Source organism: Lissotriton helveticus, chromosome 2_1 (assembly GCF_964261635.1).
Source record: "Lissotriton helveticus chromosome 2_1, aLisHel1.1, whole genome shotgun sequence".
NCBI lineage: Eukaryota > Metazoa > Chordata > Amphibia > Caudata > Salamandridae > Lissotriton > Lissotriton helveticus.
Genome location: NC_136059.1, coordinates 1823147313 through 1823291491, shown reverse-complemented (window position 1 = coordinate 1823291491; position 144179 = coordinate 1823147313).

Sequence of the window (144179 nt, the reverse complement as noted above, 5' to 3'; positions counted from 1 at the left end):
AGTTTTCCCTATGACTTTGACTTTCCCTTTGGGTTAGTCTCTGGGGACAGTTAGCTCGTCAGTTGGCATTTTGGTGAGGAGTTTAGTTTGGTCTGGACAACCAAAAGGTGAATTTCTATTTTGGCTCTGTGATCCATCTTGGTGACTGTCGTTGGTGATTATCGTTGGGCAGGCGTTAACGTGAATTAGTGCTGTAGTATGCATTTTTGTTGATTGAGAAGCTTGATCTAGGGCAAGACCATCAATTGGTATGGGTAGGAGAGGAGTTTGCAGTCCTTCGATGGCCCCACTTCTAGAGAATATTGCTGTACCGGGGTCTTTCAGGAAGGAACATTTAGTGTAGATCTTAGGCTGATAGGAACAAGGGATTCTCCTTGATTGAGAGCCTTTTATGCCAAGTAGAGTCTGATCCTCAGGCTGAGATTTGTGTTGGCTATAGCAACCTCACCCGTTGATGTTCCTTTCGTGCTTGGATTTTTGGTAGGAGGTTCGCTTTCTTCGTGGTATTGAAAGTTGTTACTAGTTGACACACAATGTGACAGACTAATAAGAGGCTTAAGAGGGTTATGAGTTATGTAGGATGACAAATTGCTTGTTTGCCCGTTGGGTTTGTTGCGTTTTACCTTGAGGCTCTCTGGGTTGGAGCTAGGGCCGTCTGGGCCATCTGGACTGGTGGCCCTAAGCTCACTTCTGTACTCGCTTTTCCGATTTGTCGCCTTGGGTTTAGATTGACTTTGAGATTTCAATTTGGCTCTCACTGGGGCTTTTTTCCCTCTGTCTGACCTCATTATTCCCCTGCCTTGCCCTGGTGTGCCTGCTGATGAGGCTGGTTTGCTAAGGCGAAGCAGAGACAGAGTTAACAGAGTTGAGAGCTGATGCAGAGTTGATTTTAACAACTTCCCTATTCCCTGGAACAGATCCAGGTGTGGGGTTGTGTTGGATTTCCGCTCCCTTGCCAGGATTTGATTGCAGCTGGAGTGTTGGTGAGTTGGAGGGTTGAAAGTGATCAATGGGTCAGTGGCATTCAGGCGGCAAGCAAGGCATGTTAAGGCCTCTGAAGGGGTCTAAAAAAGTCCAAGGAGAGGTCCTCCTCTCCCTGTGCCCTGCCCTACATTTCCCAGTGAAGCTTTGCATGCTATGCATGTTCTTCCCTGGGTCCTACACAGGTAGTATATCATGGCGTGGCTCAAAAACTGGGTCCAAGCATAGATGAGTGGCTGCAAAGGAAGCAAGAGTGGAGGACAAACGCAGGACAAACGCAAGGGGGGCGGTGTTGAGAAGTGCCAGGGGCAGTGAAATGGCAGCAGCGGCTGCTAATTTGACTGGTTTAGTGTCTGCCTAGGTGCCCAGATGAAAGTAACTGTGAGGTAAGGCAGGAGGAAGAAGAGAAAGGCTACCTCAGAACTGAGCCGATTACTCCAATGCCGACACCGCCAGCATTGAGGTCCATCGTCTACCTCTTGTGCCGTCCGTCTGCTGCGATGTCTTCCTCTAATCAAACGGCTGCCCTCTACAGTCTGCCGACCGGCTGAGCTGCAGGGGCAATGTCAAGCTTTCCGCTGGGCCGCTGAGCCGGGAACAGGGTCCGGGAGCCTGGAGTCGGAGTCGCAACCTGCTGCAATCTGCTGAAAAATGACAAACGCACCACTGTATACCCGCTGCTGCCCGCTGTGGCCCTTTCCCGCTCCACCGTACCGCTGCTGCTACTGAGAGAACGAGCCAACTTGCCAACTGGCTGGGTGCAGTGAGTCGAAGGTCCCGCACCAGAATTTCTGAGTGTGAGTGAGATAAAAAACCTGTTGCGGGTTCACAAGCAAGCAAGGGTATCATGGATTCTTCAGATGAATGTCTTTTATATTTGAATTTGCCTCCTGCAATAATTCTAGCAAGTCATCCCAAGCATATTCAGAACAACTCAGCCTCAGGAACCAAGTAGGTGCTCCAAAGTTCCTCAACGTGCACTTGAGTTCACCATGATGCCAATACCAATATTCATTAGTCCCACGCTGACATGCCATTAGGTTTATTGAATTGTATTCCAAGTGCCTGGAATATGAGATAAATAACAGTAAAACGGACATCATGACATGGAACTTCGAAGTGCAGGGTTGCAGGGTGTCAAAGGAGATACGGTATCTGGGAATCACCATAACTCAAGAGCTCTCTGACCTCCCCAAAACAAATATTGCTCTAAAGAAGTTGAAATATTGCTAAAAATATGGCAGAATCTACCACTCACACACTATGGTAGGGTAAATTTGCTCAAGATGTGCATTTTGCCAAAGTTTACTTACCTTTTTAACAACATCCCTCTAATCTTTGATAAAACTTCTCTTAACAAAATTCAGGGTAAGATCTCCTCTTTTGCCTGGGCCGGGAAAGGGATCAGACTCTCCTGAAAAAAATTAAGACGAAAACTATCACACAGAGATTTGAGTCTACCCGATCTTCAGATTTATTGCTGGGGATTCCAACTGCAAATTAACAGAATGCTTCTAAAAAGGCCAGATGACCATTTGATGGGCTGGATGTTTAAGGCAATGTTGCATATGACTTCAGCCGAGGGTTCCGTGTATAAATTTGGCACCCCAAACTTTTTTTAAAAGGTTCGCCCGAAGGTATTACTCGCTGCCGCCAAACTATGGTTTGACTGTCGAAGTACCCTGGGCATTCCCTATTACAGCGAGTGGGCACGCGTGTGAGACTCCCCAGGCACACCAGAATGCTTGAACGATGTGCTATCTTTACCTTTGAAAGAGGCAGGGGTGAAGAGTTGGGGCGACATGGTTAAAGCAAACAGCTGCCTCCAATGGGATGTTTGGAGACATCTAACAAGAAATAGCTTACCCAGATTCAAATATGATCAAATATCCATATGGCAATTTCCTGGAGACTGTAAATTGGAAGAGGATCTTCAGGATGTCAACCCTAGAAAGAAGGAAATTGCTCTTTGGTACAATCACCGACTGGAGGCAGCTGATAGGAAACTGGGCCTAATTTAAGACAAAATCCTAACTTAGAACAAAATCCTAATTTAGGACAAATCCTAATTTAAGACAAAATCCTAATTTAGGACAAAATCCTAATTTAGGACAAAATCCTAATTTAAGACAAAATCCTAATTTAAGACAAAATCCTAATGTAGGACAAACTCCTAATTTAAGACAAAATCCTAATTTAAGACAAAATCGTAGTTTAGGGCAAAATCCTAACATAAGACAAAATCCTAACTTAAGACAAAATCCTAACTTTGGACTACTAAATGCCTTCTGTCAATACGAAGAGAAGTAAGTTTAGGATTTTGTCGTAAATTAGTTCTGTGTATCGGGCCCAGAGTATCTAGGTCATTCTTTGAGTATTCAGGTATTGCTTAGATGATTGCCTGAGTATATCAGAACTCCACGGGCCATTCCATATCTGCATAGTTATTGCCTGCATATTTGCATGAGTATTTTACTACTATCTTGGTGTTTGGATGAGTGCATGAGCAATGGCTTGGTGAGTGGATGAGTGCATGGGTAATGCTTCAATGAATGAATAAGTGCAAAAGTAGTGCCTTCATCTTAAAGTAAACTCAAAAGTCCCACTGTTTATATAGCTATGTGCAACTACTAGAACCATATCTCAACGTCTAAGCATATGCAAAGTGGTCATATAAGTTAAAGACCGCATTGAGAAAAATTTCCCAATACATATCTAACAAGTATTACTTCTTTCTAATTCATATACAGGTGGACAAGATGTTCTCATATTTTAATTTGGGCTTACACTACTCCTTTGATATATCTTTTCATATCACTGTGATACTCTTTTTTTTATCAAACTCCCATATACACCTTCTTTTCTTATGTCATTTTTATAAAGAATAAACAAGTTATGTGGATACCAGTGAATTCAGTTTGTAGATGTTATTGTTGTTTTAGCTTTTTCTGGATAGATTTGGCACTGTAAGGTTTTCTGAAAGCTAAGCACAAGAATGATACACCACTACCATACAAAGAAACCATAACATGGCAACCTCTTCAACTTTGCACACTGTGATCATGAGTAATGCAGCAAATTAAATCATGTCTTTAATTTTAGACTACACTATCTCCTCTTGTGAAGGGTTAGTATCTGTTAACTTTCTCCCTCTCTTTCAAAATTAGATTTCTATTTATGTGTGCTTTTGATTTTTTCGCGATGATCGCTGAGAAATCGTGAAAGCACCGGGAGTTTAAATCTAGATCTACCATCATTATTTAAAAAATGTCAACACTATACACCAGTTTATTACATAGTCCTGAGTTAGAAATTAAATCTTGCCATTACTTAAATTGTGTCATCACTCCTCAACTTAAAAAAAATTCTGTCTCTTTAACACCCTTCCCCCAATACATTCTTACCTCAGTGTACCTAGTAACCCAGCACAACCAGTAGAACACAAGTTCATGACACATTCTAGAAAGAACATGCTGCTTCCAGATATGATACAGCAAGTGTACTTTATTCCACAGATTCAAAAGCATATCAATGCCTGTATTACATTTCCTCCCTTAAACAACAGCCAATTATAAGACTTCTTGCTAAGGCATCCAACACACTACCTAATTTTATTCAGGTTCATGCTGACAGCATCCAATGAAATATAACTTTTAAAAAACAGTTCAATTTTAAAAACTTTTTATTTGTACAACTACCTTATTCAGCTCCAGCCTTCTCCTGACTGCTATTGCTCCTTCACTTCAAAATGCTTAGAGCATGGATTGTGGTCCACCGCTATTTCTATTGGGCTAAATCGGCTTCAGAAAAGAGAGCTATTGACAGAGACTTGGGTTGGCTAAATGTGCAGATTACTTGATTTGGCTAGAGAGGATTCAAGTTGCATCAGTTGCTGCCCTTGATTAAATCCATTCTGGATTCCCAAGCTCCTCACCTCATGATTGTGCACTCTGGTGGCAGTAACCTATGCACATTGACTGGGGTAGGGCTGGAAATCCTATTGAAGGAAACAGTTGCAGAACTGATGTCAATTTTCCATCACACTGTCTTGGTGTACTCTAATATATGCCAAAGACAGAAATGGAAGTGGTCAAATCAATTCTGTCCACAGACTGACAGAGCCAGGAAACATGTTAATAAAACTGTTTCTGCATTCCTCAGAGACCATCGCATGGGCTGTATCTATAACAATAACCTGCATTATTACATGTATGGAATTTATAGAAATTCTGTAGTGCACTTTACAGATGAAGGCAACAATGTGTTTCTAACTAACCTGAAACTCTGCATACGCTCTTATGTGTAGCAGCCATATACGCACAACCAATGCAACGGCTCTTGTCAGACCCACCCAAATACCCAAAATATTGTGAAGTGTTTTTCTAAAGAGTAGATTTTTTCTGTTGTTTTTTCCATTCTTCACGACTACGTCATGATCCCCATAGATATGTTGTGATAACGGAAAACAAAAGCAGATATTCAATGTCCACCAACATGTCTAAAAATAATATGTAAAGAAATACATTCTGAACATTGCACTACACATATCACAATATACATACTTCTTTCAAAGCGATTTTAAACTCATATTTTTGTACAAAATTTGTTTTAAAACCATCTTTTACACCTATTTTCCATTTTGTGGTTATTTGGGACGTCACAATGACGTCGGTAACCTGCCTTTTCCATGAAGTGAAAACCCAAACATGCACACACATTACAGTATTTTACACACTAGAGGTTTATTACTGTACACTTCAAACTTGTGTATTTCTAGAACAACCATCTCTAAAACCTATTTTCAGTTTTGGTGGTGAGGCCGAAGCTCATGTTGACGTCAGTCCTCACAATCCCTGTGGGTACGTTCCAAAAGCAGAAAGCAAAAGTAGGAATTCAATAGCCTCCACCACATAAAAAAATATAACTATAAAATGTATTCTAACTATCACGGTAGATAACTCACTATATACATAAATCTATAAAAACATTTATCATAATCTCAATATCTCTATAAGAATGCGCATTAATGACTCACCAATATGTGGGATGACGTCGGTAGTCACGACATCCCCTCAACGGTAAACGGGGGGTCATGCTAGTGGTCATGGCATCCTCATGAATATCACGCGTGATTTAAAAAATTAATTTTGATCACATAACTTGTGACACTCATACTTCCATTTCTCAACCATGGGGTCAGAGTATCTCCACCCTGACCCCTTATGTGGGCTTTCACACACATTTTCGGTCCCAGGTACCCAGGAAAATAGCAGCCATAACTTTCTATTCAGGTTGGAACCAGCTAATAAGAGCATTCCCGTTGGCGTGTGCATTCGCGATTCATCGCAAAACCACCGCGAAATATCACCGGCCATATATATCACTATCATTTTTACCTTTAATTTCTCAAACACTACTGAATGAATTTACACTAAAAAAGCAAAAGGCACTTCCTTAAACTGATATCTATCTTCCTGCCAAATTTGGTGTATGTCTGTTCAGCGTTTCTGGGTCCCCTTGTTTCCACCAAACCCACCATCACTTATGATTGGGCATTCTCGATGAGAGATGCTTTAGTCAAGAGCAGCCCTAAAGTCATCACTAAGAGTAATTGGCTTTCTGACGTCAACAAGTTCTACAAATGCAAGACCTGCCGAGCGTGTAGGTTCGGCATCAACACTTCCCAGGTCATTGACAAGTTCCACTCCAAACCCATAGTATTACTACACAGGTATACATGTAGAACTGAATACGCTGTCTATATTCTCCAATGTAGATGTGGCCTGAAATATGTGGGGAGTACCAAACTCTAAGTGCACATGAGAATACTTCAACACCTACGTGCAATTGTCAACAATGATCACACTTACTCCGTAGCAATACACTTCAAAGAGGTACATAACAACAATCTAGACCATCTCAAATATTTTGTCATTGATAATGTGCCTTCACCAAGACGAGGGGCTAGTCTTGGAAAAAAAGAGTAGACAGTTAGAAACACAGTACATCCTTGAGCTTCACATAAATTGACCCTTTAGTCTCAATATGAGTGAGGATTTATACAATTATCAGTGATCCATGTGCCTGCCTCCTCTGTACCTGTTATGTTTTCTCTTATATTTTCCATTTACCCTGCATCTCCATGTTTTTTGATCTCACTTATCTACTTTATTCTTGTATCAAGGCATACACTGCCCCAAAACCCATTAGTCTCTCAGACTATCTTGTTTATGACCCCACTGTTCTGTGCCCTATGTGGTAGAGAGCATTCTTAACCATATTGCTGTATTCATACAGTAATTTTGTTTCCATTTATTTTACACTTTTAACTTTCTATTCACTGTGAGTATTACTTTTATACTCAATGTGTGCATTATGCCATCCATCCACTTGAATGCTTTAACCCCCTTTCTTTTCACCTTTCATCTAAATCTCTCGCTGTACAGACACAGGGGCCGATTCCGATCCGGTAAAAAGCGCTCCGAATTGCCGTTCGGAGCGTTTTTCCCCGTACGAATCGTACCTGTAAGCGTCCCCGTACGAATCAGCAAGTACGATCCCAACCTAAAGCGTCACTCCGTACGCCTCGTAAAAAACTCCGTACAAATCGAAAGTCCATACGAATTGCAGTCGGTTGACGCTCCACGCTACGTCCGAACGTAAATAGACCGCGTTTTCCGAACCAGGAAGTACGATCCGTGTAGAACACACTCCGTACGGATCTTTTTCTACGAGAGCTTAAAACGACCGTAAAACCACACTCCGGCACGAACCGCACCCCGGTACGCGACAAGCAGGACATGAACTCCATCGTCCGTCTCATCCCAATACTGTACGGCCACCACCTCGTACATAGAAACCGACGACGGCGCAGAAGGTGAGTACAACGAAGTCCAACATACCTGTACGTGTTGCCACACGCGCACATCTCCATTGCACGACTGTAATGTCTGGGTATGTTGCGCCACACACTCCCGCATATCACCAGTGCAATACGGAGACGTGCCGCCCCTACGTCATCTACCACGGAGTACGGTATGTCACCGCACAACACCAGTGTAATACGGAGACGTGCCGCACCTACGTCATTGACCTCGGGGAACGGTACGTCACCGCACAACACCAGTGTAATACGGAGACGTGCCACACCTACGTCATCGACCTCGGGGAACGGTACGTCATCGCACAACACCAGTGTAATACGGAGACGTGCCGCACCTAGGTCTTCGACCTCGGAGTACGGTACGTCACCGCACAACACCAGTGTAATACGGAGACGTGCCGCACCTACGTCATCGACCTCGGGGAACGGTACGCCACCGCACAACACCAGTGTAATACGGAGACGTGCCGCACCTATGTCATCGACCTCGGGGTACGGAACGTCATCGCACAACACCAGTGTAATACGGAGACGTGCCGCACCTACGTCATCGACCTCGGGGAACGGTACGTCACCGCACAACACCAGTGTAATACGGAGTTGTGCCGCACCTATGTCATCGACCTCGGGGTACGGTACATCACCGCACAACACCAGTGTAATACGGAGACGTGCCGCACCTACGTCATCGACCTCGGGGAACGGTACGTCACCGCACAAGACCAGTGTAATACAGAGACGTGCCGCACCTACGTCATCGACCTCGGGGTATGGTACGTCACCGCACAACACCAGTGCAATAGACGTGTGGGACATACGTCTGCTATGTCAGTGTAAGTGTAAGAGGTGTGTAGAAAACACACCCAGCAGTGCCCGTGAATTAGAGTGTGTGTGTGGCTAAGACCCCCACCAGTGCCCACCAGTGCCCAGCATTAGAGTGTGTGTGTGGCTAAGACCCCACCAGTGCCCACCAGTGCCCAGCATTAGAGTGTGTGTGTGGCTAAGACCCCCACCAGTGCCCACCAGTGCCCAGCATTAGAGTGTGTGTGTGGCTAAGACCCCCACCAGTGCCCAGCAGAGCCCAGCATTAGAGTGTGTGTGTGGCTAAAACCCCCATCAGTGCCCACCAGTGCCCAGCATTTGAGTGTGTGTGTGGCACAGACCCCCACCAGTGCCCACCAGTGCCCAGCAGTGCCCAGCATTAGAGTGTGTGTGTGGCTAAGACCCCCACCAGTGCCCACCAGTGCCCAGCAGTGTCCAGCATTAGAGTGTGTGTGTGGCTAAGACCCCCACCAGTCCCCACCAGTGCCCAGCATTAGAGTGTGTGTGTGGCTGAGACCCCCACCAGTGCCTAGCAGTGCCCAGCAGTGCCCAGCATTAGAGTGTGTGTGTGGCTAAGACCCCCACCAGTGCCCACCAGTGCCCAGCAGTGCCCAGCATTTGAGTGTGTGTGTGGCTAAGACCCCCACCAGTGCTCACCAGTGCCCAGCATTAGAGTGTGTGTGTGGCTAAGACCCCCACCAGTGCCCACCAGTGTCCACCAGTGCCCAGCATTAAAGTGTGTGTGTGCTAAGACCCTCACCAGTGCCCACCAGTGCCCAGCATTAGAGTGTGTGTGTGGCACAGACCCCCTCCAGTGCCCAGCAGTGCCCAGCATTAGAGTGTGTGTGTGGCTAAGACCTCCACCAGTGCCCAGCAGTGTCCAGCTTTAGAGTGTGTGTGTGGCTAAGACCCCCACCAGTGCCCACCAGTGCCCAGCATTAGAGTGTGTGTGTGGCTAAGACCCCCACCAGTGCCCACCAGTGCCCACCAGTGCCCAGCATTATAGTGTGTGTGTGGCTAAGACCCCCACCAGTGCCCACCAGTGCCCAGCAGTGCCCAGCATTAGAGTGTGTGTGTGGCTAAGACCCCCACCTTTGCCCACCCGTGCCCACCAGTGCCCAGCATTAGAGTGTGTGTGTGGCTAAGACCCCCACCAGTGCCCAGCATTAGAGAGTGTGTGTGTGGCTAAGACCCCCACCAGTGCTCACCAGTGCCCAGCATTGCCCAGCATTAGAGTGTGTGTGTGGCTAAGACCCCCACCAGTGCCCACCTGTGCCCACCAGTGCCCTGCTATAGAGTGTGTGTGTGTCACAGACCCCCACCAGTGCCCACCATTGCCCAGCCTTTAATTCAAAAACATACCATTGTTAACCTCATTACCATCAGGAGATAGACACATGTTAACATACCCAAATTAGAACATCACACCAGTTCCCAGGCACACAGCAGTCACAGACATTATCAGACAAACTAAAGTTCAGAAAATGAAATAAATAGCTTTAATCAGCTGGTTAAAAATTGAAAACGCAAATAAGAGTCCTTGCTCATAAAAGGCCAATGGCCAGTCCAAAAAAGTCAGATTAACAGTTTGTGCCTAAATGGATGTGCTCACACCCAAACTTGCCTGCACATGGAGTTTAATCTGCAGTGGAAACTACGGGGGCACCATCTGTGGAATCCTCCGGCACTGCATGGACAGGAGAGGGAATGACAGGTGGAGTGGCTGCAGGTGTAGTGGATTCATCCACACTGGTCGGTGCATCGCAGAAAGTAGCTTCAAAAACCTGGCTGCACACCTCAGCCAGTGCGGAAAAACTACCACCTGAACCCGGGGACACATTGGGGGTGGAGGTAGAGGGCTGTGAGTCTGTTCTCCTGGGTGTGTGGATGCGTGTGTGAGGTGTGTCCCCTCTCCCTGTGGGTGTGCCTACATCCCCTTGAGATTGGCTGCGTGGAGCTTTGAACTTTTTCTGACGTGTGGGTGTGCTGGGTGTGTCTGACCTGTGGCGTCTGCGTGTATGTTGGGTAGGTATGTGAGAGGCAGAGGTGGATGGGTCTGAAGGATGGGGGACATATGCTGCTGGGTGTACAGAGCTGCCATCAGTGTTGACTCTATGGCAGCCACACTCCGACGTAGATCAGACATGGCCGATGACATGCCCTCCATGAACGACACCAACTGTGTAATGAGTTGTGTATGTCCATGGAGGACAGTCAACATGGATGTCTGACCTACTGCAATCTGCCGGAGTAGGTCCACAGACTCAGCACTGAGGGCAGCAGGGGACACAGGGGCAGGGGCTGTGGTGCCGGGAACAAAGGAGACACGGGGGCTAGCACGGACCCTAGGGACACTAAAGACTGGGAGGGTGGAGATGGTACTGGAGGAGGGGAGGCCAGCCAAAGATGAAGAAGTGACCATGGCTGCATATTCCCCCTCCTCCTGAGAGTCTGATTCGGAGCTGTCCGCATGGTAGGATGTCAGTCACATGTCGTCCGGCCTGCAGACTCTCCTCACCCTCCGTGCCAATGCCTCCCTCTGACTCCACAAAGCAGGTGGCACTGTCGCTGGGTCCCTCTGCCTGGTACGCTCCTGTGTCTCCTCCAGATTCTGATGATGATGCTGTTGGCAAGGAGAATAAGAAAAACATATCAGTCACCTGTACACATCAGATATATCAGCTACAAATCATTTGGGCACATTTCTAAACATGGCATGCATCATGAGTCACATGACACTGAACTCTGCACAATGCTAAGTCTAGTCTTGGGCAATTGTGAGAGACACAACGCTCAATGTATAGTAGAATACAAACAACAGGCAAGGCAAAAACTTGTATGAGAGACACAATGATGATCCACTGCCTGACAACAGGATAGCTGATGATGCATCACAGTTCATTTTCCCACCCTGCCACCCAATCCCAGACCTCGTCATGTTTGATTTGCTTTGACCTTGTGCCACATGGGAATAGTCCTGACTGAACTGACATGTGATGCCATCCTGGGACCTGAACCAAGTGTCCCATCATCTCACACTGGCATCACAGCTGTCTACACCCAAAGCCACATTGTGTGGCTGACCATCAATATTATTTACAAACAACATGCAACATATTTTGAGAATATGCACACATGCACTGCCCAGTGTGAGTATGCATAAGCCCAAAATATTGCACATGTACATTGTGCACCTGTAGCTAACACATGATAATTAGAAAGTCTACCATGGACAAAGGCCACTGAGGCTGACTCGTGCAGAAAAGACATGTTGAGACTCAAGATCAGTGCCAAAATATGAAGAAGGCCAGACACAGTGCACATGTGGTGCTACATGTAAGGTACCAACAGGTGTCACCGACCCCCCTCCAACATGATGATGTGCAAAGGAAGATGCATATTGAGACATTGCACCATAGGTGTACATGTGAAAAAAAATCATTAGCCAAAGCGCAGGTCAAATGTGGAGTAGGGCAAGGCATGTAAAGAAGAAGCTGCTGAAACTGGGACATTCTAATGCCAATGCATAAAGTGCATGTCTGACCACACCACTCAAACTATGGGAGTGTTACCATGCCTTTAAGCACTGCAGGTAGCATGTGACGAACATGACAACAAACAGACATGTACCTACCCCCTTCTTGCTGCTGTCCCTCCTGCAACTGCCTATGGAGGTCTGGGAACACCACTTCCAGGACCCGGAGCATGTGGGGGGTGAGGTGGCGGGTGCCGCCATGCCGGCGTGGAGCTTCCAGCTTCAGCTGTACTCTGGCGATGCGGCGGGTCCAGCACCGAATGTCCTGCCACCTCCTCTTGATGTTTCTGAGCCTCCTGCGAGGCCCCCCTCACTCCTGACAGCCCTGGCGATGTCCACCCAGATTTCACCCTTCTCATAGGCAGATACCTGTCACGAATGTAAAGTAAAAGACCATCAGTACATCTGGTCCATGTTCCAAAGACACACATATGTGCACAAAATGCTTGAGGGCAACAGGGCATCGTATGCTCCACACATTTGCATCATTGTCCAGGAGTATGTGGCCTGTGAGCAAACACAACTGCATTACATGCCATTGAAAGGCTACAGATGACATGAGGGGTTCAAAACACTCTTTGAGCATGGCACTCACTGAGCAATATATGCTACATCTGGGTGCACTGCAGCACGTGACATGCTGTCACACACCCCACTACAACAAAGAACTCTCTTGAAACAACACTGTACACCATGGCACTCACTCCCAACAACATTGCATCTATCCACTATACATACACAGAGGCTATAATGTCACACACACAACAGGTGCACACTCCAAGGTATTGCACACATCACTCACCTGATCCTCTGGTCTCCCATACAGCTTGCTGTAGTTAGGCAGGAGGGCATCCAGCAGGGCCTTGCTCTCACCATCAGTGAATGCAGGTGCCCTCTCCATGCTCAGCTATTCAGGGTCCAGAGGATACAGAGACAGCAGCTGTGGTTACCACTACAATGTTGTGCAGGCAAGTGCCCTCCCACAGCCACATGCTGCCTTATATCTGTGCTGCAGAGGGTCTGTGAGTACAAGGAGTAGTGTGTGATAGCCCACCATAGTTAGCATCCTATGTTCCATCCAATCACATCACACATAAGGCCATGACACACATATGCATGGTTTGAAAACTGAGCCAGAGCTGAACAACAACTTTTGCAACATTGTATACTTTTGGCCAACTGAATTTTCCAGAACACCTGTAGGAGGCTCAAAACTCTCTGTATCCATGACAACCTGGCTGCATTCTGATCATTCCACTGTTCCCCTAGATGTCCCCTATGTATTTATTAGAATACGCACACAATTACGGTGCCATTGCCGTTGCTAATGCAACCCATTCAATGGTGTAACGAGGCGTACACATGCACGTACCATTGGGGTACGCTGTGCTCGCGTATGGCTAAAATGCAATTGTGAAACGAGGCGTACACACGCATGTACCATTTGGGTACGCTGTGCTCGCGTATGGCTAAAACGCAATTGTGAAACGAGGCATACACACGCACGTACCATTGGGGTACGCTGTTCTCGCGTATGGCTAAAACGCAATTGGGAAACGAGGCGTACACATGCACGTACCATTGGGGTACGCTGTGCTCGTGTATGGCTAAAATGCAATTGGGAAACGAGGCGTACACACGCACGTACCATTGGGGTATGCTGTGCTCGCGTATGGCTAAAATGCAATTGTGAAATGAGGCGAACACACGCACGTACCATTGGGGTAAGCTGTGCTCGCGTATGGCTAAAATGCAATTGGGAAACGAGGCGTACACACGCACGTACCATTGGGGTACGCTGTGCTCGCGTATGGCTAAAATGCAATTGGGAAACGAGGCGTACACACGCACGTACCATTGGGGTACGCTGTGCTCGCGTGTGGCTAAAATGCAATTGGGAAACGAGGCGTACACACGCACGTACCATTGGGGTACGCTGAGCTCGCGTATGGCTAAAATTCAATTGGGAAACGAGGCGTACACACGCACGTACCATTGGGGTACAGTGCGTCAGACATGCTCAAGTGAACGCTTGTGTAGGCTGCGTTCCTGACCTCCTTCATGTCACCATTGGGAGAGTGACTCCAGGAAATCACATTGCAGGTATGTAGTCTACACTCATGTTGACGATGTGGATGCATACATCAGCATGGCATCCTTACATCAGCATGCCCCAGGTGTGGCATACATTGAAGAAGCACATGGACTGTGACCTTGTGGCTCAGTTGATGTGTGAAGAGCTGTTGAGACATGTCATTAATCATTTTGCACATGTGTATCACATACATTCAATACTTCGCACCTAAGTAACGTCTGCAACATATTGTGATGCACATCAACACTGGAATGGCACACCATTCAGTACAGGGAACTGTCACATGATGACAGCAACATGCCCACTGTCACAGAGGTCGAATTGACGGACAGCATGACCCTATGTGACCACGTCATGTGTGTGCCATGTGCGACATTGTGCATGCTGTGTGCATATGAAATTAACAGGTCAGTATTATATTCCTCACCTTAGAATGTCCCCAAGTGTCATCCTGGATATGGCAATTTCCGCTTAGCAGTACACGTGTGTGTCGGTAGGCATCTCCTGTGGCTCCGCGTGTGTTGTTGGCGTTGTGAGCGCCGTGATGACGTTGTCTGAGTACTCATACGTCGCCTCTGCGTGCTCACGTCAGGTCCTCTTTTATCACACCACCAGCGCTGTTCCCGTATAAGTGTAACCTTACTCATTTATCTTTTTCAGATCATAGTACGATCACTTCTGACCATTTAACTTGGATTGTCCAACTCAGGACGGTGCCAATAGGGATAGCCGTTTCAAAGCCTTTGAGGATTGCGACTGACTCATGTCGGTGACTGGCCATCACCGTCGGTGTCTCCACTGTTTTGACGTCAAGCACGACAACGAGAGCTGCTCCGACTGCCGGGACCAGACATATGAAGCTAGGTGTCAGTGGTCCCACAAGCCGCTTGGACTCCAGCAGTTGGCCCTGCACCGCAATAGCTCATGGTCTGGACGTAGGTGTTGAGACATCAGAGCCCCGGGATTTGACATCAGTCCTCCAGGGCTAAGTCGTCAGGTAACCCCAAAAAGTCAAAGAGAAGTCATCGCACTTCTAAATCACCACAATGCACGTGCAATGCTGCATGGGATTCGGGTGACACCGCCCACGCGGCTCCGTCAGATTTGCAGCCGTCATAGCCTGCACCACGACCTCCGGGCCATGCCCAGCATGCAACGCAGAAGGACTAAGTGCGCTTCCTCATGGCCATGATGTCCCTCACTCCACCGACGGCCTACGCGGCGGCTAAGGGCCTACGGACCCGTCTAGGGGCACTAGCGGGTCTGGTGCTTTGCCCCCGACGCCGTCACTCGCTTTGGCTCTGACGCAGGCGGCGCCTTCGTCCCGGCCCCGCTGGGACAGACAAGCTCCGATTGGTGATCCTGGTCCTCGCTGGCTCACCTCACAACCTCACCGGCAACAGTCCCCCAGATGTCACCCTTGGCGCCGTACTCGGGTGGTGCTGTCCCCGATACCACACACTATACGGCTCCGGCGTGGGAACTGCGCAGCAGAACACCACTTTTAATGCTGCATGGGGAGTTAAACTTCAACGAGCCGGGCACAGCTTATGACAACCCTGATTATCAGGGAATGGGAGCTAAGGAGTATTGAGAGGGTTCTGAAGACCCACTGACACTTGAGTGTCAGTCCCAAGACGACAGGTTAGGTGGACTGGGGGATGCGAGTGATCTGGACACCTCGCCAGACACTGGTAATGTCTCTACTACAAACGTGTCTTTGGATGAGCGGGCAACGTACAGTGTTGTGTTTACGTGGCGGCCGAAGCCTTGCCCCTTCATCTCCCCGTTGCGGCCATGAGGACCAACCTCCTCACTGAGGTCCTTAAACTGCAGTCAATATCCGCTGAGCCTCTGCAGCCGTTTCATGAGGAATTGACTGATTCTATATTGGCCACCATGTACAGGCCCGCTGCAGGTTTGGCTGTAGATAGGCACGTTGCCAGACGCCCACACCACTCGCCGGACAAACCATGTTTCCTGTCCTCCCACCCCACCCCAAAGAGCATGGGCATCCAGGCCTCCAAATCACAGACCACATTCCCGTTTGCTCCGCTGGGCAGGGTATCCAAGAGGTATGAGCAGTACAGAAAGATGGTATCATCCTCCCTGAGTCTGGGACTGAGGTCTTCCAACATCACATGCCTCCTCGTCCGCTATACACACTCTCTGTGGGACACGGTTGTGGAACTGCTGCCAGAGTGCGCGTTGTAGGCACGGGCAATACTTGGCAAAGCCCTTGTAGAATGCCTATCAGCGGTATTTGATCCGGTGTGGGCTGGATAGCACCGACTCACTGGACAGAGTGATGGCATCCACGGAGGCAATTTGTTGCAAAGCCTGGTATGTATTCCAAGTTAGGAATATGCTACTAACTACTGTTCCTTACCGATATTTTGTTACAAAAGGTAAGTAACTAGTTCATACTGTTCAGTATATCTGCTGTAGGAGCATCTATGTTGGTTCCTTGCCGTGATGACAGGGTTTCTAATGTACGCACACCATGCCACTTGTGCAAATGAACCGCTCATATGTGTGATGGCATCACAGACCATTTGTCACAAATCAAACATTCATGCTGTATGATGATGTCCATGTAATAGTTTGGGATATTTCACACCGCAATAGGAATATGTCAGATCTGTGCAAATGATGGCACATGTGATGTGGGTGTGTGTATTGCTGTCAGCTGTCTGGATGTGCAGACAATCTCCTAATGCAATTCACGTGACGAGTGTCACAGACGTGATACATTGTCATGCTCACTCAGACCTTCCCATCAGATCATTTGTATGCATGTCATATCCATTCCACAGACCACAGGTCTTTTACTTTTCACGGAGGAGTGGCTGGCAGCTGGCACATGTTTCCTCAGTGTGTATCCCACGCCACACTCAAAATTGTCTAGATTTGTTGAAGCAGTGTTGCTTGTGCCATGTACATTGTTATTGTCTTAGTCAGACACTTGTACACATTTTCTACTAAATTTGTTTTGCAGGGCACCCCCTCTGGAAAGGCCGTTGCAAGACTTGGAAGCCATGAGGGAACGTAATTGCATACGGCGTTACCGCTTCACCAGACAGTTGATCAAGGACCTGACGGACAGGCTGGAAGATCACCTGCAACCACGACACAGGTATCCAACTGCGCTGACACCCAAGGTAAAGGTGATGGCAGCCCTACATTTCTTTGCCACAGGTACGTTCCAATTTACCATAGCTGATGTGGGAGGGATGTCTCAGACAATGTTCAGCCGTGTATTAACCGATGTATTGGCAGCTATGTTGCATGATTTCATTACATTCCCTACTCCAGAACAGTTGACAGATGTCAAGGGGGAATTCTATTCCCTTGGACGCATGCCACATGTAATTGGTGCAATTGATGGTACACATGTTACTCTGGTGCCATCACAGGCTCAGGAGCAAGCGTACTGCAACAGGAAACACTACCACTCGATAAATGCCCTGGTGGTGTGTCTTGCCAACATGATTATCTCACACGTTTCTGCACGTTTTCCAGGATTGTGCCACGATGCTTTCATCATGAGGTGTAGCAGGGTACCACAGATGATGCTGCAGCTGCACAACCACCGGGCATGTCTTGTTGGTGGGTAAACTCTGTCAGCTATGTATGTCAGTATGTCAAAACTTAATGGACTGCATCATATTACACACTCATTTCCATGATGTCAATTTGCAGGACACGCAGGATATCCAAACATGCCGTGGGTAATGACTCCGCTACGCAACCCCAGGACAGCTGCAGACCAGCGGTACAACAATGCTCATGGGAAGACCAGGCGGGTGATCGAGCGAACATTTGGACTCCTGAAGAGCCGGTTCAGGTGCCTGGACAAGACAGGCGGAGCCCTCCAATACACCCCACGCAAGAGGTGTGTGACATCTTCACCGTGTGCTGCATGTTACACAACATGGCAGTGGAGAAGGCCGTGCCACTCTACCTTGATCCTGATGAGCTGGAACATCCGCCCGTTGAGGATGAAGGCCTTGCCCAGGATGCCAGTGACGAGGAGGGTAAAGATGATATCCGGAGTCACCTCATCCGCAACTTCTTTTCATAATGGTGAGTCATAGGTGCTTTTTTGTAAAACATGTACTATAGAGTTGCATGGGTAGCATGCTGTGTATGCAACAGACTGTATGCAATGTCACTTGGATGTTTGTTGTGCAGTGTCACACAGGTGCAGATGTAATGCAACACACATACGTGCTATGTCTGTACTTGAAATGTATAGGTGTACTACAACATCAGGCTATTCAACAGGACAATGTCAGAATGACATTATACTGAACTTGACCACTTGTGTTCCTCTCATCCCCAGGTCGCCCTGCCTGTTGTCCGTTGGGGTCATCGTGGTCAGCCTGCTATTGCTGATTATGATTGCAACGTCAGCCGAATCAACGGAGCATGCATGGACATGTGGAGAAGTCAATTTGGGCAAGGACTCATATGTGGCTGTTTAGCGTTGGTATGGTTTCAAATGTGTGGTACATGTTCATGAGCATGTAGTGAGACCATGCATACATGCAAAAATATAATGTTACTTATTACATGTATGCCCACTCCCATGACAGGATAGTCACCCCATCTGACAGTCATCTGTTGTAGGTTTAGACTCGGGTGAATGCATCAATGTGTGTAGACATTGACACTGCAACATTGCATATACCATGGTTTAACATTGTGTTAGAGGTCACAACCACGGACTCTGTGGGGGATTGCAGCCTCACTGGCTGCATTAGAATGTGTCTGGTTCTTCACCTCCACCTTGTGGGCCAGTCCAGTTTGTTTACCACTAAACCATGTCGTGTAGGTGTGGCCCAGTGTATGTTCCACATGTTAAGACAACTGTCCTGTGATTCTGTTTGCATGGATGCATTGCCCCTTGTTGCAGTATTTCATATCACTGTCATGTCGTTACCTCAGTGCAGGTTGGGAATACTGCTACGCCAGCCTTCACAGTGAGTAGCAGTTCTGTTTTGATTCACATGATGCCATGTATGTTTAGCTTTAGACATGACAATGTTGGGATGATGCATATGTGAAATATTGTGTTGCACCAGTGGAGTGCGGTCATTCACATGATTCTCTTGTCCTGTGCAGCATTTCTGTGCAATGGTAGGGTATCATTATGTGGCTTGGATCAACATCACTTGCAGTTGAGTTTTCTGCAATCTGCTTGTCATGTTTAGCATAGTGATGCAAAGTTGATAGATCAAAAGACTGGCTACAGAGTGCCTTCATTGCATGTAGGTCATTAGCTTCCTCATCATATGTGATTCTTACAGCTGTACTGGGTGATGTCAAGTTTGCCTACATGGCCCTTACGGGTACACATAATCAAATACTGATATTACACTTTGCGTAAGTAGCATTGCCATATGTTTTAATTTGTTTGTAGGGTCCACATCATCAGAGACAGTGAATTAGTTTTTATCCACATAGATCTAATTGCATGGTAGGTGACTTGTGAGCGTTACACAAGACTCAAATAGATGACAGACTGTCCCAGGTTTAATGTGTCCGTGTTACAGCATCGGATCTCATGTGATAGCATGATGAGTGATCTCTAATTGGCTACAGTCGTTACACTTCACAGGTGTGACTGGTACAGTGTATCTCATGAGGTATGTGTAGTGTCAGTGACATGAGAAACTACTCCTAATGGTTCTTTCCCTCTGTTCCAGGTCTCCCTCCCTGCAGTTCCCATCCTCTCCTTCCCTCGCCTGATCAACCTTTTGTGTCTGTCATTTGTACACAGACCAAGGGGCTATTTGGAGGTGGAACCCTTTGAGCATCACACCACTCTGATGAAGAAAGGTACGGCCAGTCCCTGACAGGCTTGTAGCGAATAGTTCTGCTGCATTACAGGTGACATCATTCATAGTCTTTTTTGGACTTCTTGCCGATGCCAATACCCATGTATGTTTGATAATGCTCCATGGGCTCACAAGGTAAATCATCATGTTGTGCATGACGTGTGATTTCAACTGAATATTGTGCCGCCTTGATGTCAACACACATGTCCTTCTAATGTGCATGATTACTATATGGCATGAAGTAAGCTTATGCTTGTTATGTGTTTACGTGTACAGTGACTACATGCATGGTGTTGGTTAAGGCTAAAATACTATATTGTGTGTGAGGTAGATGGCTGTGTAGCTGCTGTTTAGCTTTGAACACACTAGCTGTAGTCTACACTTGCAGACGCTGTGTGTCCAGTACCCCACTTGTCCGTAAGGGGCCTGATCCAGTGACCGTGATCTTTGGTGATTACTTTGCCATTTTATTTGCAGTGACCCTGAGTGAAGCAGACACTTCTGCATTCACATGTCACTTTGTAGCTTGCCAATGCCCTTGTGGTATGTGCTTGTTTTGCAAGTTGTCACACTCCTCCTGCCGTCATGTCTTCACACATTCCTGATGCTGCATACACAGCCACAATGCAGCGCACACTATCCAGGAACACACACGCCTACAGGATACCCCTCCTTCCATCCATTTGTAGAGCATGCTCCTGCCACCCTACACACAGATAACACCAGACAATCATCCTCCTGGTATCACGATGCCTCAAACTCAGCCATTACAGCTTCTATGCCTGTGTGTGCAACACATACTGGCAAGACTATGCTGAGCCACATGACATTGGGTCTACGTACCACCAGGTCATGTGCCTTGTACAGCATACACACACCGTCCATAGGCACAATGTTGTACAGTGTTACCTTGTCAACACCACAGCTGCAAAACTCCGCTTGCTTACAGTCACGTGGCAGTACACGACCTGGTCACACCACTTCAACATAGCCGACACAGTCAGTCGAGTAGCCACAGGGGACACACACCATGACCACGTCTCTTGGGTCTGGTGTGATTTGCTCGTTCTGGTGTAGATAATTGTCAGACGTGGCTAGTTGTTCTGTATGCGTTGCACCCATCACAGGAGTATAGTACTTGTAGCTCCATAGGGGGAGGTCACCTAATCAGGTGTGCTTGGGTAGAGTGCTACACCCCATTGCAGCACAGTCTGTCCTGCCACCCTTGTCCTGTGCGCCATTCATCACATCCACAGTACAGCATCATGCTGATGATAGTTCACATACCTGAGGACACAGATGTATGTACTCCCTACGTGGCCAACTAGTTTTGTCACACTGATCTGTACACCTCAAAGTGACTCTCCTGGCCCTGGGTGTTATTGCAGTTTTGTGATCCAAACCCCCCTCCAGCATTTACTATCCCACACAGGTGTGTCTTTCCATCCATGTATCTAGTTGTTAGGAATCTGTGAACGATGTGTGTCCTCACCCGGAATCAGATCCAAGTGTGTGGATGGCTGCAGTTTGTTGTATACCCTTGCATTTCATACATTTGCACACACATATCATTTTATGCTGCGGGTACAAGATAACTCACCAAATGCGTATGATGTTTAGAATATTTATTGGGTGATCTTGTGCAGGAAACGTGAATAGGTGCTGTACATAAAGGGGTGGAATGCAAAGTTCACTGCTGGAGATGATATGCCTTACAGTTTGAGTCAACAGAGTCGAGGCCACAGTGCTTGGCATCATTGGGCAGACTGTGACCAGCAAGTCCATGTGGGAGAGTCTCATAGGTGATGCTGTTGCACCCAAGGGCAATATGCCAGGTCAGGTGTCCTGGGAGTTGTGCATGGCCCACTGCCTCTCAACGTCTTAGCCGTGGACGACCCACCTTCCTTGGGGGACCCTCACGTGCAGGCATAGGCGATGCATGGGATGCTACGTCAGACAGTTCCTCCTCCTCCTCCTCCCTCCCTGTGGCTGGTGTTGCACTTTGCCTTGATGTAGCTGGCCTTGTGACACAGGGAGGGTGCTGCATGTTGGCAGCTATCTGACGTAGGGATTGGCTCATTTCCCGATGCACCGTCAAGATCTGAGCCAGACTTGCCTCCACCCGTCCATAATGTAGGTCTTGCCTGGCTATTTGCTCTGCCTGTTGTTGTTTCACCTGGTTGAGGGCCTCCGCTAGCTGGCTTACCTCCCTGGTGTCCCGCCGGTATGCCTCCAGGATGTTAGTCAGTTCAGTCATACTGGGCCCTGCAGCTGACTGGCCAGAATCTCGCCTCCGCCTTGAGCTACTCCCACCACCCTGACCCACACGAGCACGGCATGCGCTTGTGGGCACATCCGATCGACGGGCCCCCCGAGTGCTGGCAGGGTGGAGGTTGTCTGCCACCTCAGGGGCGCCCGACAAAGGGTGTCCCTCATTTTCAGACAGGCTCTCTGGTGGATCATGGGCAGGGCTCTGACCTGTCTGCTGGGATGTGGTGGGAATGGTTCCGGTGGTTGGCAGAGATGTAGCTGGTACAGTTGCTGCAGGGGTTTGGGATCCAGAGGAGCCAGGTTGGTTGGGGTCATCCACAGTGCGTTGAGTGGCGTCGCTGTCGGTGGGGTCTGGGTCCTGCTGAGCCTGGGACTGGTATCCTTCTCCCCCTGGTTGGGGGGGCTCCACACGTTGCCCTGTGTATGGGAGAGACAGACACTGTTAACGCACTATCAAGTGACATCTTAATTAGTTATCCATTATGACCATCACAGTTCCACAAGCTTTACATTGTTGTCATTGTTCAGTTGTGTAGGTAGTGGTAGTAAATTGACATGTACTCTGGAGTATTTTCCTTCTACCATTCTCGCCATTGCTGTGTCTTGTCTTGCCGGCACAACACATATACAGCAGTGCTCAGGTTCACGCAACATCCAGGATACAGTGTTAATCCTTATGTCTGCTTCAAGCATGCACAGAGTTTAGATGCAGCATGTTCATGTAAGAGACAGAGCATTATCTATACTACTATTATAAAGAGAGAACTGTGTCCTTTGAGCCAGGTAAACTTGAAAAGTACACCACCAATCACAACACCTAATTCAGCATTGGTAAGGGGAGGTCAAGAAGATGGACATAGGCTATCTAAATGGACACCATATACACTAAAAAGGGGGGGGCGCCATCAGTTGTAAAGTAGTCCCTTCTGGGCGTTAGATGTGGGTGTTAACATACAGAGAGGCAAGTTGTGGGCGTTAGATGGCGAGGAGAACATTGATATGCGAGGAGATGTCATGGTGCAAAACCAAACACACCATTCGCGCTCACAGTGCAGAGTATTTCAACCATTCGTGCTCACAATGCAGCATATTTCAAACGTGCAATAATCACAGTGCAGCATATTGCAAACACAAAATATTCACTCACACACACATCTTCGGGTAGGCAGATTCATTGACCTGGGCATTACCGTTGTACGCTGACATCAGGGACGGGGCACGGCTTGCGTTCACAGCCGACCAATCACGCCACATGACTCGCATAACACATGCAAGCCTTGCGAGGAATCATTTATATACGATTTCACCATTGGACACGCTCCTGTTTGTCACAGGGGGAAGACCTCAAGCAAAAGAGGTGCGGCTTACACGGCGTTTCAGGGCTTAGGCGAGTATGCGTTCTGCCGTTCAGAAGCTGCAATATTTATCGCACGGAGATATCATACATGAAAATGTGCAGGCTTTCGCATGGCCCTTAAGTGAGTCAGCATTCACCACAGTACTTGCGTTCTAAACCTAAGAACAAAGCTACGGATTCACTCGCCGCTATCTGTTTTACCACTGTAACACTCCCACTTATTGCGGCGCTAATGAGAGAACTTGACTTCAGGGCTTAAACAAATATTTCACTCGCCAACATCACCAAGTGCTACATAAAATATCGTATTGGCAGAAGCAACAACATTCTCAGGGGGGGGGGACAAACAAGGAAACACGAGTAACATTAACTAGAGGGATCTTTCACCAACAAGATTACACAATTTACTTTTCGAACCCGGACAACGTCGGGACGGGCTGCTAGTTTAATTGCATAAAATCTTCTACTTTGGATAGGTGTTGCTGTTCCGTGATGGCCAAACAATGCCAACACCCCTGGACCTGTACACCCACTTCTAGATCATGGTTTTGGAATGTGGCACATCTCTAAGACGCATCACCTTGCCAATACCCATGTCCATGTTGGTACTTAAGTGCATCCACAATGTTCATGAGACGGGGCACGTGCATTGTGTGAGAGGCACAATGGACTGTAACATCTGCAATGTGCATGTAAAAGTTGTATGCGTATTCATATGAGTGAGTGTTTTGTTGTGGTACATGACAATTGGGACAGTGTTGCATTCCATTGCCTGTCCCCAGGGGATGAGTTTCTGTAAGGGGGGTGTATGACAGGCCATGCTAGTAGTTTGCGTGTGATTTGCAAGCGTACATCCTTCATGATTTGGCTGTCCCCTCATGTAGCATGCTGGCATAATCGTGGTTGTGTGTTCCTGCACAGGATGTGTGACCTTGTCCTGGTGTTTGCAATGATCACAGGAGGGACTTGTGCTGCCTACACATGTGCCCATTGTGTACTACAGAGCTTTCCAAACTGTGTGTCCTGACACAGTACAGTGTCGCCTGCAAATGGTGGTTGTGTTGCAGGCACTTAGTAGATGACTGCTGGTAATCAGGAGACATCCCTAAACACTCTGCTCTATGGTCTTTATAAGGGATATGCAGTGCTTGGATGCAACTGTGTGTGTCCCCAGGGAGCTGGGGTGAGGTGACAGAGGGAAGAACACTGAGGGATGGATACAGAGGGAGGGAGGGACACAGAAGGAGGGAGGGAAACAGAGGGAGGGAGGGAAACAGAGGGATGGAGGGAGACAGAGGGAGGGAGACAGAGGGAGAGGGCGACAGGGATGGAGGGAGTCAGAGGGATGGACGGAGACAGAGGGAGGGAGACAGAGGGAGAGGGCGACAGGGATGGAGGGAGTCGGAGGTATGGAGGGAGACAGAGGGAGGGAGACATAGGGAGAGGGAGACAGAGGGAGAGGGAGACAGAGGGAGAGGGAGACAGGGATGGAGACAGGGCTCGCTTGCTACACTGCCTTACTGTGTCACAAAATGATGCATCTCCGGAAGGTGTGTCAGCAACATGAAATTGTTTAGAAGCTGTGGTCTACTATCTTGTGTGATATTTCCCTAACCCTGTGCATTGGGCATGGTGCTTGGGTGTGTCCCTGGGACATATGGGATGAGAGCAGCCTCCTACCCTCCACCTTCCACCCTTTGTGGCTCCCCCTGGCAACTAACCCCATTCTGTTGTGTCCTGCTGTGACTCAAGGCCAACCACCCCATGCTGCTGGGCACTGTTGTTAGTCCACCCATGTAACATGTGTTTTTTGTACACTCACCAGACTCAACGGCTCCTTCAATTCCATGTACTCCCACCGGTGGCAGCAGGGCCATGACTTTCTCCTCCCAGGGATGGAATACAGGAGGTCTGCGGGGACCACCACCTCCAGTGTGGTGTGCAGAGGCATAGTCCTGGTCCATCTTCTTCTTGACCATCCTCCGCAGATCATACCACCTGTTCTGGCATTCCCCCTGGTGCGCCTGATGGGTGCAACAGCATTGACCCGGTCTACGATACTCTCCCACAGGCGTGTTTTTTCAGCCATGCTGGTCTGTCTGACCAATGCGCCAAACAGCTGTGGCTCGACCCTGATGACTTCATCTGTAAGTATCTCATTTTCCGGGTTAGTTAACTTTGGATTCTTGGGTGTGGTCATGGTGTGGGGTGTATGTGATTGAGGGGGTGATGGTGTGTATGGATGAGGGTGTGTGGGTCTGATTGTGAAGGGGGTGGTGTGGGTGTAGATGAGATACGGTGTATGTGAGAAGGTGTGTGGCTACAATTGTTGGTGAGATGTCTGTATCTTCGCAAGAATGGGTGTGTTGCAAAGGATGCTGGGTTGTATGTGTGGACCCTTTTATTGGTCAAATAGTGGGTGTGGCTTAATTTGAATTGGTGGTGTGTGTGTTATATGGGGTGGGTGTTAGTGTTGACCTCTGTTTGCCTGTTTGGCTGTGACCAGGACATTGATTCTCAATGGTGTGTACACAGGAGAGATGTTCAGTGTTGTTGTGCGACTCGTTTGCAAAGTCCTTGTGCTGGTTTAGGTGTTGGCGTTATGTGTGTGTGTCGTACTTGTGCGTGCGATTGACTTTTACGGGCCGTTGGCGGGTGGGGGGGTTCGTGTAGGCTTGTTGGGGGGGTGCGTGTCGTACTTATGCGTGCGATTGACTTGTACGGGCCGTTGGCGGGGGGGTTCACGTAGGCTTGTGGGGGGGTACGTGTCATACTTGTGCGTGCGATTGACTAGTACAGGCCGTTGGCGGGGGGGGTTCGTGTAGGCTTGTTGGGGGGGTGTGTGTGTCGTACGTGTGCATGCTATTGACTTGTACGGGCCGTTGGCGGGTGGGGGGGTTCGCGTAGGCTTGTTGGGGGGGGGTGCGTGTCATACTTGTGCATGCGATTGACTTGTACGGGCCGTTGGCGGGTGGGGGGGTTCGCGTAGGCTTGTTGGGGGGTGTGCGTGTCGTACTTGTGCGTGCGATCGACTAGTACGGGCTGTTGGCGGGTGGGGGTGTTCGCGTAGGCTTGTTGGGGGGGTGTGCGTGTCGTACTTGTGTGTGCGATTGACTAGTACGGGCCATTGGCGGGTGGGGGGGTTCGCGTAGGCTTGTTGGGGGGGTGTGCGTGTCATACTTGTGCGTGCGATTGACTTGTACGGACCGTTGGCAGGTGGGGGGGTTCGCGTAGGCTTGTTGGGGGGTTTGCGTGTCGTACTTGTGCGTGCGATTGACTAGTACGGGCCGTTGGCGGGTGGGGGGTTCGCGTAGGCTTGTTGGGGGGTGCGTGTCGTACTTGTGCGTGCGATTGACTTGTACGGGCCATTGGCGGGTGGGGGGGTTCGCGTAGGCTTGTTGGGGGGGTGCGTGTCGTACTTGTGCGTGCGATTGACTTGTATGGGCCGTTTGCGGGTGGGGGGTTCGCGTAGGCTTGTTGGGGGGGTGTGCGTGTCGTACTTGTGCATGCGATTGACTTGTACGGGCCGTTGGCGGGGGGGGGGTTCGCGTAGGCTTGTTGGGGGAGTGTGCGTGTCGTACTTGTGCGTGCGATTGACTTGTACGGGCCGTTGGCGGGGGTGGTTCGCATAGGCTTGTTGGGGGGGTGTGCGTGTCGTACTTGTGCGTGCGATTGACTAGTATGGACCATTGGCGGTTGGGGGGGCTCACGTAGGCTTGAACGAGGGGTACACGTGTGGTATGTGTTGATGCCGCTTGCTGTGAGGCGAATATTCCCGTACGAATCATTCTTCATGCACAAAAACTTTGGGCCGTACGAATCGCGGACAGGCTTCTCGTACAGGATCGTACTAGTGTGTTTGTACGGCCTGGTTACGATTCGTACGGTAGGATTCCCGATGCTTATTCGTATGGGTCATCGACTGTGGTTCGTACGGTTCGCTGATATTCATACGGCATTCGACGGAAATGGATCGGAATTCGCAGGTCGGACGGTAATTTCCCATTCGCACGGATTCGGATACGAATACGAATCGTACGGCGGAATATTTTACCTGATCGGAATCGACGCCACAGTGTTCCCCGTCAGGAAGTCAGTCACACAGACATTTTTGCTGATTAGTACCTGATCGGCTCTCCGGCTTTTCTCAGGTTGGTTTCCAGTTGTCACCACTTGTCATTACTTTGGGCTCCCTCCACCCTTAGGTTTCCCCGCGCAGTCAGTTCTGTGCTCTGAAAGTCCATTAGCCGGCGGTGCTCCCATCTGTTTCCCATTTCCCCTGGGATTCTTTTCAGACGTTTTCCTTTGGCTCTCTGTGAGTAGCACGACATATCCTCATATTAAGTTCTGTTGACTACGCTCTATGTGGGTCCGGAAATTTCTTTCTCCACCCACTCAGGCGTTGTGTACTAGCATTCTTGCACTGTGCAGCAATATGTAGACAGCGCCCATTTAACACTATCAGACATGTTGTCTAATTGTTGTCAGTCGGTCTGTTTGGTAAATCACCACTGCCACATTTAGATTCTTTTGCCCTCCCACTCATCGATTTCCAGTCTTTTCTCCATCCTTATGTCTGTTGACCTACCTGCCTGTCCTAATTCTCTCACTATGACTTGATGACTTGGGGCAGACGTTAATCAATCTATGATGTAACATGTGTGTAAAAAGAGCATAATAGTTGTATCTCATTCATGTAAAACAACCGTAAAGCAATGTGAAATTTACGATCTATTGCAAAACAAATTTACCTGCCTTTAAAAGACGCTACTTGCACGTAGCGTGTTATGTGATCAAGGCTGCAGGTCAGTGGCCGAAACGCATTATTTGGACCATGTAACATCGTATTAAACTACTGCAACTACAACTGTGGTCTGCGCTAGTGTGTTTTTCTCTGCTAACAACACTACGGGATCCCTTAGTGAGATATATATATATATATATATATATATAGATATAGATATATATGTATATATATTCACTAAAAAAACATAGGTTTTGCATATATTATAGTTAGGAATTAGCGTTTAAAAAAACCTTAGAAATTCACTGAAAAAACCATAGGTTTCAGACACGTTATAATTAGTAATTAGAATGTAAAAAACCTTTCAAATTCACTGAAAAAACCATAGGTTACAGACAAGTTGTAGTTAGGAATTAGCATTTAAAAATCCTTAGAAATTCACTGAAAAAAACATAGGTTTAAGGGATGTTATAATTAGCTGCACATTTCACTCGTATAAAACCATTGAAATTCCCCCGTTATAGTTATTTGTACTAACTATAACTCGCGCGCCCGCAATCTACTGCTGATGATGTCGCATATTACATCATTCATGACTTGGTCAGTGACCTCACTGATGACATCACTGATGACATCTCAAATGACATAGTGATTTCAATTGTACTCATCACATAACACCGGGCAAAAAAAAATAATCCATGTATAGTAAAATACTAGATAATACAAATCACACGTATATAAAATGATTACTGCTAGGAAAATGTTATAACATAAATTTATAAACACTATAAATAATGCCAGTTAAAATTATACAATGAGACAATGTGCAACAAAAAGTCCATAATTCATAGAAATACATTTCCTTGAGGCCAAATTGTATTTTTGCAGTAATTTTTACGTAAATTGTCCAAAAATAATCCTATGAAATGATATCAATAAATTCCTCAGAGGCTGCATTATCTTCCTAAAACTTTGGCTTTAAAAATATTAGGTAGGAATTTGGTAATTCGAAAGGCAAACGTTGTTTGAAAACCAACTCAGCATCATTACAAAGACTCCAGCCTTTCTCACATTTGAGACATACAGTGTAATGTCCAGATGTTGATGAAGGCCATTCTGGAAAATTTTGGCTACTGCTACGAAAGTCCTTCCTGATATTGATAGTTGTGTAGGAACAAAATGTTTTATTAAAGTGTCCAATTTTCTTCCGTCAGTTATACATTGTTGCATCATTAAAATTATATATTTTCCATATCTTTGGATAAATAATGTTGATAACATTACTGATTTGCATTACCTACACTCCATGTTTTGGTTTGCAGCTTTACCTAATTTACTGAAAGACACTGATTTACTGTCCGGTAATGTCAAATATAAAAATCTTCCAGTGTCTACATTAGTGCTACATGTTATTTATTTATTTATTTATTTATTTAATGGTTTTGTTAAGCGCGTAGTAACTCGAAAGAGCATCCCAGCGCTGACCTGCTTCTTCCGGGGTTTCTGCCGTCTGGTGTGATTATGTTTGGGGAAAAAGGGAGGTCTTAAGGGTTTTTCTGAACTGGAGATAGTTCGGTTCTGTCCTGAGTCTTCGTGGGAGAAGGTTCCAATATTTAGCAGTGTGGACCGAAAACCGACGGCCGCCAGTCTTGGCTTTTTTGACTCTGGGAGCATACAATTTTCACAATGATGTTCCCATTTATAACAAAGGCCAAAAAGATTTTCTATGTCTACACCTTCATTTTCCAATTCTGTAAGCATATACATTAGAAACTCCTTAGCATCTTGTTGGATATTTTGTGTAAATTGTGTAGAACCAGAACATACATCCGAAAGATTATGAACATCAGAAACACTTTGTATTTTACTTTTAACTGTTCGCAATTTTTCATAAAGAGAATGTAACAAGGAACAAAGGGGTATATTATCAAGGGGTTTTATCTCCGCTTTTTTGGCTTTAAAAGCCAAGAAAGCGGAGATAAAATTATCTCCCTATTACCAAGCTGTCGCTAACACCAGTTAGCGACAGCTAATAGGAGATAGCGACCATCATGGGCCCCACTTTGCATGTCAGTGATATTTATCACTAATGATATGCAAAGTGGGCGTGCCAAGATGTTAGCGACTGTTCGCTATCTCCTATTACCAACTTTTGGAGATATTTGCGCTAAGGGCGAATATCTCCAAAAGCTAACACCTGCCCTGAGCAGTTCTTAGCCATGTTATCCAATGGGAGGTGGATAACATGGCTAAGAGCATTTGCTCGATAATGCATGAATATCGCTGACTTTTCAGCGATATTCATGCATTGCGGGCGTTTTTTATCGCATTTGCGATAAACCTTGCTAATAGCAATGTTTATCTGCGATAAAAATCGCCGATGTGCGGCGATAATTTTTGTCTCTAAACAAGTTAGAGACAAAAATTATCGCTAGTTGTTGATAATATACCCCAAAATCTTTTTTCACAATTCTACATAATTTGCTGTTGCAAACCTTTAAGAAAAAAAACAACATTGACCACTACATTAGCATAGCAGTTGACACCAGAACTATTTTCAAACTAAAAACCAACAATCTCTTCAACAGTGTACTTTATCTTTTTGGTTGCAATCACAACATTATCTTGTTTTTTTTCCCTTCTCTACACCTTCAGTACTGATATTCTCATACCTTCTTTTTCAAGCAACCACATGCTTTTCAAATACAGGATATTGACCTAAATTAGGAGCATATGTTCTTCTTAACCTATTGTACTCTTTGACACAGTTGGCATCTGCAGTAATCTTAGTATCATCAAAATCAATCTAAAACAAACCAGATAATGTTCTGACTCTGAACAAAGCAGCATATGCCATACCTTCTTTTAACACAGAATTTCCAATGTTCACCAAAGCACTGTCAACACTGAAACTTTGAGATTAATGAAAAGTCACTGCATATGCTAGAGAAAATGGAAACTGTTTTCTACGGACATATAAATCTTTAGCAAGCAAAAAACGAACAGAACAACAACCAATTTGTTTCACTTCTTCAATCTGAAATTATTTTATTTTTAAGATTTCAATACCATCTTTATTTTGATAATTAACAAAATCTGCAACTTTGCCCATTGCTCCATTAACTAAACCTTTTTCTACATCCAAATTACGCCTTAAATTATGCGACAGTTCCTACATGCATAGAGATTCTTTTCTAAACCAGCAGTTTTAGATATTGATTTTTGTAAAGAATCCAATGTTGTCTTTAATTTTTCGGTCAAAATAATAGTGATTCCTTCATGTTCTATTTTATCGATGACTTCCATTTTCTATTATTTCTAAATTTTCCAGTATCAAAAGTTGTTCATTGAATACAGAACACTCACGCAGTGTTGGCATTAAGCAGATTACAGATTTCGTATCTGCAATTTCCATGTATATTTTCTCAGGAACTATATTTTCATTTGGAAACAAATTGGAAAGTAATCGAGTCTGTAAAACTTGTTTGCCATGTTCTGTCAGTAGTCCAATTCTTATATCTTGGAGAATAGTTCCATAATCAACATAATTTGCCTGTCGCATATTTGTAATGAGTTCCTTGTATTCAAAATATGACCAAATGTTCACGTTTCCAACACTACTCAGAGACTTTCTGGTGTCTTCATGTGCAAGTGTTTTAACCCCTTGCCTGCGGGGCTGATTCCCCCTGCTGTGCTGGGGGGAGGGGGTGTGGGCTCTGCGCCCCTGTGCTGGTCACGAGCTCAGCTTGTCATGAGTCATGATGGTCGTGTGCTCATGACGAGCTGAGCTCGTCATGACCACACCCGTTTCTTTAGAACGCTCGCACAGCAGGGGAATTAGCCCCGCGTGTGAGCGTTCTAACGGTCATGACGAGCACTTTTTCAATTTGACCACTTGATGTTTCAGTATCATCTCCTAAAAGTATTTCTTCTTCTTCCACAGACACATTTTTGTAGTAATCATTGTTTTTTATCAGATATAATGTTACCTTTTCAACTTTCCGACATCCTCTAATTCTTGCCAGATGTTCTTATTCTTAGTAGGCACACCATTAACTAGAATAACTAGTGCTTCAATTTCTACATTCTCTACACCAACAGTTTCAATATTTTTCTTTAAATCTAGAGGTGAATATACAACTCTTAATCCTCTCTGTAAATCTGTAGAAGAGAATTTACCTGTTTTAGGCTCCATACGAACAATAGCTTGAAATGGGTCCACACATTGAATCAGAATAGACTCATATATATTTACATCTATTAGTTCTGGAGGAATAGTTACCAACTCTAGATTATTATGGACAGCTCTAGCGGGCATTTTATTCAAGTCTAATTTGTTATAACAATATTTACAAATACGCTGATCAGAACCCAAATAAAACAATTCTCTACCAACAAATAAGTTGCAAATTCCTTCTACTTATCATTATTTTCTATTTCACTTTTTAAATACAGATCAACAGTCCTAGTTTGATTTTTATAGTTCACCGGCAACAAATACAAGAATAACTTGGCCTTTCACCTGAAATCACCTTAAACTTTGTAATTTGTTCTTCAAACTTTTTTGTAATAGTATGTTGCACATTCTCTTCAACATTTTCTTCTATTAATGTGTCAGTTTCTGCACTCTTTCTCAATAGGACAACCATTTTAAACCTCATAAGCTTGACAACTGGTATCAACTGCATGCAATAAATTATTGGTCTGAAAATAACTCTCTTCATTAAAGAAAGGCTCTGTACTTGAACAGTGTATCCATTCACCCAAAAAAATATCACAAACATTAGTTCTGTTAATTACTCTTTTGTTCTTACTTTTGGCCTTCATAAAATGGATTGGTTTATCTAGTGTTCGAATTCTGTTTAAAACTAAAATGAATCATTTCCTTTTTAATTCAAAAGCCTTTTCAACAATAATTTCAATTTCTTTCTTCTTTTTATAAAATAGTGTTCTTTCTTTATATTTGTTCATATCTTTTACCAAATTATAGACAACTCTATTGTAAAACATATTTTTTTCTTATTTCTTTTTATATTTCTTTTTTCTTTCTTATTTCTTTATACTGACTTTGCCTTCTATTACCATACATTGTGTCTTTCGAATATAATTTCTCATTATTTCCTTTTTTTTATTCATATTCTTTTTTCTGGTCGAAGCATTCTTTGTACTTTCCACAATCTGCACACTGTTTATAGGCTTCGAAAGTTTTTTAATATATTATTTTGTTCTCTTACCAGAAGACTTACTCTTTTTCCACACATGTTGTTGGTCATCCAATATTTGTTGTTGAATTTTCTTCAAATAATGGTCCTTTTTATGTTTATTTCTCTTTTCTGTTTTTGTAGTCATGATAAGTTTATTTTAATTATGATAATATCTGTAAAAACTATATATATATACATTTATTTCAATAAATCTATAAAATATACTTTTCTATTACTAAAGAAACACATTGTCTATTAAAACCATTTAAACTCTTCCTTTTGTAAAAACAATTAATTTACTGATGCACACTATGAGTAATTTGATAATTATTACAAAGAGTACATTTTTTACAAATGCATACACAGTAAATGAGTACGTAGAGTAGTACTAGTTCACAGCAAAGTATACCATTGCTTGTGTGAATGCTGACTCATTCTCCAAGATCATAGACAGTGACTGCGTTTCACAGGCTGCTACTAGTTGAGAGCCTAATAAGTTTATAAGTCCATAATTTTCAGCAGAGAAATTAGTTAGTAGGAGTACACACAGACAGTGTGTTTCAGAATAACATGACTATTCCCTGGACTTTTCCAAGACTGACTCAATAGTCTACATTCTCTCCTACATTTAGTAGGAGAGACTCAGTAGTCTGGAAGGGGTTAAAGGACCGAATACATTGTGCTCATTTGACTGTACCATTGCTTTTTTGAATGCCTGACTTATTCTTCAAGTGCATACACAGTAACTGGGATCTCATAGTGCTAATAGTTATCATCATGATAAGTTCATAAGCACGTATATGTCTACAAAGAGATTAAATCAGCACCTGCTTCTGTCAGGATGATTATAAGACTAGACACAGACTCACAGTGTGATTGCAGACAGGCAAGACTATTCCCTGGACTTTAGTAAGAGAGACTCAGTAGTCTGGAAGGTGTTAGGGGACCGCATACATTGTGCTCATTTGACTACAGCACTGTTTGTGTGAATGCCTGAATCATTCTGCAAATGCATGAGCAGTGACTGGGTGCTAATACTACTAATAGTTGACAACAGGATAGGTTTTTAAGCAGTTATGTGTCAGCAAAGAGAGTAAGTAACCACATGCTTCTGTCAGAATGGTTGCACATGTGGACACAGACTCACAGTGTGATTCCAAACAAGCAAGCATATTCCCTGGACTTTAGTAGGAGAGAGTCAGTAATCTAAAATGGGTTAGAGTACCACATACATTGAGCACATTTAACTGTACCAGTCCTTGTCTGAATGCCTGATTGATTCTCCAAGTACATACACAGTGACTGGGTTCTTATAGTGCTAATAGTTATCATCACAATAAGTTTATAAGTACGTATATATTTGCTGAGAGATTAAATAAGCACATGCTTCTGTCAGGATGATTCTAAAACGAGACACAGACTCACAGTGTGATTACAGACAGGCAAGACTATTCCCTGGAAATTAGTATGAGAGACTCAGTAGTCTGGAAGGGGGTTAGGGGATTGCATACATTGTGCTCATTTGACTACAGCACTGCTTGAGGGAATGTCTGAATCATTCTGCAAATGCATAAGCAGTGACTGGGTTCTAATACTACTAATAGTTGAAAACAGGATAGGTTTTTAGGCAGTTATATGTCAGCAAAGAGATTAAGTAACCACATACTTCTGACAAAATGGTTGCACAAGTGGACACAGACTCGCAGTGTGATTCCAGACAGGCAAGACTATTCCCTGGAGTTTAGTAGGAGAGACTCAGTAGTCTAGAAGTGGTTAGGGGACTGCATACATTGTGCTCCTTTGACTGTTTCACTGCTTCTCTGAATGCAGGACTAATTCTCCAAGTGCATACACAGTCACTGGGTTCCCATAGTGCTAATAGTTATCATCACGATAGGTTTATAAGCACTTACATGTCTGCAGAAAGATTAAATAAGCACATGCTTCTATCAGGATGATTCTAAGGCTAGACACAGACTCACAGTGTGATTGCAGACAGGCAAGACTATTCCCTGGACTTAAGTAGGAGAGACTCAGTAGTCTGGAAGGGGTTAGGGGACCGGATACATTGTACTCATTTGACTACAGCACTGCTTGAGGGAATGTCTGAATCATTCTGCAAATGCATAAGCAGTGACTGGGTTCTAATACTACTAATAGTTGACAACAGGATAGATCTTTAAGCAGTTATGTGTCAGCAAAGAGATTAAGTAACCACATGCTTCTGTCAGTATAGTTTCACAAGTGAACACAGACTCACAGTGTGATTCCAGACAGGCAAGACTATTCCCTGGACTTTAGTAGGAGGGACTCAGTAGTCTGGAAGGGTTTAGGGGACTGCATACATTGTGCTCATTTGACTGTTCCACTGCTTCTCTGAATGCCTGACGGATTCTTCAAGTGCATACACAGTGACTGGGTTCTCATAGTGCTAATAGTTATCATCACAATAGGTTTATAAGCACTTATATGTCTTCAGAGAGATTAAATAGCACATGCTTCTGTCAGGATGACTCTAAGACTAGACACAGACTCACAGTGTGATTGCAGACAGGCAAGACTATTCCCTGGACTTTAGTAGGAGAGACTCAGTAGTCTGGAAGGGGTTAGGGGACCGCATACATTGTGCCCATTTGACTGTTCCACTGCTTCTCTGAATGCCTAACTGATTTTCCAAGTGCATACATAGTGACTGGGTTCTCATAGTGCTATTAGTTATCTTCACAATACGTTTATAAGCCTTTATATGTCTGCAGAGAGATTAAATAAGCACATGCTTCTATCAGGATGATTCTACATCTAGACACAGACTCACAGTGTGATTGCAGACAGGCAAGACTTTTCCCTGGACTTTAGTAGGAGAGACTCAGTAGTCTGGAAGGGGTTACAGGACCGCATACATTGTGCTCATTTGACTACAGCACGGCTTGAGTGAATGCCTGAATCATTCTGCTAATGCATAAGCAGTGACTGGGTTCTAATACTACTAATAGTTGACAACAGGATAGGTTTTAAATCAGTTATGTGTCAGCAAAGAGAGTAAGTAACCACATGCTTCTGTCTGAATGGTTGCACAAGTAGACACAGACTCAAAGTGTGATTCCATACAAGCAAGACTATTCCCTGGACTTTAGTAGGAGAGAGTCAGTAGTCTAGAAGGGGTTAGGAGAATGCATACATTGTGCTCATTTGACTGTTCCACTGCTTTTCTGTATGCCTGATTCATTCTCCAAGTGCATACACAGTGACTGGGTTCTCATAGTGCTAATAGGTATCATCACAATAAGTTTATAAGCACTTATATGTCTGCAGAAAGATTAAATAAGCGCATACTTCTGTCAGGATGATTCTAAGACTAGACACAGATTTACTGTGTGATTGCATACAGGCAAGACTATTCCCTGGACTTAAGTAGGAGAGACTCAGTAGTCTGGAAGGCGTTAGGAGACCGCATACATTGTGCTCATTTGACTACAGCACTGCTTGAGTGAATGCCTGAATCATTCTGCAAATGCATATGGAGTGACTGGGTTCTAATACTACTAATAGTTGACAACAGAATACGTTTTAAGCAGTTATGTGTCAACAAAGAGATTAAGTAACCAGATGCTTCTGTCAGAATGGCTGCACAAGTGGACACAGACTCACAGTGTGATTCTAGATAAGCAAGCAAGACTATTCCCTAGACTTTAGCAGAAGAGACTCACTAGTCTATAAGGGGTTAGGTGAACACATACATTCTACACATTTGACTATAGCACTGCTTGTGTGAATGCCTGAATCATTCTGCAAATGCATAAGTAGTGACTAGGTTCTAATACTACTAATAGTTGATTTCAGGATAGGTTTTAAAGCAGTTATATGTCAGCTAACAGATTAAGTAACCACATCCTTCTGTCAGAATGGTTGCACAAGTGGACACAGACTCACAGTGTGATTCTAGACAAGCAAACTATTCCCTGGACTTTAGCAGAAGAGACTCACTAGTCTAGAAGGGGTTAGGTGACCGCATACTTTCTACACATTTGACTACAGCACTGCTTGTGTGAATGCCTGAATCCTTCTGCAAATGCATAAGCAGTGTCGGCGTTCTAATACTACTAATAGTTGACAACAGTATAGCTTTTTTAAGCAGTTATGTGTCAGCAAAGAGATTAACAGCCTGATTCATCAAGCTAAATTGCACTTGCAAAGGGCAAGATTCTCAGAATCTTGCCTTTTGCGAGTGCAATTTTTGCATTTGGGATTCATCATCCCAAATGCAAAATTTGCTATTAAAGAATTCGCACATTTGCGAAGATTTGCATTTAAGGAATCTCTATTTGAGATTCCTTAAATACAATTCATGAATCATTTTAAAATTGCGAAATTGCAATTTTGGGCCGCTATTTACCGAGAGGTCAGACCTCTTGGTAAATAGCAAAAACTTAGAAAAATGCTTTTAAATGCATTTTTCTAAGTTGCATGTTACACACACATGTCCTTTGGACATGTGTGTGCGCAACACCAATGTAGATTACATTTCAGGGGTGCTACAGGGTGTCCTTTGGACACCCCTGCACCCTTGAAATCGCATCCTTATTTGCGAGTAGCAAATTGCTAATCGCAAATAAGGAATAACTCCCCATGCATTCCTATGGGCCTGTAGGCCCATAGGAATGCATGAGGAGTTATTCCTTATTTGCGATTAGCAATTTGCTACTCGCAAATAAGGAACATGTAGGAATCGCAATATTTTTTGCTATTCCTACATGAATCCCGTTTTGCAAGTCCTTAATAGCGATTCCTTATGAATCCCTATAGGGGCTCGCAAAATGGGAGATTGATGAATCAGGCTGTAAGTAACCACATGCTTCTGTGAGAATGGTTGCACAGGTGGAGACAGACTCGCAGTGTGATTCCAGACAAGCAAGATTATTACCTGTGAACATTGTGTCACATTTTTAAACTATACCTCTGTTGACACTTATAAAAACTAGTCTTATCACTAATACTTTAACTCAACATATACATTTCCAATTTAAAACCAACACCTAAAATTATGCACTATAATACCAATGTACATATGCACACAATAAAACAATCAATCATAATCAGCAATCTCTATTGCATAACACACATAATAGTATACAAACTATATATTGAACAACATTTAAATACATTACAAAAAAATCTTATAAATATTTCATCATACAAAAAATATATCACTAACTCCATATGTTATGAATTATATTTTACGATTACACAGAAAGGCACCACATAGAAATCTCACAAATAATTAACTCACCTTTCAAATTGATTTGTAGATTATGAAATATCTGAATCACACACCAGATTTTCTTAAGCACGCAATGAATGTACTGCACTGCTCTTAGCAAAACCAAAATATGGCAAACTTTACCTCTCATTCTGCACACATATGCCTGTAAATATCAAATCACATTGCTTTCCACATTAGTTCAAAAGCTAACACACATTTCTATTGGTTACACATTTCAACTCTTGTCAATTGACATATCTTTGAACCCTACCCCCATTCTGCTTAATGCCTGTTACCATAGTCACAGTTTATGGAACACTCAACTGAACACACAGGTCACAAGTTCAGCACACAATGTTACAAATGTAAACAGCAAGTGTGCCTGACTTTCCAAAGTACAAGCTTATCTTTTCTAATGTACCTTTCAAAAACGTTTTACTAACCAATAAGAAACATGCCTTTAAAACCAGAAAAATGCACCTTATTTTTCAGTGTATAATGTTCTCAAACAGCCAATCATTTCTCTTCTTTTTTTAAAACTATATCTTCTCCACCATTTTAGAAAGATCTTATTTTACAAACTGCCTACTTCACATACAGACATATTCTGAGTGCATCCAGACTTCCCTTCAAGATGCTTAGAGTGTGGATTGTGGGACACAGCTATATTTTCTGGTGCAAAAGGTATGCTGAAAGTAGAGGTATTGTCAAAGACCTAGGTTTGCCAAATGTAGACATTAAATTAATTGGACAGAGAGGATTAAAGTGGCACCAATTAATGCCATTGGTTAAATCAGTTTTGCATCTCCAACACCCTGACCTCATAATTGTGCACTGTGGTGGCAATGACCTAGGCACAATGACTGGGGTAGGTCTGGAAATGCTAATAAAGGACACCTTTGCAGAATTGATTTTACTTTTCCCCCAAACTGCCTTTGTCTATTCTAACATATGCCAGAGACAGAAATGGAACTGGTCCGATAATTTTTGTCCACAGATTGAGAAAGCTCGAAACATGTCAATAAAGCTGTTTCTACTTATCTCAGAGATTATAGAATGCGGTCCATTTACAACAACAATCTGCGTTTTAATATGGATGGCATCTATAGGAGAGATGGTGTACATTTCACAGCTGAGGCTAACAGAGTCGTTCTCTACAACTTTAGACTCTGCATAGGTACTTACTTGTAGGTACCGAAATTCCCCAATAAACACAAGGGCTCTTTTTAGAGCCACTCAAGATCTAAACATATAAGATTGATTTATATTTGAAAAATATTCGTTTTTTTTTGTTTGGAGTCACGCACCCAGCGCGTTTTGGAGACGCGGACCCAATGCGTCCACACCAGGGGGCCTTTGCTGAGAGTCACGCACCCAGCGTGTTCACACCAGGGGGTCGCGCTGTGACTCGCACACCCAACGCATTCACAACAGGGGGCCGCGCTGGGAGTCACGCACCCAACGCGTTCACACCAATGGGCTGCAGTGGGAGTCACGCACCAAGCTCGTTCACACCAGGGGGTCGCGCTGAGCGGAGTGATGGAGTCGCGACTCCAAATTTTTCTGTAAAAAAAAAATTCGCTCCTACCACTAATTTATATTCTCCCTGGGAACCCCATTCCCCGCATACACAATGGTGGAGACCGTGGGAGGAGCCCCAATGCCCCCACGGTCTCGCCGGCTCCCCGCGTCCTTCGGGAGCTGGTATTGGTTTTCCACATGTGGAGCTGCTAACATGCAGGTCCCCATGTGAAAAAGCAATCTGGTTTGCATTTTGGAAGAGAGAGCAGGTTTCCTGCTCTCTTTTCCAAAATCCAAACCAAGGGGCCTATATATAGGATGGTGGAGGGAACGCCCGCAGGGGCTGCGGCGTTCCCTCCAGTGCAATTAAGATGTGACCACCACCCTGGCGGTCACATCCTCTATATTTAACATTGCGGCGGGTGCTGCTTTAAGCAGCACCCGCCGCAAGGTTAAATTTGCATGCTTTGCATTTGCATGCACAAAGCGGCAGGCACCGCGCGGTGCCTGCCGCTTTGTGCATGCAAATGGGTACCCCCCATGTCCATCCCCCACCCCCCCCTTCACCCTGGGGGCCTGCAACGGGCCCCCAAAGAAAAGACCGTATGCCTTTCCACAGCAGAAAAGCCGCCGCGGAAAGGCATGTGTTCTGCCCCATCCTAATATGGCTGGCGGTGTCTGATAGACATCGCCACCATATTAGAGTTTTTCCGCCGTGGTCGGAAGGCGACCGCGGCGGAAAAGCGGCGGACGGTCTTGCCGTCCGCCGATGATCCCCCAGCCATCCTAATCTGGCGGGGGTCTTTGGAGGCACCGCAGCGGTGAATCCGCATCCTCCGGTCCGGCGGTGGCATCCGCCGGCCCGGGGATGCGGATTCACCACGATCCTAATCGGCCCCCAAGTTTGCTATGGCAGGGCAGGAGCCGCAAGGCTCCCACCCTGCCATAGCAAACAGCTGTGTCCCGGGGGTGGCTACCCTGAGACACTGCAGGAGCTGGCCCTGGGGATGGCGGTCCCCAGGGCCATCAAGGGCTCCAGGAGGGGGGCCACGTGGCCCCCCCTCCCAACATCTACAAAGCCCCGGGGGTGGTGGTCCCCAGGGATTGGGGGTCCATCACGGACCCCCATTTGTATTAATTAGAGCCCAGGGCAGGTGGCGGTCCCCGAAGCATGTGAGAGGGCTCCAGCCCCCCCACAAAGGATTTTTTTTTAAATAAAAAGCCCCGAAGGGTGGCGGTCTCCGGGGCTGCAGGGGGCCATGAACCCCCGCCAATATTTTTGAAAAGCCCCGGGGGTGGCGGTACCTGGGGCTTGGGGGTGCCTTGGAGCCCCCCCACCCATTTCACTTCAAAGCTCCGGGTGTGGTGGTCCCTGGAGTCTGAGGGGGCTGTGATCCCCCACACATATTTTTGCAAAGCCCCGGGGGGTCCTTGTGCCCCCATTACAATATAACAATTGCTCCCGGGACTTGGCCCATCCGGGAGCTAAATATGAATGAAGCGCGGGAGCCCGCGCTTCATTTTTTTTTCCGGCCGGATCCGCAGATCCATCGCGCTTTTCGACATTTAAAAAAAAATGCATTTTTTGCCCTGAAAATCCTTTTACGACCCCCCTAAGCAGATCTACGGGGTCAACTTTGCTCACTCTCCTTGTTTTCCGCCTTCATTTTATTGCCGTCTTGTGCCTCGCTTCTACCGAGGCACAAGATGGCTGCCAACAGTTCCTGGTTTAGAGTGTTTACAGCCAATTAAAATGCAGCTCGTGATCGACTGGGTGTGTGGATCCTGATCTGCACGGTGCGCGGATCCTGATCTGTAGAGTGCGCGGATCCTTATCGGCCATAGATATCGAAACATTATTAATTTTGATTTTCTCAGCAACTACTAAACAGATTTACACCATTTAACAAAAAGGGATCTTTCTGAACCAAGGGTTACCTTTTTGCCAAATTTGGTGTAATTCCATTCAGCAGTTCGGGCTTTTGTCGTGTCTAAAGTTTCCTATGGAAAATTGCATGGGGAAAACACATTTTGGGACCCCCTTTTTTCTCGGCCCCCGCTTGCAAAATCACCCCGAAACTTTCAAGATAAGAGCGACTAGAGCAGGCCACGCGTTTTGAGAATTTCACAAAGATTTGTCAATCGGCGCCAAAGTTATTGAGAATAGAATGTTGCAATTTTCCTATGGAAACTAGGTCCTGACTATAACTATCTACTGGCGACCGCCAGTAGGTAATATATACATATATATATATATATATATATGTATATATGTGTGTGTGTATACAGAACAAGTGTTTGTACCTACCTGTATATTTCCTTGGGAAAACATATGCCTTTACAAAGCATGCTATTATCACGAAAATGTAAGGATTTTACAGGAAAATATAAATCCTTTATCTCTATATAGATGACTATGTCTGAATGTCACTGCTTCCCATAATCCACTGACATACCACCCTTAAGTACCACCAATTAGTCATATGGACAATTAGGTGCTACCCAACCAAACACCAAGAAGACCACACAAACTTTAGGTTATCTGGGAATTTCTACCCAACCGCTAACATATCTTTCAAGTCCCCAAATATACTAATTTTCTATGGAGGTTAGCAAAACGTAAGCTGTTCTGAGTACAGCTTTCAAGTTGCCCTACTTAAGGCATGAGTGCCACTTTAAGTCATCATTAGGGGTGTGAAAGATCTCATGAAAACTTTGAGAAATGATGCTTTTGTACTGAAATGCAGTTTGTCGTTATCTTGCATCACTTCTTTACCTGATATCACAACTTACATAACAAATGTCTCACAACCTTGCAGCAGGGAACTATTTCTGGCAAATATGTCTCTTGGTGAGACATTTTCTATGCATAATTAAAATTCGCCCCAGAAGCAGTAATCCTCATGACTACAAAATGGGGAAAATCTAATACCTCTAGAATGCAAAGAAAAGTATAAGACTGGAAGAGCTACTCACAGCATTATAAGTCTGGTTCATTGATTTATCTTCATTAAGTCAACACTTAAATACATGACATAAAGACACAACGAAGTGGTTTAGAGGCAGACATTGCACAAAACTATTTATAGGTGTTGTTAATATTCACCCTACAGTCTTTCACATTTGTAGCTCAAACGTGGGTTAAAGCACAACACCACATAGCAAATTTGGGACAATCTCTCGATGCGAACATTGACACTGTTGTGGGTTGCAAAGGACTCACTAAACATGTTACTGGATTTTCATTTTGAACACATGCATTTTTCTGTGATTGTCCACTGATACTGAGTGCATAAAATGCCCATTGTGACTTGTGTGTAGCCATGGGCAGATGGTGAATGTAGGCTGTGGTGCAGATGACACTTTCAAAGAGCAGTTATCCCTATTTAGGAGAGAAAGCTGTGGGTTGTAACATGCAAATATCAGGAGACGAGAAACATTGCTTAGAACATCTCTGTCTTATTAATAGGGTGGCTATTCTTTTACATATATTCTCAGTGCTGTATGTGCAAGCTCACTTTAAACACATTCTAAATTAACCTGCAACTTAGGTTAAGTCTATCATGAATTGATACTCCTAACTTAACAGCTGCAAAGTTGACTATCTCTTATAAACAACTTTTACCACAATATACAGGGTAAACACTCCAGCCGAGAGTCCAAATGGTCTGTATACTTGTGAATATTAAACACATATTATTCTTATTACTACCATTTCGCATCTTGAGTACACAGAGCACAACCGTGCAGGGTGGCTAGCAGGCAGGTAGTACATTGTGCAAATAAACTCTAAGATCTCACAACCTGTATGAAGTGTCCAAAGCTTAGTGTTAGGCTAACCATCCCTATATCCTGCGGAAAAGCAAACCAACCACTTAATATCAGCATATCTTACAAAAGTCCAAAGTTTTTCATTCACAACCTATCAAGCTAAAACTCTTCCCGGTATTAATAATACAGAATTGGGCAATTTTGTCTTTCTAAGAGTTATATCGGGAAATCTTACATTATATTTTGTCTGTATTACTTGCACCCCCATTCTGCATCACATATTCTTTTTATTTACACAGAGATGTCACCAATAGAGTAATTGCTGAAGTATACGATCTCGTCATTAATGTTATCAATTATATAATTTAAAATGTCATCAGTGTTGTAATCAATTATGTCATTTGAGACTTCTTAGGTGATATCAGGTGTGAGCCAAGGGATTAAGTCATTAATCGTATGGCACACCATCCGTGGCATATTTAGGAGTTCAATTTGTTTACTTGAAACTATAAAACAATATGACTGTGCTCTTGCAGTCACTTGTTGTCCAAGAAAAGTGGAGGTTTGCTACAGAGATTGACTTGTCCTCTGGCCAGTCAATTTATGCAACCCACCATGACACAAAACATCTCTGTGCATTTTCAAGCACACGAATCATTTCTCCCAGTACCGTTGATCACTGGGCTTGCCCAGAAGCCATGACATGCACCCATAATTCAATACAGTCAACTTCCCCCAGAGCACATGTGCAGATCTTGGGTTGAGTGCTGGACGTGCACCAAAACCACTGTACCGCCACCTAAAGCTGAACACCGCTTTTAGACATGCACATCAGGGATGCCCTACGCACCTACACCCAAGCTCCTGTGGAGTCAATACCTCACTGTGCACCCAGCTAGCAAGTTGAGCCCAGTTCTTGTTTATAAACCTTCATGCTGAGACATCAAACATCACTAAAGTTATTTTATTGCTCTCCCTATTTTGCCTCCATCTTGCAATTTCATGAAGCTTCAGATGGCTGCACGAGCTTATTTCCCTATGACATTTCGTGTAGCCAAAATAAGAGTGCTTAATTTATTAACAAATGAAAACACCCTTTTACTTCACCCCTCCCTTGATTGATCTGCACCATGCTTTACAAAACACAAGTAAACCACTTACACTATTGAGCCACTAAATGTTGTGGAAAATCAAAAGAGGCCTTTTAGTGGAAGCTTCAAGTTAACCACATTATGTGCATAAATACATTTGTTTCTCGAGCCTATTTTGCCAGGATTCTTTTCCTCTCTACTCTAAAGATGCTCATGAAGCCTCTCCAATAACATACAAAATATTTTACTACCATTATAGCATGACAATGTTTGACAAATTAATACAAGCTCTATATTAACCAATTGCGTATCTCTAAATATTCAAATTTGATTAACGAAACTTGATTGTTTCATACTAGTGAAGTCAACCTAAAGGACAGAGATACACAAAATAATTCACTCTTTAATGACTGACTGATAGCTTTTTGAAATGATATTTTCTCAATACTGCTCAACGAGTTCACGAAAAACCATAAAAATAAGCCGCAGCTGGCCCTCTTCCCGCCCCACTTCCCACCAGGATAAGACCTCTTGCTTCGCGGGTGCGACTTGTCCTGCAAACTAACTGTGCCCATTGGTGTGACTGCCGACTTCGAGAGCTTTCTGTGATATTTGCCGACAGGAGAAGGACCGACAGGCTGCCCGCGGGACTGCGAGGACCAGCGTGCTGTGCGGCCCCTGATCTGCCGCAGCTGGTCCTCTTCCCGCCCCACCTCCCACCAGGATAAGACCTATTGCGGCCCCGCTTCGCGGGTGCCACTCGTCCTGCAAACTAACTGAGCCCATTGGTCTGACTGCCGACTCCGGGAGCTTTCTGTGATATTTGCCGACAGGAGAAGGACCGACAGGCTGCCCGCGGGACTGCGAGGACCAGCGTGCTGTGCGGCCCCTGATCTGCTGCAGCGGGTCCTCTTCCCGCCCTCACCTCCTCCTACTTAACCCCACTCTTACCTGCGCACATGGGAAGCGCGCGGGTGGGCGACGGGTGACCGAGCAGGACCGGACGGGCCATCCCCCTTGGTTTCAATCTCATCATTCAGTGGGGGATTGAGACATTGTCGTAAGGATTTTGATGACGATCCAGGGTCCCTGGAGCACTGAAGCTGTAGGATAATGTCGAATCGAGAGACCAGAAGTAAAGCTACAGCGTCTAGTACCATGGTGGCGGATACTTTGGACAATTTTCTGATTAGAGCTAGCTCGATACTCTCCAATTAATTGACTTTGTAGAAAGACGTCTTTTGGAGGGGATTGCCAATGTTAGAAGATCTTCTTTGGGACTAATAGCTAATGCCAAAACTCCAGAAAGAGGTGAGGGTTCTTCCACTGCTCTATTGGATAGTATTGATCAGACAATTTCAGCTGTCTTGCAAGATGTCGGGAATAGCCCTGGAGTGTCTATAAACTCTCTTCTGGCTATCCCCGAAGCAGTATTAGTGCCATTCACTGTTAATGATGGTTTACCTATTGTTGGTCATGATCTTGATACTAGACAGTCACAGGGGATGCGGGAAGAGGCTGTCCCAAAAAGAAAACGTGGGGACCAGGCGAGAGGTGGGAAGAAAGCGAAGCTAGATAATGGCATACGCCTTAATGACCCCTCTACTAACGTCACTAGCCATCTAAAAAACAGTGATGCCCCGATAAATACTAGCGGGGTTACCATCTCAACACCCCAAACTCTCTTTGCACCCAGTCTAACTGCATTCAGATTTGGTGATGCGGCCCAGGATGGTGAGGACCAGTCCACTCTTGCTTTGGGTACTATCCTGAAATCCCTGCTGGATCCTCTGTTTGATAGGCTCGATTGTATTGACCATAGGCTCTTAGCAATAGAAACAGCCACAGGGGTATTTATGAATCATCTGAAACAGGCGGAGACCCCGCAAAGGGGTCTTGTTACCAACAGGGGGGGGCACTTTCATCTACTATCTCCCCTCAAAAAAGAATCCCGGCTACAGTAATTCCTCCTAGTACGGCACAGGCACCTGCAACTGTTGCCATGGATAAGCCTTTGAGTAACATAGAAAAGTCCAATACTAGTAAGGATCGAAATATGACAGAGGGTACTAGAGTGAGCTGGAAAAATGCAGTCAACCTACCCCCCGAGGCAGCACCTTTGGTAGTAGTCCTAACGGGCGTCCCGGAGCTTAGTGACTCCACAGCAGAATCCTTTTCTTCACTAAAAAAATAAGGTGGCAAGTTGGCTGAATACTCACAGACCCCTTCCCCCACTCATGTCACCCGAAATAGTAATGGTTAGAAGGGTGGCGTGGGTGGGCCAAACTATCAAAAAAATTAAGGGTGACTGTGTCTTGGTCAACTTTAGGAATGCCGGGATAGTCTCCTACATATGTAATTGGACGGGCAGTATGGATGGCACTGCCATACAGTCCCACCCACTGTCTTTCTTCTATCCTCCACTCAGTGCCTATTCTGACTCAGGGTTTGAGGAAGGCTGTACAAGGGTAGGCTCAAGGAGATCTAATAGAGGGCCTAGGATACATTTTAATGACAATTTTTTTCCCACTGATCATTTCCATTATAATAGATTCAGCTGCTTGGATCAAGTAGATTGACTTCTCGATGTAGGCAGAACTACTGCTAAAGATGGTGGGATGAGTGATCGGGTACAACAAAGAGCTTGCGAAGAGGGACACGTGATGGTAGAAGACATAGCAATAGCGATAGGTACCGGGGAAATTAGCACACACATGGCGAATACTTCCCCCTGTGATCCAGAACCATTCTCGCAAATTACAAATCCAATTACTGATAATAAACCCCTGAAAATTTTGTCCTGGAACGTGGCAGGCCTTTGTAATGAACTGGCCTGTCCTGACTGGGGCACTTTTATAGATGAGAATGATGTATGCCTCTTTCAAGAAACCTGGGCTAGGGAGGAACAATTTCGGCTTGGTTTTGCTTCCTTCTCAATCCCCGCAAGGTGGGGGGGAGGAAAGACCATCAGGGGGGCTAACAATCTGGGTAGGCACACACTTGGGTTGTAGTGCTAAGGTCTTGGAGACCACAGCAGAGGATGTCCAATGTGTATTGCTTTAGTGGCCAAATGCCTCTAGACTCGCCCTGGTAAACATCTACTCTAAACCAGTGAGAGTTACATCAGAGTCTAGAACCATCAACGAGCTTTCCACCTTTTTAAGTGGGATTCCTAAAAGGGTTTCTTACGTGGTAGTGGGTCATTTTAACTCTCACTTTGAGCCTCTAGTAGACTTGATCGATGGAGCAAACCAGGCGGAGGACTATCACTGGAAAATACCTCAGGTGATGGGTCCCCCACCTAGGTCCTGGGCTCCGTTGGCGGTGTAAATCATGGCCCTGACTTTAAACCACTCAATTAGGGCGTGCAATGGCCGAGTAAACTCGGACATACCGTCAAAATGCACCTTTAATAAACCTGGCCAAGAGGCACGTTTGGACTACATTTTTGTCAAGGTTCACCGACGAACTCAAGAGCTCCAAGAAGAACTGCCGAGCCCTCGAGAAAGTCTGGAGAAGGGAACCCACACCGGACAACAGGACCACCTTCAAGCTGGCCACCCGGAAGCACCACCAGCTGATCCGCGCTGCCAAGAAAACTGCATTCAAGGACCGGCTGGACAACAACGCACACAACTGCAAAGAACTCTTCAACATCGTGAAAGAGCTATCCAACCCCAGCGCAGGAAACAACGACATCACCCCATCGCAAGACCTCGGCAACTCCCTCGCCTCATACTTCCACAACAAGATCGCGGACATACACAACAGCTTCAACAACCAACCAACGCACACCAAGACCGAACAACCACCCCCCACCACCACCCTCCACGCCTGGACCCCGATCAGCACCGAAGACACCATCCGCACGATGAACTCCATCCACTCCGGATCACCGACCGACCCCTGCCCTCACCACGTCTTCAACAAGGCCGACGCTGTCATCGCACCCCACCTGCGAGACATCATCAACACATCCTTCGACACCGCCACCTTCCCTGAGAGCTGGAAGCACGCCGAACTCAGCGCTCTACTCAAGAAACCCTCAGCGGACCCCACCGAACTCAAGAATTACCGCCCCATCTCGCTCCTACCGTTTCCAGCCAAAGTCATCGAGAAGACCGTCAACAAGCAGATGGCCGCCTTCCTCGAGACGAATGGATCCCTCGACCCCTCACAGTCCGGCTTCCGAGCCAATCACAGCACCGAGACCGCCCTCATAGCCGCCACCGATGACATCCGAGCCCTGATGGACAACGGAGAAACAGTGGCCCTCATCCTCCTAGACCTCTCCGCGGCATTCGACACTGTCTGCCACCGCACCCTAGTACAGCGCCTCAGCAACGTCGGAATCCAGGACAAGGCGCTGGAATGGATCATCTCCTTCCTCGACGGAAGAACACAGAGAGTCCGCCTACCACCGTACAAGTCAGAGGCCACCGAAGTCATCTGCGGCGTCCCCCAAGGATCCTCACTGAGCCCCACCCTCTTCAACGTCTACATGAGCCCCCTCGCGGCCATCGCACGCCAACACAACCTCAGCATAATCTCCTACGCCGACGACACCCAGCTGATCCTCTCCCTGACCAACGACCCCGCCGCCGCCAGAGCCAACCTGCACGAAGGGATGAAAGAGGTAGCCGAGTGGATGACGACCAGCCGCCTGAAACTGAACTCGGACAAGACGGAGGTCCTCATCCTGGGCTCTTCACCCTCTGCCTGGGACGACTCCTGGTGGCCCCCCGCCCTGGGCACCGCACCCAAACCGACAGACCATGCACGCAACCTGGGCTTCATCCTGGACTCCTCCCTCTCCATGACCAGGCAAGTCAACAACGTCTCCTCGGCGTGCTTCAACATCCTACGCATGCTACGGAAGATCTTCTGGTGGATCCCCACCGAGACCAGGAAGACCGTCACCCAGGCCCTCGTCACTAGCCGACTGGACTACGGCAACGCCCTCTACGCCGGTACCACCGCCAAGCTCCAGAAGAGACTCCAGCGGATCCAGAACGCCTCAGCCAGACTCATCCTCGACATCCCACGAACCAGCCACATCTCCGGACATCTGAGAGACCTTCACTGGCTCCCCGTCAACAAAAGAATCACCTTCCGCCTCCTCACCCACGCACACAAAGCCCTACACGACCAAGGCCCAAGCTACCTCAACAGCCGAATCAACTTCTACGCTCCCAAACGCCACCTCCGATCAGCCAACCACGCCCTCGCCGCCGTCCCCCGCATCCGAAGAGCGACTACAGGAGGAAGGTCCTTCTCCTACCTGGCCGCCAAGACCTGGAACTCCCTCCCTCCCGACCTGCGCCTGACCCAAGACCATCTCTCCTTCAGGAAGAAGCTGAAGACCTGGCTGTTCGAGCAGTAGCGGCACCCCCCTCCCCCAGCGCCTTGAGACCCTACGGGTATGTAGTGCGCTCTATAAATGTCATTGATTGATTGATTGATTGTCGACTGCTGTTCTTGGTTTAGGGTTGTTGATTTTAATGTGGTTACTAGGGGGGAAAGCGATCACAATGCGTTGATCCTAGATTTTCTTGCCCCAGGTATCTCCGGGGATGCTCATAAACTAGGGTCTCCCCCAGATGCCAGGGCCCTACCATCTACTAATAGGCGTAGGATTAGATGGGACAAAGTGGAAACTCAACCTGAGGTAGTAGCCGAGTTATACGCTGGGATGATACTAGTGCTGGAAGCTTCTGGCGCCATGAGTACAAAACACCCCTCCCCAGTAGTGTATACACAACTTGGACATCTCTATAAGGTTCTAATTAATAGTCTAGCTGAAATTTTAAATCCTCCTGGGCTAACGAGGAGTAGAGTGACCTCTAAACCTACCTGGTTTAACTCGGCCTGCAGAAAGGCGAAAGCAGACCTCCTTAAGGTTTTGAAACAAAAGGACAATAGGGCACTAATAAAAGAAAAGAGGGCAGCATATAGGCACCGAATTCATCATGCTAAGATAGAGTGGGGCAATGAGAACTGGGCCAATTTAACAACAGCTCTTAAAACAAGAGATCCCCGGACGTTTTGGCAAATTGTGAATAACGGGTCGGCTGAACCCGTTACAGCTATAGCGCCCAATATTGCTGCAGAGGTGTGGGAAGAATACTTCCTTACCTTGTATCAGGGGGAGCTCAGTTCTTGTGATCTGGATATGGAGGGAACGGCCTCCAGCTCCATTTTGGAAATTATAGACCTCGAGTTTACTGAGGGTGAGATCTGTGCTGCTATTCTTAACCTCCCTTCTGGCAAAGCACCAGGTTTAGGTAAATTGCCGGGTGATCTCCTGAAGCATGAGCCCAGGATCTGGGCCCCTTATCTAACGGCTGTCTATAATGCAAATTGGGGTGGCATGGCGGTCCCTAGTACTTGGCTGGGAGCAGAGATAGTCCCTATCTTCAAGAAGGGCTCACCTTTGCTCCCAGCCAACTACAGGCCAATTAGCCTTATTGATGTACCCCAAAAGCTATTTTCGAGGCTGATCTTAGATCGCTTGTTGGTATGGATCAAGGAGCATTCTTTCTTAAGTCCACTGCAGGCAGCGTTTAGAGAGAATGTCTCCACCACGGATCAGATCTTTCGATTAACCCTGCTTTTTTGGAAGACAGTAAAGATAGAGGGTGGCTCACTTTACACAGTTTTCGTGGATCTCCGTGCGGCCTTTGATCTTGTGCCACGCGAGAAACTGTGGACTGTGCTTGGGGACCTGGGCATATCGCCCCAGCTATTAAATATGATAATCCGACTCCACACCGAGAATTTCGAGCAGGTGAGGTGTGAGAAAGATGGTGCATTGTCAGGCAGATTCCCCGTTGGCAGGGGGGTAAGACAGGGGTGCATTTTGGCGCCCACCCTGTTTTGCCTCTATGTCAACGGGGTAATCTCGCACCTGGATGCGGTAGTAGATAGTGATGCTCCAAAACTCGCAGGACGTCGGATTCCAGCGTTTATGTTTGCCGATGATACCTTGCTGCTCTCAAAGACACCCATGGGCATCCAGCGAGTTTTGGATGGGTTTGTATCCTTCTGTGGGGATCGGGGGTTGGAAATAAACACCTCGAAAACTAAATTTATGATTCTTAACCCCCCGGTAGCGACACACCCTACCCCCTCAATAGCCGGAGTCTGCTTGGAAAGGGTTCATACCTTTGTCTATTTGGGGTGGATGTATGACATTACAACGCATGGTTTTACATCACATTCTTTTACAACGCGGGTTTTACAACGCATACCATTACAACGCATAGTGCTTTTAGGCGCTGGATAGTGAATTGTTTAATTTACTATTCCAACTCCAGTCCCCTTGGATAGTAGGGAAGGTGTTGGATAGTACATTAAACACATTCCCTATCCTAGAGCGCCCCCCAGCGCAATGCGTTGTAATTGTTTGCATTGTAAAAGTTGCGTCGTAAAGGCACTGCGTGGTAAAAGTTGCGTTGTAAAGGTTGTTTACCATTTGGGGCTTACGTTGAATGAATCCATGACCTGGGGCCAGCATCAATCAAAATCGCAGCTAAAGCTGACTCAGATAGCGGGGGTATACTCAAACTCCTATCAAAATCCCCGGTCAAACCATTTGGCCCTCCTCTGGAGATATATAAACTCTGGGCCCGGGGGGCAGTAACTTATGGTGGTGAACTTTTGCGACATGAGGGCTGCTCAACGATCTCCGTTGCGGAGAACAAGTTTTTAAGACATCTGGCTGCACTGCCCCAGAGTACACCATTAATGCCCTTAAGGCTTGACTTGGGCCTTAGACCCATCGCCGAGGAGCTTGGCCTTAAGCCCTTAACCTTTTGGCGGAGACTCTGGGTTACTCCGGAGCTCATGAATTAGAGGCAAGAGTTAGTCGATGTATTGAGGTTTGCGAATGTGACCAAATTTTCCTGGCTTAAGTATGTGAAAGAGGGACAGGAGAAACTAGGTCTTGCATCAATGTGGTCTGACCCGGAGCATACGTGTTGTGGAATCTCGCGTAACCAGCTGGTTAATTTGTATCGTGAAAGTAAACTGATTATTCTAATGTCAAACTCCCATTCCGGTTCACTTACTGGTATATTTTTAATGTCCAAGGATTTTTATCAATTTGAACATGTCTTAGATGATGTTAGCCCCACTATTGCAAGGAAGCTGTACTTACAATTGCGGCATGGCTCATTACCCATCAGAACCTTTACGTGCCATTGGTATTCCTCTTCCCCTAAGAACTGTCCAGGATGCACCTCAGACCTGGAAAATGAAGTGCATGTTCTGTTTTTCTGTCCCGCATACTCAAAACCAAGAAGGGGGTGGATTATTCCGCTATGTAAAAATTTGGGGATTAGGCACTGCTCCCAAGTATATAGAATACTAAAAACTGACCTCTCCCCTGTAATGGTCTTTGATGTATCTAAATTTTTAGCAGCAATGTGGATCATAAGAAGGTCATTGGTGAATAATGTATGAACTTGCTCAATCATGTTATTTTGTAGAGCTGGACTGATGCTGGATTTTTAAAGTCCTGGGGGGAAAGGCACATATAATGTATTTTGATCTATTTGTGCTATCATTCGCCTAGGATATGTGTTTCAAACTTTATTTCTTAAATGTTACTGAAGTATAGTGTTTACTTTTTAACTGTCTTAATGATGTACGCTTTTATGACATTTCTGTCGAAATAAAGTTTTTTGATGATCAAAATGGTAAAGTCTTCTTTTTTTAACCCCCACCTCAGACTTTTTCCTCTTGGGTGGATCTGCAGAACATGCTTTCTGAAACACAGCTGGATAAAACAAGTGAGTTTGACATTTTCTAAAGACTCATCAAACATCAACAATGTTATTAGCAGATAATCAAATTTGTTTTTTAATGGAAAATGCATTTGAACCACAGCTATAGATTTTCTACATTTTCACTTATAATTAATTATACATATTTCTCTAGTTACCTAATATTGGTGGGGAAATTGTGTTATCATAGGTAATACCTCACATCTATTTTTCTAGGTACAGCCTTGCATCTTAGACCAAGCTACCAAAGAAAGTCAAAGTATTCTTATTGGGCCTTGTTGACATCTCTGTGGTAGTCTGCTGGCCAGTACTCATTTGTAGGTTAATTTAGACTATAGTGGAGGATCTATCCTATTTAGAAACTACTGATTTACTTTGGTACTCCCACTCCACCAAACACCTCCAAACTTTAAATAAGGTCCTTAGTGTGTACTTGTCTTCTAGTTATCTGCCAGGTCACGTTTCTACAAGGGCATTTAAATTCCCATGCACAAGGCACACAACAGCACTAGCCATACCACACAGCAGGTGAGCATATAGTAAGCGGAGAAAGTGTCACAATCAGACAAATTTAAATCAGTGTACACGTGCAGAGTGCTTTGCTTTTTCTCATATTTTTATTATGATTCATTGTGAAATTATGGAATGTGTATACCAGCATTCCATAGGTATATATGTTATGGGGACTTGAACAGTTTCAAATTTTTCCTGTGGGGAGCAATATAAACTGTAAAATAAACCAAGTACTTAGATCGCAAAATTCAACTAAATCCTCAATAAGGTTAAATCTGTTATACATTAATGTATCGAACATAACGTGTTTGATACATTATTGTAATGTGCCAGACGTGTAACTCTACTATTTACATTGTGATTGCTTTAACTTCTCGGTGAGTGTGTTTCCACATTTGAGGAAAATAATTCCATTCTTTGTGTTTATTTGAACTATTTCTAACATATTTTTAACTGAAAAACTATGAGTAAAGTTGTTGAAAATCATGTTGTATTTGTTTTATTTGTCATTTTTGCACTGATGCAAAATATGCACTTGCAATTTCTGGCAGCAGTTTTGTGTTCTTTGGTGTCCTTTCTTGATTCTGTAATATCTCATTTCTCTTGTTTGTAGACTTCATTTTCTTTATTGGCCCATTGATAGAGAAGCTTGCCTGATCCCTGCTTTAAACATAAAAATTACTGCATTTATACCAGATTATAATATGTCATGACTTATTACACATTTTCATTAAATTTCCGAAAACAGATTTGTGCAGCATATTTTAGTATCAAGATAACTGTTTTTCTCGAATTGGTGACAGCTAATGAGGACTGATTCAAGGACATAAATGCAAGCTGTACTAAGGCGTATTGCAGTTGCAAAGGGTCCTATTAAAGGCTAGAGCAGTTGACCTCAAAGCTGGGTAACCAGGTCTGAGCCTCGACAGGGACGCGCAACTTTCTGTGATTTTGGACAAATCACTTAATCTCCCTGTGCCTAACAAAATGAATGTGTCCATCGATAACACACCTGGTGCTCATGTAAAGTGCTCAGATACCTCCGGGTTGAGTTCACTCTATATAAAACTCCCCTCCCCCCGAAAAAAAAACCTGCATAAATGTACCAAATATAAACTGTGATAAACATTTTGGTTTTGCCACTCCATACCAAATGAATACTGGGAAAGAGCATGCTTACGGAGTCCTTTCCAAATACCGATTCGGAATGGGATGTATTAATGTTTTGAAAATGAATTCTGGCTGTAAAATATTAATAGTTTTCCCACTACATAAATGTAGTGGTAACCCATTCACAAATGGGAAAAAGTCCCCAAGGGAGCCCTTCCTCATTTGTGAATGTTAACAACAAGTATTTACAATGCAATAGGTCTCGCAGCATTCAAGTTAGAGCTTTTGGCATTGTGTATGGCATGTTATTTTTGTAATTAGTTAGCATTATTTTCAGTAGCAAAGATGAGTAGCAATTTTTTTTTTGCAAAAACCTAATATTTTGTAATAGTTATATTTTGCATGTTGTTATTGATAAGCATATATAGTAAGTTATTGTTTTGCCAATAGGTAGCAGCAAGGCTTTAAAACATTCTTACTACCATTATTATATTGAGCATTTAGAGATAAGGATACATTTTTTGTGTTAAGTAAATATGTAAATATTGGTATTTGCATTTGAAGTTGTATTTTTTTTTCTCGTAAAAACACTTCTATTTATAGTAAAAGAGTAACATCTAAATTTAAAGAAAACATGTAACGTTGTAATTACATAGATGCAAACTTACAGTTGTGTTTGTGCAAATTATGAAATGAAAATAGTGTATAAAAGTTGGAAGTGCATATACATTGAAGGTAAAGAATAAAATGTTATTTGCATACAGTAATACTATTTCAAAATATTATTGCAAACATTAATTAGCATTTGAAAGCAGCATGTTGCATACATATATTTTTCTAGAACAAACACTAGGAAACTAATTACATATTGGGTAAATGGCAACTATTGGTAATGTAACAGTATGTACATTAATAGCGCTTTGTGTACATGAAAAATGTTGTTTAACATTTTTTTAGTGCAGGTTCATTCTATTTTTTGAATGATGCTAGTTATGCACCCATTACAAAATGTTACATTTACAGAAATTGGTAAATGTTCCATTAATGCGTCCGCAAAGTAGTCAACATCTTCTCTTATATTTAGAAAGTCCATTAATGTTAGGTTACCAATTTCCATGGATTGAAAATGTTCGGTTTTGTCAACTTGCACAGTTATAATACTTATCTTGTTATATTTAGATTTTCCTGTGGCGGTTGTACTACCTGCAAAGAAAATGTGCGTGTGTCTGTCGTACTTTTGTTAGCAAAGTGACATCGTGGAGCTAAGACACATAGTGCCAGGTTAGCCGGCGTAACTGAATCGTGCTCGTGATAATGCTCCTTGCTTAGAACAAAACCAAAACGTAAACAAAGCAGCATGTTAAGAAGCTGCTCGTGTGGTAGTAAACAGAGACATCATAGCACCTAGAAAAGGCGTCGCGGAAAAGGGCATTTTACAAAGCCTAGACACATAGCCCCAAGTTAGGTAACCTAACTGAAGATAGCAAAGAAACAAGGTGTAGACACACGGCGCCATGGCATTGTTACTTGTAATTTTGCTTGTGCCTGTCGTACTTGGCAATCCTCCCCCATTTACTTGGCTATGCTTCTGCTCCCTGTTATTACATTGTTGTCTTGCCCGCTTTTCTTAGCAAAGTGACATTGTGGAGCCAAGACACATAGTGCCAGGTTAGCCGGCGTAACTGAATCGTGGCTAACTGACTACAGGTTAGCGGGCCACGGCGCCATGTTGTGCTTGCTTGTAAAGCCACAAATTACATTGTACTACAATTGTGCACACGTCATGGCAGTTATCGAAATGCTTTACTGACAGACTACAGAATCCTCACGTTATGAAGCCGCTCCTATGGTGGTAAATAGAGACATCACATCACCTACAAAACGCGTCACAAAAAAGGCTATTTTAAAAAGTCAAAACATATAGCGCCAAGTTAGCGTGTCTAACTGAACACAGCAAAGGGGAAACAAAGTTATAGATACACGATGCCATGTGCTTGTGCCTGCTATTCTTTTGTGAGCAAACTCAGACCCGCGGCGCCATGTAAACAAATAGCATCCACTCACATGGTGTGAAAGCCTCACATGGTGCTAAACTACCACATCACACCACCCTCAAAACTCATGAATATTTACATTTACTACCGACAGCAAGGCGCCACTTGCTTTTAACTACATGCTGCGTTTACAAGACACCCACACAATGGAGCGCGAGAGCCATCTGGACAGCACTAGGAACACAACTGAAACTTTAAGTAACTGAAAGTTGGGAAAACCTGGAAACGAAAAAAAAAAAAAAAAGGTTAAAAGTTCACTGCCTCTGCCTGTATAAGCACGCTTTGGAAGGGAATCATAAGCTTCTCAAGGGAACGCGCGATCACCTGCGCGTGGCCCGCTCAATTCCGAGCGCGCGGCCATCTCCTGTCTCCTCTCCTGGAAAGAAGACTCGCTGACAATAGGGTCTCTGGTGAGACCGCGCTTCGCGCAGCTAACGCCTACGAGACCTAAAAACGGCTTTTTACCAGTAAACTGTGCTGTCATAGACCACACACTGCTCACTCTTAAAAAATGTTTTGTTAGCCTTTTGCTCTTTGTTTGAAACACATCCCATTTGTCTTAAGGACAATGGATACTTTTAAAAAATAAAATATGTTGCTTTATTTAAAAGGATTCACAGATATTGTGGTCTGTTAACCCCATCAATTTGCAACCGAACTGATTAATATTCATGAGGTGGGCCGAAAAGTGAGATGCTCAGTATTTTGTGAACCGATCTATTAATACACAGGTAAGCTTGCAAAATACCACACTGGTTAGAAAAATAATGGTTGAAAATTGCTACCAGTATTTCACAACCAGCACTATTCGCATCTAGGCATAAATTACCTGCTGCTCTCGTTTATTCATTTTGTAGCAAGGGACTTTCACTAGAAAGTGGGATTTTTCTGGCAATCTAGCTTTGCTGACTTGTTGGGTGGAGATAATAATTAGCCACTTCGTATTGGCCCTTTATGGTCATAAAGTTCAGGATTTACCTTGTGGTATGCACTGGCATTCTCAAAAGGCAAGCTGTTTCGTTCATTAGAGAAACAGGAGCAGAAAATGTTGCAACTTGCCCCAAATTCTGATGCTATGCATGCCAAACTTTAAAATTGCTGAGGTAAAGGAAATTTTTTTTTGCATTTTCTTTACAGAGGCAGGTACTGATTTTATTATAGTAGGTTAATATATGCTCCCCAAGAAAATATGTTGTTATGAGCTAGAACAATCGAGCCATGTGTAGGTATGTTTGCAGTGATACAAGGGGCTCCTTTTTAGTAGAATTACTCATTGGCTATGTGGCTGTGAATGTTAGGAGCTAGATAGGCAGCAAAGTAGTGAACAGTGCAGTATTAATTGATCAGAGCATGAAACATCAATGTTGTGTTTATATCCTATTACAGTACAATGGGGTAACCCAGCACACCTCGGACAGAACGATTCACAAAATAACAATTCTTTGGAAACTTAGGGGCACATTAGCAAGAACCTCGTTAAATTTATCGCTGTTTTAGCAACAGGAAACTGCTGCTAAAACAGCGATAATGGGCTTGATAATATGCGTTATAGAATTCCAATAGAAGCCCAGGTTAGATGTGGACGACATCTAACGCATATTAGCAAGCCCATTATCGCTGTTTTAGCGGCAGTTTCCTGTCAATAAAATGACGGTAATTGCAACAAGGTTCTTGCTAATATGCCCCTTAATGTTTGGGGTAGGAATCCTCTATAAAACAGAAGTGCAATAAGTATAAAGATTTTTTGAAAGAAAAAAAAACATACATACAATTAGAATGTATCTACAAAGTAATGTAGGTTGTCCCATTGGTACAAATGCAAAAAAGTGTGTGTGCAGAGTGACAAGTGAAAATGGGACTGAGAACATATGAAGCAAGTTAAAATTGCACTGCATTAATCACCTGTCTTGAATGTTATGATTTATGCTCTCATACATCCAAGGAACAGGTAATTTTTCTTGAATGCCCATGAGGGATATGAAATCAGTACAGACCAACAATCAGATTGTCAATGTTTCAAAATAACGTGGTTAATCAGAGCCATCTGTAGGGATCTTTGTCAGGACAAACGTGAGGGTCAACCTGTGTAGTATAGTATAAGTATATTAGAGGATATATCTGGGGTGTTTAATATTTTATAAGTTACCGGTGCTCATGCAGGACTCACCTAGAGAAGCATGAGACCCTTTGCGTTTTTTAAGGGTCCTTTCTTTTGGTATTTACATGGCAGATCCACTCGTCTGAGAGTTGGAAACCACAGCAGTAAAAGTCTAGGTACATAAACATGGATTTAGATAGTAAAGTTAACCTGAGATGCATAGCATGTTCATGGTGCGATAATGCAAATCAATGCACTCACCTACATTTTAAAGTTTAATTTGAGTGCAGTCAACAGGCCCTTCCTGCAGCATCATGAAGGGGCTGCGGATAGAATGTTGAAAGAGAATTTGTCAATAAAAATGGGGAAAAATGATCAGAAGACAAATAGGTAAGAGGTTGGTGGAATGCTTGCTGCTATCAGGCTTGTGGGCTCTATGCTAGCTTGGACCCCAATGAGCTTACGCCCTCCTACAGCTGATAGATAATGAGGATGCTACCTTGCTGCATGATGGTGCATGCTGATGTACCATCGGGAAAATGTCTACTCCCAATATGTTGGTATGCAGGCAGCGGTGTATACTCCTGGTTCTGTTCAAAATCATATTGAGTCTTCGAGTGATCTAGAGCAGAAACAAGGGGACTGTGATAGGGGATAGCCCTATTTAGTTCAAACATAGAGGGTCTGATTTAGATGTCGGGCAGAATTCCTCCTGTCCGACACTGACTTGGACTTGGGACCGACTGACACCCGGTCAGCGGTCTTGACCGCCTCATTAGGATGCGACAGAACATTGTTCTGTCGCATTCTTACATTTCACTATGGGAGCATGCATAATGGCCTAAAACCGGACGTAATGTGTGCTCCCACAATTAAATGGGAGGTGTGGTTTATCTCTCCATCCCGTGGCTGGCACCTCAAGGTGCCTGCCACAAGGTGCAGGGATCAACAGAGGGGCAACATAGGTGCCCCCTCAGACTCCAACCAGAGGCCATGCACCAAAGGGGGCCCTGCTGGGGGCCCCAAACATAAAAACAATATCTGACAGGCTGGCATGGAAACCATATCGGAAAATGTGCATTGTAATATCAAGAGCGGAAAGGTTCTCCCTTGAGATTGCTAGCCAGAGTGGCCGGTGGGTTCTCTGAGACCATTGGAAGCCAGCCGGAATACCTGGCCGGTTTACTTTACAACCACCTATATCTTAATTAGGTGGTTAGAAAGTAAACAGCGTTGCCCATTACGATGCGGCACGGAAAGCTCAGAGCTGCATCGTAATCGGCCCCATAGTGTCAAATCACCTATAGACTTTATTACATGATATTGTTTATAACTTTAAATCATACCTAGTATACACAAATAGTGTCTAATGGTGACTTAAATTCATGATCTAACTTGTAATTAATAAACATGCATCCTGTCTCAAAAACCTATGACATTATGAGATATTAGCACCGCAAGGGCATGTACATTAAAGTGCCAAATAATTGTTGAATCCATATAACATAAAATATTACTTGATATGCTTATACAATAGGCATTATGTTTATACAGATCAAATCAGTTCATCCTATCGAGGGATAAGCATACATGGTGTTATCTGGGCAGCATATAACAATAATAATTCTCAAAAGAAGCAGTATAAAGCACAATCAGTAAGAACGAGAAAGGCATACGTTTGAGACATAAGCTCCAACATAGAGTATTTTGCAACAAATGCAAGAATAGTTACAGGTAGTTGGAGGTAAAAAGGCATTCATCCAAATGGTAACAGTCAACAAAGGGTATTTCAGGTCTTTCAAATGGTAGCGGAACTGAAAATATGCACAGGTCTATTTAACTAATTAGTCGATGGCAACATAGACATTATATCTGAATTGAATAGTTATGACATACATATAATTAGCCATTGTTTAGCACAGCAAATCATTTTGTATCCTCCTCAAATTCGTTTAGTCCTTTTGTTACTGTGTCCAACTCATGATTCCATTTACATTCCCTCATGTTAAGGACATTGGATATATCTCCACCATTATGTTTAGTGGTAACCTTTACAACTACACCCCATTTGAGGCTGTCCGCTGGGTGGCCCAATGAGGTGAAGTGTTCGACTGAAGGTGTCCCCTGCACTTTGCAGAGTATTCTACTGCAATGTTGTAAAATTCTAGCCTTTACTTACTGGTGTGTCTGCCCTACATAGTATTGATCACATTTTACTATGTAGATAACATCAGTGCTATTACAATTTGTAGGATTCCTTAGAGTGTACTTTTGCTCATTGTGTCTAAAATCTTTGATCTCTAAAGTCAAGGAACAGGCCTTACATCTGCCATGCCTGAAAAAGGGAGTAATAAATCATGGTGACTTGGTGCTTTCAAGAGGGCACATATGGTATGGTCTCTCAAACTTCTGCTCTTCTTGAAAGTATACATGTGTTTTTCTTTGGAATGAAATTCATCAGAGAAAGTTTCAATGTTTGTTAATGTTTGTTAATGATTTTTTTGATTTCATTGCTTTGAGTACAAAAGTTTGTTACACATATCATCAACTTAGCAGTTAAAGTGAAATGTCTCGGGGACAATACCATGCACTTTTGCAACAGCGCTTCAAAAGCCCCTTGGGATAACCACAATTGTTGTGTGGCGATTTAGATTCCGTATGCATTTCCCCGATTCATGCCCTTATATAGGTACAATTCACATTGTCCTTATATAGGCATAGAAATCAAGCCCTTATTTAGGCATAGCCCATGCTACCCAAAGACAGGTATGGCTACTTCCATCCATTCATCTACGTCACAATGATTTCTTGGAAAACCAGACTCTTAAGCTGAAGGGACTTCCCCATGCCTAGATATTGATTTCTCAAAAAAACTCATTATTATGCATGAACAATTATTCCTTGGGGGTTCATCCATGACGTTCATATGCCCGAATTTACGTCAAAGCTGGCATTCCTAAACACCTTCAAGGTATAAATATACCTTCACTTGCTGCAGCAAAACACGGTGTGGTTCGGTGCAGTTCGACTACCTACTTGCCCGACACCGCTCGCTACAAGTGCCGAAGGAAGTCGACTCTCAAGCTGGCGCACTGACAAGAAGCTTTCCTCTGCCAAGAACCCAGCTCCAGTGTTTCTGACTCCCCTTGCGGGGTGTTGGGAAATCGAGTCAGTGAAAGAGGTACCAACCTCTCTCATTCTAAGGTATGGAGCTGATTAGAACCTAGAGAAACCTTTGGCAATTCTTGGCAAAACTAAACCTATGCTAAAGACCACACTTACTTCTTACCTCGTACTAGACCTAGGATAGGTACATTGGGGTAGGCGTATTTTAGAAGCACCAGTTGAGTATTTTAGCCTGTGTTATTTATGTATGTATTTTTACGTCATAGCAACAGACACCGCTATTACAGTATTATTTCATATTACTGTTTACGCTCTACGCATTATACTTTGCATTCTGTCTAACCAGTGTAGCAGTTCACTTCTCTTGCATGAGAAGAAGACTGTCCAATAAACCCCTTTTATTGAAACGCCCGTCTCTCTATTTTCTCTGCAAACTCTGCAGAAACAAAGCATGCACAATTGACTGAGTAAATTAGTTATCTATTGTTTCCACAACTCTGAAGATATGTTTTATTCTTGGGAAACAAAGTTGTCATGTTTATGTGGTTGTCAGAAACTAATCCCTTCTTGTTTGTTTGAGAAAGTTTCTAGTGACCTCTGAGCTAGCTGGCACTCAAAATTAAGTTTAGTATACTCGATAGAGACATACTGACCTCAGTCCTATATCAATTCTATAGTGTATATTATTCCAATGCACAGAGCCTATTGGGAATATAGGAACACACTACACAATCACGTAATATCTTAGATTATTTGAAGTTATCCACTATACTGGAACAATGTCTTGTGATTCTCAGTAATTGCCTGTTATCACGTGAATTCCTATGGTGGTTACTGGTTTATATTAACAGTGTGTTATGCTCAATTACTTTGGGAAAAAAATGTGGTACACAGTTTCTCATTCTCAACTATGCTACTAATATCAAGAAAATTAATTTCTTGTCTACTGTTTGTCATTGTTAATTTCATTTAATCAGATCTGTTGTTGAGCCAGTCATGGATTAGTCCTTGGTCTGCCTCACTCTCTGTCCAAATCCGAAAATACATCATCTTCATATTTCTTCCATAGTGTGATGTATGCTCAAAAGAGGTTACTGTGAGAGTATTTTTGTGTGCTCTTGTATTGGTCCGTGAAGAGTTAAGCTAAATTTGGTGCAAATCCCGCTCCCATTTACCCCTCTCTTGGTTTGAAAATACTAGTCGCCTTGGAACAAAAAATTTTTTTTTGTCATAGCTATTTTCAGTAGGTCAATAGTCGATAGGGACCGGGACATGGTGCGCTATTCGGTTAAGGACTTCTCTGATGACATCCAGTGAAGGCTCTTGTCGAATGTTTGTTTATAGATCTGTGATATCCATTGTCACAAATAATTGCTGAGAAGGTACAAATTAGTGGTTTTCTTTACATTTTATAACCTTCATAGGATCCGGTGGACTGTACCCATGCTTTCAGGAATAAATCAATGTATTTACAGAGGGGTTCAAGAAGTGAGCCACAGCCTATATGCCAATCCATAGGGTTATCCATGTTTTTGTGAATTTGTGATAGTGGTCAGACTGTGGGCATACATGAGTGTTTCTTGTTAAGGAATTCTAATTCCAGATCACTAAGGAATCCCTCCATGAATACTACATGGGTCACATGTTTAATCAGTTTAACTACTTCATTAGTAGGATCTTCCTTCAATTATTTGTAATTCTGATATATTACTAGTTGTGCCAGGAGTTCAATGTTGTAGTCCTGGGAATGTTGTTCTACAATGACCCCACCCTTATCTGCTGATTTTATCACCATTTTATTGTTCTTTTTGAGTGTTTCGAAACTCATGCGCTCATCCTCACTGATGTTGCAATTAATGTGCTCCATTTGTGAGAGAAGATGCATCACATGACAGACTACAACTTGCTCTAATCCAAGCACTTTGTGGAACCTCAGGTGTCTGGAGGGTCTAAATGTAGAGGGCATCCCGAGATTTATATCTGATGTTTTGCGTTGAATTGAGATATTCTTGAAATAATGCTTCAATCTAATTTTCTAAAGAATTGTTGAAGCTCCATTTTAATATTGACGGTGTTGAGAACTGTGGTGCTTATGATCTAGATATGAAATGATAAGTGATCGTAAAATGAAGCAGGTTAGTAGTTACAATTTATGAGCTCAACTTGACCACCAAAACAACTTGAAAGAAGAACCTCTCTTGGTCGATCATATCGTCTCTGTGGCATATACGAAATATTTTGCATCAGTTTATAGACCTCAAATATTTGGAATTTAGGATCAATTAAAAAAAACTTTGTCCAAAAATAACTTTACATTTCACATATAAATAGCATGTTTTACACGTGAAAAACGCACTTGTAGTTCAAAAATGTGTATTACACTGATACAAAACTGTAATTATGCAGAGGTTGCAATGAGAGTGAAATTCGTCCTGTCGGTGGAGAGTCATACTTCCACTTTCAGAAGGCCATAGAAATTCATGAACACTGTAAGGAAATAACTCCTTTTACATGTTCACAACCGCATTTTTGGACTGATGCTGCTGGTTTTTCAAATGTGAGAGTGCACTGAGGCCTGATAACCAGCCCACAGTTTCGGCTTGCTAAGCCTATACAAAAGATATATTAAATTGAATGCACCTAATTGGCAAGTGCTGACTTACTTATAAGTCCCAAGTATATGGAACCCAGGGCATGTAAGTAGAGTGTCCTCCCAGGGCTGCAGCACTGCTTGTGCCACCCTGCACTTGACAAGGACACATTGGATCCCAGCCTGCCACTGTAGACTGAAAGGGTAGTGTATACAATGCTAGTTCTATTGTGCCATTATACCTAATGGCAAAGCCTCCACTTCCCTTTAGGATAAATGTAATTCACCCCTAAGGGGTCCAATGGCAGGGAGCTATATCTTTTTCACAGGCATAATTCCACTCAGGGCATGCAGGCGCTCCCAAGCTGCAGCACGTCCAGCAACCTTTGACTTTTTCCCTACTGATGACGGAGGAATCCAGAAACACGTGTCTAGGGATACGCGATAACAAATTAAAGCATTAGCCTATTATTACTACGAAATTTGTACTGAACTGAAAATGAGGCACTACATCTACCAAGATGCCCAGAGGTAATGACGCTGAGACGTGAAGACAGTGTGCTCCTACCCCCTTTCACAGTTTAAATTGGCTCCCTTGAGCCGCCTGAGATGAGGAGCTTGGGAGCGACTGCATGCCCTGAGTGGAATTATGCCTGTGAAAATTAAGCGGCAGCACATCCAGCAACCTACGTCTTTTTCGCTACTGATGACATAAGAATCCAGAAACACGTGTCTAGGGATACGCAATAACAAATTAAGGCATTAGCCTATTATTATTACGAACTTTGTACTGAACTGAAAATGAGGCACTACATCTACCAAGATGCCCAGAGATAATGACGCTGAGACGTGAAGACAGTGTGCTCCTACCCCCTTTTATCACCTTTGAGCAGGATGCCTACTTGCAAGGGCAATAATAGGGCACTCTGGGATAGCTAGATGCTGCACATTGCAGGAAACACATCGCTAGGTAGGAGGGGACCCAGTAGTCCATTTGCTAGTGACCGTTTGATCCTCTCAGGGCAACTTAATGTGATAAATGTGGCACACCTAGAATCGAAGAGAGGACTGAAGAAGGACTGCCCTGTGGTCCATATTCGCACAACTAGAGGCTGCACAATCGAGAGGATTACACCTGCTGCCCTTTTGGATTACTGGGATTGGGACTGTGCCTGCGGCCCCTGACCTGGCGAAAAGTTGGTTTCCCGCCTTCACCCACAGCAGTGTCTCCAAGGATTAGTCAGTTAATCCTCTGGAATCAGCTCCAGGGACACAAGAAATGAAAGAGCCCAAACTGACAAGCTGGGAGTCACTGCAGAGGTTTTGGCGCTACCAGTTGCTGGTTGCACAAAAAGACAAATCCGAGACAGCCAAAAGCTGCAACTGTGTCTACCAGTCCCGAGAGTCCTATCAAAGACTGAATTTGTCATATGCAAGGGAACCAGCTCCCACCTAACGATTACTCTGAGATGCAAGGAGACCAGCAGCGCCACATTGAATGTCCAACTACTGCAACGTAGAGGACTTCAAGGGACCGAGAGCTCTATGGCCAAACTTGACCCTCATCACTCGTGGAACAAGGGGCCTCCACGGAGACACCCCCCTTGACCGCATCACAACCGAAGAATCCTTTGAGCATCTTTTACCTGTATCTTCAGCATCAGGACCACTCCACTGATGTCTACAGTGGTTGTCCTACAAAGTTTACAACTTGCTTTAATAACATTCTGATGGCCTGATAATTGGCCCCCTAGATATTGTCCCTGCCTGATTTAGTCACCCAACCAGATCCAGAGTACCAACACTAAATCTTTCAAAGTTTTTAAAAGTTTACACACTTTTTTGTTGCCCATTGCTTGTATGGGGTTGTATAAAAAAGGATAAAAGCTTCTAAAATGTGGATCCCTCCAATGGATTTTTGATGAACACAGCCTTGAAAAATGTATAAAATTACACTCTCATTTTACAAATTGTTGTTAAAGGTTTTTGTAAATATGGGAATGCATCAAAAACCATGTGATTTGGGTGGGAACACCCACTGCAACCCAAACGTACGGTGGTCTTCCCCCAAACTTTTTGTCTGCTTGCGTTATATTTTTTGCTAGAACATGGTGTGAACGGGCTGCTGAGGATTAAGGGAGGAATTGTCTCAAGAGGAAGGACTTCGCTTCTTTTTTTAATATTGAAGAAGATGAGAGTTTTTCTGATGCTCGAGCGAGTGAGTTCCATATTCGTGTTACAGCTCCAGAGAAAGCTCAATCATATGTTTTTTTCTTATGGAAGAATTAAGGTTTCAGAAGAAGAGATCTGGCGCACCGAGAGAGTCTGCTTCCTCCAGAAATCAACATATTCTGTGCTAGGTACAGTGGAGTTCAGTGGTAGATTGCTTTATGAGTGATACAGGCCATCCTTAGTAGGATTCTTGCTACATAAGATAACCAGTTGAGAGCTTTCAGATGTAGAGTGATGTGATCAAATGCTTTGTATCCTGTTAAGTGTCTTGCGACTGCATTAAGGCAGGCTTTGAGCGGGCCTGTTGAGATCTTGGGTAGTCCTCATATAGTTGTACATCCGTATTCAAGTCTTGAGATGACTAATGTCGGAACTGCTGTTTTGAGGTCTGGTGATTCAATAAAAGTGTTCATATTTCTAAGATAGCTGAGGTGAAACCGTGCATTTTTAGCCATCATGCTGATGTGTGATTGCATATTTAGGTTCTTGTCTAGAGTGATTCCTAGCGACTTGGTAGATTTCACTAGGATAGGAGTACTTTTAATAAGTTGTAATACCTAATTGACAGAAGGTAGAATTATCATGTTTAGTACCTCTAGAATGGTAATGAAATATCCTCTTTAATTGTAAAGTTGGATTTGTAGTTACCATTCTGAAAATGCCACTTTTAGAATGTTGGACATTTTCGTGCTCCTTGTCATTTTGTGTCTGCTGCCTGTCTCTGTTCACTGGCTGGGAGACGGTTCACTTTGTGTATTCCCTCTAGACATTCCCACACAAAGGAAGGATGGGTGCCACTGGCTACATCTTCCTGAGAGTAAGGGAGGGAACAACTGGACACAAATTCACACTTATACCTGAATAGGCTGGCCCTTGAACACACACAAAGGACTGCATACCCCCCTGTAGTGAGTCTGGGGCCAGGGCAGAAAGAAAGGACCTCTGTGCACTTCAAATAACCTTCTTTGAAGTCACCCCACTTCAAAGGCACATCTGGGCCTAAGTAATGAACCTCTGACCCTACCAACTCAGTACACTGCTGGACCTGTGAAGAACAGTGCCAGGAAGGACTGCAGTATTGCTGCTAGGACTGCCACTCTGCTGGGCTGCTGCTCTGGAAGATCTGCTTTTCTCCTCTGCTGTGCTGCCCTGCTACCTGCTGCCAGCTATCTCTGCCATGCTGAGGAGGTACTGGACCCATCTTACATGAACCCAGAGTGTCTCTATGGGAATACTCAGGGAGATCAAAGCATTTAACTCACTTGTAACTGCACTTGGACTTTGCTTGCTGCAAATCTTGCTCTACCAAGTAATGCCAATCCAGTCCTGGGCCCTTGGAAGTCTGCATGAAGTGCTGCAACCACCATAATCCATGCATCAACACTGGTGTGTCGATAAGAACCAGTGTATCTCCCTCAATACTGACATATTGCTACCACTCCATGGACCACCTACTTCGCATTGATGACTGCGTAGCTCATTGCCTCTAGTTCCCATGCATTGCCTGGATGTATGACATTACAACGCATGCTTTTACATCGCATGCTTTTACAACGCGGTCTTTACAACGCATACCATTACAACGCATAGTTCTTCAAAGAAACAGGGTTTTTTATCTTTTCAGGGAATACTTGCGCTCTGCTATGTTACTGACTGCCTGTCTGGCTGCTCTTGTTCCAGGCCGTGGTGCTATAGGGGAGGGGAGACCCTCTTAACCCCTCCAGAAGGTGTTGGTTCACAACAATTGGACAATAAAAGACCAATTCCTACGCACACACTCAATTAAATTCAAACACTCAATTGTGTAAGTATCAGTTCAAACAGTATAGTCATAAGGAATGATGTCCACTTCTTCTTGTGAGAGCAATATTTTCTTTTTATTGCTCAAGGTATACCACGCCAGCCGACACGTGTTTCATCAGAGTACAAGTCACTCTGACTCTTCAGGGCTTTCTTGTTATAGTGGCGTGTATTGTAGTTCCACTTGACCGGTGATAATTCCAACCCGGTAAGGGTATCTTTTCTGTGTAGTGGAAGTATATCTCATCTCCTGCAACTTCTTCAAGCAAAAACAATGTTACTCGTTTTCTAGGCGCCGTATATTAGCGCAAGATAGGAACAGGAACCCTCCTTGTTTGAAAACAAGTCAATGCTGCTATTATGGCCGTTTTCTGTTTCTGCAATCTCTAAAGTAGTTATACCGATAAATGTGTGCAAATGTTCGAATTATTCCAGGACCTCCTGTTCCTATCGGCCGCGAGTCCGGCGTCTCCGTGTAATGGCAATTTTGAAAGTAATAGCAGCATTGACTTGTTTTCAAACAAGGAGGGTTCCTGTTCCTATCTTGCGCTAATATGCGGCGCCTAGAAAACGAGTAACATTGTTTTTGCTTGAAGAAGTTGCAGGAGACGAGATATACTTCCACTACACAGAAAAGATACCCTTACCGGGTTGGAATTATCACCGGTCAAGTGGAACTACAATACACGCCACTATAACAAGAAAGCCCTAAAGAGTCAGAGTGACTTGTCCTCTGATTACAACGCATAGTGCTTTGGGGCGCTGGATAGTGAATAGTTTAATTTACTATTCCAACTCCAGTCCCCGTGGATAGTAGGGAAGGTGATTGGACAGTAAATTAAACCTATTCCCTATCCTAGAGTGCCCCCCAGCACAATGCGTTGTAATGGTTTGCGTTGTAAAAGTTGCGTCGTAAAGGCACTGCATGGTAAAAGTTGCATTGTAAAGGATGTTTCCCGCATTGCCTACATCCTGCAGCTCAATGATGACACATCTCCGATATGCAAGGCTTGATGATAATGCATCACCTTCAATTCATTGTCTATGCATCACCTCTTGCTTCCCACACCTCAGTCCCAACATCAATGCGTCCAAGAATAATGGTAGTTTTTCAGCGGGCCATGGCAGGTCCCTATATCTGGCTCGTGCTCCATCACGGTCAGACTGAACATTCAGATTTACCATGGTCAAGTACAACCAGATGTCCTCGGTTAGAGTTTTAAGCTTTTGAGCACAACCTTTTAATGTATTCTTTCAAAATTCATAACTCCGGTTATACTTATTGGATTTTTGTTATTTTGGTCCTTTTGCTGTTTGAAGTGTTACACAAATACTTTACACATTGCCTCTTAAATCAAGCCCTCCTGCTCTGTGCTAAGCTACCAGAGGGTGAGCACAGGTTAATTTATGATGTATAGCTGACTTATTTCTCTCGGGGATCAGGTCTTCCATGTATCGCAGCCCCAGTTCTTTATGATTGATGCAATTGGTAGCAGAGATGGTAAGTGCCAGCAGTCTCCTTAGAAATCTATTTTCATCTTGCTGTATTACCTTACAGTTGGAAATACCCCACAACTCTGCACCATACATAGCAATTGGATGGCACTGGAATTCATACATTTCTAACAATATGTCTAGAAATCCAACACCCAGGGGTTTGGGAAGAGCGCACAGGGACCTGCTAGCCAAACAAACATGTTTGTGTATGATGAGAGATGTTAAAAGACCATGGCCCTTGGGAGGAGAAATACATACCTAGATAAGGGAAGGTGCGTTTACTGGTCAGAGAGTTTGGGCCAATTGACAGGGTTGATAGAGGCCTGCAATTAGGGCCACAAGACATGATGTGGGACATGGCAAAATTAGTTCACAGGTCAAGGGAGAAATGAAGTTGGTAAAGACGTGCACTAAGATACGCAGTCCCCTGTGTGTATGTGCTATGAGCACTGCATCATCCACGTACAAGAGGGCTGGGAATGGGGGGCCCTGTTTAGTGGGTTGCCTGAGTTGTGTCTAAAAGTGAGGGATGGAGTTTGTGCACATGCAAAATAAATAAATAGGACTAATACACAGCCCTGCCTGATGCCACACTGATTTTTTATTTCTCCTGTGACTTCTCCCTGTTGACTAATGCGGACTCTAGCCTTTGTTCCCTCATGTAAACGGGCCAGAAAATGGACCAAAACATTGTCAAGCCCATAACAAATAAGAATGTCCCATAATTTCCCCCTGTTTATATAGTCAAATGGCGAAGTGAGATCCGTGAATGCTAGGTAATGCAGAGATCTTTTGACCAATGTATATTTACCTAGCACCAGGTTGAAAATAAGGCATTGCTCAATGGTCCCTAATTTACGTCTGAAGCTGTACTGACAGCTATAGAGTGGATTTGGTGTCCATCCACTCAGTAATTTTATTATGTATAACCTGGCCCACTATTCTATCTGTACTGTCCAGAAGGGAAATTGGCCTGTAGCATGCACGAGATAAGCGGTCCCCTTTATTAAATATGGGAACGATGACAGAGGAGCTCCATGAGGTGGGGAGGGTAGTATGAGCAAGACCATTGAAGAATCGTGCCCAAGAGTATACATTATGTTTGATTAGATCGATGGGGATACCGTCAGGACCCTGTGTCTTGTCACCCGAGCTCTGAAGGATCGCAGTCTCGACCGCCGACCTCCAGCAGTGTTGTGTTAAAATGTGCAACTAACATTTTGTCAACTTGAAAAGTGCATCCTAGGGGCAGCATAGATTCCCTTAAAATGTTCCTCCCAGTTGCTACTGGTGATATGGCAAGAAATGGTGGTGGAGGGCCTGAAACTGGATTTGAGTTCAGTAACAGTAGCCCAAAATATCTTACTGCAGCACTGTTTGGATGTTTTTAATAGTGTATCCCAGCAAGAGCGCACAACTTCCTGACGGCGTGCTTTCATGTTTTTTTTGTATTTCAAACTCAGATTACTCACCAAATAATGATAGTTAGTGTGAGGTGAAGATCCCTATCAGCTTTTGAGCAGGCGGTGATAAACCACCTCGAAGTATTAGGGGAGGGTTTAACTATTTTTAATAAACTCTTCTTAATTTTGCGGCATAAATTAACGAAAGGTGCCACCACCTGTGAGCCGTGGGCCTCCTCATACAGAGTTCCAGCTACAAACTCATAGTTAGTGTGGAATATGGAGTCGAAATATGGTGCAGGGTTTTGCAATTTGCAGGCTACTCTTAGTATATCTGATGAGGATTGGACATTTTAGGGAGCTATGTCCCTCCCTGCTTCCTTCCTGTGGTGTGACATCAATTTGTGTCACTGAAGGTTGTGGGGACTCTCATGCCATTTAGAAGCTGTCTAGCCAAGTTATCAACATAATCTCTTAAGGAGGGGCGTACTCTGCCTTTATATGTGGGGGTCTCACTGTAGTTTGAGGTTTTGCATTTTTAGTGAAGCGAGGCGGATAAGCAGGTCACTGCCACGGGGGTCAGTGCCTGAATTAATTGCAAAGGAAGGAGATTTGGGCTAGGTCATCAATAAACTGGAAATGTGGACATTAAAATCCAGAAATATCCTAGGGGCAGTGTAGAGATAGCAGATTCGCTGTATGTGTGCTGTTCCTTGGTGGATAGAATTTTCTTCACATTTGAGGACCTTCTAAAATTAACAACCACACAGTCCTCTTGGATATCCTTCTCAGTATGGCCCCGCTAACCCATTTTTCACACCATTATTTCACCTGGAGCTTGATTTGCAACATTTTTCTGTGTGAGCAATCAATTACTAAGTTTCAGTTTCAGCTAGTCTCACGAATCCTGTTGTCCTGTCCTTAATGCCAGGACCCCAGCCAAGACTAACACATATGGACAGGATGCAGGTGGGAGATTCAACATATCTTTGCAAAGAGCAATGCAGGGACTACTCAGGTTTTGTGTTACCCGATTGCTTATAGTTGATGGAGGACTGGGGATAACTGTTTGAGCTATTTGAGTTCTGTGGGGGATTGATGGCACTGACGGATAGGGGCCCTTCAGATCAAGAAATGGTATTCGGGCCTTTGTAAGAGGCCACTTGCCTGGTGCAAGTAACCTGGAGACTGATGTCAAACTCTTGCAGTATATGGGATGAGACTGTAAAATGGACAGGAGTAGGATTAGCAGAGGAATCGTAGTGGTCTACCGGAGGTTTTAGCTTGGCCTGGTAATATGCTCTATGGAATTCCAATTAAAGCCCTTATGAAGAACATCTAACATGGGTTTCAATTGGAATTCCATAGTGCATATTATCAAGCCCATTATCGCCGTTTTAGCGGTAGTTTTCTGCAGCTAAAGCGGCGATCATTTTATCGCCTGTCTTGATAATATGCCCCTTGGTTTCCTGGGGACTATCGATAGAACTAGGAATAGCACCAAGTAGCTGGGAAGGCACAACCACACGTCAAGGAAGAGTCTATGCTCAGTGAAATGGATTTCTCCTTCCGCAAGGCCGATTGCATGCTCAAGCATACTTTTAATGGTAATAGGAGGTCGAACTTGAATGTGTCCCTGCATACTCTGCATTTTCCCATCTTTAACCATCTCACCTCTGGCAAGGATTAACTCCTCCTTATCAGTTACAAAACCAAGTAATGCTCACTGACCAAAACTCAAACACAAGAATGAAGGAGGCCTTACCCGGTCCACACATTTGCACGCCCTGCAAATCTGCAAACCTCGGACGTGTATCATCCTTTAATGATGCTTAATGATGATTGTTCGTGCTTTGAGCACCAGTTCATCTTCTTCCTGATCGGCTGGAAGCTCCTCTGGCAGCTAACATAGTCATTGTGAGTCCCCTGCAGGTATCCATCAGAAGAGTCGGACACCCAACTAGATATCTATGCAGGACACCCAGAAAAGCAGTACCATGAGACACCAAGCAGTTCAAAGTGATACAAAGATGAAGACCAGCAGACATCCACTTACCTCCTCCTCCTGGCCTTGCTCCTGCCGCCACCTCCTGCCCTTGAAGGAAAAGCAGCAGTCTGCAGAATTGCAGGTTGTACTACCAAGCAGATAGGTGGAAACTGGAGTGATTGGTGAATGCTAAACTTGAGCTACAGTCTCTAGCTTCCCGGCATCCAAGCAACGAAAGTTCCCCCTGTTTCACGTTTAAGGGCCGCAAACCCTCCCCCTTGCAATGATCAGAAACCTTTCACCAAATGAGGGCTGGTCCTTAGAGTCAAAGTTTAATTTGTGGTGGTAACAGTCAGGCCACCATGTGGTGATCCAGGTACGGGTAACCAAACTTGTGCCCTGCACCGCTGAGACAAAATCACCCTGTCCTGAGGTACACCTGAATCCACTCGCCTCTGCATGTGGAATAGGCACAGTGACGAACAGACATACACACCATGGCATGGCAGGAATGCTACAATGGCGCTAAGGGCCCGCAAAGACACTGGTCATGGGTCTGCGCCCATGTAGCGGCAGGGGGGAGAAATGGGTGAGAATGGGCAGCTTTTCGGTCAGCTTTGAGAGCTGCCGAGAATCGCTCACCAAAAGGGAAAGCAACATCATTTTTCCATAGGTGTGTGGTATAAATGTGTATGGGCGGGCGGGCATGAGCAAGGCCTCAGGGGCAGGAGACTCCCCTCCAAAAAAAATATAATATAAAATATTAGGAGACATCGATCATTTTAATTGTGATATTTTGGTCATCAATATTTGTTTTTGTGTTACTGAAGTTTAGGATGTAAATATTTTTGTAAACAACATTTCTTTTGCAATATTTTTGTGAACCCATATTGTTTTTATGATATTATGCCATTGATTCAAATGTACAATGAATTACGTAATTCTGCCCTTTCACAATGACCACACCCCCACACACATTAGGTTTCTTCAGTGCCAGGTAATACTATGGTAAAATGTGTTTTTTTAAGCCCAAAAACATGTCTTTAGCAAATATTTATTTTTTATTTTTTATTAGAGAAAGAACTGAAACTTACCAAATAAGAATGTTATGCGAAAACTATGACAAAAATTGCCAAAAGACTGGCGGCCAACACCGGACCTACTTTTGTTGCCAATGCTTGTTTTTTTCAGACCCTGCCAGCTCGATTTCTACCAGTCACAAGACCTGTGGTATGTTGTCTGACTATGCTTTTAATAAACAAACTACATTCTGCCGCTATATGAGTTTTATAGCAGACAGATTCCTTTTTGAAGTTCCTCTGTACACATTGAATTCGAGAGAAACATCTGCTGTTCTATCTATATTAAAGCAGACGTCAGTGTTTAAACTGTAGCAGTAGTAAACAAGCATTTGCAATGCAATAGGTCTCGCATTAGGAAAGTTTGAGCTATTGGTATTGTAAATGGCAAAGTTTTTATTTATGTTTTTTTTTTTAAATAGCTAAATTAATAGCTTTGTCATTTACAATGCTAATAGTTATAACTTTCGCAAATGTGATACCTATAGCATTTGTAATGCAATATGTTTTGTATTTACATGACTTAGATGTATTGATATTACAAATAACAATGGCGTTTAATTTTGTAAAATAACTAATACTTAAATAAAAGTTATTGTAATTTATAATGGCAATAGCTTAAACTTTTCTAAAGAACTTTTGTGAAATTATGTTCAGTGTATTTTATTGTGACGAAAATCCAAGAACAGAAGTGAAATATTAACATTTTTTTGTGACATTTGCAATAAAGCTTGAAACATTGATAGCGTATATTTGAACCAGTTATTGTTGAATGGTTGCACAGATTGATTCTGTGAGGAAAGACAACGTCCTTCCAGACAATGTATTTCACAAAAACAGAACAGTGCTTAGAAGCATTAGGGAGCCAAGTGAAGCATTCGTTGCAGTTTTCTCTTACCTTACAACAACTGCGAGGGCAGGGAAATCTTCCCGAGAGCGTGTGCTGCAGTTGTCACTTGTTGACACTTGTCACTTTTTCCTCCTGTGCACTTTTTACTACCTCATGTATTTTTGGCTGCTCACAATTTTTACTACCTCATGTATTTTGTTTGCTCACAATTGTCACTATTACCTTTACTACCTCATGTATTTTTGGTTGCTCACAATTTTGACTACCTCATGTATTTTGTTTGGTCACAAATGTCACTATTACCTTATGTAACGTAATGTATGCTTTTGTAATCTGCTCTTTTGTAAGTCCGCGCTATATAAAAATGCATACATAAATAAATAAATAAATAAAAAAGCTCGCGCCGCCGGCCTGCGACCAGGAAGTCAGGCAGGCCGGGCAGGACAACCGGAAACAGGAAGTAGGAGGGCGGGAGCCTACCCCGCCTCCCACGGAAGAGCCGCGATTGTTTGGAGCACCGGAGCAGGCAGGAGCCTACCCTGCGCCCCGGTGCCGAAGAAGGGAGGAAGAGTCCTGCTGCTGGTGAGAGCCGCTGCACCAAGGAAGCCGGTGAGTGGGGCTTCGCTTTGTGTTTTGCTGGGCTGCGAGGGCGGGGGGCATGTGTGTGCGCGCGCGCGCGCGTGGCGGCGGGCTGTGTATGTGTGTGAGCGTGTGTGTGTGTATGTGTCTCGGAGTCTGTGTGTATGCGTGTGTGTGTGTGTGTGACTGTGGGGGGGGAGGGGGTTGCCTGCCTGGGTGCCTGCGTGTCTGTGTAAGTGCGTGTGCGCGCGTGTGTGTGTCTGTGTGCATGCATGCGCGTTAGGCTGACTGGCTGGGAGTATGGGAGGGAAGTGCGCGGCGCAGGACGGAACGTGCGCGTTCGCGCACACAAATCCAGGGAAAATGCTCGTAACACCCTCTTGTCCTCCTTCCCTCGTGACAGGCAACATTAGGTCTCCAGCTGTACCAGCTCGACCTAAAAAGTTCTGCCCTGACCTGTCAGCTGGAGATTGTGACCTGCTCCAACCCACTGCCCTCCACCCAGGAAGGGACATGCTTTGCCTTAACTGACGTACTGTGTGGTTTAAATAGGTTTGTCCCCTTCAAGAACAAAATAATATAAATATGCAATATGCGACTGTAGGCTCAGAGCTACCCCTTAATCATCAGCCCTCAGACAGCATTTATCAGGCACATAGAACAATATCATTTGACTTTCAGTGCAGAATGCTAGATTTCTCTTCACAAATGCGGTGCTTGGAAATGCAGACCGCATGAATTTGCTACAACACAAATCATCTGTTATTATCCTGGCTTGTAATCCTAAAAATATAATGTTGCCATAAATTTAGTATACACTAGTATGCCTACACGTCAGAACAATAGTCTACATTTTTATGCTTGGCAAGGTAGTCATTTTAATAGAGTGTGCCTATTTAATGATCAAACACATGCAGCTTTCAAAGTGATTGACAGGTGCAAAGCTGCCAGTGCCAGATGTTACCATTCAGTTGACAGGGAAGAGATCTCATTAACATTTAATACAGTTTACAGGTATTATATGAACAGCGCAGTTATGCATTTAGAATGCACAAAACAACGTTGTGTGTATTACCTTTTAACTGTAGTGTTTGCTTTTACATTTGCACAAGTATCAGTCAAAAATACCTTAGAAACGCTGGTATTTCTTGACTCAGAGATCCTGGTAGTATTAGTAACCAATTATACATGGGCCAACTATGAAGAACGCACAAAATTGTATTGATCCTTATGTGCGTATTTATTTCTTCATATAATATGCCCTAATGTAGCTTTTGATTTTTCTTTTTTTGTTGTTTATTTGGAGAGAGCATATCAATAGAAAAGTCTTTACATTTCATAAACCTAAAAATACATTTAACCTGTAGCACAAGAGCGATTGCATACATATCAACACAATAGTTCCAAATAGGACACACAACAAAAAAGAGAAATCATGAGGTAAAGAAAACCAGGTCCTGGGGAGCGAAAACTTAAATGTTGGTGCATCCACAGATCTTTAAACAATAAGAGGGAAGCATACGACAACAAACAACAAAATTCGCCCTCTCTTATTGGATAACATTCTGTTTTTTAATCCAGTTATTCATAGGGGCCTAGACTGCCTTACCCCGCGTTTTAGCTTTGTGGCCTTTACACTAATAAAAGGTTTCTTCCAGATGGTAAATTGCCAGCAAGTGACCTAGCCAAGCTTGAAATTGAGTGGGATCTGCATCTTTCCAATGCATGGCAATACGGAGTTGCATTTGTTTAGAAAGAGAGAAATTAGCACCGGGTTCTGTGCACATATTTACATTATACTGGTGAACGCTAAAAAAATAAAGTCAATGCCTCAGTAAATTTAGTAGAAAAATATTTTACTTTTATTTTATTTTAATTATAAACTGTATTCCCATATTTAAATCGATTAGTGTCTGATTGGAAGGTTATTTACATGTATATAATACAGTTAGTGCTTTAACAATTCAAAAACAATTTACAAAAAATAAACTATTTCAAATAATACAGAATTAATTCCCCTTCAACGCGTTTCGGCGGTTGGCCTTCCTCAGGAATTCTGTATGTACAGGTTGATACTACAAAAAGAGAATCATATTTACAATTAATTATACACAATTTGACCCTAGAAAATCAGCGTTCATACAGTTATATTGTTATAACAACTGCACATCTGCAATCCATTCTTAGTATAGAAGGACCATTTAATCACCATTAGGTGGTTACTCAGCCTATCGAATTCTTTAATACATAGTACTTTCTATTCCGCCCCTTTCTGTACATTTATATACATTACTTCTCTCATTACATTCTGTACAAATTTACACTATATACAATTTTTTTAAAACAAAGTCACAGTTGAACAAAAATTACGACTGTAGTGATTCTAACGTGGGATCTAAGTTACAATTCTACAAATGACCGGACTGTTTAAGCAGGTGAAGGAGATATGAAACCCTCTATAGTTTAAGAGACAGGGAGAGGCCGGTTGCATCACTACCAACCCCCAGACCAAGTGGTGGCAACAGTACCCAATCTAATCTGGGCCTACACACTATAAGCAAGGGTGTAATTTTCTGCATCAGTCTGTACCTTTTAGCAAGGCTGGAGGACGCCTTGATTGATGTATGTTCCCGGAAATTTTGATGAGCTTCTAATTAGTAGGTGCTTTTTAGCGGTTGCTAGATAATGTACAGGAAACAAAACGTTGAATGTGACAACCGAGTCAGAATGGCTCCATCACACGTCCTAATCCTCTAAAAACAAATGCAAGAAATCTATGCATACCTGTGGCTACCTGGAAAAATGCCCCGTGAATTGGTGGATCGAAGTTGCGGTCCCCAATTGATTATATAACCGATATCCCTCTGTTGGGCATCGCAGGGAAGATGTCGAGAAGATGTAGATTCCCAGGTAGATGGACGGAGCTGCCGTAATCTATAAACCCAAAGGTGCCAGTGGTAAATCGATGGTGGTTATACTAATGTATTGTGCTCTTGCTAGGGGCTACTGTTATTTAAATAAACAAGGCAAAAAGTCCTTGAATATGTAGGCTGTATCTAAAGTATATGCCACGTGAGGATCGAATTTTAACCAAGTATTGAGCCCCCACTGTTTTTTTAACTACGCGAAAATAATAACAAATCTATGCCAGTTGCGGTTCAGATAAAGTGCGTATATGGAACCCCCACAGCTATTTGGCCTGGCGGAGATGTTAACAAAAAGAGCCATGTCATAATACTGCGGTGGACACTAACTGCAAGCGATGCAGAGCAGAATGCCTGTGCGGCGACGCGATGATACCGACCCATACAGTCCTTACACATGGGTGCCATTTCAAAGCGTCAGTTCTAGCTAAAGATGCTACCGGTTAGGGTTAAGCTCTTGTCCGTGTGTTCAAGGTACAGTGATTGCCTGCTTCCCCCCCCCCAATAAAAACGGTCTACACCCGAATATGTGTGGCATCTGTACTTACTGCTCTCTCCGATGTGGTCCGTCCGCACGATAGTTTCCCGGATAGTATTAACCCACGCTCTGATTCAGGGTCTCCTTAAATGCGGCCATACTTGACGGGCCTAACGAGCCATCTCGCGATATGTTGTGAGATGGAGTGCCCCACAGTTTCTAACGATGGAACTATGTGAATGTGGACGCCATCTTAAGATGGTCAAACGGCCATTCAATATAGCGCAACCTGAGCAATTCGGTTATGGTTCTAATCAACTGACAGCTGATAATATCAATCAATCGCCACTGTTTCCCAAATTTAAATTACCTATATTTTTTAATAAATTGTGTTTACATTTTATTTATACGCTGTGTATCAGGAAAGGTGTAAATTTTCCAGCGCGACACCCGTTATTCAGTATATCCAAGCTAGGGCAGGATAATTCCTGCATATTAATTGCATGCCTATATTTGATTTGACATTATGCACCGCGTCTAGGGCAGGTTGTGCTATTTGTCTACAGACCCAGGACCTAACAGGGCTCAGTGGAGTGGACACCGCCTGTGCGGGCGCCATCTTGAGACGGGATGGTTTTATGAGATATAAGAGTGGGGACTGATAACTACTAGAGATCTATCTCAAATAACTAAGCCAATTGATTTCTCCGTGTGGGGGTTAACCCGGGGTAGTACTAGTAGTATAAATTTTAAACCCAGAGGTAAAACAGTCAAAAAATATGCAAAACTGTCATGATCCCAAGTTAGAAAAACTGTACATGGTTCACGATATACCTGCTCTTCTACATCATTTGGACTTGCTGGGACTAATTATGTTATTGCTTGCTCCCACGGAATATCCATATTCAATCCATCAATGGCTGTCCCCAAAATAAAAATCCAGTATACCTCTCTCATTTTTCTGATTTTATCTATATCAGATCCTATTTTGTGGTGTATCCTTTCTAAAATGTACCAAGACATATTGTCATGAGTGTGGTTATTCTCTACATAGTGAGATACCATCGGTGCTGTCAATTTTTTGGTACGGATCGCTGACCTGTGTTCCGTTAGTCTGACATTCAATGCTCGGCCAGTTTGTCCAACATACCCCTTTTGGCAAGGGCAGATTATTAAATAGATTACGTTGGTACTTTTGCAATTATTCAGATCTGCCGGTCTGATTAAATGTTTGTTGAACTTCAAAGTGGGGCCTTTAATCACTGTGGTGCAAGATTTACAGTTTAGACAGCCATATGTGCCTTGAACTGGTTCTAGATTTACCAGTGATTGTTGATTGCTTGATGTTTGCAATGTCATGCGTGATCTAACAATGTGGTCTTTTAAGGACTTATTTCGTTTATAAGCGAACATAGGTTTTGGTAACTGGTCCTCTTTTTCCACATTCACATTCAAAATATGCCAGTTGGCACATATGGTCTGTCGAATTCTTTCATTGAGCATTGAATGTTTGGTAATGAACACTAGGCTAGGGGTATCCTTATTCATCTTAGGTTCCAAGAGGTGCTGTCTGTCATAAAAGCGCGCCCGCTTATATGAGTCCCGTACAATTTTTCTGGGGTAACCTCGTGCTAGAAATTTGGATTTCATCATAACTGAATTGTTATCATAGTCTAAGACACTGGTGCAATTGCGTCTTAGACGTAAAAATTCCCCAAATGGGACGCTGTTCTTTTGGATTGTGGGATGTAAATTCGCCCTCTCTTATTGGATAACATTCTGTTTTTTAATCCAGTTATTCATAGGGGCCTAGACTGCCTTACCCCGCGTTTTAGCTTTGTGGCCTTTACACTAATAAAAGGTTTCTTCCAGATGGTAAATTGCCAGCAAGTGACCTAGCCAAGCTTGAAATTGAGTGGGATCTGCATCTTTCCAATGCATGGCAATACGGAGTTGCATTACAGCTATTGAGACAAAGACAAACTTGTCCTTATGTCGATCACATTGCTCCTTTTCTTCACATCCTAACAGCATTAGGGTTGGGGTTATACTAATACGTGTGCTGAATGCGGCTGACAGAAATTCCTCTATCTGCATAATCACTGGACCCAGTTTCTGACAGCCGTAGAACATATACCCTATATCTGCGGCTCCGTGATCACACCGTGGGCATTTATCGTCATATCTTTTCCCCCATCGATATAATTTCGCAGGGGTAAAATAAAGCTTGTACACTGTATAATAGTGCTGGGATTTCAAGTTAGCTGCGAGAGACGTCCCTTTGGCCAGCGCTAGTGAGTTCTACACATCAGCATCGGTGTCTCCGATTTTAGTTGCCCATTTGCTTTCTACTGCCTCGAGGTCATCTGGAAGGGTATCTATCAGGATCTTATAAACGTTTTTAATTCTTACTAGCGGTGAGAGTATAGTTTCTACTAACAGATTCTTTTCTAGCAAGATTCTTTCTTTATTGATCTTATTCAAAAAGCAGGTGATCTGTCTATATTTAAGGTATGTTCCGGGCACAATGCCAAATCTTTGCCGCAGCTCTAGAAATGACAGCTGTTGTTCATTAAAGTAAATATCTCCCAGCCTCAATATGCCTTTTTCCTCCCATTGCTTGGCCAGATTATCGTACATAGATGCAGGAAAGAGAGAGGATCTCCACAACGGTGTATATCTATCATAGTTCGATATACTCATAAGGTCTATCATTCTTTTCCATATGCGCCAGACTGCAACTATAATATTAAATTTGGTCTTCTTGTAATAGCTAGGCTCCAGTTGGCGTAGAAGTACTCCTTGTGCATTCCTGCCTATTGCCAGCTCATAGATCAAGAGGGATTCGATGTTCATAGCCTGCTGACTGTTAACCCCCCCAGGTATGATCGTTATAGCCATTTGTTGTAGAAAAGTTGCATAGTGATAAAATCTGAGATTGGGGACAGACCATCCACCTTCGTCTTGTGGTAACGCTAAAAACTTGAGGGAGCACCACATTTTTGAATATTTCCAGACAAAATTACTAAAAATGCAATCTACTTTAAAAAAAAATGAATCTTCTATTAATAATTGTATTGATCTAAACAAGTATAGGACCTTTTGATGCATGGCCATCTTAAGAATGTTACATCTACCTATAAGAGATAAGTGTAATCTATGTAGGTTACGTAAATCTGTGCTAATCTTGTCTATCATAGGAGTCATATTTATATTCCAGATTTCTTCTATCTTACTACTGGTTTTAATACCTAGATAGGTTACTTCATCGAGCCTTCGTGAATCATTATACGGGGTGCTGGAGTTACATAGGATCTGGGTTTTCCCTGCATTTAATAGATAGCCAGCCTTACGACCGTATTCATGAGCTAAGTTCTGAATTCAACTAATTGCGTTTACCGGATCAGTGGTGACTACTGCCAAATCATCGGCCTAAGCCATAATCTTTGTTTCTCATCCATTCCTCCTGACTGGTGTAATTGCTTGATGTTGTAATATCTGTTCTATAAAAATGTCAATGTAAAGGGCAAATAAAATTGGGGAACACGGGCAGCCTTGCCTTCTCCCTCTTGCGATATCTATCGATTTTGATTCCTGCCTCATGATGTTTAACCTGGCGTAAGGCCGATGATACATTGCTTTAATTGCTGTCATGAAGCCAGACCCAAATCCTCTCTGTATCATGGTTGTCCATAAATATTGTCATGAAACACGGTCAAATGCCTTTTTGGCATCCGGGAGGATCATAGCCAACCCTTCGCTCGCTCTCTAGGTTATATTGAACAGCGCAATAGCAAGTCTGATATGGGTCGTATTGCTTCTTGATGGTATGAAGTCGTGCTGCCATGGTGAAACAAGGTTGGCTATGATCCCCCCTAGTCGCGACGCAAACATTTTTGAATAAAGCTTGGCGTCTGCGTTCATCAAGGATATGGGCCTGTATGACAAAGGGTTGTCAGCTGGCTTCCCTTTTGTCAAAAACACCACTATATCTGCTCCCCGCCAGGAATCTTGGGGTATCCCATTATATTGTATACCAAGATACAGACCTAGGAGTATCAAGGTTATTTTGTCTTTTTTGTCTTGAATTGACTTATATAACTCGAGTGGGATCCGATCAGGCCCTGCCGCTTTCCCTGATGCCATTGATTTCAGAGCTACTAGAACCTCCTCCCTCGTAATTTATTTTTCCCGCTCTTGCCGCTGTGCATCACTGAGCCTACGGCAGTTGACTAAAATTAGCTCCATTTCATTACAGAGCATGGAGTCAAGGTTGTCCTGTTGATATAGCTCTTGATAAAAATGTTCAAAAACCTTGATAATATCCTTTAATTTATTATGGCAGTTGCCATCATGGGTTCTTATAGCAGTGGTGTTATTTGTGGTTGTTCTTACCGATAGACTCGCCATATTCGTACCTTTTGTTCCTATGTGTCTGATAGCAGGCTGCCCCTTTCTTATATAAAACTACTTATTTCTGCTTTTGTAATAGTTATCTTTTGGCGCAGTGCAAATTCTCCCACCTCTTGTTTTTGTCTAATCGCCTTGGTGTGTTCCTCTTCTAATTGTCCCAATGTAACTATCAAATCTGATATCTCTTTCTTTTCTTGCTCTATCTTCTTTCCCACAAAATGTATTGTTTCCCCCCCGAAGGCTTGCCTTAAAGCTATCCCAGACTATGCCTCTCGAGGAGCTAAATGGATTCACCTCATAGTATTGTAGGGCTCATTGTTTAATGTGTTTAAGATATTCATCATTAATTAATACAGATCTATCAAACGTCCATTGTGCCTGTGGTTGGTCTTCTATCTGAGATGCTACATCTATAAGAAGAGGTTTGTGATCTGTCATTAACTTAGGCAATTTCATTATCCCAACGGTTGTGATCAGTGGGGGTGACACCAAGAAGTAGTACAACCTGACATACTTCTTGTGAGGATTTGAAAAGTAAGTATACCCGGGATCAGCTGGATGTTTTGTTCCCCACACATCCCTCAGATCATAGGTATCCCCCAGCGCAGAGAGGGTTCAATAAACCTGGGGTTTCCTACCATGGTGCCTCTGCATGCCCCCAATTCTTGTATCATAATGGATGCTCAGGCCCCCGCAGATCACCAATGAGCCAGACCAGGCTCTTAACTCAATTTCTAAGTCATTAAAAATGTGCAGGTCATCTTCATTTGAGCCGTATACCATACAGATAATCAGCCCTATATTGAGCTGTACAATAACCCACCTTCCCCACTTATCTTCCAGTACCCGTTTAGCGGGACCAATATTACTCTTTGCATGGATTGCTACTCCTCTGATAGTTGAAGTTTGGGTGGAACAGGCAAGAAGGTTATAGCCCCTTATTGCTAGCAGATCTCTTTCCCCCAGGGAATATGAGTTTCTTGTTGGCATATTATATCAACTCTAAGACTTCTTAATATTTGACCACTCTAAAACGTTTTTGTTTGTCGTTAAGTCCCCCAATATTAACTGAACACATAGGTATTCTACCCATCTGGGTCATTTAGTTTGTTTAAACTCTCTTGCTTATTTGAGGTTGCTTTCTCGCTCCCCTTTGTTATGTCCTTTCAATTTATTAGTTTCACCACCCTGTGTCCAACCCCCATCCCCTACTCCCCCGCTCTCTAACCCCTTCCTCTACCCAACCCCCAACCCCTGTGCACTTGAGCCCCGCCACCACCCCTCCCCCTATAGAAAGGCATCCAGAAGTCTGTTGTGATGAATGCTAGGTTTCTCGACTCCTAAAAGCGAAATTAGCTAAAGTGTTAGTGATTACTTTTTATGCTGGGAAGAGAGAGGGACAGGGAGAAAGAGAGAGGGAAAAATCTTGCCAGATTCACAAATTCAATCACTAAGCAAAGGTTTATTTCTTATAGTCTCAGGCTTCCAAGTATTCCTTAACTTTAATTTCGGAAGCAAAAAAACGCATATGGTCTCTGATGATCACTTTCAGGCATGCCAGATGCAACAGGTATGCTTGTCCCCCCCGATCCTGAATTGGCATAATCATCTGGTGAAGATGCCATTGTCTCTCCAATGTGTAGTGGCATAAGTCTGGTTAAACAAAGAATGAATAGTCTCCTCCATTTCCCTTTGATGTTGGCTTAGCTTTATCGAAAATTGCCTGCCAGAGTAGATAGTTACCAAAATAGATAAACATCGTCCTGGGCTTTATGTCAGGCTTCAATCAGTGCTTAAGGTTCAAAGGAACCCGATGAGCTCTTTTCACGTCCATTGACCATTGCCACCCCTCAAGATCCGGAAAAGCCTTGTCGACCATATAAGTCCACGCATCAGACCCTTCCTTTCCCTCTGGTACACCTAGCACCCGCAGATTGTTTTGACGCTGTCGATTTTCATGGTCCTCTAATTTCCATTGTATGTCGATTATTTGAGCATTATGAGCATCCGTGGCTGTACATTCAGCTGCTAAGTAATTCTCTAAAGTCTCTGTTCGAGTTTCCAAAGTGGACAAACGCTCTTTGATGTCAACGCATGACTTTGCCACCTTCCTTACGGCCCCTTGAATCTTACGCATAGCCGCCTGTGCACGTTTGCTATCTAGGCGCGTTTCTTCACGGTGGGAGAGAATGCACTGAATGACCGTGTCCAATGTAGGGGGATCTGACAGGATGTTGGTGGCAGGTGGGGAGAGAGGCAAGATGGCGACTGAGTGAGTCAGTCGTTCGGCTGCCCCCGAACCATGTCTCGGAATTTAGAACAGAAAAAGAACATGCTATGCAAATAATCGGCACTAAGAGAATCACGAAGGACCCGTAAGAGACTCATAAATCATGGGCAAATTTTCTCTGATGAAAAACGCCAATTATCTCCTGAAGCAGCAACAATCCTGACAAGAGCTGTAACCAAGAGAAAGGGAAGAAGGAGACCGGAACACAGGAGATGGATGGAGCAAGATCTTTTCTTACTCACCTTAGTCTTCAGAACGGCTCCAATCAGTGGGAGGCAGTGTTGTGCTGCGCGGAGGTGGCGAAAGCGCTCCTTGCTTCTCTGCGAGTTCTGATTGCCGGTGGAGAGCAGGGGAAGTGCTGTCGGTTTTGCTTGGGCTGCTCCCCGGTGTGTCGCTGTACAAGCACGGCCCCAAAAATCCCTGCTACGGCGGTGAATGGGAAAACGAGGTCTGGCTTGGCTGCAATTGCAGCCTAGTCTCCCAAAGCTGTTAACCCAGAGCCCCAATTGCGACAAGGAGGAGTGAAAAAACCAACAGTGGTGGCTGTAGGTTACAGTGGCGATAAGGCAGAGGAAAAGAAAATCGTGTCACACTACCTCCTGTCAATGAGCCCTCTGTCTTGGATCTCCTGCGTATAACATCTGGTTTAAAGAAGTTGCCAGTGCAAGAAGGTGGGCATGTACAGGGGAGAGAGGCAAAGATGACAAGGATGAGACTGGGGAGTCTGATGGGGACTCTGGTGTTATGCAAGAACCTATGTCCATGACTAGTACAGCGGTGGCTGATGTAGTCCAGGATACCCAGTCCATTATACCAGTCCAGCCCCCCGGCACCCTCCCTCACTGATTCCATTGTGTCCACTCCTTGTTTATAACTGGATTTAAATAATAGCACAGATGGAACAAATCTAAATGCAGTCTGGGGCAAACATTATCCAGAATATCGGACATTACTATGATTAACTCCCCGCTCATAAAGACTACAGTGGCAAGTCATACTACCTCGTCAAATCATAGCGCACAAGATTTGGAGTGTTTTTTTCTCTCTCAGACGGGGTTTGGTCTGTGTCAGGCTCTGAGTCAGGATCTGCTTCATTGGAAGACTCTAGCGAGAAGGCCTCTGGAAGTGGCAAAAAAGAGTCTGTCACTACAGTGCGTAAAGCAGTGAGGAAGAAAACTCACTTTAATCCACACAAAAAAAGCTGGAGATGGGACCATTCAGGCACAGATCTACTTAGTACCTGGATAACAACAATCCAGAAAAAAGACAACACAGCACCTGCAGAGCTTTTGATTTTTCGATATTGTTACTTTTAGAATCACTACACAGTGGTACTGTTGTACTTGGGGGTGCAGATATTGCATAGCCACACATAAGATGTACATAGCCACCAAACCACATCCATAGATGTCACCAATTATGTCATTTGGGAATTCATCAGTGATGTCATAAATGAAGTCATAAGCAGTACATGGTGGGGGCACAAGTTATAGGTAGCACTACTAACTATTTGCGAGTGAATTTCTGTGGTTTTGTTTGTGTTCAAAACCTTAATATAGTCACTGACATATTCACCTAACTGTAATGTTACTTTAACCTTTGCTTTTTCATGGAATATGTATACTTACTTCAATTAAATCTATATGTTTGTCTATCTATCTATCTATCTATCTATCTATCTATCTATCTATCTATCTATCTATCTATCTGTCTATCTGTCTATTCACAGAAAAAAACAAAGGTTACGCTATAGTTAGACTCAGATTTGACAGAAACCAGTGAAATTCAACAGTTACAGTTACCTGAGCTAACTATAATTACCACCATACAATGCCCTACTTAATACCTTACATATTACATCACTTATGACATGGTCACTGATATCACTGATGACATCTGAAAATAAGATCACTGATGACATCACTGATGACATAATCTACACACCCAATGACACCCCTATGCAACACACCCACTCACACAACCACTCACATACATATTCACAGACTTATACAAGTACTCACCTAACCACTCACTCATCCTTAGAGCCACTCATATACCAAATCACTCACTCTTACAGCCATTCACACAGTCACAGCTACTCACTCACCCATACATCTACTTATACACCTAGTCAGTCAATCATACAGCCATTCAGACATGTACTTGCTCACCATTACAGTCACTCACAATCCCACTCACCCACCCATACAGCCACTCACACACTCTTCCTGCACCGATGTGTACTCACTCTACCATATAGCCACTCACATAGAAACTCACTCTCCAAAACAGCCACTCTCACAGCCAATTAATTAACCGAACACTCACTCAGTCATCCATGCAATCACTTACTCACACAGTCACTTACCCATGCAGCCACTCACAGAGCTACTCAGTCACCCATCAAGTCACTCACATATCCACTCACAGACCTTTGTAGCTACTCGCTCACCCATACAGTCACTCATACACCCACTCATTCACAATACAGACACTTGCACACCCACTCACTCATCCATAGAGGCACTCACATAACTATGCACTTACCCATACAGCCACTCACACAGACACTCACTCACCCATACAGCCACTCTTACATCCACTTACCCCCCAATGCAGTCAGTCACTTGGCCATGCCCTCACCCATGCAGGCACAGCGTGTTTCAGGGAGATCAAGCTGATATGATTACTGTAAGATCTGAAATTTTAAACAAAACTTATAATTTGCACAGAAAACAGGGGATGGATTTTCAAGGAAACTGTTTTAATATTGAATTTGAAGAAGGGAAGTTAAACTGACATTTCCTGCTGCTTTTTTAGGGAACCACTTGACAGCCGCCATTTTCAGCACATCAGAGGTGAGCTGTCAAGCTGTTCCTAGGAGAGGAACAGGAAAGGCAAAATGTGGGGGGCAAGCTGATGCGTCCGCCCAGCATTCTGCAGAGTAACCAAGGTGCTGTAATTACTGCAAGTTTTAAACAAAACTTATAATTTGCACCAAAAACAGGGAATGTATTTTTAAGGAAACTAATTTTAATATTGAATTTGAAACATTAAAGTGGGGAAGTTGAACCAACATTTCCTGCTGCTTTTTTAGCGAATCGATTGACGGCTGCTGGTTTTGGTACATCGGAGGTGAGCGGTCTAGTTGTTATTAGGAGAGGAACAGGAAGGGGCTATATAGGAGGCAAGCTTGCCCATCTGTGCAGCGGGTGTGCCCAGCAGGCATGTCGATGGTGCAAAGGCAAGCCTGACAGCATCCCGGAAGCGACCCTGCTCAAGCTATGCTGCAGGTTTTAAGCTAGATATCCCATTACATCACCCAAGATTAGCGTACTCTGGTAAGGAATTAAGAGAGTTGAACCCTAAGGCTGAATATGCAAATAAGAGGATAAGGGTGGTAAGCAAAGCAAAAATTACAGAATGGAGATAAGCTCCCAGGATAACTGGACTAAAAAGAGCACCCTGCAGTGTGGTCTTATCAACATTCGGTTGCTGGTAAAGCATGCACTCGATATATACCTCTTACTTGAAACAAATGAATGGGATGAGAGGTTTATAACTGAGAACTGAACGTGGACCTAGGTTTTACCTGCCCTGCCAGGTTATAAAGTGATAAATCAACCTAGAACACATAAAAGAGGCAGGGGTGTAGCAATCATCTTTAAAGATAGATGGAAAATGGTAACACTCCCAGTGGAGGAAATTCTTGGCATGGAACAATTAGGATTCTCTCTAAAAACAAAAGGAGATGTACCCACATCAGGAATCCTCTGTTATAGACCTCCAGGGAACCAGCCAACTGGGCTCCAAACCCTTTTAGATCTGATATCTAACATATCACTGACCCATTCCAAACTAATACTATTAGTGGATTTTAACATCTGGCCAGAAATTAGGGCCCATATCCAAAATCATGACTTCCTTACCTCCTGCAAAAACATAGAACTAGAACAGCTGATTAAGATGCCCACACATCAAGGAGGATACACTCTGCACCTCGTACTTGCACCTCATAATCTGGTAGCAATAGAGGAATTGACCCTGTAAGCTGGTCGGATCATCACTTAATCACCTTTAAACTAATGGGATTGGATATTAAAGAATACCCCAAAACTACCAAAACAATGATACAAGGAAGAGCCTGGGCTAAATTAGGAGAGTAGAAAGGCAAGAGACTATTTAATACATTGCACTGTTTTCAGGAGGAAAAGACAATTGAGGAAAATAATGACCATTCACATAGTGTAATCACAAAGACACTAGATAAATACATATCAATCACAATGCTAACACCTAAACTAAAACCCTTGTCCCCATGGTATAAAGAAACTGAAAATATAGAAAACTTGAATGTCGAAAGAGGAAAAAACAATGGCAAAATCTATACTCAGATGAAGATAAGCTGCTAGTAAAAAATGTGATAAAACACTATAAAATGAAATTAAAAAGGCCAAAGAACAATATTTCTTAACAGTCATCACTAAGGCAACTCAGAGAACAACAAAAAGCCTTTGAAATGGTAAAAGAGCTTGCCCGCCCAGATTGCACAAAATGTACAGTAGCACCGTCACAGGAGCTGTGTGACAAGTTATCGGCCTTCTTCCATAGTGGAGCTAATTCTTAGTGATATTAGCAGAGAGAATGTATGCGGACAATGGAATAACCTATAGCTCTGGCCTCACATGGGAATCCCTCCTACAGCCCCACAGAGACACCTCAGCAATTGGGGCTCAGTGAGAAGCTTTCAAAAATGTAACTACTAAACGAAGGTGAGTTTAACATGCTAGCTATGTCAATCTGCCTGTGTCACTTCCAGACCAGATACCACACAGGATATGGAAAGAGAAAGGGCATGAGCTATTTCCAGATCTTCAAAAAATCTGCAACCAATCATGAGAGACCAGGTCGGTACCATCAGCCTGGAAGAAGGCATTCATCATTCCCTTACTGAAGAAACCTCAAGCGGATGCAAAGGACCCTAGTAACTTTCAGCCAATCTCCCAGCTTCCCTATCCAGTCAAGACTGTAGAAAAACACCTGAGCAAAATACTGGCAAATTTCTTAGAATCAGACAAGCTTTTAAAATCTGAGCAGATGCTTTTTAGGCTAGCATATGGCACAGAATCAGCAGTAAGTTTAGCAACAGATGAATTATGGAGGTGGGTTGATGAGGGACAGATGGTTATTCTAATTCCATAGACCTGTCAGCACCGTCAACCATCCAATCCTACTCAGTAGATTAAAGGTGACAGGGTTAGAAAGTTTGTTCCTAAAGTGGATTGAATCCTACTTTACAGAGAGATATCAAGCAATCTCTGCCCACCTTTTAAATCACATTTTAAATAAATCGTGTACAGTGTGCCACAGAGGTTTGATCTTAGCGCCATTATATTCAATGTATATTTATGCCCCCTACGAATACTAATTAAGTCATTTGGGTTGTCTTTCATCAACTATGCGGATGACACCCAATTGATAATATCACTAGATAAAGATGATCCTGGTCAGATGGGCAAATTTCAAGCCTGTATAATAGGGATGGCAAAATGGCTTAACTATAACACATTACCATTTAATGGAAGTAAAACAGACTTCCTATGTTGTTCCCTCAGAAAGGTCAAGGTCAACTTCCTAACAATTTCTTGCCATGGACGATAGACAAGGATCTAATTAGAGCCCACTCAGTGCAACATTTAGAAATAATAATAGATGATAAACTTTTTATGGAAGCTCAGGTCAATAGGACAGTGGCTACTTGCCATCGACTTATGAGAAACTTGAGAAGAATGTTACAAATACTCCCACAGCCGGAAAGAAAGCTGGTTGTACAGACCCCAATACTAAACAGGATTGATTACTGGAATGCCCTCTTAATGGGAATTACAGACTATCTGCCTAAAAACCTGTGTAGAAAACAGGTGATGGCAGCCAAACTAGCACTCAATAAAACAAGGTTTAATTTGGCAAAGAATATCCTAAGAGAACTTCATGGCTACCAGTGAGAGAAAGAAACATTTTTAAGGCAATGTGCATAGTTCACAAAGTCTTAAATACCATAGGGCCGAACCCCCTACAGGACAAGTTCATTCACTACAAACCCACAAGAAAGCTGAGATCTGGCATGGCTAATCTTGTCAGTATACCAAGGTTTAAGAAAGCCAGGATAGGAGGGGGAGAATTTCAAGTTAGGGCAGTACAACTCTGGAAAAAGCTGCCCCTTCAGATTTGACAGAAATCTACTCAGATTTAGGAGTAGCCTAAAAACCTGGCTCTTACCGAAATATTTAAATGAGGCCAAGAATGATCCCCACTAGCCTAGGTTTTTTTCTTCTGTGGTTCTCTAATAGCGCCAAGATGCCTGCTAGATGAAAGTTTTGCTCTGTAAATGACAAATAATAATAGCAGATACTCACACACACACACTACTTCACCCATAGAGGTACTCACACCCCCATGTATTCTCCCACACAGCCACTCATACACCTATGTAGCCACTTAGACATCCACTCACACACAGAGACATAGCTATTCTTGCAATATATGTTAAAAATATCACTGATTAATAGTATACAAAGTATAGTAATTTATCTTGTGTAGTAATTTATTATATATTTTTAACACTTATACAGTTTTAGAAAACACTGTAGTGATGTCACTGACCATGAGTGATGTAATATGTGAAGCAATAAGTAGTGCATTGCAGGGGGAAAAAGTAAGCTCAGGTAACTATAACTGCTGAATTTCCCTGGTTTTGTACAAGTGAAATCTGAGCCTAACTATAATGTCCCTATTACTGTAGATTTCTTTCAGTGAATTTTTAAGCATTTTTAAATTTTAAGTAAGATGCCCATCGCAATGCCGGGGGGGGGGGGTTGAACATAGGGCGTGGCCTGGTATTGTGCTGCTCCCACTCAAGCTTGCTGCTTTTGCCCCCCTCCTCCTTGCCATCCATTGTCCAAGTTCATGACCCTGCTCCCTCATTACAGTTGTGTGTGGTTGTTGTTCTGCCACTGCCCTTCCCGCCTGTCCTAAACAGTTAGCTAGCTGCCCATCTACCTCCACGGTACCCTCTGTTGTGTGAGTCTAAGCACCACCATCTCCCACCTGGCCTGCATGGTCTGATGTGCTGCCACTGCCATCCATTTAGCTTGATGATCTTGCCCACTTCTCCTGCCCTCATTGCCCAATTCTATGCCCCATCAATGCCCTCCTCCTTACCCAGTGTGCTTAGCTTGCTGCTCCCTCTCTCCTTCACCCTGCCCTGCTATGCCTGTGTGCATGTCCCTGCTCTCTCCTTTTTGTCCATTGCATTCCGTGGGCCTGTCATCCTCCTATCTACTCTGACTGCTCTGTTGAGCTAATACTGCCTAGCATCGTCAGATGTCTGCCACCTGTCCCTGCCACCTCCACCCTGCCTGTCCATTTTCCATGCCCCTATCCCCTCCTTCCTGCCATCCATGGTTCATTTTACTGACACTCCCTTTTACTCTCCATGCACTGTTGTGGTGCAACTACTCCTTCTGTCTGCCCTGCATGGTCTGTTGTGAAGCCACTTCCCCTTCACTCTTTTGTCTATGCCCTGACCCTACTCCTCCTTTCTGTCCTCCCTAGTCCTTTGTGCATGCCCCTGCCCCTCTCTCTTACCTACCATGGCTGTTGTGATGACACTAACCCTCCTGCTTGCCATACATGATCTTCTATGCTGCTACAGCACCTCCTACCTGCACCAGTTTGGTCAGCTTGCTGCACATGTCCTCCTCCCACCTTCCCTCAATTGTCTGTGTGTATGCTTATACAGTCTCATTATTGCCATCCATTATGAGCGTCCATGGTCAGCTCACTGCTCCTGTTCGGACCAGTTGCCGCCTGTCTCTGTTTTCCATGTGCAGACCCCTATATACTCCCTCCTGTTTTGTCTGGTCTGTTGTCGTACTCTTGCCCCCTCTCTCCTGCCCTCCATTGTCCTTTATGCAGAAACTGTCCCCCCTGTATGTCCGGTATGGTCAGCTTGCTGCCCTTTCCTCTTTCCTATCTGCTCTCTGTTGTCCATGCTCATGGCCCTGACCTCTCCCTATTGCTTCCCATGGTCCGTTCTGCTGCACTGCCATCCAGCATGCCCTGTGTGGTGTATTGTGATGCTGCAACCCTGATGCCAGCCCTGTAAGTTCAGTTTGGTATCCCTGACCATCTCCCTCCTGCCCTCTGGTATCCATTCCCTACCCCATTCCTCCTGCCTTCTGTGATCCAATGTACCTTACTTGCCAACATGTTGAATTTGGTAAGAGGGAGATTTGGAAAAAAATCTGGGGAATTGATTTTCCCTGTTGCCTCACATGGATATTTTATGCAAGAGAATGTTAAAATAAAACCCTTTGGGCTGAAAAAGATCGGGAGTCTCCTGCCTGAATCAGGTTTGTTGGCATATATAGGGTTGGTCTGCCACTGCCTCTTCCTTCTGCCCTCAGTGGTCCTTTATAATGTCGCAGCCTCCAAGTCCAGGAAAATGGTCCCTACTGCGCTCGTCAGCAGCAGACTTGGCTATGGCAACCTACTCTACGCCAGCACCACTGAGAAACTCCGAAGGAAACTGCAGAACATCCATAGTATCTCCTTCCCACGGCACAACCACTTCACCGGCCAACAGAGAGACCTTCACCGGCTACCTATCAACAAAAGAATTACCTTCAAGCATGCCTACAAAGCCCTCCACCATTGCCAGACCTGCATACCTCAACCACCACCTCTCCTTCTACACTCTGACCAGACATCTCCACTCTGTCCTACTGGCCCTGGCCACCATCCCACGGATCTGCAAGATCATGCCGGTAGGAAGATCATTTTCCTACCTCGCTGTCAAGACCTAGAAATCCATGCCTCTGCGCCTCAGGCAATCACCATCGCTGGCGCAATTTAAGACCTCAAGACTTGGCTCTTCAATTTGGTTTATATCCCTGCCCACCTTTCTCGTGCCCTCCATGGTCTGTTGTGCTGCCACTGCCCCTCCCACCTGCCCAGCATGGTTATCTTGTTGCCTTTCTAACATCCTCCATGACAGGGTCTCATTCCCATAGAAATTATGGTTAGTGCTCTAAGCAACTAAAATGAGGGCATAGCTTCTGAGTTTTTAAATAGTCACAAAGCACTTTAAAATAATCTGTTATCTTTAAGTTTTTTTATCCAGTTATTCACTGTATTATATGTTACACTTAAGGGAGAGGATGTGGTGTTATGGCCAGAGCTGCAGACTTTGCAACTTGAGAACCATGTTCGAATATCAGTGTCAGCTCGACATCCTGTGATTCTGGGAAAACCACTTAATCTCCCTATGCCTATAACCAAAATGAATGTGTCCTTGTATAATGTAACTGATGCTCATGTAATGCACTCCATTTCCTTCGGGTCATGTCTATGCTATGCAGAAGTGCATAAAACAAAAAAAGTGTTTTGCACATTTTCCACCTGCCCTTTTTTTGCTGCAGAGCCTTGGGGAGGTAGTGGTTCCTGGGGCTCAAAAGAAGCCATGGAGGGGGGTCAGCGCAGCCCCCTCCAATATGTAAATTAAGCCCCAGTGAGGTGGTGGTACTCAGGGCTCGGTGAGCCCTAGGAGGAGGCCAGGGTTCCCCTGACGTTTTTTAACAAATGCCCCTTGGGCCTGACCCACCCAGTGGCTCATATTAAAAAAAGGTGCTTGTTTTGAAACAAAAAAAAATCACTGTATCTGTGGATCCTCTGCTTCTTTCAATGAAAATTTTAAAAAAACAATGCTTTTTGGCCATGTCAGGGTCCCAAGAGGACCGCAGGACCAGATCTTGGGGATCAGGGTATTCTTACCCAGCTCCTTTTTCTTTTTTTATGGGAATCAGCTGAAGTCCCAAGATGGCTGCCAGCACTTCAACCAGAAAGTGTTGGCAGCCAGTACGATCACAGCACAGAATCAGGAGGGTTCACGCCTAAAGATATAGGGGCATATTACCAAGCAATAGCGATAATTATCGCTATTGCTTAGTTAGAGACATTTTTTTAGCGCTGAGCTGCGGCGATTTTTACCGCAGATAAAACTTGGTATTACCAAGGTTTATCGCAAATAAAAAACGGCCGCAATGCATGAATATCGCTGAAAAGTCAGCGATATTCATGCATTACCGAGCTAATGCTCTTAGCCATGTTATCCACCTCCCATTGGATAACATGGCTAAGAACTGCTCAGGGCAGGTGTTAGCTTTTGGAGATATTCGCGCTTAGCGCGAATATCTCCAAAAGTTGGTAATAGGAGATATCGATGTTAGCGACTGTTTCCAGTCGCTAATATCTTGGCACGCCCACTTTGCATGTCATTAGTGATAAATATCACTGACATGCAAAGTGGGGCCCAAGATGGTCGCTATCTCCTACTAGCTGTCGCTAACTGGTGTTAGCGACAGCTAGGTAATAGGGAGATAATTTTATCTCCGCTTTCTTGGCTTTTAAAGCCAAAAAAGCGGAGATAAACCCCCTTGATAATATGCCCCATACATACATTTGGATTCTTTTAATATCTCCAAAAATACTGAACAGACTTACACCAAAAAGCAAAAAGGGTTCTTTTTAGACCAAAAGCTACCTTTCTGCCAAGTAATTCCGTCCAGCAGTTTGGGCTGCATTTGCGCTTAAAAATCTCTAAGGAAGTCAACATGGGAAAAACAATTTTTTTAACCCTTTCTTTTTCTCAGCCCCCACTTGATGGATCACTCCAAAACCTTTCATGCACAACTAGAATCACTTTTTTGGAACATTTTGTCAAGATTTGTTGCCAAAGTTTTAGGGAAATGTCAAAAAAAGCTTTTCCTATGGAAACATGCACCCCCTAACTATAGTTACCTACTGGTGACCAACATTAGGTAATATATTTACGTACAGAATCTGTTTACATACTTTCTCACCAATGTTTTTTAAAGTTCATTTCGTACTTCTATGTCACAATAAAACTAAAACACCTTACATGCACAGCAATAACTTAGATCATTTGGCAATGTGGCCACAATTAAAAGTATGTCAGTATTACACAGCATGGATCAATGAGTTCTAAAATCATGTTATCAAGTGGCCCTCTCCCTTGTGCAGGTAAGTGCACCAATCATTGTGTAAACAAGTTCATTTCATAAAATTCAATGGGAAATGTTAAAAAAAAATGAATTTGATGGAAGAAATTAATGTGGTGAACATATCCCGAACCTCAATGGATGTAGTGATAATGCTGATTCAAATTGAATACAATTAATGAGGACATCTGGTACACATCTCCCATCACACATCCCCAAGAGGGCAATGTATATTGATACTGGGTGGTATCCCAACCAACCTGAACAATTGTTTTACTGTGTTGCAGCGCTCAGAGCAGTTGTGTATCACTTTACCGCTAGAGGGTTCTCACTTTTCATTATCTCAACCATTCATGATTTCAGTGTTTTGTCATGATCACAACTTTACCCGCATTTACTTTTATGAAGTTATGCAAAGACCCTCACATTGCACTACTTTGACCATGCTTGTGTGTTTAGCTGGGTGTGAGTGTTTGATTGGTTCAAGTGCTCCGTCCATCACCACCCCCTTTTGTACCACTTTGCTCGCCATAAGTTGGCAGGGTATGCTCAGACGTGAGTCCTTGCTCAGTTTGCCACTGGATTCAAGCAAGCCGGGCTGAAGACGGCTGTAATGCCAGAATCCGGTCCTCGGAAGCTTGTTTCCGGTCCAGGGAAGGCATGGCTTGGCAGTTCTGGCTGGACTGTTCCCATGAGGCACAGCGTCAGACTGATTTGCATATGGCCATGTCTGAACTGGAGTGGCAGAGTGGGCTACAGATCTGGGTTTAATACATCACCGTTCTGGATTTTGCCCCTTCCGTTGATGCAGCATCCCTGGGTTCTCTTGGCTCGGGGATGGCTGGTGTTTTCAGTTTGGCTCCTTTCTGCGCCCCCGGGCACGCATGCCAAGGCTGTTTGTTTTGCTAGATGAGAGGAACATTGTGTGTGTGTGTGGGCAAGATGGAGTCAGCGTGAGCGCTCGCTGCTCGGCTGCTCACGCCAGACGCGTGAACGATCTGCTAGCCGCCCTGCGCCTTACGATGCGATGCCGGTCTGGAGAACGCTGAGAGCACAGAGAATGCCGAGAACACTGCGGCTGTCCTCCGGTGGTCCCGAACCTTTGCAACTACCCCGTGGATGTGGACTCTTCTGCGAGGCAATCCACAAGGCTATTCCTTACAATTTTACACTGTCATCGGATCCCCTTGTCTGGCCCGTCTTGTGCTCTATTGCGGCTTTGATCTGGACCTCGCCGTTTCACGGGCTCTGTGTCAAACTGTGAAAATTTTTAATGCATCGATGAAACAAATCATCACATTAACCCCTCCGACGCCCATGACGAGCTGAGCTCGTCATGAGTTACGCCTCTCTTACGCTCATGACGAGCTCAGCTCGTCATGTAACGCGGGTATTTTAAAAGTGCCGCGCACAGCGGGAAAACCGCTAGCGCGCATGCGGTTAAACAAAGGCCAATGGCAGTCCATATTTGCAACCCGTGCAACAGCACAATTCTGTGCCAACACACCTGCCCTTTCTGACAGCCAGGGAACCTCCTCACAAATGGGCATCCATTGGGCAAATCAGGCACCTGGCAGATGGCACTTGGGAAAGGGGGCAGATGTTTAGGGGGAGGTGGGTTACTGTTCTTGGGCTTTAGGGCTATTGGTCTGGGTTTAGGGCAGTGAGGAGGCTGTTTTTCAGGGGCGAAGTGGGAGGTGAAGTGAAGGGTTTACTTTTAGGAGGGTTTTCTTGGGTTTATTCTCTTTTGGGCTGAGTACAGAGAGGTGGGGAGGATGTCTTTGCAGGGATAGAGTGGGAAAGTAGGAGTTTGGGAGAGGTTCTTGGGACTTTTGGAGGGGGTCAGGCTTCAGAGGGTTAAGGGCACAGGCAAACATGACATCCTCATGGGGAAAACATGTAGGGTGTTCAGGATGAATTCAAGTTGGGAGGAAGAGGGAGTGGAAGTGTGTGATAGGTCTGCAGACTACATTGTGTGTTGTGTAAAAGTTGTCTGGGTGACTGTGAGCATTTGTTTTTTTTTTGGTGGGAGTGATATGGATGTGCTGGATGTTGTGGAGGGGTTAGTGAGTGTTACTATTATATCTGTGGAGGGGCCAGTGTGTGTAGGTGTGGTGTCTGCGGGTATGGTTGTGTCTGTGGAGGGGTCAGAATGTGTTGCTGTGGTGTCCACAGATATGGGTGTGTTTGTGAAGGGTTCTACATGTGTTGCTGTTTAACATGAGGGTATGCTGGGGTGTTGGGTTGGTAAGGGGGTGAGTGTATGCTGTGTGCATGCATGGTTGAGTTTTTTAGGTGTCTTCTGTTTGTGTGTGGTGCTTGTGTCTGATAACATGTGTGCATACTTAGGTGTGTGTGCTTAGGATATGAATGGAAATAGGAAATGTGAATGTGGAATGGCAGGAGGGGGTGGAAGGTTGGGATAGGAGGAGAGCTACCATGAGGGAAGAGGCTAGAGCCTGAAACGATATCTGTAGGGCAGGCTTGGTAGTGTGAATACCATTCAGGTAGGCAACCATATGAGTCAGCTGGGTGCCTTGCCCCTGGATTGTATTCAGGACTGCAGTCTGACCCACAGAGATGGTCCTCAGGAGGTCAATAGCCTCCTCCCTCCGGGCAGCGAGGCTGGCAGGGGCTGAGATGCCTGGAGTGAAGGAGACTGCTCCCTTTTTGGGGGAGCAGGAACAGCCAACTTGTGGAGGGACAACAGGGAGGGTGGTGATGGAATTGGGACTGTCCGAAAAGGTTGAATGTGGAACTAATCTTGTTGGGTCCACCACCATTCGGGAGAGTCCACCGGAGGATAACTCAGATGATGATGAGCTTGAACTCCTGTCCTCCTGGTCGCTGCATCCCTCTGTGCCTGAAATCTTAAGTACAGAACTACTGTGACCCCACCTACATTGGCCCCCTTCTCCTCCGCTTGCCCTGAATCTGAAATGACATGTTACATGGATTTATTCCAACAGAATTTCCACACCTGACCATCACAAAGCACAAGAAAACATTGAAGAAGTCAATGTATCACACCACCTTTATTGGTGCACTCCATAGTCTTCGATTTTAGCATGGGCCCGTGCATGTATGCTATATAACAGTTGGATCACTCATGTCGTAACCCCAGATGGGCTCAAATGCATTGATGGTGTTGTCTACACTCCAGCCTTATGTCCATACTAGGATAGTTGATCACCTTGCATACTTTAGCAATTGTTGTATACCATAGTAAAAAAATTAAATAAATAGGATGGATCCAAGTGTGACATTTACACAATGCTCAAACAAAGCCCAGAGTCAAACAAATCAAACAATTACTCATACCACATCATGATGTCATGAAGGTGACATTCAACACCAATGTATCATCAATTACTGTTGTGGCAGACATCATGTCACATGCAAATGCTCATTGCACACTGATGACACTTTGGACTCCAAATCACATCATATGTTCACTGCCTGAAAAGTCAAAGGAAACATGGACACATGTAGTTTAGCTATATATCACATTTAGCAAATAAAGTTCCATGAAACATTGGGGTCCAATTATTTTTGAGATGGATACTCGGAATTCACACAGCACAAGACTCAATATAGCCATATGAACGTCCCCAATCCTGCTTGGTACAGGTGATAATGCCAGTCATAGATTGTGTATCCACAAGCCTATACAAGTTAAATGTTTTAGATGTCCCTGAACATCCATAACATTAAGATGTGGGATCACTAGAGTTCCAATGGGCAGGCACATCCCACCACTCTTTGTGATTGCTTACTCAGATTGTCTTGTAAAAATCAGTATAGACACTCACATTTGATCCCCACAGTTCTACATCTCACTCCCTCCTGCATGTCAGCAGTCAGTGTTATGAAACACTATTGCAGATGAACCATCAACTGGCAAATGCACACTAGTCAACATGCAGGCACTTATTCTGATGCCACCAGTGAGTTTTGAACTCTCATTTCACTGTATAACTTGTACTCACCTATGGTAACTGTTGTACAGTCACTGCATGAATTATGAACTCTATGTTGTGTTACATGCAATTGGGCCACCATCAAATGTGAGTCTTAAGAGAGGGAACAGCAGTCCTCACATAAGCATGGGCAGTTGCCTGTGTGCTACAATTGTATCCCGTATCTACTGAGAACATGAGATGATTGCTCAATTCACTTAGCCGGGTGTCTGCTCAAAAGAACAGAATTGGATGTGAACAGGACACTGCACACTTACACTAACTGTGACTCATCTTGTGTGTGGCACATGGGCCACCACCAAAATGGTTGGTGAAATGCCTGTCTGTAGCACTCAAATTTGGCTATATGAAGTGTATTACTCCGCCAGGACTCACCTCCTCATCACTGCTACTAGGCCCTCAACTGCCCATCAAGTTTTGGGTAGGCCACCACCAATATGCGGGCCATCAGGTTCATTAGTGTTCGGCGCACGCCCCTTCCATGTTGGGAAGACATCCCCAGCTGGACCTCCCTGATTCGGGTCCAGCACCACAGGTATTCCCACCTCTTTCTACAGTGGACATTACATTGGTTGTAGACCCCTAGGGTCTGCACCTTCCAGGCCTTGGATCTCCAAAATGGCCTTCTTCTGATGGGTGTTGATCTGTATGGATGCAATGGATGTAGAAACTGTTTGTAACTGGAAGTTTGAGGATAACTGTCTGCTTGATACACATTACATTGACATCTAGCACAAGCCTTCATCAAGAGTCAACATATTACATGTGTTCATGTCACATGCTAAGCACAACTAAATCATGGATACACACGGTTGTGGTAATCTGATGACTAACCTCAACACTGGTCATTACCTACACTGACAGAGGCAGCTTACTAACATCATGAAGGCCAGGGCCATCCTACATGGAATGGAATGTGAGGTACCATGACACACAACACACCATTTTTACCTTCTTTAAGGGTAAACTACCTATGCAGGACTGTCCAGACACCTTTTCTGCCAGGTCAATTGCATTGAGGTATATGGTCCATAGAGATGAAAACCAGAGTATTCACAACATCCTAAGAATAAGGTAACAATTTAAGGGCTTTCGGAGTTATGATTTTTCTATCACTTTTGTGCACAATTACTCACCATAGGAATCAATGGGGAAAACTAGGAAAATGTATACAAAATCAGGTAATGCTTTCACGAAGCTGACCATATAATTTTAGGTTGATGTCGGGACCAGGTCCAAAGTTCCATCAGGAAAAGTTTGGGCGCGTGCCAGGATCGTGCGGAAGCAGAGTACGGAGGGTTTTAGAAACTGTTGAGCAAAGATGAAGGGGGCCATGTGAAAATTCACTGCACAGGTGGACTTAAAGATAAGTCTGGTAAGTCTCCTTACAGGGAGGAGGTTGAAAGTGCCTGGGGACCAATGGAGCAGAGCTGTTTTGGTGGTGCTAGGGCTGGTCGGGCAGGGTGCAGAGCAAACATGTCAGTTGGGCATTTTTTGGGTCCTTGCAGTCAGGAGCAGGTAACTTGGAGAGGCAATCTGAGGACAGCTGGGCTACTCAGGAAGTGGGTGCTAGGTGTCTTGAATTCCCTTTATGGGTGATTTCTTCTGGTGCTTTGGGAGCTGGTGTGGACTCTTGTTCTTGGTTTTTACTGTAGGGTCTATTATCCCGGGTATTGGTACGCTGCAGGTCAGGTAAGTCCTGGTGCCTCCAAGCTTGGTAGAGAGGCAGAACTGCTCCTCTGGAGCTGTTATACTTGTTCTTGTTTCAGTGTTGCATCAACGTCATCAGGGAGCAGCCAGTTGACAACCCAGACTTCATAAGAAAGGTGCCTGCAGAGTACAGAGGAGTGATACCTTCACTTCAAGGGAGCTTGTCTGCAATTTTTCGAAGGCTCGAGGTGCTAAGGGGATCTTGAAGTCCTTTCAGGGTACAGGATGACACAACAACAGTGATGGTCAAGTCCTTCTTGGGCTGGAAAGGATTGGCTCCTTTTCTTTCTGCAACAGGTCTTCTGTTCAAGCATCACATGTCTTCTTTTGTCCTGGTCTTCTTTGGTCCAATGAATCTGAGGTTCAGGTCTTGGGTAGTCACCTAAATACTGAATTTAGGGACATTACAAGAGGAAGCAGGTAGTAGCCAATGGGCTACTTACGTTTAGGGTATCTACACCCTATAGTGACCACTTCCCTACTCCTGATTGGACTATTTCTCACCATCTCAAGATGGTGGAATTTCAGGAGTGGAGTGGTGTTCACCTCTCCTGCCCTGCTCCTCCTCTTCTAACTATATTTCCCACCCTTTTTTCCAGCCAAAAGTGGAGCAGGAAAGGAGTTTTGGCCTTTCCCACTAACTGGGGGTTCCTGAGTGAGATTTCAAAGGTGGTATTGCCTTTGAAGCTTCCTGCCCGGAAATCCCTCCTATCCTGGAGGAGGTGTGAAGCACCTCCACCCAGAGCAGGTATTGTTTATTTCCTCTGAAAGAGCTAGCTCCCACCACATGAGGTCAGAAACATGTCTGGGAACACCAGTCAGAGACCCTACTACTGTTCATGCTGATATGCCCACACATAGGATATGGTGCTTCCTGCCTTGGAGCTAAAGGCCGGCAGTAGGGGTGACTTACGCATATCTTATGCAGCGCTTGGGAGGCCTGGCACACAGGGTTGTCTAATGTGTGAGTGTAGTTATGCACACCATATACACCCTTAAACTTTTCCCCCAAAATTAAACTCATGTGCGTGCAACCTTGACAGAGGTACCCTCTCCCCAGGTATAATAACAACACAAACAAGTGATGCTTCACTCAACACCAGGTTGCACAGGGTAAATTTACTATTCAAATCCTCAACAATATTTATGCATTGTAATTAACAACTTCACCAAAATGTTTTTTCCATAATTCCATACATTGGGGCAGATTTATGATAACTGGCGCATCCCCAGGGATGCGCCAGTTATCTTGCGCCGCTGCTCCGCCACCCATGGTGCGCCGCATTTACAATGCGGCGCACCATGGGGCAAAAACGGCACAGATGCGTGACACATCTGTGCCGTAAAGGTGGCGCATTGCTGGAGTTGCGTCGCAAGCGCGACGCAGCTCCAGCAAGGCTCGGGGGTGCCCCATCTTTGCAATGCTGCATCAAGACCTACGCCTGCTTCAAGCAGGCGCAGGCTTTTGACGCAGCATTGGCCTGAAAGTGACTGAGTGAAATCTTATAGATTTCACTCAGCCACTTTTGCGAGGGGCACCTGCCCCGGAACGCCCACCCTGCGCCGGAACGCCCACAAGCGGCGCAGGGCTTTACAACGTGACGCATCTGCCTAGATGCGTCACATTGTAAATCGTTCGTAGGGATGCGCCACGTTTACGCCGCCTTGCGTGACGCAACAGCGGCGTAAACGTGGCACAAGGGCCTCATAAATCTGCCCCAGAGTACTTAGTTTTGACATGTATGTTTTAATCGTCAGCAACATAAATTGACAAAATACTTTTGTCAATTTTGTGTTCCCCTCACAACTGCATGCAATCACATCAGGTAATCCCATCCAGAGTGCCCATGTAAGATTTACCCTAGTGTGGGATGGACAGGTCGTAAGCTTTATAATGTGTTTGTATCTTGCTACTATACTGATAGTAGTTAGTACATGACACTGTGTCACTGACCATTTCCACCTCTTGTCTCCCATGCCTGCAGCTCAAGGGACACCAGCGTAAGGCAGTGTGGAGACCCATTGCAGCAAAGTTTCGAGCTCTGGGAGTATGTAACCGATGGTGCAGCCACTGCAACAAGAGGTGGGACAACATCAGCCGGCTGGCAAAGAACATGGCAGAGATGACCTTGGGGCTGCTTCCTCGCACTGGGCGGTTGGCACGGCGCAGCATGACACCACTGATGGGCCGGATCTTGGCGGTGACCCATCCTGAGCTGGATGCACGTCTGAAGGAGCATCAGCAGCAAGGCTGGGGTGAGTATTTGGGGAGGGTGACTTTGGCTGGGAGCGGCTGCAAGTCGACAGGGCCTGTGCCAGGGCTGGCCTATGTGATTTGGGTGGAGTGGTGCTGTGTCGTGTAAGTGCCTGCTGTGATGGGTGCCAGTGTCATGCATTTGCCCAAACTGTTCTTATGAAAGTAAGCCTCCATGCTGTGCATTCCCATTGCAGTCTGAGTTGTGCTTTTCAAATGTATTCATCATTGGGGTAGTCGGGGAAATCTAATTGGGAGTGAACATCAGTGTACCCAATCTTAATGTGATTTCATGAATGCGCCCATTGCATGCACCTTGAGTGTTGAGGCCTAGACATGTGACAACAATGCGCACTAGTCTTTGGGCCCCAGAGTGCAACATGGTGGTTGGCATGGGTTCTTTGCCATTGTTGACTGTCATGTTGTAATCAGTGTCTGGGTTGTCCCCTCCTGTTCCATCCAGGTCTGTCAGTGGCAACAAGTGGAGTGCCAACATCATGTCCGTAGGTGTGGGCAGAGCAAGTTGTGTGTCTGGTAGACTTCAGCCACGGGCAGTGTGTTGTGATGTGTGGCCTTAACATGGCTCAGTCACGACAGATGATCAGGGTTACATGCACTGTTGTGGTCTATGTAGTGAGTTGTTGCAATGTGATTGCAGAGTGTGGTGTGCAACAGGTAGATTTGGGCTTCTTTTGTACTGCATTGATTGCATTGCTTTGTCCTGTTGATGCAACAAATCTGACCCTGCATGGAGGGCATACACTCCAACGTGGGTGGGCTGCACCGTACTGTCCAGGCTTTGTCGTCCACAGTGACGTCTGCCCTTCAACAGGCACATACTCCCATTCTTGCTCCTGGGCCTTTGTCCATCCCCCAGTTAGTGGCCACATCTGATGATAGTGACCACAGTTCACATGTGTCACAGTCACAATACAGCACAAGAAGCACCCAGCAGAAACAACCCAAGTGGGCCCGCCCGCAGACACCATCCCCACAGAAGAGCAAAGCCACCCCAGAATGCAAATACAAGAGCCCGTCAGGGAAAAGCAAGGCCCACAAAGCAAAGAAGCAGACCTCAGCCTCACATGCCTCCGAGGCATCCCCAGCTAAGGACTCTCCTGTCCCTAAAGCTTCAAGCAAAGCAAGAAATGCAGTTTCTGTGCCCAATGAGGAGATGTTGCATGGCAAGGGTACACCTAGGAAAGGCTCAGAGCCACATTCCCCCATCACATCGACTCCCATTCCAAGCCCAGTGAAGCAGGTGAAGGAGGGCACTGTAGGGGGTACACCTGGCAAACAGGGGAAGGGGGCACTGTAGGGGGTACACCTGGCAAACAGGGGAAGGAAGGCACTCTAGGGGGTACACCTGGCAGTCAGGGGAAGGAGGGCCAGAGGCATAGCCAGATGAAGCGTTCCGCATGATCCAGCATGTCACCAGAGGGAGTGCCAGTGTCTGCACCTGATGCGGCTCTGTTGGTGTGTGTGCCTGTTGTGTCAACACCAGTTCCCATTAACCCCAGTATAGGAAAGCCATTGTGAATGCCCAAGAAGTGGAAAGGCACCCTTCGAACCTCTCCCACCCACACTGTGTCTCAGGTCTGCATGACTCCACCTCCACGTGCCGCTACACCACCTGGTCCAAGCAGTCCTCCGGCTTGCCAAGCCACTGATAGCTCTACCTCACCTGGGTCACTCTGTTCCCAAGCAGGTGCTCCTGATGTCCCCGACACACAGCCAGCTCCCAGTCCACCTGACAGTCAAGTGTGAGTGCTAGTCCCCCTCACACATCTGTCTCTCTCACAGGTGAGCCTGTGCTGCCCATTGTTACCCCCTGACTGTGTTGCTGCCCATGGAAGGGTACAGTCGCACACACTCCCTGTGCAGATTCTCATGTACTCGCTCTGCACTTTGTCATGCCCACTGGCCTTCCTATTCTACCCTTGCCTGTGCAGATTCTTATTTACTTGCTCTGCACTTTGCCATGCCCACTGGCCTTCCTGTTCTGCCCTTGCCTGTGCAGATTCTCATGTACTCACTCTGCACTTTGCCATGCCCACTGGCCTTCCTGTGGTGCCCTTGCCTGTGCAGATTCTCATGTACTTGCTCTGCACCTTGCCATGCCCACTGGCCTTCCTGTGGTGCCCTTGCCTGTGCAGATTCTCATGTACTTGCTCTGCACTTTGCCATGCCCACTGGCCCTGTTGTTCTGCTATGTTGGACTATTTCCTGTGCAGCCTCTCATGTACTTGCTGTGAACGTTGCCATGCCCACTGGCCCTGTTGCTCTGCAGTGTTGGACTATTCCCTGTGCAGCCTTCCATACATTTGGAATTACGATTACCTAGTGATGATTCACAGAAAATCACAATTAGGTCATCGCTATTCCAAATGTTGATACATGTGGCCCTTAGTCTCCAGCCTCTTCCCTAGCTTAAGCTACGTTGAAATGGGAATAGTAAATGGTATCCCTTTTACTATCCATATCCTGCCCTGACATAAGTTTTATTGCAGGTAAAGTGATTGTTTCCTCTTTAGGGTAAAGCACCTTCCCTGAGTTAAATTATATTTGAGTAGGAATAGTAAAAGTTACTCCTTTTAGTATCCAAAACCTTCCCTAACATAAGTTTAATTCTTGTTGGAATAATTAACGATGCTTCTTTAGTGTCCAGTACCTTCCCTGAGTTGTTATATTGGAGTGGGAATGGTATATGCTGTCCCTGTTCCTATCCAAAATCTTCCCCGAGATAATCAGCATTGCAGCAGGAATGGTTAATGTTGCTTCTTTAGTGCCCAGCATCTTCCCTGAGTTAAGTGAACTTGGAGTGGAAAGTGGAAATATTGCCCCTTTAGTTTCAGCCCCTTCCCTGAGATAAGTGAAACTGTAGTGGGAATAGTGAATGTTGCCTCTTATACTGTCCAACACCTTCCCTGAGCTAAGTGATGTTGGAGTAGGAATAGTAAATGTTGTTTAATTAGTGTTCATCACCTTCCCTGAGTTAAGTGATATTGAAGTGGGAATAAGTGTTGATCCTCTAATGTCCAACATCTTCCCTGAATTATTTTATTGTGGAGTGGGGATATTATTTTAAACACTTTTAGTGTATCAAGCTTTGTTTGAGGTAAGTTGTGTTGTAGTGTGAGGAGATGCATTTAAGTATTTGGTGGCATCTATATGTGCTTTCTTTCTTTGTAGTGTAGTGCGAATAGTATGTGCTATGTTTGCAGTCTTTAGTAATTTGTAATAGTAGGTTCTACGCTGGTATGGTAGGAAAGCATAGTGCGTGCAATGGTATCTTTTTACAATAAGCATTATAAAAGAAAATAATACACATATCAAGTTTTTATATTTTTGATATATATTTATTGGAAAAACAAATTGCAAGTTTTCAAATAATATATAAGCTATTTTTTATAGCTGTTAAACAATACAGACAAAGAGCCTAATTACAATGGCAGGATAGAAACCGCTTGACTTATAGTCGACGGTTCCATTCACCATATTATGATGTGACCACCCTGTAGGCAGTCGCAAACATGGCCTTTTCTATTGCGGCTTGTGCTGCGGCATGGAAAAAGGCCACAGCACAAGCCACAACCGGGCAATCGATCATTTGTGACTGCTAAAAGAGGTTGTGGTATCTACAAACCTTATTTTGCAAATCGGTATCCTAATAACAACTTCCAAATAGGGTTTGTGACTTGCCATTAGGAAAGGGTAACCTAAAGGCGTCCCTTCCTAATAGCGAGTCACGCTTGTATGAACAATTGTTTTGCGACAGCAAATGTGGTAAGAAAACAATAACAGTTACTACCTACTTCAAGTAGGTGGTAACCCAGTTTTAAATGGGAAGGGATCACCCCTTCCCCTTTGTGTTGAGCAGCCAAATAATGTTTTAAGAGCAGGCATTGATCCCATGGACCTTTGTCTACTCTTAAAAAATTAAACAGAAACATTTTTTTTTTTTTTAAATGAAGCCCATTCTCCTTCAAGGAAAACAGGCTATGTTTAGTGGTCTGCTGACCTCCGCAGGCCACCATCTCTGCGAATGCTGGCTTTTCCCAATGGGCCACAAATTGCGACCTGCCTCATGAATATTGATGAGGCAGGTCATTTGAATCCTCATTAGGAATCCCAAGCAGGAGCTGAGACACTGTTGTACATTCCATTTTGCGAGTCACAAATCGCAGCGGTCAGGAGACCACCTGACAAGCAGTCAGCAGCCCGACTGCCCAATTACAATATGACCATCGTAGTTGCTGTCAGAAAGTGCTCACTTACACTGCAGCTTCTTCCAGGAAAAGGGCGAGAGCACAAGCTGCAGTGTAATAAGCACTTTGTGCACATCCATGCACTGTATGCCATGCCCCATTGGATGCATGGCACACATTGCATGGATGGGCACTAAATGTGCCCTCTAGGCCACTTGGCAGTTGGCTAAGAGGGACAGGTCACTGTTTGGGGCCCCCAAAGTCCCTTTCCAACAGCCTTTACATAGCGGTGAGACCAGCATGAAAAGGCTGTCGGAAAGGTACATCGTAATCCCAACGGTCATGCCTGCCTCGGCACCACCATTATTAGGGATTCCAACTGCCACCCTGTCAGGATAAGTAGATCCAGTAAGAGGTGGCAGTATGTCTCCCCTCCAACTAGGGTAGACCACCTGGATCATAATGCAGCAGTCAGACCCAACTGTTGTCTGTCAGACAGATATCGTATTCTAGCCATAATTTCTTTAATAAAGAAATAATTTTTTTTCGGATTTGATGGAGTGGTTCTTTTTTTAAAACAATTTTTTGGGTTCTTTATGGAACATACGAATTGTGGATAGCCTCGAGTCATTTGTTTTTTGTAAAGTATATTTTTGCATTTTTGGGGGGCTTTTTTACTATTGATACAACAACTTTTTGGTAGATTACTTTTTGGCATTATGTGAACTTGGAAAGAGATTTGCAGCACTAAAATGATTAGTTAAATTAATTATTTCACTGTGGTTGGGAAATATTATACGTTTATAATTATGTGATGCTGATTTGTTTACTAAGTTGATTTGTTTAAAATATGTGATGTATTGTAAAATTATGTGTAGGTAGTTTGATAGAGTGTTTTATGTATTAAATATATTTTTTATTATGTAAGTCAATATTGCAAACTTTAGCAATGTGTTTTCACTGATTATATTAATAATAGTTTGGGCATTTAAAAAAATAAAAAAATACTTTAATGCATTATGATCTGGTTTGTTAGATGGTTGGTAGATTTTATATGTGGTTTAGAGAATAGATGTGGCTATTACTTCTAGGTAGTCTAGTTCTTCGCAGTTTACAAATAGTCTAACTTTGAATTGTAAATGCTTATATATTGTTCTCATTTGTTTGGTTAGTTTAGGACAGATTTGTGTGACAGATTTTTCTAGCCTAAGGCCCTTATTACAAGCTTGGCGGTCCGACCACCCTAGAACTGCACCTATGTCGTTCATGCCACCATTGTGTTGTTGATCTACCGCCCACCGTATTACGAGTTGTGCTGTCTGAAATGCTGACCGCAGCCACAGAGATGTACCCGGCGGGACAGCGGTAGTCTGAAATGTTGCAGTGTGTCTAATTATGCTTTCTGAACTTGGTTGTGGTATTTGACTAGGTTTTGGCGCCTCAAAGGAATGTCCACCTTTCTTATTTCTAGATCAATTGTTTATGAGAAATACGGTGCTACAAGGTGAAGAGAACCACTTTCCCTCTTCAAGTTAGCTGGCGCCACAAGATTGCTTAATACTCCTTAGCACACGTTTGGTAATAACATTCTGGCAGTTTGCATGTGTTGCCACCATACATCAGTCATACAATCGTAAAGAATTTCAGTTCCTTGTATTCAGGTTTGTTGATGGTGTAGTTTTATTTCTGGAGACGTCACAGCCGACACGTGTTTCGTCGTTGAGGGAATGTAACCCACGACTTTCTCAAGGCTATTCTCCAAAATGTCGTTATTTATTTGTTGAGGTGATAATTCGTGCTCGATAGAGATTGCAGTGGGAACCGAATTTCGAACACGAAATACACAGCGAGCAGCTGTCTGAAACAATAACCGATACTCTGGTTACAACTAACGTACTAACCAGAAATAAAGTCCCTAAGCAGAACCCCATTGAGGGTTGGAATTATTAGATCACTTAAGAGATACAATTGGGGCCCTGGATTAATAGTAATTTCCTGAAAGTCCAAAACTGTGTTTTTAAGTTTTTATATGGACCATCTTTTGTTGGCTAGATGATTCATGGCCAGTTGTTTCAATGATTTTCAATGATTTTCTAGTGATCATTTCCATACAAGGTGGTCTAGAGAAAAACTCAGGATTGCCAAGCTCGATCATCAGAACTTGCACGTGGGACAACCATTTAATATTTCTGACACCATCCAGAGTAAGACAGTCAGAAATTAATTTGCGATTAAAAGCTGTCTCCGGGGTAACCCACACCTTATGCCATAAAAGGATAGGTGCAATTTTTATTGTGTCAGAAATAAAAGGCAGACCTAATTCAATATGGGTAAGGTAATTTGCTGAGGATTTAGGGGCCCCCAGCAGATATCTGAGATATTTATTTTCAATTAATTGAATAGATGTTATATTTTCAATGCCCCAGATACCTGAACCCTAGGTGGCCGTGGATATACCTTTAGCCTGATATATTGTAAGTAGTTCCTTGACGGGTCTCCCGCCAAGTTTCGCCGCAAAGTTATGGAGTGCACCGACCGCCCTCAAGAAGGCTAATTTTCTCGCTTTAACTGCAGTATGCCAAGTGCATTTTCTATCAAAGGATATTCCAAGGTAGGCAAAGTGATCAATAGTCTCTATCCTCCTGCCCTCAAGATATATGGGACAGGGTACAATGCCCACAAGCCATAGTATATGTTTTGGTAGTGTTGACTTTTAGCCCCTTGTCTTTCATATACGTGTTAAATTTTGTGACCACTCTCTGGAGACCCAACCTGGTTTGCGACATAATAGCCGCATCATCTGCATACAGGAGTATGGGGACAGGGTGACCCTGAAATGAAGGGTAGTCATAGGGGAAACCCTTCAGGTGGTCGCCGATAGAGTTTATATATAACGTGAATAACAGGGGTGCAAGAATGCACCCCTGTCTCACTACCCTCCTGATAGAAAATTTGGACGAGCACTCACCTTGCTTACCAAAGCGCACCCTGGCCCCAGCACCCCTATACAATTCCTTGATGAAATTTAAAATTGTTTCATCAATCCCCAGGTCGGATAGTGTGGACCAAAGTTGGTTGTGGTCCACACAATCAAAAGCAGAGGTTAGGTCGATAAAAGTAATAAAAAGATTCCCTTTTCTGGCCTGGGTGCACTTAGAAATTAAAAAATACAAATTTAGGCTCTGCTCTACTGTTCCCATGCGAGAGAACTGCACAGTCATATTCTCAGTTTCATAGCGGTGCTCAAAAACAGTGATTTCCCAGTAGCAGTTGACCGCCGCAGGCACAAAAATAAAAAGTGACCATTTGATGAATTTAACAAATTCATACCTGATGTGTTTTGGCAACTAGACACACCGCAAATCACACTATAAAACACCTCATCCCTCATCAGCATCCTTGGCTTGCAACCTGCAGCACAGCAAGACAGCCATTTACTGCGCATTATAGAGAAGGTACCCCTTTTTTCATCTTCACATTTAGCACTCTCCACCACCAGTAATTTTTTTATTGCAAATATGTCAGCCATGAAGGAAACTCAGCTCAATAGCACTTTCAGGTGACCCCTTGACACTGCACTTCTCACATGATGAACAATGCTAAATATGCAAGCAAGCCGGCTGTTTGACTGAATTAGACACAACTAGGCCTTTGAAGAGACAAAAACACATGGTATGACTATGCTGTTTAGTTAGCTGACTTTTGGAGATGTCATGTCACACCTAAAGCTAAATTGCCACATAGCTTGACATCTAATGAGCTGATGAAATCTAATACTTTGATTGAATGTCTACAAATGTCTAGTAACTAATTTGAACTCTACGCTAATAGCTGACAATACTAATCTGTAATTATTTTGTCCCATTCTAGATACCCATTATCTTTCACAAAAACAACGTGGATGTAGATACCTCACTTCCACCATTAACAATGTTCTCCATTTCTCAACAGGTCGATCCTCCACTAAACCAGAAGAGTGCTTAGAAACCAAACAGAGTTCCTCTCCTTCCCAGGAAGACTCCGTCAGTGATGACAATGCTCCTGAAGTGGTGGACATGGATGATGATACAGGCCCATCTGGTCAGCCTGGGAAGATGCCAACAATGGGACTTAGAGTGCCCACAAACACACCTCCCATCACAGCTAGGACAACAGCACCCACCACTTACCCCCACCAGTGCACTTAGTATGGTGACTACCATCCTGTGCACCCCTGTCCTGGTTTGGGCACAACATATCATTTTGTTGGATCACATGATGGCAAACATATTGCATTATGACGAAAGAACCACAAGGAACAGGTCCAATGAAGGCTTGACGACTTCCATCCTATCACTGTGCAAGCTGTCTTGGTACCAGCTTGGCACACCAAACTATTTGACACAGATTCCCAGGACAAATTAATGTCCACTTCAAGCCTCTGTACAGCATAATATTCCTGCTAATGTAACAACTCTGGAATGTCCAAATGAAAATTACATGGTGCAGGTACCTACAACAGACCAACACTGAGAGATTAGCAAAGAAAACATACATATGAGACACATCACGTTGACAGCTTCTAGAGAACACAGTCGAAAATAACATTTAATCAGCTGAACAAAGCTACACTTACAATACCAACATCTTTTTTCAGAACTTTCCAGTGCCATATATTCCTGGTATGTAGCATTAACATCCTCCTCACAACATCACTACAAAAGTTGCTAGTCAAAGTCATCCAATCCCAAACCATACTTACACTCAAGAGAAGTAGTTCTGGATGAGACCCTGATGAAAGTCAGCTCTTTCCTCTTTACCACTATCATCATCTTCATTTGGCATTCCTGGGTTCCCACCCTGTGGATCTTCATGGCATGCATGCTCTATGATGTAAGGAATGTTCTGTCGCACGGCAATGTTGTAGAGTATGCAGCAGGTCATGGTGATCCTACACTCCTTCCCTGGTGAATAGAGGAGGGATCCCCTAGTCTGGTCCTGACATCTGGATCTGGCTGTCAGAAGCCCAAAACCCTGCTCCACTGGCTGCTGTGTTCTTCCATGGGCTTCATTGAAGAGGACTTCCCCTGGCATTGTAGGATTCCTCAGTGGTGCCAACAACCATGGCTGGTTTGGATATGCATAGTCTCATGGATGGAAGACAGACAGAATGGCAACATTTAGTTAAACACCTTCAGATCATACTACCTAATATTTCTCACACAAAGTTAGAACAGATCACACTTACCTACAAGCCTCGCCCTCTCTGTTAGAAGTTGTGACACTATAAGTAGGCATCAGACCCTGGGAGTCAGGCACAAACGTTTAAGATGTACAAATCCACTACGCAGACAACTTGCAGATTGATAGAATGGGAGTGCTTCCCATTCTGGTAGACCTGCTCCCTCTTGTGTAGTGGTACTAAGCCAATATGGGTGCCATCTATAGATTGAATCACATGTGGGATGTGTCCAAATCTATTGAAATCCACCTTCACCATGGCTAAATCCTCACATCTGGAGAACTGGTTGTAGCTGCCCATATTTCTCATCATTGCTGTAAGCATCTATGTGAGACCTGACTGAACATTGGTTGCGACATTCCACAACAAATAGCACCAGTGAATTTAAAAGAGCCTGTGGCCAAAAAATGTAAAACTGTCATGAATTTCACTAGTGGTGGTATTGATGTAGGATTATTTAGGTGAGGCAGGAGGTCAGGCTCCAACTGATGACAGATCCATGATTGTTTGCCTGTTTCAATAGAAATGTGTGATGATGTGTCATTCTTCCTTTGTGTGGGATTCTGGAAATGGGCCATACACAGATGGTAGGCATCTCCTCCCTCTCCCAGGGTACTTGTGAAAGTGTGTGAAACAAAGAAATGCATTTTGGTCACAGTGTGCAGAGTAACATATTTAAAGAATAAGGCAAAAGTCATATGTCTGAACATCAATTTTTCATGAAGCATTAAACATTTTACATTATCCCTTGCAGATCTTTAACATCCACCTGTCCTCCCCAAGCTGGCCTTCACACGTCTGTGGCAGAACTGTGCACATCATCAAATCAAACATTTCAAATTGCCACTATAGTGAGGGTAGCATTACATGTATTCCCACCAACTACAGTGTAGAGTGCTCTGCACTCATTTGACCTTTGTGCACAGTAAAGCACTATGACTGAGAACGGTAAAAAACACAGAGATTGAGGGGAAAGCACAGCGAGCTCTAAGCAATATATATTTTTTTAAATATGACTCTGCATTTGACACCCACACAAGTGAGGTATAATTTTTATCGGGAAACCAACGGAACGCTGGGTGGTAGGACATTTGTGCCAGTGCTGTGATCCCATGCAGAAATGTAAGGAAAATGTGATTTTTTAAAACTACATTTTAGGTTTGCATGGCATTCTGGGTGGTGAAATGTTAGGAGAGCTTCACAAGTCACATCTCCCTGGACTCCCTTGGGTTTCCTGTTTTCAGAAATGTCTGGGGTTCCCTAGATTCCCATTGAGCCTGGGGCCAAAAATGCAGGTGACTCCCTCACAAAACCAAGTCTTTTTGTGATCGATAATGTTGAAATCTCCACAGTATGTTTTGGCCATTTCCTGTCACGGGAACTAGGGCTAACCACACTACAGTGAGGTACCATTTTTACTGGGAGACTTGGGAGAATGCTAGGTGGGTGGAAATGTGTGGCTCCCCCTAGATTCCAGAGCTTTCCATTACAGAAATGTGAGGAAAATGTGTTTTATTTTTTACAAAGTTTGAGATTTGCAAGGGATTCTGGGTAACAGAACCTGGTGAGAGACACACAAGCCATCCCATCCTGGTTTCCCCTAGGTGTCTAGTTTGCAGAAATGTATGGGTTTACTAAGTATCCCTAGGTGCCAGCAGAGCTAGGGTCCAATATCCACAGCTAGGCACATTGTGAAAAAGGGTCAGTTTTCACTGGAAAAATATGATGTGTCCATGTTGCGTTTTGGGGCGTTTCCTGTTGCGTGCACTAGGCCTACCCACACAAGTGATGTACCACTTCTATCAGGAGACTTGGGGGAATGCTGGGTGAGTAAAAGTTTGTGGCTCACCACAGATTCCAGAACTTTCCATCACAGAAATGTGAGGATAATGTCTTTTGTTTTTACAAAGTTTGAGGTTTGCAAGGGATTTTGTGTAACGGAACCCGGTGAGAACCACACAAATCCCACCATCCTGGATTCCCCTCGGTGTCTAGGTTTAAAAAATGTACAGGTTTGTTAGGTTTTACTAGGTGCCGGCTGCACTGGGGCCCAAATCCACAGCTAGGCAGATTGCAAAAGAAAGGTGGGTGCCTAGTTATATTCTGCCCCCCCCCCCGAGGGCAGATCAGGGGCTATTGCCTGATATGCTCCCAAGCGGGGGGGCATGACCATTCTGGGCAGCCTCCAGCTCTACACTAAGAAACAAAAATCATCCCTGGTGCCTAGTGGGCTTTCTGCCCTCCCAGGGGGCAGATCAGGGGCCATTGCTTACATATTCTCCTGGTAGCAAGAAACACTGTGTCCATTTTCATGGGAGGATGGGGGCAGTGGCATGTCCATTTGGTGTCTAGGTTTAAAAAAATGTACAGGTTTTTTAGGTGTCTCTAGGTGCCAGCTGCACTGGGGCCCAAATCCACATATAGGCACATTGCTAAAATAAAGGTCAGTGCCTAGTGGAGTTCGGGGGCTATTGCCTGATATGCCCCAAGGGGGGCAGAAAGACTGTGGCCATTTTTTTGACAGGGTGCAGGGGCATCGGCATGACCATTCTAGGCAATCCCCACCCCTACACTAAGAAAAATAAATTGTTTCTGGTGCCTAGTAGGCTTTCTGCCCCTTGGGTGGGCAGATATGGGTTATTGCCCTATCTAACCCCTAGAGGAGGCAGAAAGACTTCATTACCCATTTATGTGGGGTGGGGGAATGGCCAAGCCCATTGTGGGCAGCCTTTACCCTTCTTTTATAAAAATAAAAAATAAATCCCTATTTTCTAGTGGGCGTATCAGGGATAATGACCCCCTGTCCCATTTGTGTTTGGGGGTGGGGGTATTGGCATGCCAATTCTGGGCAGCCCCCACCCCAATATATAAACAAAACATAATCCCTGGTGACTAATGTGCTTTCTGCCCCCGGGGAGCATATTGTGGGCTATTGCTTCATCTGCCCCTGGGGGGCAGAAAGACTGAATATTGCCAGAACAATGGGGTGGACAAAATCTCTTCCCCAAGTGGCTGCTCCCCCCTCCCTTGTGCTTAGCGAGTAGATCCCTGGTTGGGAGTCGCCTTCCTGCAGTGGTCCCTGAGCAAGGAGGAGTACCATTGGAAAGGGGAGATTCTCCCCTTTATAACAAAACGTCTTCGGTCTGCCTACGTGCTTAGGGGGCTCATATCGCCCGTTGAGCATGTAGGCAGTAAAACTGAAATGAGCTGATCGCTCATTTCAGTTTTGGTTTCAGTGAAATGATGTCAGCGCACCCTGCGCGCTGATCGGCACTTCACTCAAACATTCAGAACAGCCTCTGGAGCTTGGGAAATCCTTCCCAAAGCTCCCAAGGTGGTTTTGACACAAAGAAAATCCACCAGAGGGACTTTCCCGTGCCATGTGGTTGACCGTGCAGAAGCCGTATGATGCACATGAGGACTTTTATGTCAGATAGCTCTCATGCATCTGACACATGCGAGTGGTTAAGCCTTAGATCATTTCTGAATAGTATACACATTTCACTGCATATGTTCAATTGATGGTGCCATAAAGTTTGTGTTACCAAATCATGATAAAGTGTGGTAAATAATTATAGGCTTGCAGTCCGAGCTGTGTATGTATACTGTTAAAAGCAGGTAAGGATAATATGAGGCATGTGTACAGTTGCAATACTTATGCAGGACAGATCAGTATGCGTCAAACTATGCTTCAGGAGCTAACTATACTGCAATTCCCCACACAATGGTAATGTCACATATAGCATGGCCCAAAGATGTACATTTCTGAATTGCAGTGCTGATAATATGTTGTACCTGTGGGAGACAGCTGCAATTCCTGCATAGGACAAGAAATGATGAAGAATTTTGCCCATCATTCGCCATGGCAGAGGCTAAGAGGAACAGTCATGTTGGGCTGCACTTGTGAGTCACATGTTTACCTTCCTGTAGTTCTGATCATTCTGGGATGTTCCCAAAATAAGTCCCTTCCCCCACTATTTGTCCAGATTGCCTTTTCATGCTGTAAATTCTGGTATACAACGTTTACAACGCAACTTTTACAACGCACTACCATTACAACGAAACTTTTACAACGCAACATCCATTACAACGCATACATTTACAACGCAGTCATTAAAACGCATGACACTACAACGCACACCACTACAACGCATACCATTACAACGCAGTCATTACAACGCATACCATTACAACGCAAAACTTACCATCCAACACTTACCCTACTGTTGCACCCCCTGGAGTTAGAATAGTAATTTTAACCCCTACACTATCCAAAACTTTCCCTACTGTTGCACCCCCTGGAGTTAGAATAGTAATTTTAACCCCTACACTATCCAACACTTACCTTATATGCAATGTTAAGTAATGCGTTGTAATGGTATGCGTTGTAAATGTAGTATGCGTTGTAGTGGAATGCGTTGTAAAGGTATTTTTTAAGAATTCGTTGTAATGGTAGGCGTTGTAATGGTGTGCGTTATAATGGATGTGCGGTGTAAAAAATGCGTTGTAAAGGTATGCGTTGTAAAAGTGTGCGTTGTATTGTCATACATCCGTAAATTCTGTATGTTGTCAGAGGTCACCCCCTGACCTGATACTTCTTTACTTTGTCCCACACTGTGGATGTGCATGATAGAATTAGGTCAGGCCATTTACTTCCACAGTTATGTTGTAACACTTCCTAACATTATACTTGCATCGTACGGGCCTAAAGCTAATGTGTCTGTCAGGGACGTTGCTTATCTGTGAGACAGTAGACGTTTGTGGTTCCGCTGCTTGTTAAAAGGCAATATTCCAACAAGGTGTTCTAAAGTTTGTAGGTGTCAGCGCTGTGTCCATATCACATATGACAGGAGGTATATCCTGTGATACTGGTACCAACCACTCAATATACATACATTGAACAGTATCCCTTTCTGCTGTCCACATAACCAGACAATACTAGAGTGGTATCTGTCTGTGTGCCACATGCAAGCCCTTTTATTGTGACATTAGTATTTACTGTCAATCAAACTATGGTGTCAGGCGGCATGTACTGTATGCATTTTGTAAATGGGCCTGGCAGCTAGATAGTGTTTACAAACATGCACAAGTAGGTTACCCTTTAGAAGGTCTGAAGGGTGTGGCGTGTGCCACAGTAGCTCAGAGCACACCACATGTAGGATGGCCCTGGCCTACATGGTATTAGTGGGCTGTCGTCCTCAGTGTAGAACAAAACCAGGATTGAGGATAGTCCGTCAATGACTACACATGTGTGTATACCCCTATGTGTGGTGTTAAGCATGTCAGCAGTACACATGTAGTGTATTCAGAATTGTTACTTGTTTGTGCTAGATGTCCCCCAAATGTGTGTGACCACGACAATGATTCATTGACTAATGGTTACAATGTTTTCTTTATCGCCTGTGTATATACAGCTCAAGAAACATCAGAAGCAGGGAATGTGGAAAGACATCATCCAGAAAGTGCTATTTCTTGGGGTCTATCGCTTGTGCATTGAGAGGTGAGAAGACTTGAGATGCTGGACCAAGAAGATCATGAAGGTCCAGCTGGGGAAGTCCTCAAAACGTGGTAGGTGTAATGATGTTGATGCAAAGTGCCCAGTGACCAAACTGGTCAGGCACTAGGACCGGCCCGAGTGAGGGAAGAGGGCGGGCGGAAAGGGAGGAGCTGGGGGACCAAGGAGTTAGTTAGCCGTTAGCCCTGTATGAGGAAGGAGCTAAATAAAGAAGCTGATGCCTGTAGCTGTGTCTGTGTGCAGTTTGTATCAGGGAAAGACACTACAACTGGCGACGAAGGTATCCTGTCCCCACGCGTGCATGAAGAAGGCTAACTCGGCACCCAGCGGTTATTGACCCGCCTGGAGCTCACCCCACGTCCGGAGGTTCAAGCACGTTGCCAAAAGTGCCCACCGAGTGCCCACCTCGGCGGCGGAAGCGCGTTACTAAAAACGCCCACCGAGTGCCCACCTCGGCGGCGGAAGCGCATTGCCAAAAGCGCCCACCGAGAGCCCACCGAGAGCCCACCTCGGCGGCGGAAGCGTGTTGCCAAAAACGCCCACTGAGTGCCCACCTCGGCGGCAGAAGAGAAAGAAAGCTGCCCTACCTAGTCGTGACTCAAGAGGTGGAACCTGGCTGCATGCGGTGAGTGAAAGCGCCGATTAACTGGGTCCCCGGTGAAGAAACCAAGAAAAACGGCCGAAATCTCGCTAGAAACGAGATTCCCGTGCGGCCATCTTGGAGTCAGGCAGCATTGACCAATCCCCTGCGAGGGATCATCGGCGGCCATTTTGAAGTCAGGCAAAGAGCCTGAAACAGCAAACAAGCATTGGTGAGTGACAAACAAGCATAGGCGAGTGCAACCAAATGACAAACAAGCACTGGCGAGTGCAACACAGTAACAAACAAGCACTGACGAGTGCAACAAAGACATCAAACAAGCACTGGCGAGTGCAACAAAAATAACAAACAAGCACTGGCGAGTGCAACAAAGGCAGCAAACAAGCACTGGCGAGTGCAACAAAATAACAAACAAGCACTGGCGAGTGCAACACAGTAACAAACAAGCACTGACGAGTGCAACAAAGACAGCAAACAAGCACTGGCGAGTGCAACAAAAATAACAAACAAGCACTGGCGAGTGCAACCGAACAGAACAGAGAGTGAACTAAGACTGCAAAACAGTCAGAAACCACAGGTGAACAATGACCGACCCAGCCCCCACAAGCATGATGAGAGCCTCATTTCTACGCAGCCCCGAGCCCCTCGTTCTTGAATCCGGTGGGAGCATGGGTCCACGATGGCAAGAATGGATAGAAGATTTTGAGGACTTCATGAAAGCATCCAAGGTGACAGACCTCGAAGAGCGACTGTATGCTCTCAAGAATTTGATCGGCAGAGAAGGTGGACGAATCATAAAAGAACTGCCAGAAGAGTCCTCTGATTCCTACACTAAAGTACGTGAAGCACTTGACCTCAAGTTCCTACACAAAAGGAACATCCACTTTGAGCGGTATACTTTCAACCTGGCCACGCAAGAGAAAGGTGAACAAATGGGGGCGTTCGTAACACGTCTGAGACGATTGGCGAAGTACTGCTATTTTGACAAATTCTCAACTGAGGACGCCCTGCGACTAAGAGTCATAGAAGGTTGTCTCTCCGAGCCACTGAGACGCAAGTTGCTCAAGAGAAGCTACGCGTTGGAAGAGATCATAGAGATGACGAGAGTAGATGAACAAGCTGACGAACACACGAAGAAAATAGAAACCGGGAAAAGTGAGAGACGGGAACAAGTCTTCAGGATGCAGTCTCGACAAGAGCACAGACGGTCCCCACCACAGGCTCGTTCCTCCAGATCCAAGAGACATCACCACCAGTCAAGCAAAGGACAAAAAGACACGAAGGGCCGATCAGACAGACAACTCAAAGGCACTAGGACCGGCCTGAATGAGGGACGAGGACGGGCGGAAAGGGAGGAGCTGGGGGACCAAGGAGTTAGTTAGCCGTTAGCCCTGTATGAGGAAGGAGCTAAATAAAGAAGCTGATGCCTGTAGCTGTGTCCGTGTGCAGTTTGTATCAGGGAAAGACACTACAGTAGGGTGCACGCCGGACTTAATGGACGTCATCCTGGTGGTTGCCTACTAGGAGCTTGATGGGCAGTTAAGGGCCCAACAGCAACTAGGAGTATTGGTCAGAGTTAGACATTGTGCATTAACATTATCTTCCTGTTAGAAGCAGCAGTTCCCCGATCAACATAACAGGTTACTCATGTCCTAAGGATTAGCAGTGTTGTTGCATGTGTAGGTCTTGTTTTAAGTGCATGATGTTTCACCAACACATATGTATTTTGGACCAGAGCCAAAGCTGAGTCAAGGCACATGTCTATATTCAGAGTTGTACAGCCACATGGGTGAAGAACCTGACAGTTCACCTACATATGTTTCAAGTTGTGTGTATGCTGTCTGACACAGACCACGTCTTCTTTGTGTCAGGAGTGATTCTCTCCAAAACCTTTTATCTTATTCTGGGGATCTCTTGCATGGGACATGGCATACAGGGCACATATGATGCAGACAGTGAGATATAGTTGGCCTTAGTAAATGAAGTATGTACACTATTTTGAGAAGGCACACAACACTAGTGCCATCAATAGTTATGCCTACATGATGGCATGTGTAGCTTTGATGTGTTGTGCAATAATCTGCACAAGGGTATGATACAGGATCTAAGGGTCTACATAGGTGAATGTGAGAGTCTTCCACACTTGTATGGGTTGCCAATGTGTAAAGGACATTGTTAATTCATGCTGGGAATGCAGGTGATGTGCACACACAGACAGGAGCATGTAAACATAAGTGGCTTTGTTAGACATACGAAGATCTCAATTCTTGGTATGTGGAATTGAGGCTATGCATTTCATGGGATGTACACTAACAGTTGTGTCTCACAAACTGGCAATTAATGCCATTAATGTGAGAGTGTAGAGTAATGTGCAATACACATGTTGACATTTGAAGGTGCATTCACTGACTGATGACATGCATCAGGGAGTGAAATGCAGATTTGGTGTAATCATAAGTGGGTGTTTAAAAACTGTGTGTACATTAGTATTTCTGTGTGCAAAACATTTTGCGTACTGCAATGTGCCTTCCCTTTTGGACACAAGTGACACCTCATATTCATGGAATAGAGTTTACCTAAACCTCTTAAGACGTTCACTGTTCTATTGAGTTGTAGATATACAATCTGAGGATGGCGTTCAGACCAGGACCAATGTAGACTGGAGGTGTTCATGTGCAACTTCTCACTGAAAACTTAGCGCCACCTTGTCTCCATGCAAGTTTTAGTTTTAGCAAACGTTGTTGGTGGAGTGATTCGCCCACTTTGGATGATATTATTGTTAAGAGCTGTACGTTGAGTTTACGCAGATGTCTAAAACCATTTTCAACTCTCTTTTCTGCGAAATTGCAGAAAACTCTGCGAAATCGCGAGCAGAACGGATTTTGCAAAACTGAAGTACATGAAGAGCTTACAGGGTTACAGCAGGTGCCCAAGTTAAAGCTAATTTCTTTGTAACTATTTACAAAATGGTTATAAAGAAATTAACTTCAACTTGGGCAGCTGCTGTAACCCTGTAATTGCTTCCTGAGCGGCGCCTCCAGAGTTGGTTGCCTACTTGCAACTATTCTCTGACCCTGCTCTGACCCTCAAAGCAGGGTCAGAGAATAGTTACAAGTATGGCACAATGCTCCTGTCACAAAAATTAAACAGCAACAGGAAGCACTTACAGATAAGGAAGCAGGTGCTGGACTTGAAGCTCAAATTCAGTAACACATTAACCAGCCCCAAATTAATTTATCTCGGTTGAGGCTGCGCAGATGTGCTTTCTCCCCATAATCTACAGTGGTGAACCAGAGGGTGCTGTGATGAACCAGAGGGTGACAGTGGTGAACCAGAGGGTGGCAGTGGTGAACCAGAGGGTGGCAGTGGTGGACCAGAGGGTGCTGTGATGAACCAGAGGGTGGCAGTGATGAACCAGAGGGTGGCAGTGATGAACCAGAGGGTGGCAGTGGTGAACCAGTGGTTGACAGTGGTGAATCAGAGGGTGGCAGTGGTGAGCCAGAGGGTGCTGTGATGAACCAGAGGGTGCTGTGATGAACCAGAGGGTGGCAGTGATGAACCAGAGGGTGGCAGTGATGAACCAGAGGGTGCTGGGATGAACTAGAAGGTGCAGTGGTGAACCAGAGGATGGCAGTGATGAACCAGAGGGTGGCAGTGGTGAACCAGAGGGTGGCAGTGATGAACCAGAGGGTGACAGTAGTGAACCAGAGGGTGGCAGTGGTGAACCAGAGGGTGACAGTAGTGAACCAGAGGGTGTCAGTGGTGAACCAGAGGGTGCTGTGATGAACCAGAGGGTGACAGTGGTGAACCAGAGGGTGGCAGTGGTGAACCAGAGGGTGGCAGTGGTGAACCAGAGGGTGGCAGTGATGAACAAGAGGGTGACAGTGGTGAACCAGAGGGTGACAGTGATGAACCAGAGGGTGGCAGTGGTGAACCAGAGGGTGCTGTGATGAACCAGAGGGTGGTGTGATGAACCAGAGGGTGGCAGTGATGAACCAGAGGGTGGCAGTGGTGAACCAGAGGGTGACAGTGGTGAACTAGAGGGTGGCAGTGGTGAACCAGAGGGTGGCAGTGATGAACCAGAGGGTGACAGTGGTGAACCAGAGGGTGACAGTGGTGAACCAGAGGGTGGCAGTGGTGAACCAGAGGGTGCTGAGATGAACCAGAGGGTGCTGTGATGAACATGAGGGTGGCAGTGATGAACCAGAGGGTGGCAGTGGTGAACCAGAGGGTGGCACTGGTGAGCCAGAGGGTGGCTGTGATGAACCAAAGGGTGGCTGTGATGAACCAGAGGGTGGCAATGAGGAATCAGAGGGTGGCAGTGGTGAACCAGAGGGTGGAAGTGGTGAACCAGAGGATGGCAGTGATGAACCGGTGGCAGTGATGAAGCAGAGAGTGACAGTGATGAACCAGAGTGTGGCAGTGGTGAAGCAGTGGTGAACCAGAGGGTGCTTTGATGAACCAGAGGGTGGCAGTGATGAACCAGAGGGTGACAGGGATGAACCAGAGGGTGGCAGTGATGAACCAGAGGGTGGCAGTGGTGAACCAGAGGGTGCTGTGATGAACCAGAGGGTGGCAGTGATGAACCAGAGGGTGACAGTGATGAACCAGAGGGTGGCAGTGGTGAATCAGAGGGTGCTGAGATGAACCAGAGGGTGCTGTGATGAACCAGAGGGTGGCAGTGATGAACCAGAGGGTGGCAGTGGTGAACCAGAGGGTGGCAGTGGTGAACCAGAGGGTGGCAGTGGTGAACCTGAGGATGGCAGTGATGAACCAGAGGGTGACAGTGATCAACCAGATGGTGGCAGTGGTGAAACAGAGGGTGCTGTGATGAACCAGAGGGTGGCAGTGATGAGCCAGAGGGTGACAGTGATGAACCAGAGGGTGGCAGTGGCTAACCAGAGGGTGCTGTGATGAACCAGAGGTTGGCAGTGGTGAACCAGAGGGTGACAGTGATGAAACTGATGGTGACAGTGGTGAACCAGAGGGTGGCAGTGGTGAACCAGAGGGTGGCAGTGATGAACCAGAGGTTGGCAGTGGTTAACCAGAGACTGGCAGTGATGAACCAGAGGGTGGCAGTAATGAACCAGAGGGTGGCGCTGCTAAACTGCCCGGGAGCCCTGTGGGTGTGAGCCCCCGCGCTGCTGAGCTGCCCAGGGGTTGTGAGCCCCCGCGCTTCTGAACTGCCCCGGGGCCCAGTGGGTGTGAGCCCCCGTGCTGCTGAACTGCCCCGGAGCCCTCTCAGTGTGAAAATCATTCGTGCTCAATTGCCTGGGAGCCCTCTGAGTGTGACCACACATTGTGCTAAGCACCCCCCTGCCCCAATTCATATATACCTGTACCGCACAGCACCATTATGCTCTTGCACCATGATGTCTGGTGTCTGGATGCTCCTGATCCGTGTAGGTGGTACCATCGTCTGGTGCAGTCAAAATGTAAAGTCATAACTTGCTACAGAGCACCAATAAACACGTGTCCCCCCTGGCAGCGGTATGCGCATTTACCAGGCGTGCAGCACCCGCATGCCACTGCACACTACTGCCCAGCACCAGCATATGCCTGTACGGGGCAGTTTAGTATGAGATGGGACATTGTCCAGCAGCAGCAGCTGCATGCGCCTGAACCCACTGAGCAGGATCAGAATGGCGTTGTACCACAACGCGCAGCAGAGCTATCTTGGACATCTGAAGGATTCTGGGGTCCTGTGCCAAACGTATTTTTGCATCCATGAGTTTCCCGAGCGCCATCCCCGTGTAGCTCCTGTGACCAGGAGGCTGCTTTCTCCTCATCTGCTGCTCTGCTCGGTCTCTGACCCTTTATAAATAAGATGCATTTGAACTCTCATAGAAGCCCCGCCCGTTTGGCCCGTCCACCACACACTAGCGGTATGAAACGTCTTCCTGCCCGTCCCCACTATAATGGCTAGCTCACTCAAGGGACCTCGGCGCCTTTTGGCGCGCTGGCAAAGTTACAGGCACAAGTGGTCACATATTTGTGCAAATGGCACAAAAATCCATGAGTTTGCAGGAAAGTTTGCGAACTCGCGGAGTTTTTTTGCCATTTCACACGAATTCGCGGAGCGCGAATTCGCAAATTTCGCCCATACTTACTTTTCAGCATCAACAGAGGCAAGCAGAGGAGACTGTGTTGACAACATCATCTTCCTCTGAGTCTACCTCCAGTGGCAACTCCCTAGTGTTGTGGACCACACATAACCTGTGTAAACAACATCCTTTTCTGCCACCCCCGTTCCATCTCCACCCTCCCTGCTTTTCCTCACCATGTTGTCAGGTTCTGCTCCCAAAAGGAGTGGAGTGTCTCATTTTGCTCCAGGCACCTCAGCTCCTGCCACAGTGCCCTCAGCCCCCCTGAGTGAGGAGGCTATTGCCCATCTGAGACAACACTGCTAAATGCCATCCAGTGGCAGTCCAGCCAGCTGACACAGATGCTGGACTCCCTGGAAGGCATTCACATTAGTATGTCTGGCCTACAGCGGTCATGTCAGGCTCTGGCCTCCTCAATGATGGCAGCCTTCCACCCACCGAAGCCTTCCACCCAATCTCCTTCCTCCTCCCCATCCCAAATCCCTTTACCCAGACCTGTCCACAGCAAACGCAGACTGAAGCACGCAACCACAACAACATCCACATGTAGCACATACGCACCAAAACAGAGAAAGAAGTTCAGGCATGCAACCAGTCAACAGACATTCACCACCTCCACCACAAATATTCCCACAGACCCTGCACCAACAGGCACACTCCAGACACATAACATAGAAAGCACATCAACAGCAAACACCCAAAAACACGCAAACGCAAAATCACACCCAAACAACAGACACATACAACACAGACACATCAGAATCACAAACACCTACACCAACAGGCACACCCAAACCAGACACAGACACTCCCTCTACCTTCAAAAGCCCATCCCTTGTCATCCCACCTCCCCAGGCTCCCAAAGAAAGCCCTATGATTGACCTTTCCTCTACCTCTGCCGATGCCACTTCCCCCTCCAAAAGTCAACCCAACCCCTCCCAATAATGACCCCAGCCCTCACAAATAACATCATTGAGGTACCTGGACTGATCAATGTATGCTCCTTTGTGAAGAGGTTCCCTGGCAGTGTCAGATAGGGCAAGTGTTTTGGCACAGTATTTTGCTTCGGCACATTTTGGATGATATGGACTGGCCGTTGACCTATGTTTCATTTGATGAATAATTTCATCAATTCATTAAAAACTTTAAGAGTTCTGTAGACATTAGTGCTGCCAATACTCTTCTGACTATTTTTAGTTGTTTTATAGTTAGTGATTTATAGGTACAGTTGTGTTTCTTTCATCCCTGATTGTTGATTCAGTTGAAGTGGTTTGTATGATATGCCCTAGGAGCCAGTGCTGGAGTTAGACAGAACAAGGGTAAATATTGGTTGGATGTCTATGTGGGTTGACATCTAGATGGGGTCGACATTGCAAGTCATTTTGCTTGCCATTTTTCCTATGCTATAGGTTGGGTATGTGTTAGTTGTACTGAAGTTAGATATGTATGTATCCATACATGTAGGTTGTCAACTTGTCATACGTTTATTTGTGTATTCACACATGGAGGTTGTCAACTTGTCATACCTTTGTATAGTTGTGCATGGACATGTATCCATTTGCAATGTACAATATAGCTACTTTATCTAGATGTGTGCCACATGCTGTAAATGCTGTCTTTGCTTACATAAGTTACACTTACCCATTGCCTACAACATGCATGGAACTTGGTTATGCAATTGGCTGTCCATGTTATAAATCAGTTCCCAGGTCCAGTACCCATGGAGTTTGTCCAGTATGTGAAAAAACAGTACTGTGTCCAAGCCTTTCAGGGTTCCCCCTGATAGAGGCATATGTATCCTGCAGAGAGTGTTTCCACTGCACCCTTAGAATGTTTCTCACACTGATTCTAGGTAATCCCAATGACTGACATTGCCTTTTCATGTGGGTGATGCATGGGAGTCCACTACAGAGTTACAACAGTGAAGGTGTGCTTCACTTTAATGACACATCCATTCTTATGTTTCTTTGACCTCAAAATAGAACCTGGTATGTATGCAATGTGAGTGTGTCACATTCACTATAGCACCTTGGTCAGAGTTCTAATACAAAGCTGCATGATAGTTGTAGTCGGTTAAATGGCACTTTAGCAACACTTGAGAAAAGGTAAGCTTCATGACTAGTGTAAATCAGTGGTGACATGGCAACCAAGTGAGAAAGGGCAAAAGGAGTGCAGCACATTGGTCAGAGTTCCAATCACAAGGCCTCATGGTGGCTTTAGTCACTATAATGTCACTTTGCAACACTTGAGAAATGGTAAGCGGCATGACTAGTGTAAATCAGTTGTGACATGGCATACAAGTGAGAAAGGGCAAAGGTTTGTGGGACAGACATTAATAGGTGTGATATGATGAGGAGGTGGTGTTGTGAGACACAAATTAATGCACACATCACTATCACTTCAAATAATTTGCAAACACGTCCATTTGTGTACAATGTGCCTATGGAGCACCAATGTTTTGGCCTAGGAGGGCATCCTAAAGATGTGTTTCGGATGATTGTTAAGAAACAAATCCAAACAGGGTCCCTGTGTATGTGCAATTTACTAAGGCACACCACCTCCCTTGCCTGGTCCATGGCGGGAGATCAGATTCCTGAAGAGTTAATACCAACTGGAAGTTGTATGACCTAACGCCAATTTTGGCCATAACTGATAGATTTTGAAGGTGGTCAAAGAGGTTGAGCAGTGGCAGGACATGCACGATGGGCTCTATGGTGCTACAAGATGAGTAGGGGTGAGTAGAGGTGAAGTCCAGACTTTTATCCATCCCTTTCTGCAATCTCAGACGTGGTGATTGGCCTACCACAGTCACTTCAGCTGCTCGTAATTGGGCAGGCATTTTCACTTGTGGACTGAGCCTCTGACAAGCTCAAAGGCCTGCTCCACAACTGCCGCAGTCAGATTTAGCTGGCAGTGTCAATGGATGGGTAGCTGTCTTCTCAAATCCAATAGACACAACTCGTGCCGCCAAACCCATAATAAGCTTCTATGTTCTTGGTAGCTTTGTTCTTTTTGTAAGGCTTCCAGTAGTTTGTGTAGAGTAGGTTGAGTTATTCCTACTGTGGATTGGAAGGCATTATACTATCCTTCCATTGTGTTGTTTATTTTGCCTCTTCTGCTAAGGTGCTGTCATACACATTCCACCATGGTGTGTGAGATTTTGGCTGGAGTCTGTGTCCTGACCTATGTAGTCTTCCTACTCATATGTCCTCGAAGTAGTCCATTAGGGGAGCTAGTTTGTCTTCTTTGTTTCGGTAATAGGGACTCTTTAGTACGATGCTGTAATGGATGGCACTTCAGTCACAGAGTTGTAGGCCAGAGCTAATCATTTTTTTATTTCAAAGGCAAATTGACTGTTGGTGGCGTACTCCACACTTAGGGCCTGATTAGAACCTTGGCAGGTGGACCACCAGTCTGCAGCATCAGAGGTCTGGAGAATGCTGCCAAGCCATCAGCATCCCGACTGCTATATTATGACAGTACAGCCGAGCTGGCAGAGTGTCTGGGGAAGTGGAACCGCAGCAGCATGCTTTGTTTTTGGTATAGTTTTGATCATAGCTTTCTCAAAATTAATAACACTTTTTTGGGGATCGGAGTTGTTTTTTTCCTGCTTAATGGGGTTTAGCAGGTACTGGTTTGTTTATTTGGCAGCGATGTATACACAAAAAGTATGTTAGTTCTATGAAATTCACCATGTATCGTATAAAGTTGAATGAATGGTCTGGGGCACATTTTGTATGAGTCATCCATCATCCCTGTTTGACATTTGGCTAGTTATAATACGTTTCTAGAGGTAGCAAATATATATGTACGTTTGTCATTACTTTTATTGTCATATAGTAGAAATTGCTTCTCTTTGTGGGTTAATGCATGCTCTGGTGGTATTTCTATATCTCTAAATGTTTTAGGAGCAGGTAGGGTTTCGCTGGTGGCCTTTTTAGTTCTGGTTATAAGGTGTTTTAAGATGGGAATGGAAGGCAACTGTCCTGTTATATTTTCTGGTACATAGGGTAGTACATCTTTAAGAATTTGTGCTGTAGGTTCTTGGGAGCTAGTGCATGCTTCTCTTATATTTTCTAATGCGTCTTCTACTTCTGATACATTGGGTCAATGGTTATGTTTCTTATCAGAAACCGAGCAGATTACTCCAAAGCAGGTTCTGAGGACTATAAACCACCTGAGAGTGGATGGGGCCCCTGGACCAAATGGCCTACCCAACGCTCTATTCAGGCAAGATCCCACGTTTTGGTCCAGCCTCCTATCCCCCTTGTTCTGTAACAGCTTAAGGACCGGGAATATTCCTGACTCCTGGAGGGGCAGCATCCGCCAACCGATTCACAAATCGGGGACTCGCTCAGACCCTAACAACTACAGGTTAACAGCCCTAATAGACGTTGAGGCCAAGATCTACGCATCCAACTTATTGGCAGATCCGGAGACTTGGGTCAGAAGCAAAAACTTGATCCTAATGACACAAACAGGATTCCGGGCCAGCATGGGCACCCTAACAAACTTATCAGCACTAACTCTCCTAGCTAAGAAAGCAATCAACAACTCTAACATTCTATACACATGCTTTCTAGACACAAAAGCTGCTTTTGATAAAAAGCCAAGATCTAAACTATGGGTTAAAATGAAAGCTTGGGGCACCCCCCCCAACTTATTGGGAACAATTTATATTCGCATATTTGGGTCCAAATTAAACAAGCATTTACAATGCAATAGGTCTCGCAGCATTAAAGTTTGAGTTACTGGCATTGTAAATGACAATGCTTTGCAAAAAATTTTTTTTTTAATTTGCAATTGGTATATAAACATTGTTTGTGAATGGTTAGCTGTTGCTTACCCATTTTATCAGCAAAAATCAGCATGTTGCCTCTGAGAGCTGCCCAACTCCTTGGAAGGGAAGGGTGTCAAGCAGAAGCAGATTTGTTACTGTTTCTGCATCGCTCTGTACATTTACCGAATTCAGTCTGCCTAAAGAAGCCATGTGGTCGAATTTAGAAGGAAAGTAAAAAAAAATTCTCCACGTCAGTAGTCCAAATGCAAAGTCCATCATATCGTAGGTGGTAAATGCATTCAGTCAGTACACAGTCCGCAGGTGTGCTCAATCCTCAGAGGAAGAGAAAAGTTTAGATTAAACCAATGCTAGATCGTGTGACAACAATAGGGTCTGACGTCAGGACAGGTGCCATTAGGTGCTAAATTAAAAGAGAACGACAGGGGGAGGGGCGGGAAACGGCAAGAGGCGCTTACACAGAATCTTAATGCGCTGCTTTAACGTCAGGTCTGACACAGCTTAAGTAGATATTTATAACATGCAGACTACGTTTTATACAGTACTTCGCAGTCCCTGAGGCCCTGCTGAGATGCTCCTTGCTATTTTAATTTGTATCGTAATTGGGACTTGAGATTTTCTAATTTTATTTGAGGCACTGCATGGAGGGTGAAACTCTTGCATGCTCGGACACCACCAGACCCTGAAGAAAAGACACCCACCGATCTCAGACTGGTACAATGGAGAAAGAAACGATTCTACATTTTCTACTTCAGTCATGGGTTCTTTTCTGTAAAGTAGATACTGTGGGTTAAAAGGGTTTGTATATAAGGAAAAGCACCCCCATCAAAGGTTCTGTGCATTTGGACACACCTCAGGAATCCAGATGGTAGCCGTGTCCGTTAATTAAAACGCAAAGGACTGGGTCGATTCAGATTACATGTTAAGCATAAATAGTTTTTCATGTCAGTTTTCGGTTTAATACACAGAGCGGAATACACAAGGACGCCAAGGCTGTACAAAGATGTAGGTACTGGGGGGAGCTCCTACCGGATACAAGGGATACGAACCCCAGCGTTTCCTTTCATACAGCACCTGCGGGTGTCGAGCTTTCTGGGATTTCAGCTTCGGGACGGGATTATCTGTCCCATGTTTTAGGAAATATGCACGTTGGCAGACTCAAATTTGCCTGGATTTTCTACCTGTATAACGAACAAACAGCATGAGCGAAAACATGTAGGAGAGGGGTCATGGCAGCAAAACATGCAAAACATGATTTCGATCAAATACAAATCATGTCCGCCCTTTTAATCGCAGGCTCACTGTTCGTTCAGGAGTGGGAGGAATGGGACAAGGGTAGGACGAGTGTGTGTTTCATTCTTCCTTTTATATGTTACTGTGTAAAAGCTACTGTTTTATTCTGTACAACTCTGAATAATTTCTGTCATAATAGATATGTTTGCAAATGCAATCCTTTTTAAAATCAATAAAGAAATATTAAAGAAAAACTGCCAGGTAGCTGCCCTCCTTCTTTCTAAAAGGTGTATGTATATTGATGATACTAAATATCTATGGGTTATTTACTAAGCAGTGTGTGTTTGCTGTGCAGCTGTAAGCTATGCGTGGCTTGCTTGAGGAGTTACTCGGGGCCTAGTGATGGTGCAAGTTATCACCCGGTGGCCCCAGTGGGCACCCACACAGCAGCAGTGGCAAAAGTCACCTTCAAAACAGAAGCCTGGACCTAGAAGCCTCTCGGAAATAACTGACCACATGAATTTGATTTGCGGTGCAGCATTTAAAAATAGCATTCCTATTCAAACGTCCCTTCACTCCCTCTCTTCAGAGTAATCATGGGCGGGTTTAGGCGCAACTCCTTCCGATGGCAAGGTATACTTAATAATCTAACATGCGTTTCAGTGTCACATAACTAGATTTGAACGATAGATACATATTAAAATATGGCTGCCGCTTTGAACCCCCGTGGCAGATGTTAAGTCTTAGCTGGCACCCTACATCCTGTACAACTGTCACCTTCACAAGTGATCATGAGGTCCGGCCGAGAAAGAAAGACTTAATTTACCCCAAAGCCAAAAGCAACAACGAGAGGTAACGGTGGCGCCTCCTCCTGTCGACTTTCTTCCACCAGCTCCGGAGGCGCGGTGAGGCCGGCCCGGAGGCAAAGAGCGCAGAGCATCAAGAGGGGCAACCGGGACCCAGGCATGCTGACAGCGAACACGGGCGCTCCCATCACAATGCAGAACGAGCGACGGGGGGTGGCGGCGGCGGCGGCGGCGGGGGGGAGGTGTGGTGTGTGTCTGTATGTGTGCGCTCGTGTGTGTGCGTGCGTGTAGGTGCGCTCGTGTGTGTGTCTCTCTGTGTGTGTCTGTGTGCGCGTGCGTGTGAGAAAGCAGGGGGAGGCTGGGGAGGCGGTCTTAGTAGCGCAACTGGAGGCTTCCAACGAGCAAAAGTGAAAACGGGAGATGGGCACAGCAAGCGCGTGTTCAAGCGCGCGACCACATCCTGCTGCGCGTGCCCATCTCTTGTCTCCACTTTCGCTCGTTGGAAGCTAAGGCGACGACTATAGTTCTCGGAGAGACCTAAAAAGGGGACGGCCTAACAAAGACATTTCCAACATTTAATGGGCTAAAGCAAGGATGTGTGCTAACCCCCTGCCTATTTAACATCTGCACCGTCGACCTAGAGCGTGACCTATGCACAATCCAGGACGAACAACTGAAATTGGGACAAACACCATAGCGAGTCTGCAAAACGCGAATGATATTGTGCTTCTCTCACAAACTCCACTTGGTTTACAACGGCTGATTTCTCAACTTGCGCTGTACATCGCTAATACACAATTAACAATAAACCTAAAAAATCTAATGTCCTATGCTTCTCCAGCTCTCGCAAAAAACGACCAAAATTTCTTTGAAGGAGAAATTCTTGTACTCTAACCCAGGTGGATGAATACAAATATTTGGGCATCCTACTAGACCGTCAATTAAAGTAGAAACATCATTTAGACCTTCGGAACTCAAAATGAAAACAACTTCAATTTGCCTTCAAAACCATACAAAAAAACTAAGCGGAAGTTCAACCGGTCACTTGCTAAAGGTTTTATTAGCAACATTTCTGCCTTCAATCACATATGGCTCGGAATTGATGGTCACCAAGGACTCTAAATTGCTAAACCTTGCCCAATCAAGATTGTTTAAAAAACTCTTCTCAATTCCACTACATATTTCCAAAGCACAAATATGCCTGGAATATGGATTAATAAATCATATCCCGGTCAGACAAGGGGTCCTGGCCAAATATTACAGCCGCATGAGGACGCTGAAGATAACACGCTTGCCCATCTCTGTTGGGAAGAGGTCGAAAAACAGGCTAGGCAGACCAATTCCACATGAAAGTCTCTTAGGCAAGCGCTTCTATCGCTAAATCTGGAAGAAGCTTGGCATCCACCAATGTCATATACTGCTTTTAAACGAATCACCAATAAAGTCGTCAAACAAGCATCGTTGCAAATAGACAAAGGCTTAGTGGCTGGCAAAAGACATGCCTGGATCGTGATGCCAACATACAATCAACTGAAACAACAATCCTATTTACAAGAATGTTTCAGGGATCAATACAAGAGGAAACTAAGTCTACTGAGGTTGGGGTGGTTCCCGAGCAAAGACCTTACCCCTAAATAGTAAACTTTGGATTGTCGCCTCTGTGACAAGGGAGTAGAGTCGTTATTGCATCTATTATGTATATTCCCGTCCTTCTAAAATCTAATGAAGATCCTCATGAAGCCATTCCTAAGAGAAACACAAGTCAGGACCTGCAGGGCGGCTGTGATAAAATGCCTCAGTGGGTCTTCGATACAACTTTCCTGCAAAATGATAAAATTCCTGGCATTTGCTGCTCAAGAGCTTGAAAAAAAGGCAGCAGCAAAAGAGGAACTGGGACATATGGACTCCCTGCAGCTGGACCCAGATCCTCCTTCATTCTCTTTACAGTCCCCCTCCTCCCCCTCCCCATCTCTGTTATTTTAATACACTGCAAGCATGTTATTTGAGACAAGAGGGGACAGTTACATCTAATTAAATATAAGCCCTTATGTGTGCAGCACCGCCTGTTATAACATTAATTTGTTGGGCCCTATATTTCAATGAGAGGGCCACTGCATTACAATAGTGCTACCCCTATTTCTTTTTATATTTGTACATTTAAAAACACTCTCCCTGTTTTTACTTTTCATGTATATCTGTTGAAAGTCGCTTAGAACATGGGGGCATGTGTTGTTTTATGTTGTTTTATGGGCTCTTAAAGGGGATAATGCGCTGGCTCCTATTAAAAACTCAAATATAGTTACTATATGTCAGGGGAGGAGAATAAGTTGGGAATCGGTTACCCCTATGGACTTCTTAGAGGATCTGTACAGGTGTAATGCGGAGGAACTGAATATATGTACAGGAGCAAATTCAGACCCATCTGAAATTCTGGGTGCTTTTAATTGTATAACAACTTATGTAGCAGATAAGTTAAGTAGGAAAAGCAGACCCAGAAAGCAAAAATTGGAAAGCTGGTTTGATCAGGCTTGCAGCAGCACACATGTAGCCCTGTTAGAGGCTCTGAAAGAGTGTGAGAGGGACCCACATAGGATTGTTATAGCGAGAAGGGCCTATAAAAATGCCATAAAACAGAGGAAAAATGAGCTAAAAAACATGGCATGGGAAGAACTAACTGAATCGAGTGTTCTGAAAAGTAGCGCTCGATTTTGGAAAGTGATAAACAGTCCATTGTTTAATGAGACAGATAATATAAACAAGGACTGTCTTATTGCCCCAGAAAAATGGGTGGAGCATTTTAGTGGTCTTTATGCTGAGATAAGCATATCTCCCGCTACAACTAGTGGGATGAATACACAGACTGGAAAAATCATCTTTTCTGAAGAGGAAATATTAGAGGCAATTGAGACCACTGCAAATGGGAAAGCCCCAGGCCCGGATGGGGTCCCTGCGGACCTGTACAAGGCGGACCCGAATTATTGGGCAAAGATTTTAACCTCCGTTTTTAATGCAGCTGTTAATGTTGGCCTACCAGAGTCCTGGGGTAGAGCAGTTGTTGTCCCAATTTTCAAAAAGGGCGCAAGGGAAGATCCGGCATGTTATCGGCCGATCTCACTCTTAGACTCGGCTGCGAAAATTATGGGAAAAGCTGTTTTAAATCGATTGACAGACTGGTTGGAAGAGAATAATGTTGTCTCGGACCTGCAGTATGGGTTTAGAAAAGGAAGAGGTACTGCTAGCCAATGTCTAAACTTACATCTTCTCATAGGGAAATATACAGTCGCAAAGCAGGGGGACATACACCTAGCTTTTATGGATTTGTCGACTGCTTTTGACCTTGTAAATCAACAAAAATTATGGTCTTCCTTAGCTGACAGGGGGCTGGACCCTGTTTTAATATCCTTCCTAGCAGAAATCCACGATAATACCAGTGCAGCAGTCCGCTACAACGAGAATGGAAGTCTTACCTTTGCATGGCCTGTAAAGCGGGGGGTACGGCAGGGCTGCATTTTGGCGCCCCTGTTGTTCACGCTTTATATAAACAATTTGGGTGATGCTCTAACCCTAGTAAATAAAGATATTCCAAGAGTTGGTTCCAAAAAAATTCCAGCTTTACTTTATGCGGATGACGCTGTTTTGCTAGCAAGAACGGCAACAGGGTTGCAATCTCTTTTAGATTGTTTGTTTTATCAATTTTATGGACTCTCTAGACTTCAAAACAAATTTTAAAAAATCACATGCTATGACAATTGGTGGAGGGAGGGCAAAGAAAACATCCTTTTTCTATAAAGGTCAGGTTCTCATCAAAGTACCTACATTCCCGTATTTAGGTGTTGTCTTTGATGATAGAAGGTCGTGGGTCGCGCAACGCGCACTGAAAAAGAATATATTAGCGAGAGCAACAGGTGCTCTGTTGGGGTTTGCAAAACGATTGGGTTGTAAGCCCTTACCGGCTCTTGTAAAAATGTATGATGCCAAGTGTGTACCCATGGTCCTTTACGGGAGTGAAGTTTGGGGTTATTTGAACATGTCCGAGATCCAAACCACAGAAAATGTCTTTTTAAGAAAATTGTTGTCGCTCCCCAAAACTGTAGCTGCTTTTAATGTCCACGAAGATCTAGGGGTGGGTTATATCTCAGATCAGATTGCTTTAGCCCCGTTGTTGGGGTGGCTTAGAGTATGGGCGCAGCAAGCGCCGAATCTAAACCAGTTAATTATTCAAGACTGTCTGTCTCTAGACAGGGCCCTGGACATCCCTTGGATCAGCTATATTAAAACTCAAACTGAGTTAATGGGTTGTCCCGAACTGTTTACGAATCCTGTGGCTTTGAGTAAAATTGCTATTAAAGCTGTAAAGGCCCTGTTTTTGAACAGGATACAGTCACAGAGAGAAGAAGAGGAACTGCTGAAACCATCGGTGAGGAGTTTTATAATGTTGAGTATATGTAAAGACATCCAGCCGTACTTAACTTATATAAATAAGCCGTTCCATCGCTATGTGCTGATAAGATTTAAGTACAATATGCTCCCATGGTTGCTATCCTACCCAAAAGGTTTTGCACAAGTGGGGACATTGGGGCATTGTCCATGTGACAGTTGTTCTGATCAGAATACCCTCCACATGATCTTTTTTTTTACGTTTTATGTTCCCCATCGTAGGAAATTTATTGTCCCACTGCTTCAGGGCCAAAATTTTGACCAAGTCAGACCGGCCTTGACTTTTTTACAAATGCTTGGGTCTCCAATGGTCTGTTTTGGGGTGGCAAGTTACATTTTTGGGGCGATTAGGACCCGAAATAAAACATTGTTACCTTAATTTTGCTATAGCCCCCCTGTGACTGGGTGCATTCTGACCAAGTTTCTGTGGGTGACAAAGCGTTTTCAATTGTATTTATTTCAACCAAATTTGTAATTTTGTAATGTACTCAGTGCTACCTGTAGTTTGAATTTAGTCATTTAAAATGTGAAAATTGTTAAATGAAATGCTGTACTGTGCTTTGATGGTTTTAAACTTTTTAACCGACTACAGAAAATTTCTGATTCTGATTCTGATGTTGTTTTATGCTGATTCAAAGTTCTTGATATTTATTACATGGTGGTTAGTTCCACCCTTTTACGATTTAAAAAAATCAAATAAAAGTATTTATACAACAGTTATCATTAATTACTACAGTTTCTTTGGTAGTGGCCCTCCCATAACAAGCATTCAACTAATATTTGGTGCATTTCCAATTAACATGCTGAGGAGTAGCATGTGTACGTGTATCCCATGTAATATAGTTAAAATTTCCCCTTTTGTGAGGTTAGAAAAATGTTGCATCTTCTATAATTATGTCTTTATGTATATCCAGGTACACAGAGGGGCATGACATTGACAAAAGGGTCACTACATTTGAAAGGGCCTTAGATTTGTGGGGGATCCTCCCCAAGGCATTGGGGTTCACATGTGCAGGAACTGATTCCAGTAGCTGGAAGGGATAAGCTCATGACCCTGCAGCAGGAGGAGGCGCAGTCCTACCCTCACATGAGGCAGTGTTTAGTGGAGAAATGTGGTTTAAGCCCAGAGTAGTACAGGGAGATGTTCAGAGGCACCCAGAAAGTAAACTCCCAGTCATGGGTAGACTTTTTAAATACCTCACAGAAGACACTATAAAGCTGAATTGTTGATAACAAAGTCGACAAATATGAGGGATTGCATTTTTATTTGAGAGAATACATTTTGACTGATAGTGCTGAAGAAAATTTACAGCAGAACCTAGTGGACTCACAGCTGTCTAGTCCTAGGACCTAGTCAGGGCAGCTGATGAGTGGGTGGGAACCCTGGTTTATACTCAGCACTAGTGGGGTGACCAGAAGAAAGGAGGACCGGTCTCTCCCCAGGGGAAAGCCCAGGAAAAAAAGGTCAAAAACAGAAGGAGTCTCCCAAAGCCCCACAAAAACCTGAACAAGGAGGGGGCCCTGAGCCAACCCAAATTCAAAGGGAGGTGGTATCAGGGAAAGAATGGTAGGTTCTTTGATCCTTCTAAGGTGAGAAAGTGTTTTAACTATAATGAGCAAGAGCACAAGAAGGGAGATGCTCTCTGCACAAAAAAGTCCCCCACTAGTGGGACATACCCAGGGATTGCTAGTGTGAGTGTGGGAGTGGAGAGTGCCCCAGAAAGGGGTAGGGAAGTCAGAGAGGCAACCTTAGTGTCCCTGGTGGGGTGAATTTTGCAACCCTGGACGCCCTGGCCGCCATACCTCCAAACATGGATAAGTACAGGCAGAGGCCTAAAGTCAATGGGACTGAGGTTAAGGCTTAGAGAGACACATGGGCTAGTATAACGATGATCCTAGATACCCTGGTGCCTCAAGAGATATTGCTACCTTGTGAGTTCCACCAGGTGACCTATGCAGACAGCAGTACCAGCCTCCATCCTACGGCTATGGTGTATTTGGAATGGGGAGAGGTGACAGGCCCCATGGAAGTAGCTGTGCCTCCTCTACTCCTAGGTCAGGGCTTACTGGACAATAATCTTGAAGTATCTGAGTGGTAATAAGTGGGGAGGGTTCCATTTGAGCATATTGGATCTCCCTGAATGGGTATGTGCTTTGACCAGGTTACTGACTGCCCCGAAGGGAAAGGCTAGGTGCCTGGACCCTGGAACAAGTGGCCAAGCATCCAAGGACAAGGGTAAGAGGTCTGGTGCGTCAGCCCAGTGGACTCCAGAGGTGCAGAAGGAATCTGATCCCCAATGGGGAGGATCTGGCCTTTGAGGAAGGGACACCATCCGGCCAGAACTGTTAGATTTGGCAGAACTTACAGGAGCAGGTGAACCCTCCAGAAATGAGTTCTGTCACAGACAGAGATACTGTTTCACCTTGCGAGCTTGAGGCAGATTGCCTTCAAGCAAGAGGAGGGGGGGTGACAGTGGAGTTCAAAGAATCTACTGGGAAGATGGACTGCTTTATTCTAGGCATGGGTGGAGTTCAAGGATTTCTGCATCCCAAAAACTCCACCGCACTACGTGGAGTGTGTTAGGTTGCGTCATTCGTGCTGATTTTTTGCACTGAGTGTTTGTTACATGCGAACTGCGCCATGCACAGCGCAAGAGGGCAGTACTTCTTTCTGCTACGTTAGCCGATTTTCTACTCAAGAGGCAGCTTCCTCAACACGAACGGATGGTTTCTCAACATGAGCGGTAACGACCATCCGCAGCCACCCTCACTGAGAAATCTCGCTGGGAGGTGGTCTAATGTTGAATTTTCCTTGCTCGCCAATGTAACATCAGTGACCAATGAAAAAACTCAGCTTTGCAGAGCAGAGTTTTTCATAACCCACATGCTCCGTGGAGTGTGGAAAACTAAACAAACTCTGCGAACAAAGTGGAGTTCACCTCCCAGGCCTACTTTTTACTGAGGCCAGAAACCTCAAAGAATGGGCCTCAAGGAGGTTGGTGGTGCCTCAAAAGTGCAGAGAGTTCATTCTGACCTTAGGTCATGATATCCCTTCGCAGGACATTTAGGACAGAGGAAGACCTGGAACCAGTTGGTGAACTATTCCTACGGGCCCAATATGTCTGAGAAGGTAAAGGAGTTTTGCAGCTCAGGCCATTTTTCCTGCTGAGAGAGTCTTTGGAGAAGCCTCTCAAAGACGCAACGGACAATGTGCTGGACTATATGCTAGGCCTAAGATCTGAAATGGCCAAGTACATGTACAAGGTAAGCAGGAAACTGGAGACCAATCAGGAATTAGGAACTCATTAAGCCCTGGTATGATCAGAATGCTGCTATGCCTGAATATATGCAGGGACAGATGGTGTTGATGTTGGAGCCTGTGGCTCCCAGGGTCCTCCATGACAAGTGGAGTGGGCCCTATCCAATCATTGAATAGAAGGGTGAAGTTGCCTACCTGGTCGACCTTGGCATCCCAGAAACACTCATAGGGTTCTGCATGTGAATAGATTGAAACCCCACCATGACAGGGCAGACATGACCATGTTACTGGTCATAGATGAGGGAGTGGAGGAAGAGACTGAGCCAGTGCCTGACCTTCTCTCCAACAATGTGCCAGATGGGTCAGTGGAGGGAGTTGTACTCTCTTCTACATTGACAGACCACCAGCACAGAGACTGCAAACAGGAGCTGGAGCAATTTGCTGGCCTGTTTTCTTTGATCCCAGATCAACTGTACAGGTTGTCTAACTATACCAGAGCCGGCATCAAGGCTGAGGTGGCTAAGATGCTGGAGTTGGGAGTTATTGTGCCTTTTGACAGTCCATGGGCCAGCCCATTGGTGCTGATACCCAAACCTAATCCCTAGGGGGGACCAAAAGAGTTAAGGTTCTGTGTGGACTACAGAAGACTTAGTGCAGTCACAAATACTGATGCTCACCCTATACTTAGAGCTGATGAGCTCATTGACAGGTTGGGAGCTGCTAAGTACCTGCATAGATTTAAATTGACATCAGGCTACTGACAGATTACCCTCAAAAATGGAGCAAAGGAGAGGTCAGCATTCTCCACACCAGAGGGACACTGTCAGTTCAATGTAATGCCCTTTGGCTTAAAGAAAGCTCCTGTCACCTTCTAAAGATTGGTAAACAGGGTCCTGTCTGTGTTGGAGCAGGTCACTGAAGCTTATCTGGATGATATAGTTCTATACAGTTCTACCTGGGAAGATCACTTAATCCCAAATAATCCCACCTATGGGAGCTTGTGCTGCGGCCGGTTTCCGACCGCCTCACAATCTCCCAAACTCCCATCGGGAAATGGGAGTCTGTGACCGTAACATGTGTGGTCGCATTGTAATTGCGGTTTTGGATTGGCGACCCGAGGTCAGTCAGTCTCGAAACCACAGGGATGTTGGTCGCAAACATCCAAATTAGGCCTTACGCATAAAATGGATCAGTTCTTCATGAAATACCTATATTAAAAGGACATATAAAGTTGTACAAGATTCCTAGTAACATCATAAACAAAACTGAATATAATTTAGAAGCAGATTATGTCTATTGTAAAAAGACCTAGTGACTACAAATCCTATTAATATTTAACCTAACAATTGATATATTTCTATTTTTTTTATAATAAGTGCAGAAAATGCTCTACCACTCACATGAAACACTAGTACAGCTCCTTTATTGTTGTAGGGAAATATCAAATGGCCTATATAAATATCATAGCTTAATATCCACACCCCAATGGGTTCTGAAAAATAAGAATCAGGTGAAAGATTTTTACCCCCCAAAAAGTTTCTTTAGTCCAAATCTCAACTTGGTATCTATCATAAAGTTCCTTAGAAAATCATAACATGCTAACACCATAAACGTATTGGCTATATTCATACAAGCAAAGGACCTCTCCTATATAGAAATTAATCCTCTCCAAAACCACTAATTTTGACCTTTAAGTATAAAAAAGAGGCAACACCAGACAAATAATATCCACAAACTATATACAGATCCAACTACTAGCTAATAAATTGGTAAAAGCCACAAAGC